The sequence below is a fragment of the Bos indicus x Bos taurus genome, chromosome 10 (assembly GCF_003369695.1).
Source record: "Bos indicus x Bos taurus breed Angus x Brahman F1 hybrid chromosome 10, Bos_hybrid_MaternalHap_v2.0, whole genome shotgun sequence".
Classification (NCBI taxonomy): domain Eukaryota; kingdom Metazoa; phylum Chordata; class Mammalia; order Artiodactyla; family Bovidae; genus Bos; species Bos indicus x Bos taurus.
Genome location: NC_040085.1, coordinates 93,147,824 through 93,290,435, shown reverse-complemented (window position 1 = coordinate 93,290,435; position 142,612 = coordinate 93,147,824). Strand labels below are relative to the sequence as shown.

The following is a 142,612-nucleotide window of genomic DNA, read 5'->3' as shown; positions in this document are numbered from 1 at the left end:
TCAGAAGCTGGCAGGTAACTGCTGAAAAGCAACCGTGCTAGGGAACCTAAGACCCTGGATAGCATCACAATGCATTGGCAGTGAAACCACCTCCTGGGAAAAGCAGGAGGCTCCAGCTCGTGCCTCGCCTTTGGGGCTTGCTGATAGGAAATGAACAAGTGCCTGCCAGGTGCCACTGCTGTGTGATGAAACGGGGGTGCAGACCAGGCCCATTTCCTTAACCCTAACCCACCCGCCTGGATGCTATCTATCTCTGGCTGACGGCTTGTGATTGGCCCCCAGCACATTTCTGCAGGGGAGCAGGGCTTCTTGTCAAAACCACCTGGGTTCCAGGGAGTAGAGAATTAAAACATCTAAGAGGAAAGAATACAGGGACTGTCTTGGGGAAAATGGGATGGTTTTGAATAAGTCTTCATGTTTGGAAAGGATGTTAAGAAGGAAAAAGGCATCTGTGCAAATTACTTTGGTCACCTCCTTTAAGAACACTGACTTGATGGTTCATCTAGTGGTTAAGAATCTGCCTATGACACAGGTTCCATCCCTGGTCCAGGAATATTCCATATGCTGCAGGGCAACGAAGCCCGTGTACCACAACCTCTGAGCCTGAGCTCTAGAGCCTGCGCTCTAGAGCCTGCAGGCCGCAGCGTCTGAAGCCCACGCATCCTAGAGCCAGTGCTGCACAGCCAGAGAAGCCCCCCGCACCGAGAAGCCCACACACTGCAACCAGAGAGTGGCCCCCACTTGCCGCAGCCAGAGAAGGCTCATGTGCAGCCGCGGAGACCTGGCACAGCCCAGAGTAAATATGTAAATAATAAGAGTAAAGAAGATAATAGTAAATCTTAAAGAGAGATTTCAGACCACTGAAAGATCCTTAGAGGTTCCAAGGAGACAAAAAATTATTATGAAGTGAATGCTTAACCACTGCTTGTTATACTCAGCGTATTTTAAAATTAATTTTTATTGGAGTAGAGTTGCTTTGCAATCTTACTTTAGTTTCTGCTGTACAGCAAAGTGGATCAGTTATATGTATACATATATCCCCTCTTTTTTAGATTTCTTTTCCGACTTAAGTCACCACAGAGCATTGGATAGAGTTCCCTGAGCTATATAATACGTTCTCATTAGTTATCTCTTTTATACATCAGTAGTGTACATGTGTCAATCCTCAACATATTTATTTTAGACAAGGTGGTTGATGGTATTGTGTACATTATTTATATCCCCGCCCCCCCTACTTTGGATCTACTTCTATTACCTGTTAAGAAACTGGTGTTTAAAATTTCCATCTGTTTCTAGCTTTGGTTCCTTCAGTTCTTGCTTTGTTTGTTTTGAGGCTCTGTTGTTAGGCATGTGGATATTTATGACATGCCTTCCTGCTGAATTATCACTATGAGAAGTCCATCTTCTAACTCTAGAAGTCTAGAGACTTCTTCAGTATTCTTCAGCATTCTAATGTTTAAAGTATGCATGCTATGGGTTCTAACCAGTTACTTTATAAAAATTGTGGCTTTACTTAAGATAATGACAGTTTTATTGAGATACAATTCACATACCATCAATTCACCCATTTAATATGTAATTAAATTCACTGGTTTTTAGTATATTCACAGGGTTGTGCAACCATGGCCACAACAACTTTCAGAACATTTTCATCATCTCAAAAGAATCCCACATTAGCAGTCATTCCCCGTTTCATTCAGACACCCCACCCCCATTAGCCCAGGTCAACCACTAATTTATTTTCTGTCTCTATAGATTTGCCTCTTCTAGACATTTCATATACATGAAATCATACTATATGTGGTTTTTATGACTGGCTTCTTTCACTTGGTATAATGTTCTCAAGGGTCCTAAGTGTTATAGCATGTTTCAGTATTTTATCCAACCATTGTTTCTGATTTCTTAAAAAAAAATAATAGACTTTATTTTTTAGAGCACTTTTAGGTTCACAGCAAAATTGAATAGACAGTGCAGAGAGTTCCCATATATTGGGTTAGCCAACAAGTGCATTCATGTTTTTATGTAATATCTTATGGAAAAACCCAAACAAACTTTTTAGCCAACCCAATACTTCTCCCACCCCATAGCTTTTAGGCTCCATCTTGTATTCCATTAATTTTTTTTTCAAACATATTCTCTTAGAATTCTGACTACCAGTCCTTGTTCCCAATGAAATGTTAGGAATATCTCTTTATCAATTCCTCTCTCTCTAATATAATACTTGACAACATTCAGGTAGTGATAGATGACCACGTGTGGCTAATTGAATGACTTTTTTTATAGTGGCAAAATTAAACTCTTTATTACAGTATTATTTATAAACAGTTTTAAAGTAATATAAATCACTATTATTAGGGATATAAAATGAACAAAAGGCTCTGTTTTTTTTTTTTCAAAAGGCTCTGTTTTAAATATATGTTTTATATATAATTTGTGTTGATATTTTCATAAAACTTGAATAGTGTAGATATATAATTTATGTATTAATAAAAACATGTAAAGCACAGGCTTTGTTCATAGTGTATCCTTAACAATACTGATATATTACTGATTTATTGTATATAAATTCTAAATATATATGTTTTTCCACATACCTCATTATACTTATGCTTTTCTTTTTTTTTTTTTAAGTTTGTACTTCACTAGGCATGTCTCACTTTTTCCTTTCTTTTACCTCCCCTACTTTTTGTCATTTTTAATATTTACTGTTAATCTAATTTTTCCTTGCAGAATACATTTCTTCAGTGTCTGTTCTTTGAGTCCATCTCTCTCTGCCTGTATTGTTAGCATGTTTGCTTATGGCTTTCTGTTTAGAGTGTTGTGGCTTTCATTCATGATCATTGCCCTACATGTTTACTCTTGTTGTTTTCCCTCTTTCTTAGAATGAGTTGAATTTAAAAAATCATTTGTCTTTAGCTCTTTGACAAACAGAATAGAAATAACTTTTCCTGTTTGCAGTTCTAACCCATCTAAATAAGGTTCTGCTAAAAACTAAACTTTCATATTTCCCTTTGCAAGTGATAATTCATACATATAGAAATCATGCAAGCAAATTTCAAAACATAGCAACTAATTTAAATAGCTTAGTTTTTCAGACATAGTACTCTAAAGTATTGGGGATAAATTTTTATTCTAGAACATTTTGGTAGAGAAAGTAATCTAGTAGGTGTCATAGCCTTTGTATAGCAGTATATTAGGGGTAAGGAGAGGAACATCTGGGGCTTCCTATGTCATCTGTCATAATCCTTACCCCATGAGAAGGTTAGTCAGTGGCAGAACTGGGATTTGAATCCACATCTGAATGACTCCAGAGCCTGTGCTCTTTGTGTTAGATCATAGAGTAATGGGGGATGTTATAATTATTTTATTAAATTTTACTCTTATTATTCTTAAAGTTCTTATTTTCTTCTCCAGAATGTCCTGAAACCAAACTTAATGAAGCTAATGAATGCTTCTCAGCAATCCAAGAGAAACAGTAAGTTATCTAAGACTGTCCTCTTGGTGACAATTATTCACTGATTTGAAATTCAATTCAATTATTCACTGATTTGAAATTACAGATGTTCTCATGTACTTTCCCTTGTTTTCACTGTAGTAGAAGCAAAATGTGGCATTGTGAGACCAGAGAGTACAACGTTCTCTGAGGACAATAATTCTGATAGGGAAATTGAAGATGTGGTTGAAACCATTCCCGAACCATCACCTGGAGTCCAGGGCTTCTCTCATCCTGCCTTCCCATCGCCTGAGCCTCTTCCACAACCTCTCAAGTCTCTCGCAGGCCTTGGTCTCACAAAGGCAAGTTGTTTTGTTTGTAACTCTTTTTCCCCTGTACTTTTTCACATGCCATTTGCATGTCATGTCCCCTTATATGACAGAAAGGATCCTACCACAGAAATGGAACCCTTCAAAGTCATGATACAAAATGTTGTGATAATAAGAGCAATATATATGCATGACTCAGATTTATAAATGTTGGCATACTAAGTATGCCATTATGAAAGAAAGAAATTACAAATCAATTAGGAAGAAGAGCTAGATGAATATGAAGATGGGGAGGGGGATGAAGGGGAAGAATTCATTTAAGAAGGACAAGATGAATATGAAATGGAATGAGGGTCAGGATGAGACAGATTATTATACAAACACAACAGAAATAGTGGGGGTATGTCAGACAAGGAACTCTATTTATGAATACGAGAAGAATTATTTCAAATTCAACTTGAGACAGTGAGGTTGTGAAAGAACAATGCTCATACTCTTTTGAATGACATATAGCTGATTTTTATGAAGAACTGAAAGAAAATTTATTCTTTACCTTTTTTGGTGGTTGTTTTTGAAGTTGGTGGTGGTTCTTGTTTTTTTTTTTTTTTTTAAATTGCAGTATAATCAATTTACAATACTGTGTTAGTTTCAGGTGTACAGCAAAGTGTCTTGGTTATACTTATATATGTATCTATGGCTTCCCTGGTGGCTCAGTTGGTAAAGGGTCTGCCTGCAATATGGGAGACCTGGGTTCAATCCCAGGGTTGGGAAGATCCTTTGGAGAAAGAAATGGCAACCCACTCCTGTATTCTTGCCTGCAGAATTCCATGGAGAGAGGAGCCTGGTGTATTACAGTCCACGGGGTCACAAAGAGTCAGACACAACTGAGGGACTAACACACACACATGTATGTATATATCTATATTGAATATAGTTCCCTCTGGAAGTTCATTTCAATTTGAAGTGATTTGTCTTTTTAAACAAATTCTCACTTTGAAAGTAATGAAGCCATGTCTTCTATTTAATATAGCAAAACTTTAGTTCATAGACAATTCAAGGTGAGTTCTTTTTTAGGCCTTAGCAGATTTATTATGATTTAAGAATTTTTGGCCTTTCTGTTTCTTGTGGTTTCTAACTTACTGTTTGATAAATACTTAATGTACTTAACTAATTTATCTTACTGTTTGGTATAATCTTTGTGGGTGTTTTAGGTCTTTTTGAAATTAAAGAGGAAATAAATAAGCATTTTATCTAGTCTTGTTACTAAAGTTATAATTTATAATTATATAAATGAGATTCTTACTCTCTCTTCGGAGAAGGCAATGGCACCCGACTCCAGTACTCTTGCCTGGAAAATCCCATGGACAGAGGAGCCTGGTAGGCTGCAGTCCATGGGGTCGCGAAGAGTCAGACACGACTGAGTGACTTCACTTTCACTTTTCACTTTTATGCATTGGAGAAGGAAATGGCAACCCACTCCAGTGTTCTTGCCTGGAGAATCCCAGGGATGGGGGAGCCTGTTGGGCTGCTGTTTATGGAGTTACACAGGGTCGGACACGACTGAAGCAACTTAGCAGCACTCTCTCTTCATTAAATGAGACAATTTTCAGCTGCAATAGTCTTAAAGAAAAAATGTAGAACTTTTTCTTGCTGAAGAGATTCTGATTTGTCTTTTCCTAATATATACATGCAATGGCAATTACAGTAAATGAATGAAATCACAATTTACGATTTTTTTCTTATACAGACTACTTGTTATTATAAAATCATAAGGAAAGAAAAATTACCAACAGGGTTTAAAAATTATCTCTGGAAGATAATTTTTTACTTTTTAAAATATCTCTAGCCATATGTATACTCCATGTTATTCTTAAGAAACTTTATATTAACTTCAGTATTTATAGGTGTTAAACTAGCCTGTCAATTCTTTGTTATACATATGAAACTAATGTATAAATTCTTTTGTATCCAAAACTCAGAAATTGTGGTTACTTGATTTTTTTTTTTTAGTTTGTTTGTTCTTTCCTGATATGAAGTTTGAGCCCTGCTTGATAATCATAGATGTATTTGAAAACCTTTATATCTCCAGCTAGGATAATAATAATTTTACTACTATTTTTAATATCTAGATCATTCCTTCAATCTTTACCTACTATTCCAGAAGGCACAGATAGGAAATTAGAGTTGTTAGTGTGCTGTTTACAGGAAAATAAGAAGAAAACCTTGTGAATTTTCAAATGGGGTTTTATATTTCTTTCTTACTTCATAGTAGTACTTTAAAATGACTCATAATTCCATATTCACATAAGCATTTCTCATCTACAATTTAAAACTTGTCTTTTAAGATCAATTTTAAAAAGGAATCTTCTTGTAGCATCTTGAATTGGTGTTTTACTATTAAACCTTTTCATTACACTCAAAAATGCTTATTATTATGATATCCCAGAAATGAATATTTGCACATATTTATAAAAGTATATTTTTATGTCCTTGAAACAGATGTTAAAATATATAACTGAAAATTTTAATGTCATAGTTTTCTTCCCCTGGTATTGTTTTATTTTTGTAAGTTCAGAATTCTGCATAGGTTTGCATTAATTATACCAGGTTAGCATATTTTACAAATAGTTATCTTAACAGCTATGCTTTTCCTGAATAAGGCTATCTATTTCTAATCCAAAGGTATTTATCCAAATCCTTTCTTCTGAGTCCCTTGTGTGCCTCAAATTAATTCATTACTCCCCAAACTGAAGGCCTTGTTCCTGATGCTTCCCTCGTCCCTGACTCTTTGTAAGCTACACTGTCGTCTGTTTTCCCCATCCTAGTAGACAGCATCACTGAAATGCCACAGCAGGAAAGATCCCGGACGCCAAACTTCCTTGAAATTACTGCATCCAGTCACTCAGCAAGTTCAGTATTTTCTACATGCTTATCATTTTTAATGTCTTATTGTCATAATCCACTTTCTCACCTATAATGTTGAAATATTCTTTTCAAGTTTTGCTTCCCTGATGTTTATCTTTAAGTTGCTGCCAGAGTAATCTTCCTAAAATATGTTTGTCAATCTTTTCATTCCTCTTGGCTTTGAAGTTTGTTTCAGAATGATTTTTACTGTTTTTATTTGGCTGTTTTTAAAGCCAAATTCAACTTTTTAATTACAGTTTCATGGAAACTCTGGGTAATGTGCAGTGTATAGTTTGCTTCCTGTCCACTCTGGAGCATTGCTTGTAGTGTTTTTTTGTTTGTTTGTTTGTTTTACAATGCTGTCCTGTAAAATGATGTCATGTTTGCTACTCCCTGGTGCAGTGTAGTCTTTCCTCTTTCATTTGAAAAAAAGCATGGCACCAGATAAAATAAAATATATTTGTGATGATGTAACCAATTGCCAACATCCGCTGGATCATGGAAAAAGCCAGAGAGTTCCAGAAAAACATCAATTTCTGCTTTATTGACTATGCCAAAGCCTTTGACTGTGTGGATCAAAATAAACTGTGGAAAATTCTGAAAGAGATGGGAATACCAGACCACCTGACTTGCTTCTTGAGAAATTTGTGTGCAGGTCAGGAAGCAACAGTTAGAACTGGACATGGAACAGACTGGTTCCAAATAGGAAAAGGAGTACGTCAAGGCTGTATATTGTCACCCTGCTTATTTAACTTCTGTGCAGAGTACATCATGAGAAACGCTGGACTGGAAGAAGCACAAGCTGGAATCAAGATTGCTGGGAGAAATATCAATAATCTCAGATATGCAGATGACATCACCCTTATGGCAGAAAGTGAAGAGGAACTAAAAAGCCTCTTGATGAAAGTGAAAGAGGAGAGTGAAAAAGTTGGCTTAAAGCTCAACATTCAGAAAACAAAGATCATGGCATCCGGTCCCATCACTTCATGGGAAATAGATGGGGAAACAGTGGAAAGAGTGTCAGACTTTCTTTTTTTGGGCTCCAAAATCACTACAGATGGTGACTGCAGCCATGAAATTAAAAGACACTTACTCCTTGGAAGGAAAGTTATGACCAACCTAGATAGCATATTCAAAAGCAGAGACATTACTTTGCCAACAAAGGTCCATCTAGTCAAGGCTATGGTTTTGCAGTGGTCATGTATGGATGTGAGAGTTGGACTGTGAAGAAAGCTGAAGGCCGAAGAATTTATGCTTTTGAACTGTGGTGTTGGAGAAGACTCTTGAGAGTCCCTTGGACTGCAAGGAGATCCAACCAGTCCATTCTAAAGGAGATCAACCCTGGGTGTTCTTTGGAAGGAATGATGCTAAAGCTGAAACTCCAGTACTTTGGCCACCTCATGCAAAGAGTTGACTCATTGGAAAAGACTCTGATGCTGGGAGGGATTGAGGTCAGGAGGAGAAGGGGACGACAGAGGATGAGATGGCTGGATGGCATCACGGACTCAATGGACGTGAGTTTGAGTGAACTCCGGGAGTTGATGATGGACAGGGAGGCCTGGCATGCTGCGATTCATGGGGTTGCAAAGAGTCAGACACGACTGAGCGACTGAACTGAACTGAATTGAATACTCCATTGTGTGTATGTGTGTGTGTACCACATCTTCTTTATCCATTCATCGCTTGATGGATATTTAGGTTGCTTCCATGTATTGGCTATTGTAAATAGTGCTGCAGTGAACATTGGGGTGCATGTATATTTTTAATTATGGTTTCCTCTGGATAATTGACCAGGACTGGGATTGCTGACTCATATGGCAACTCTATATTTAGTTTTTCAAGAAACCTCCATACTGTTCTCCACAGTGGGTATACCTAGTTACATTCCCATGAACACTGTAGGAGGGCTCCCTTTTCTCCACACCCTCTCCAGCATTTATTGTTTGTAGATTTTTTATGCTGGCTATTCTGACTGGTGTGAAATGATACCCCATTGTAATATTTCTGCACTTCTCTAATAATTAGGGATGTTGAGCATCCTTTCTGAGCATCGTTTCATGTGCTTTTTGTCATTTGTAAGTGTTCTTTAGAGAAATGTCTATTTAGATCTTACACTCATTTTTTGATTGGGTTGTTTGTTTTTTGATATTGAGCTCTTTGAGCTGTTTGAATGTTTTAGAGATGAATCTGTGCGTTGCCTCATTTGCAAATATTGTCCCCCATTCTGTGGTTTTTTTTACTGTCTTGTTTGTGATACCTTGTGCTGTGCAAAGGCTTTTAAGTTTAATTAGGTCCCATTTGCTTACTTTTGATTTTAGTTTCATTACTCTAAGGGGTGGGTCATAAAGGATACATTGCTGTGATTTGTGGCAGAGTGTTGTGCCTGTGTTCTCCTCTAAGAGTTTTATAATGTCTGTCCTTATGTTTAGGTCTTTAATCCATTGTGAGTTTATTTTTGTGGATGGTGTTAGGGAGTGTTCTGATTTCATTCTTATACATGTATCTGTGCAGTTTTCTCAGCACTGCTTATTGAGGAGGCTGTCTTTTCTCCATTGTACAGTCTTGCCTACTTTGTCCTAGATTAATTGACCACAGGTGTGTGGGTTTCTCTCTGGACTTCCTATCCTGTCCCATTGATCTATGCAATATATTTTGTGTTTTGTGCCAGTACCAGTGTTTTGACTACTGTAGCTTGTCGTGTAGTCTGAATTCAGGGAGCCTGATCCTGTCAGCTCCTACTCTTCTTCCTCAAGATTGTTTTGGCTCTTCAGGGTGTTTTGTATTTCCATACACACTGTAAAATTTTTTGTTCTAGTTCTATGAGAAACACCATTTGTTATTTGATACAAATTACATCGAATCTGTAGATTGCTTTGGTTAGTACAGTTATTTTGACAGCAGGAAATGGTTTATTCAGAGTGGTTCTAGAGATGCGGTGGCCACCTTAAATTAAATCAGATTCAATCAAATTCATTAAATCAGATCTGATTTTCCAAGCCTGTGGCTCTTTGTGTCCTGCAAAAGGTGCCAAATGACTGTCCAGGGCTCTGATGCTTTGGAAAACAAGAGATGTAATTCTAAAAGGCCAGCATCTTAAAGCATTCAGTAGTCTGCCTGCAACCCTTCCTTTTGCTTCATTTTAGTGTAATGTGGGTCAAAAGGAGAAGCAGACAGGAAAATGGTTGCCTCTCCTGGCATGTGGTAGTATTGTGGAATATGAAAATGTGAGTCAAACACAGAGACAGCCCAGTCAAACAGCATCTAAACACAGAGCTTGTATGGAAACTTGTGTGTGTGTGTGTGTCTGTGTGTGTGTGCACTTGTGCTTCTGAGACAGATTAAACAGTAAAGAATGGAAGAGATGAAACATACTCCAAAAAAAAAAGGTAAAGAGAAAATATTGTAGAAAAACCTATAAAAAGAATAAAAAAGTGGGTCATGAAAGAGAGAGAAAGAGAGAAAGGAAAGCTCAATGGGGCATGAGACCGGGGAAGGTGGATAAAAGTACTGGCAAGGGAGCTCCTGGAGGCAAGATCCTAGTCCTCTCTTTCTTGCTGTTCTAATAATAGTTGAATTTCAAATGACTGTCATACAAGTAGAGGACACGAAAAAACACACCAAGTCATCTGGAACCAATTCAGTGGAATTCTTTATTTCAAGGACTCTTTATAATTTCTCTATATTAAATTTGCATATATCTACATCCTATATTTTACATATTATATATAATATATATAGTATATTTATATATGAATGACAATGTCAGGTGGTAAGTTTTGAATTTTCAGTGATATCAAAGAATGTGTGGCAGGAATTCAGGAGGAAGTTGCATGAAAGTGAGCTAGTGTGCTCAGGAGATAAGACTAGGTCGGGAGGGCTGGGACATGGCCTGGGCCCTGATTGATGGCAATGAACAGGATATTTGAGATGAATGAACAGAATTCACTTCCTAGAATAGTTGTTAAGCAAGGATGTTATGAACATCCATAAACCTACAGTAAAGATGGCAGAGTGGCAAAGGGATTAAAAGAATACTCTTGTTAACAACCTTCAGTTATAAAGGATGAGAAGCCAGAAGTTCCTAATGTAGCAACATCATCTCCTTGGTTTTTCAGTGTTCTCGCATGAATTGTACCATATTTTTTTTAAAAAGTAATGAGTTGGTAAATGGTAGGAAAGCTTGACATGACATATTTGTTGTATGCTTTTCACAGAACCATATTTATGTCATCCAGCTGCTTTAAAGAGTTAAAATTATGATCATAAGACACATGAAGGGCATAGACAATAAGCATAATAAGAAGAGGATCAGGATGATTTGAAACCAAAGGAGGAATTTTAGTGTAATTAAAAGTTGCTGCTGCTGCTAAGTCACTTCAGTCGTGTCTGACTCTGTGCGACCCCATACTTCTTGTTTAATAAAGAAAGCTGTATTCCTTAAGACTTACGCTTAGACATATTATTATTTGAGGTTATATTTTGCCTATCTCATTACACAGAAGAAATTTTAATCTCGGTACTTTGTTTTCCTCACCCAGCTCTTCTTACCAGCCCTCCTACAAAGCTTTAAATAGAAAATATTCAAGCCAAATTTGTCCAGGAGGTTTCACTGAGCATGTAGAGTATCCTGCTCACAGACTCGCTGTGTGGTGTTTATTCCCTGGCACTTCCCTGCAGGTTTCTCTGAACCTTAACATCTAAAACCTGAAGTGCTGAGAGCTCTTCCCCTTCACCTGTAGGCAAACCATTTGATTTCTGTTCCCCTTGTCTTCCCATAAAAGGGAGTTTGGGAGGATGGTTTCCCAGGAAATTTCTAGTGGTTTTAAGATCAGAAGCTAGTTGTGATGCCTTATCTCATTTCTTCCAGCTGTTTTGAGTTCTGTTCTTGGTTTTCAGAGGCTTATAAAAATGCATTGGTTATTTTTCAGCTTCACAGGTGAGAGCACAGGTTTCCCAAGGGCCAATCCAGTTCCATTTGAGGCTGGACCAGTCATTCATGTGCTTGGACTCTGGTTCTCATCAGCTGTCTTGTTCTGTGTAGAGTGAAGATTGTGTGCAGAGTGAAGGTACAGTCAGAACCCTTCACGGTTCCTGTGTTCCAAGAACAGAGATGCTCCGCCAGCTCACTCTTCAACGTTGTTCCCAGCAGGTATGACGGATTTGTTTGAGTTCTGAGCTGCTGTCAGAGTGGAGAGTCTGATTGGATTTCCATGCTAACCAAAATGTTCAGCACTGGTGCATCGCATATTGACTGATTTCTAACTTGAAGTCCTGGGGTCTTCCTGGAGGAAAGGATAGCAGGGACTTGTTCTTGTGTATTGTCAGTGGTGTCTTAGATCAAATGCCTGTGAAGTTCCAAAATGTGACCCAAGTCAGGTGACCCAGCCCTCTTTCCCATGTAGTGAACAGCGTCAGAGACATCTCTCCCCAGCGGGTACTTGAACTGTGTATTCTCATCATAGTAATGTAGGGAACTCTTTATGCTTGGCAATGAAAAGATGGACAATTCAAATCAAATGATTATAATCCATGTGGCTCTGGATGTAATAAAGACAGTCATATGATGAGACACAGTCTCTTTCTGACACACACATTCCACTCATATATGTTTGATTTTAATTGTATTCTGCATCTAAGTATACTTCTCTCTTGACTTGGCCCACACCATCATGGACCATGGGGTGCAGAAAGACAGCTAGGGAGGCACCAAACTGATCCTCCACTGGTGGTTATTTGAGAGCTGATCGTAAGGCTTTAAGTTCATGGCTGCAGTGGTTGCTACCCCTACATCAGTAGCACAGAAACCTTCCTGTTGTACTAGAACATCCATCTAAAAACGGGTAACATCAGTAGGAAGACTAGAGCAGACAGTAACACTGCCCTAGCAGGTTAACAACCCTTGAAAACCAACCAATCTCAGGTCCCCTGGAAACTAGAGGGGCCTGTAGCTGTCACAAACAGGTCAGACCACATAGATCTCATAGGAGACTACGTCTGGCACTCTGGGGATCAGAACAGATGATTTAAAGTCTCTTTCTATATAACTGTTTGTCCTTTGGGAGAAAATATTGGGGTGGGGGAGCAAACTGATTTCCAAAAATCTATGCTAAAGAAAGTTAAACAGCTTTCTTTAGCCTTTAATATTCTGGTTTGATTGCAAATCTCTAAGAGGGGGAAATAAAAGGGAGCTTTTCCCAAATGTTTTTCAACAGGGATTCTGTCTTCACTGGAAATAACTCACATTTTCAACGTGCACAAATGCCCTCCTGTGCTTTCGCCCCAACCCAGTTTGGAAAATGCCAGCTGGAGAGGTCAGGGAATCTCCTGCTGTCCAGGGTTGCCAGCTCTGCTGAGACTCAGCTCCCAGGCCAGTGGAAGTTAGCTCCCAGACAGTCCAAAGGTGTAGCCTTCACAATTGGACCCCCACATGCTTGGTGGTATGTTAATGCTGGCTAAGGTGACATCAATACTTGGATTTAAAAAAAAAAAAGATGATCCACATCTTGCCTGTGCACCCTTTCCAAAGGTTGCTCTGCCAAGAGCTGAGCAGCAGTGAGCAGTCCCAGGTGGGCGGAGGGTCTTGCTTTCTACAAAGACCTCTCCATAAAGGTGAGACCTGCCTCTCTCCCTCTGCTTACTATGATGAGTTTCTCCAGGGCCCACAAATCTTTTGAGTGCCAGACAAAATAGTATTTTTTGAGAAAGTGAAAGTCTGTTGATTTAGTATTAAATCTTTTTGCAACTCAGATGATTTCTAATATTTTGCTTTCATGAAATTTGAGGGAAGACCGAGTTGAGCTCTGTCAAAAGTTAGATCATTAAAAATCATTTTGATGATAAATCACCCTATCAGAGGGAGCTCGGTAATGGACATTACTATGATAAAGTTCCTTTCGTTTTCATGAAAACTATTTCTTAGTGTGTACAACAACTGTGACAGCAATAATTATAAAATGAGATTAATGTTGGTGAGCATTGCCATCTATTTTAGGAAATAGATACATCTTCATTTAGTAAGTCTGATGAAAACTGTTTTTTTTCCAATAAAATTTTATTTTTTATGTCTAATATTAAAAAAAATCCTGTGTGATAAATCACATATTAATAGTATATATAGTGATAATTCAGTTTAGAATTATTTCTTTACTATCTAGAGCTATTTGGCTACAGGATTTAAACATTACCTTCAAATTAAAATGTACAAAATTGAATTCAAGTTATATACATATTTTTGCTGCAAATAATTATGGATGATCAATGAAAGGATTTTAGGCATAAAATGTATCACATTAACATAAAATTATGTGAAGAAAGTAGAGTGGAAATACAACTTTAAGGAGTAAATGAAATAAATTTTTCCTACTAAAGATGAGCTTGTAGGTGTATATTAAAATGAATTTTGGTAGATATCAAGTTGCTGTGGTATTAGATTGTCCTGGAAACAGTGAAGAAGTCATATTAGGATTTAATTTTTTAAATTTCCTATTTTTGATTCACCACAGATTTTATCCTTTGCAACGATTTAAGTTGATGAAGAAATGGTTGAGATGTTAACTTAAACACATGTGAAGAGACATATAGTGGTTTTTGTTTTTTGTCAAATGATAGTGTTACTATGCATTTTGAAAGATGCCCAAATGAATAATTTGAAAAGACATACAGTTTAAAGAATTATTTTAAGGGATAACCAAGCAGGAAATTGAAGCTTTCTATATCCAACAGCACATAAAGAGAATGAAAAAACAGGGGTCCAGAAATGGCTCCATTTGGTTTGGTTCAGGCTCTTTCCACACTTCCTCCTACTGCCTTCCTTCTAGTGCAGGATCCAGGTCTAACAGGTCCTCAGCTCCCAACTTATTATTCCACATTACCACTACTCTCCTCCTCTGACATGCGACACTCATTTCTTTCACACTTAATGACAATCATGGTGACTTGGCCCCGGGACCACCTCATGGAACTATCTGGGGAGTCATCGTCCCCTGGCCCACACTCCCTGCCTCACTCTTGCCTCAAATCCCAGAAACCCTCAGACAATAGAAAGCCCAAATTTAGGCCTAGGCCCTAAGCCCTTGTCCATCTATCATCATCTGAACAATTGCTATTAATTTGTGCATTTGCGGTTTTCAAAGTGCCTCCTTCTTTATACTTCCTCTTTTCCTCTTTACCACAACCTGGGGGATAGATGAAGGTAGAAGATGGATGGATGGATGGATGGACGGATGGATGGATAGGTAGGTAGGTAGGTAGAAAGAAGAAACTGGGGCTCAGAGGATTTAAATGGTTTGCCTGTGATGACACAGCAAGAAATGGTGGAGTTAGTATTTGGAAGCAGGTCACCTGTCTTCAGACTCTTCACCTTACGCACGACATCACTGTCAAGTCCAAGGTCAAAGAAAACCAATTGGAATCTTTTGAGTCTGGGGTGGCCTACTCAGAAACCTTACTGATCATATAACCCTGGAGAGTGTAGTGGGTGTTAGCACATGGTCCTTGTCTGATGGCTACTGTCTGGGGCCTTCACACTTCATTCAGGTTCTCTGTCAGACATTTGGAAAGGACTTACAGCAAGGCAAAATGAACATGTAAGTGTACTTCCATGTAATGTTGGACAAGATTACTTAACTCAGAACAGGATATGATGGTGTGGAGCTTAGAGAGCTGAGTATAAACAAACATTCACATAAAAATGGGCAAGTTTTGCCGCGAGTGGTGTTTTAGTCTGGATACTTGTACCTGAGATAAAACTTGGTTGGATGTCAAAACACCAGACATCTAACTTTAGTTTTAATTTTAATTAAAGACACTGATTTTAGAAACCAAGAGAAATACTAAACCCGTTTCAACTTACCTCAAAGTGCCCAAATTTATAGTTATTTATGGCTAAGCTGACTTCACCTATGCTTTTGTGTCATTTTTTGGAAAACTTTTGAGGATACCTTTTTTGTTGTTTTTTAAGTGCATTCAGACATACAGTTAAAAAAAAATTACTTCAACTTTGGAGCTTTATATTTTATTCTTCAATGTGAGGTATTTCATTTAAGGTGTTTCCTTCTGCTGCTGCTGCTGCTGCTAAGTCGCTTCAGTCGTGTCAGACTCTGTGCGACCCCATAGATGGCAGCCCACCAGGCTCCCCCATCCCTGCAATTCTCCAGGCAAGAATACTGGAGTGGGTTGCAATTTCCCTCTACAATGCATGAAAGTGAAAAATGAAAGTGAAGTCATTCAGTCATGTCTGACTCCTATCGACACCCATGGACTGCAGCCTACCAGGCTCCTCCATCCATGGGATTTTTCCAGGCAAGAGTACTGGGGTGGGGTGCCATTGCCTTCTCTGGTTTCCTTTTTAGCATAGCTCAACTTGCTGAGTAGTCAGGCTCACTGTCAATGACCAACGTGCATAGATTGTACAGCAGGGAAGGGTGAAAGGGACCAGTGTAAATGACCTCCCCTGGCATTTGGGGCAGGAAAATCTATTTCTGTGAAACTTAGCTGTACAGGAGAAACAGCATCCAGACCCCTGGTGTCTACATATCAATAATGCTTCTGCTACTATTATGATGAATAAAACTCACCTCTCCCAGAGTTTCAAATACCGAGGATCATTTTCTTTTCAGCTGCCAGTACTGCATACAGAGAGGACACAGGGCTCCAGGGAGGTGGAGGAGTTTGCCTGAGATCATAATGCAAGTTTTAACGGTAAGTCAGAATTTTTTTTGATATCTCTCGACTCTACACACCCACCAACTACTATCTATCTGTGAATTTGGAATCAATTTACAGATGAATTTACTACTCATGGCCAGTGTTTGTGAAGTGTTGTAATGTCCTGTGCAAAAGATACTTGTTGCTAAGCTTTGTCCAACTCTCTGCGACTCCATGGACTGTAGATCACCAGGTTCCTCTGCCCATGTGAATTTCTAGGCAAGAATACTGGAATAGTGGGTTGCCATTCCATCCTCTAGGGCATCATCCCAAGCTCTCCTGAATCTCCTGCATTGACAGGCAGATTCTTTACCACTCTGCCACCTGAAAAGTCTTCAAAGATGTTAATGGTATTTAATTAGTATGATTTGATATCTGTTTATAGTGTAAGGCAGTAGCAAGAGGAGTATAAGTTATAGAAGAAACATTTAAGTTGGAATCCATTCTGAAAATACTTGGGAAAAAAAAAAAAAAAGATCAGGGATGGATAGAACACTATTGTGCCCAGACTGACAGCTTTGGGAGGAATGGGATATTCTAGTCTGGAGTAGTCTGGAATATTCTCCATATGCCCCAGTGCTGAGCACCAAGCCTGGCTCAAAGCTGACAGCCAGCCAGCATGTGTTCATCCAGACTGAAGCACGTGCATGTTTGCATTTGAGCTGCTCTCTTAGCTCATCAAAAGGAGTATCTTAGAGTTTTTCATTTCTGATTCCTCCAGGGGTTCCTATCAGGCTCCCCTGGATTATTGGGTGGAAACTGGACCCTGAAAGTAGCCCAGGTGAGTGGGAACTCAGAAGGTATGAGTTCTTGCCTTGAAGTTCAGAACCTTGATGCAGCCATGCAAGATGTGGCCAGGACGAGCTGCCAGTGCTACTGCGCTGGTGTGTAGAAGAGGACCCCTGGCCAGCTCATCAATCCCCCTGCCCAGGAGCCTTAGCATCCAGAGCGAGGTGCTGGCTCCCAGGTGCTCTGAGCTAGATCTGTGGGCGCTTCATCCATATTATTGTTTCTAACCTGCTGATGCAGGCTGCGTGTAAGTACAAGGAAAGGAGCAACTTGGGTTCACATGAAATCCACCTGAGCACCCCAGCCTGCTGCTTGCTGCCTGCCTTCCAAGAAGAGATGCAGCAGCTCTGCTGCTGAACCTCAGCAAGTCCTCTACGTGTGTTTATGATAGGAGCTTCCTCTTCTAGAACACAGATACTGTTGGCTGTTTGTTTTCCTGAGACAATGAACTTGTGTTCTTTCCCAGCAGAGTGCCTACACAGCCCTAGGCTTCTGTTTCTCTGGATTGTGGAAACACTACTTTCCTTTTCAGCTCTCCTTGGAAAACTGTTAGGGACCTCCTAGAGAGGAAAGCTATTGCTTGGGGTTCTAAGTGGATTCAGGGAGGAGTAGGGTGGTGTGGGCACAGATGATACATGCACCAGTTTCATTAAGTGAGACAATGCAGATTGTCCACAATATTAAACGATACACCTCTGGAAATCCTAGCTGGCCAGGGGGTGGTTCACAGCTTAAGAAATGGCTTCGTAACTTATTCAGAGTGTGGCAAGTCCTTCAGGATTCTGAGCCCAGTTTTTTCTAGCTACTCAATGACATGGGAAAGGAAGGGGAATGTTCTCATGTGAAAGAAATCTAAAAGAGATCTAAGTCACATAATAATAACCTTACATAGTGTCTCAAAGAAGCCTACAGTAAGAAAGATTGCTTTAGGTATTTGAGGAACTTTTGGATATATGAGAGCAAAGAGGAATTTGTCTGTATCTGCTAGGTTATCTGATTTTTTGGTATACAATTGTTCATCGAAGTCTCTAACAATCCTTTGTTCTTATATCTTATCATTTGTAATATCCTCTCCTTCATTTAGAATTTTATTTCAATCCTTTCTTTTTCTTGATGAGTCTAGCTAAAGATTTGTTTATATTTTTTAAAAAACAGAGCTTATTCGTTTCATTGATTTCATGTTATTTTTTTAGTTTCTATTTCATTTATTTCCATTCTGTTATTTTCCTTATATTAATTTTGGGCTTGGTATGTTCTTATTTTTCTGGTTCTTTATTAGGTTCCTTATCTGAGAGCATTATTTTTTCTTAATGTACACATTTATTGTTATAAACTTTCCTCTGAGAACTTCTTTTGCTCCATCCATTAAGTTTTGGTGGTATTCGTTTTCTTTCTTTCTCTCTCTCTCTCTTTTTTTTTTGGTGCCTAATATCTATTGTTTAGCTGCTGTGCTATAAAACCCATCATAGTGTCATGCCAAAAGGTACAAGTTTCTTTATCTGACTTTCAGGAAGCTAGTAGAAAATTAATGTAAGACATGTTGGAACAAAACAGGAGCAAAAAGCACTGAAGCTTGCAGAGGCCACTTCCACCTAGTAAAGTCCCTACATTTAAGATTGCTACCCAGAAATAGAGAGAGCCATAGTGTGCTCTACTTGGGCATCCTGAAAGAATCCCAGAGCTGCATGTTACAGCTCTGCATGATTTCCTTCATTCTTTTCTGTTTGTAACTCAAATGTACAGAATGAAACTAGTTCCTCAGGCAGTATAAAAGCAGCTTTCCTCATGTCACAAAAATTTCCAGAAGTTTGAGACTTATAAGTGGATCCCCAGTGGGGGCAGTTGTGTCAGAACCCAGAGCAGGAGCCCGGGGGAGAGGCTTGCAAGCCTCCATTCTCATCCTTGCTCACACACCACACACCTTGTTTAGAACAGGTTACTGTAAGTCAGCAGGAAATTCCATGCATGGTTAGATCACACAATGACCCATTCACTGTCTGTTGAGTGCTGACAGTGTGACCACCACTTTTCAGGGTGCAGCGATGTAACAGGGATGGAGACACCATGCTTCCTGTCATTGTGGCATTTATAGTTGAGCAATGTCTGAAGTAACCTCATTTATAAAGAGGCAGAAACCTGGTTTTGGTAGATTTGATTGTCAGAAAAAGAGATAGTACCCTTTACACTTTACTGTCCTTGTATTTTCTGTATTTGTGTTATTGCATCAATTTGTCCTCCTAGGACTCCAACTCAGACCAGTTATATAGTAGTCTAAGAAACCAGCAGAAGTCCACAAGTTGCCTCCAATACCACCCCCCCCCCTTTTTTTTGGTGGGTGAAGTAGTATAACCCACTAAATCCCTCAAGTTTTGGTACTGCTCTGTCATCTGGGAGTGCTCTAGGAACTGTGAATTAGAGAAAAGTTGACAAATAAATTAGAAATCCCAGTAAGGTTGTTCAGATGTCTGGGTCACATGCGTTCCCAATTCTGTTCTGAGATATTTCTTTGACTATCGACGCTGAGACACCATGTCTTATGTCGACCTGGCCTTTGTAAAGCAGGGGAAAGTGAAAGTGAAGTTGCTCAGTCGTGTCCGACTCTTTGTGACCCCATGGACTGTAGCCTACCAGGGTCCTCTGTCCATGGGATTTTCCAGGCAATAGTACTGGAGTGGATTGCCATTTCCTTCTCCAGGGGATCTTCCCAACCCAGGGATTGAACCTGGGTCTCCCACATTGTAGACAGATGCTTTACCGTCTGAGCCACCAGGGAAGTCCCCTTGTGAAGCAGGGGGGTCCTGGTCAAAAATGTGGTCAGCATTCCACTGCAGAATCATGGTATCTCCCTAAGAGGAATATTAACCTTGGTTTCCATCACTCATTGAGAAGATAGAATAGAAGGTTTAAATGCTGGCTCCAGCATTTACTCGGAGTACAACCCTGAGAACTTAAGCAAGTTAATATAACCTCTACAAACTATTGCTTTAGTTCATTATTAATAAATGAGGCTATAATATTTACCTTGTAGTGCTGCAGTGGTTAAATGATAAAGTCCGTGGTAGAGGGTTCATATACACTGTGGGCTTCCCTTGTGGCTTAGCTGGTAAATAATCGGCCTGCAATGTGGGAAACCTGGGTTCAATCCCTGGGTTGGGAAGATCCCCTGGAGAAGGGAAAGGCTACCCACTTCAGTATTCTGGTTTGCTTTAAACCTGTACCCTGGGCGTCCCCTCACATGCTGATTCTGGACTTGGCCATATGATGAGCCTTGACTAGTGGAGCATTAGCAAGAGTGATGCAAGTGAAAGTCTGGTAAGTCCTTGCACAATGGGCTCTGTTTTCTTGGAATCCATCTGCCATGCTGTGAAGAAGCATAAGCAGCCATGTGGAGAAGCCCACTTGGAGGAGAATGGAGGCCTTAAGCCAACTCCCAACTGGGCTCCCAGCCTGCAGCCAGTACTGATTTCCATCCATCTGTATGAGTCCATTTTAGATCTTCTAGACATCCAACTCAAAGCCAGCAACATTCTTGAAGCCTAGTAACCTTGAAGCCTAGTAACCTTGTGGTCAAACCCCAGATCTGTAAGAAGGATTAAGAAATTGTGAGAAGCCATTAGATTTGGGGTGATGTATTATGTAGCAGTCGATAGCTAAAACAGAGCCATGTGGAGTCCTGCCACCACAGGTGGCATTGATTTTGTGTCTGGTGGAAGATTGGAGAAGTTTGGAGGAATGACAACGAGACTGTTTGGTGCAGGCTGAAACACAGTGGAGGCTATCCCACTGGAAGCTGCAGGAAAGAGAACTTGAGTTCTATAGCCACAGAAGAGTTACCAGAACTATGCTGGTGGAAATATGGGAACTAGAATAGGCGCCTCATGAACTTGGGTTCTGGCTAAGGATTTTCCTGGACAGGATGTTGAAAGTGTCATCTGCCTCCTTTTAGACACCTGTGGTAAAGTCCAGGAGGAGCTACTTGAGCTAAAGAAGGGAATGTTTAGATTTCAAGCAAATTTAGAAGAACTGAAAAGGCACTAGACCTTGTGGGTTTGATAATAAAATTGCTTTCATGTCTCCAAGGAAAATTTCTAAAAGTGAAAAATGGCCTTGGTTTGAAGATGAAATCCAGAGTGCTGTTAGTAAAACATGACCTCAGGGCCAACATCTCTGTTAAAACATGAACAAGATTTAAAGAGTATCTCAGTGATCCTCTCAGCTAAACAAGAAAACTTCTAAGAATCTTAAAGGTACCATGTAAAGCAGAACTACCAGATCATCCAGAGGAATGGGGAGAAATGTTAAATTGTTATTAAGTCTTTAAATATATGGGTGGTTTCTTATGCAGCAATAGATCAGCCAAATGGGTCACTAATGTTTTTTAGATGCACTAGTATAATGGTAGGATAAAATATTTTTGACTTCACGTTTGACTTTTGCCATATAGTCAGAAAAGGGCTACTTTTGTAAAAATATTCAAAATGTTAGTTTTTACCCACGTGCTCTGTATTTTTGTCAACATCTTTATTTTCTCTTCTTAAATTGTTAACTGACCAAGTTGTATATAAGGGCTTCCCTTGAAAGCTCAGTTGATAAAGAATCTGCCTACAATGCAGGAGATCCAGGTTCAATCCCTGGGTCGGGAAGATATCCTGGAGAAGGAAATGGCAACCCACTCCAGTATTCTTGCTTAGAGAATCTCATGGACATAGGAGCCTGGCAGACTACAGTCCATGGGCTTACAAGAGTCAGACACAACTTAGTGATTAAACCACCACCTTCACAAGCTGTGTATATTCTCATTTATTATTGGCTTGACATATTTCAAGCAGTTCCATGATATTGCTTTCATCAACTTCATGAAATCCTGCACCTTTTGCAATATTTACAATTTCTTTTCACTTTTACTATCCTTGAATTTATTATCTGCTATAATGTTGGTAGGATGGATACTAATGTCTTGAAAGAACAGGTCTTCAGTTAGACATTAATTTTATAAGTAGTCAGTTTATTAATGAATAATTTTTCTTTAAGAAGTTTTGCTTCTTTTAAACAACCCAGACATTGGATTCTCATATAATGAGAGGCACTCTGGTACCACTTGATTTATAACTGAACAGGCCCTAGGACCAGACAGGGCTTAACGTTCTGGTAGAAGCTGAGTTGAAGTATGTGATTCAGGCTCATCGTCTAACAGGAAATTATGTTTTTCACCCTGAATCTAAATCTTGGTGCAACCAACTCAGATGTAACTTTAGAGTGCGAGAGAATTAGAGAGAACTCTGGCCCACTTAGCATGCCACTGTAAAGTGTGGAAGAGGTGGAGAAAAGAAATGAATGCTCTGTGAAGAGAGCTTCTGCACAGTGTGCAGAAGGACGCTGACAAGAAAGCTCTCCCCATCCGTGTAATCCTCCAAGGCACCATGAGCCTGCTCCTGGCAAGTGTGACCTGAGGCATGTCCTGGGTGCTGGGCAATAAAATCAGTACATCTTCATCTCTTGTGGGAAGATAGAGGAAGGAGGGGGTAAAGAAGTAGTAAACTAGGAAAAAAAGGAGTAAAGAATCTCCTGTTTCTAGAGTGTCTGTCATACTGGAGAGAATCCATCCATTAGGTGATGGGAGGCTGGTTTGTCAGAAAGTAGTGAAAGGAGGTAGGTATTGTACTCAGAGGGCAGATCCCTCTATATTTCCCTCTCACGTTCCCCCTTTGGAGAGGAGATAAGAGAACTGAGCAAAAGAAGCCACACTTCTGGGCAGCATTGCTTTAGCAACTGTGATCGTAGTTGGTTACAGGAATGAGCCCTCCTCCAAGTTGAAGTTCAGAAGTTATTGCTAAAAAAAGCTGTAAGAGTTTTTAAAAGCCCATTTTCCCCAAAGTCTGTTACTAGAAATCAGAGGGAATTGACTCCAGGAAAGGATTGAAGTGGAATGAGAAACTCTGGAGTGAAGATCTAGAGATTCATGTCAGATTAAGCTGAGATTGAGAAGAGGAGAGAGATCCAAAGGAACGTATTGTACGTCAAGTGGATTTCTTTAAAAGAGTTATTCCAGAAGAGTTACCTGCTTCTATTGCTGAGTGTTAAGCTTAGGTATTTCCACAAAGCGCTCCTTTTTGTAAATAAAGAGTAGAACATGTATAGCTATATTATACTATAGTTATAATCTACTCCCAAAGCCCACATTTTTTTTTTTTTTAGTTTGAACACACACATTTAATACATGAAAAGATGACATTTAAACTGAATAAATTGTTTCAGTGTCGGATAAACTTTCAGCTGAGGTTGTACATTTATAGATACAGAACATATATACTTGTCCATTCATTTAACTATTATTCAGTGCCTACTCACTGCTTGTCATTACAGGTAGTGTTCATATTATTAATGCAAATTTAGAAAGCTTATTTTTAAAGGCTGTAATGTGTAAAGAAGTGTCACTGGCAGTAAATCATAGAATTTTTAAATGCAAAAAAGTCAGTAAAGGAAAATTTGGGGAAAAAACAGATATTCTTCTGCAATGTACTTTATCTTAGATGTAGAAGTTGCCGAAATACTGACCACATTATGCCTTTGCAATGAGAGCACAGATAGAAAGGTTAATACGTGCCAAAGGCAACTGAAAAAAAATCAGGGGGGAAAACATTCTAACTGTGATGCCTTTGGGGTTTTGCTATAAATGAACCTGTTGGACTTTTTCTTGATGCCAGAAAAGGGGCTGCAAACTAGTATTATTTATGTTTCAGTTATATTTATTAACCCTGTTATTCCAATGCTTTCACAGTAAACATAAGAATCCCTGAACTGCTTCCAACTTTTCTATTCATTTCTCAATAGTCATCACAGTTTCCCATCAAGCCAAAAATCCTGTGAGATCCTTCCTCCGGAATAAGAGCCTGTTTTCTCAGCAAGGTTTCCAACAGAAATTTAACTCTTCTATGCAGCTGGCCAAAACATTGAACCAGCAAATTGAAAACACACAGTGGTCTGTATGCTTGGGTCTTAATGAAATTTCCCATGTGTGCTATTCAGTCAGCTTCATACATTCTCAGGACAGGTACTGAAGAGCTGAGGACTCAGGCAAGTGCTCGGAGGTGAGAATTGGTCCAGGCTACACAGTGTGTGAATTCACAGTCTAGAGAGTGGACCCAGCTGTGGGTCTTCTCTTTAGCAGGAGGGCTCTTCCCTTTTAAGAACTGTGTCCCATTCAGCCTTCCATGGCTTCTACTACCTCCGCGGGAGACTTCACTTCCTGTGGCAAAGAACCACTCATTGATAATATCTCAGGGAAAGTCAGAGCAGCATTAGAATAATCACACATATACCCTCTCTCCACTTCTCAACTGTGGCTTATTTCCATTTGCTTCCAAGGACACTGATGTGAAAGGGAACAGTGTGATATTGATGTCAATGAAACCCACCTTGCTCTCAGTCTGAGTGTTGAAATATAAAAGGGAACTTGGTTCCTTAGGGACTCATCTGAGCCTCACCATGCTAAATCTTAACCGTGGTCAGTTCCATGGACTTTATTTAAGTGAAGGTGTTTGCGAGGACGTTGAACAAGGCTCTCAAGCCATTCTTCCCCAGGTAAAGGCTGTGTCTTCCAAGGCAAGCCTTTCTCTCCCCAACCTGTTGATGGCACCAATTTGACTTTTGGTGGATATTCCCCCCAAAAAGAGGATGCTCTGTTTTATTCACTTCTGTATCCCCAGAGCCTAGAATAGTGCCTGACACATGGCAGTTGAAAGGGAAATGTTGCAAGTTATTTGTTGAAATGTACATTTGATTGACAACAGTGTCAAGATGTTCAATCTATGCCTAACCACTTCCATTTGGCATCTAGAAACTTACACGAGAGGATGGTGGGGATTTAGTTTGATAGACTTAAAATTGCAACAGGTATTCTTAGACCCTCAGCTCAGCTTCTGGAAAAATCAACTAGTCCCCCTGTTTCTGTTTTGCCAACTGTGAAAAGGGGTCCAGCCACGTCTTCACTGTACAGAGTGAGGAAAAAATGTGAGTGCAGTGTTTAACACCTAACAGAGTGATGCATTCCTGCAACGTGCTTGTCAACTCCACTCTTAGCTCCTTCTTTTTCTGAAATGCAGATATGGAAAACTATACTGTGAGATGTCTATCAAGAGTCCATCCCTCTTGTTTCTATCTTCTCCTGATAGAATCGTCATGGATTCAGCACCAGAATGGTTATTTAGGCTAAATATTGGTCCCCAGATTGGATGGATTGAAGCTATTTTAGACAATGCCTACGTGTCCTAAACCTGCCTTCTGAAAATGTACTCTTTTTTTTTTTTTTTTGAAAATGTACTCTTTATGAACAGGTAAGGGAAGGACAATGTATGTGCCATGTCAGCAGTCCCGTAACTTCTCTGTTATAGAACAAGATTCCCACAGAGTTTGAACACAGAATTATCTTTAAGGAAGGCGCTGTTTGGGAGCCAAGGGACCCCAGGCAGGGATTCCTAACTCCAAGCCCCATTCCCAGCACGCCTATCTGCCTGTAGTTATGTGACTGGGGCAAGGCATTTAACCCTTGGGACTCAGCTTCTTGGTCTGTGAAATAATACTGGCTTCCTGCCTCCCAAGGGGACAGAAGGAAGACTGATTTAATATTTACATAGCACATTGAGAACCTCCAAGAAAGGCACCATACAATTGGGAAATATGATATAATGGGAAGAATGTCTTTTAAGTTGTTGGTCTCTGCTCAGCCTTTCCACATGTCTCTCGTCAACCCTGTTCCACATGTACAATATTAAAATGACAGGTGAAGGGGTTTGACTGGATAGTGTGCTAGTCAGGCATTGTCAGAAAAACAGATGAAGATATATATATATATATATATATCACCAATATGATATGTATATATGTATATATAATATATATCAGGACATACCTATATTTATATATACTTAGAATATAGGCATATATTTTTTCATTATGCTTCACTTCATTGCACTTTACAGATATGTTATTTACAAGCTGAAGTTTTGTGGTTAAACTTGGTGTTTGCCTGGTGTTTAGCAAGTTGGTTGGTACCATTTTCCCACCAGTATTTGCTCACTTTGTGTTTCTGAATTTATCTTACTAAGGTCAGCCTCACTAACCCCAAGGCTGAGGGCTTACTCTGTCAGTAGTTGGGACCTATACCAATGCCTTATGATGGTCCCAGGAGCTGCCTGTGGCTCAGATCATGAACTCTTTATTGCAAACTTCAGACTTAAATTGAAGAAAGTAGGGAAACCACTAGACCATTCAAGTATGACCTAATTCAAATCCCTTATGATTATAAAGTGGAAGTGACAAACAGATTCAAGGGATTAGATCTGATAGACAGAGTGCCTGAAGAACTATGGATGGAGGTTCATAACACCATACAGGAGGCAGCAATCAAAACCATCGCCAAGAAAAAGGAACGCAAAAAGGAAAAATGGTTGTCTGAGGAGGCCTTACAAATAGCCAAGAAAAGAATAGAAATAAAAGGAAAAAAAGAAAAGGAAAGATACATCCATCTGAATGCAGAGTTCCAAAGAATAGCAAGTAGAAATAAGAAAGCCTTCCTAAGTGGTCAATGCAAATAAATAGAGGAAAACAATAGAAAAGGAAAGCCTAGAGATGTCTTCAAGAAAATTAGAGATATCAAGAGAACATGTCATGCAAAGACAGGCATAACAAAGGGCAGAAATGGTATGAATCTAACAGAAGCAGAAGATATTAAGAAGAGGGGGCAAGACTACACAGAAGAACTATACAAAAAAGATCTTCATGATCCAGATAACCATGATGGTGTAATCACTCAACTAGAGCCAGACATCCTGGAATGTGAAGTCAAGTGGGCCTTAGGAAGCATCCACTACGAAGCTAGTGGAGGTGATGGAATTCCTGTTGAGCTACTTCAAATCCTAAAAGATGATCTATGAAAATGCTGCACTCAATATGCCAGCGAATTTGGAAACTCAACAGTGGCCACAGGACTGGAAAAAGTCTGTTTTTATTCTAATGCGAAAGAAAGGCAATACCAAAGAATGCTCAAACTACTGCACAATTGCACTCATCTCACACGCTAGTAAAGTAATGCTCAAAATTCTCCAAGCCAGGCTTCAGCAATACGTGAACCGTGAACTTCCTGATGTTCAAGCTGGTTTTAGAAAAGGCAGAGGAACCAGAGGTCAAACTGCCAACATGCACTGGATCATGGCAAAAGCAAGAGAGTTCCAGAAAAACATCAATTTCTGCTTTATTGACTATGCCAAAGCCTTTGACTGTGTGTATCACAATAAACTGTGGAAAATTCTGAAAGAGATGGAAATACCAGACCACCTGACCTGCCTCTTGAGAAACCTATATGCAGGTCAGGAAGCAACAGTTAGAACTGGACATGGAACAACAGACTGGTTCCAAATAAGAAAAAGAGTATGTCAAGGCTGTATATTGTCACCCTGCTTATTTAACTTATATGCAGAGTACATCATGAAAAACGCTGGACTGGAAGAAACACAAGCTGGAATCAAGATTGCCGGGAGAAATATCAATAACCTCAGATATGCAGATGACACCACCCTTATGGCAGAAAGTGAAGAGGAACTCAAAAGCCTCTTGATAAAAATGAAAGTGGAGAGTCAAAAAGTTGGCTTAAAGCTCAACATTCAGAAAACGAAGATCATGGCATCTGGTCCCATCACTTCATGGGAAATAGATGGGGAAACAGTGGAAACACTGTCAGACTTTCTTTTTGTGGGCTCCAAAATCACTGCAGATGGTGACTACAGCCATGAAATTAAGAGATGCTTACTCCTTGGAAAGAAAGTTATGACCAACCTAGATAGCCTATTCAAAACAGAGACATTACTTTGCCAACAATGTTTCATCTAGTCAAGGCTATGGTTTTTCCTGTGGTCATGTATGGATGTGAGAATTGGACTGTGAAGAAGGCTGAGCACCTAAGAATTGATGCTTTTGAACTATGATGTTGGAGAAGACTCTTGAGAGTCCCTTGGACTGCAAGGAGATCCAATCAATCCATTCTGAAGGAGATCAGCCCTCAGATTTCTTTGGAAGGAATGATGCTAAAGCTGAAACTCCAGTACTTTGGCCACCTCATGCAAAGTGTTGACTCATTGGAAAAGACTCTGATGCTGGGAGGGATTGGGGGCAGGAGGAGAAGGGGACGACAGAGGATGAAATGGCTGGATGGAATCACTGACTCAATGGACGTGAGTCTGGGTGAACTCCGGGAGTTGGTGATGGACAGGGAGGCCTGGCGTGCTGCAATTCATGGGGTCGCAAAGAGTCAGACATGACTGAGCAACTGAACTGAACTGAACTGAACCTGTCTCGTGATAAATCTGTATGCACACAAGATGCAATAGTTGGAACCCGACATGGATCAATGGACTGGATCCCAATTGGGAAAGGAGTACGTCAAGGCTATATACTGTCACCCTGCTTATTGAGCTTATATGCAGAGCACACCATGCTAAATGATGGGCTGGATAAAGCACAAGCTGGAATCAAGATTGCCAGGGGAAATATCAATAACCTCAGATATGGAGATGACACCACCCTTATGGCAGAAGGTGAAGAGGAACTAAATAGCCTCTTGATGAAAGTGAAAGAGGAGAGTGACAAAAGCTGAAAAGGCTTAAAACTCAACATTCAAAAAATGAAGATCATGGCATTCAGTCCCATCACTTCATGGCAAATAGATGGGGAAATAATAGAAACAGTGAGAGACTTTATTTTTGGGGGGCTCCAAAATCAGTGCAGATGGTGACTGCAGCCATGAAATTAAAAGATGCTTGCTCCTTGAAAGAAAAGCTATGACCAACCTAGACAGCATATTAAAAAGCAGATACATTACTTAGCTGACAAAGGGCCGTCTAGTCAAAGCTTTGGTTTTTCCAGTAGTCATGTATGGATGTGAGAGTTGAGCCATAAAGAAGGCTAAGAACCAAAGAATTGATGCTTTTGAACTGTGGTATTGCAGAAGACCCTTGAGAGTCCCTTGGATTGCAAAAAGATCAAACCAGTCAATCCTAAAGGAAATCAGTCCTGAATATTCATTGGAAGAAATGATCCTGAAGCTCCAATACTTTGGCCACCTGATGTGAAGAACTGACTCATTTGAAAAGACCCTGATGCTGGGAAGGATTGAAGGCAGGAGGAAAAGGGGATGACAGCGGATGAGATGTTTGGATGGCATCACTGACTCAGTAGACATGAGTTTGAGCAAGCTCTAGGAGTTGGTGATGAACAGGGAAGCCTGGTGTGCTGCAGTCCATGAGGTTGCAAAGAGTCAGTCACAACCGAGTGACTGAAATGACTGAACTGACTACACTGAACCTCTTCCATCTTGGATGGAGCAGAGACTTGTCCTCACTGGAGTAGATGCATTCTAGGTGTAGATCTGCCTTTCCTGCCCCAGAGTGCTTCTTCCAGGAACTCTGTCCACAGAACCCATTTTCCAGCATCGTGGTACTTCCTGTAGCATTGCTTCCGATCATTGATTTTTCATAGCATCTCTTCTTTGATGGAAAAGGGAATATAGCAATGTGTCCTTGGCCATAGAATTAACTGGTTTTACCGAGGGCGCCATCACCTAGAAACAACTGGGCAAATTTTGAGAGCTTACTGAGACAGTGCGACAGCTAACGAAGACTCAAGTGTGTCAGATGGGAGTCAACATCCTGAAAGGGTGGGGTGCAGTCTTAAAGGGTATTGTACATGCTGTGATGGATATAGTGTATATTTGAAGCATAATGGTGCTATCTTCCCCCTACAGCCAGAACATATGGGTCTTGTAATCAAGGAGTGGAAGCGGCTTGTTTCACTACTGACCCCACAACCCAGTTGTAGAATTTTTGCTTCCCATCCTGGCTTCCTTGAGCTCTGCTTCCTTGGAGATCTTGGTCCCCAAAGGGGAGCTGGTCACCAGGGGATGTTCGCATATGTCCAGGGCTCCAGGTGAACAACCCCAATCAGGGAGGCAGTTTGCCAGACCTTCTAGAGAAGCAAAAACATAACTGATGTGTCTGTGAAGAATCCAGGAGAAGGATAACCCTCACAGGCCCCTGCATCCAGAAAATGTATTCTGGGTGATACTGGAAGAGTTTTGATTCTGTCCAGTTTATACAACAAGAGAGACATCAGCTGTGCATACTGATTTTTACTTATTTGTTCATCTAAATGGAAAGAATAATCAGCGTCTTCAGGTCTGTAGAAAAACTTTTTCCAGCCCTCTGAAGCACTGCTGCTGCTGCTAAGTTGCTTCAGTCGTGTCCGACTCTGTGTGACCCCGTAGACAGCAGCCCACCAGGCTTCATCGTCCCTGGGATTCTCCAGGCAAGAACACTGGAGTGGGTTGCCATTTCCTTCTCCAATGCATGAAAGTGAAAAGCGAAAGTGAAGTCGCTCAGTCATGCCCAATTCTTAGCGACCCCATGGACTGCAGCCTACCAGGCTCCTCCATCCATGGGATTTTTCAGGCAAGAGAACTGGAGTGGTCTGAAGCACTAGATACAATTAAAAAAAAAACAAACTTCCTTATTCCCTTGTCTGCATAAGTTACAGCACTAACTTAAAATAAACTTAACAACTTAAAATACAGCAGGGCTGCTGATGAAAACAAAATTAATGTTAGTCCAGTTAAATCCTCATTTAGCCATCACTGGTGATTATTCTGTGAAGGTTATTACTATTTATAAACTCAGCTTCTTTTTAAATACTCATTTATTTATTTGGCTGCACTGGGTTTTAGTTGTAACATGCGGGATCTAGTTCCTGGATCAGGGATTGAACCCGGATTCCCTGAATTTGGAGCATGGCGTCTTAGTCACAGACTATCAGGGAAGTACCCTTTACTTGTTTCTTGATAAACGGCCAACGTGTGCCTTTAAAACATTGCTTGTTTTGTCCATATTTTAATGCTGCAGTTAAGAACATGAACTCTGAAATCCGATGCTGGTGTTTGAATCCTGGCTGTTCCTTTCTGGCTGTGTGATCCTGGGTAAGTCAATTAACCTCTCCATACCTAAGTCCCCTGTCTCTAAAGTGAGGATGATAGCAGTGCCCATTTTGAGTTTTGGGAGCATTCATTATGATAACATAGACAATATGTTACAATAGTGCTTGGCACATAGTAAGTGGTGAATAAATGTTAGCAGTTGTTATTGTTAATATTATAATCTGGCAATGCTTGCTCTAAGTTAGCGTGCCAGAAATATAAACCATTTTATATCCCCTCTTTCTCTACAAACCTGCAGAACACCTGCCAAATGACTGTTATGGGTTGAATTCTGTCCCTTGTTCACATCCCCTCCTCTCTGCCCTGAATTCTTCTGTTCAAGTTTTAACCCCCAGTGAGACTGTATTTGGAGATAGCACCTTTACAGAAGTGATTAAGGTTAAATGAGGTCACAAGAGTGTGGTCTAATCTGATAGGCCTGGTGTCCTTAGAAGAGCCAGACATTTATGTCTCTCTATATGTACAAAGAAGACAGGCCATGTGGGGACACAGAGGAAAGGTGGCCGTTTACTAGCCTGGAACCAATCCCATTGACACCCTGATCTTGGACTTCCAGCCTCCAGCACTGTGGGAAATAAATGTCCATTGTTTAAGCCCCTCAAGCTGTGGTATTTTGCCATGGCACCCTGAACAGACTAAGATGTTATGAAACGTTTTAACTCGTATAGTGAAGCAGAGACAAACGGGCAGTCCTAACATAGGATGTCTGATGCTATCCTCAAATGCCACTTCTCCTTGTGGGAAAAGCTTAACTCTGCTATCTCCCATGGTGGTGGTGGGGTTGTTGGGAGGAGTCATATAACATCAGGACTACTGTCCACTTGCTTCCCTCAATATAACTGTTTTCTACAGAATTATTCGAGGCTCCAGGCTGACTTCCAGCTATGTAGAGGTTAGTTATTGTCCGTGAGGAGCTCTTACTCTTACTTCTTTCCTCTTCCACCACAGATGATCTTGTAGGAATAAGAATCTGGTCCACTGAGTCACCACTTCCCTGGTGGATCAGATGGTAAAGAATCTGCTTGCAATGTGGGAGATCTGGGTTCAATCTCTGGGTTGGGAAGATCCCCTGGAGGAGGGCATGGCAACCCACTCCAGTACTCTTGCCTGGAGAATCCCATGAACAGAGGTGCTTGGGAGGCTACAGTCCCTGGGGTCGCAAAGAGTAGGACATGACTGAGCGATTAAGCACACATCTGTCCATTGAGTCACTGGTTGGATTCTGGATTGGTGTGACCTTATGGATCTTTAGCCTTCATTCCCTCAGAAGCTGGGCCACACTGGCTGGAGTCCTGGCCATTTCACTTCAAGGCACGCCCAAAGCCTTCCCAGGGTCTTCTGGTTCCCTGAGAACATGCTGCTCATGGCCTCTTCCTCCTGAGTCCCTGCCTCCTGCTAGCTGGATTTCTGCCCTGTCACAAGAAGCATGCATGAATTTAATTGTCCTAACTGAAGACTTGGGGATCACAGGAAGATTTGGTTGTCACGGGATGTGAGGCCTTGGAATTTTCTCTCTTCCCACCCCCTCCCCAATTTCCTCCTTACCTTTCCTTTCCAAATTCCCTAAGAACTCTTCCTTTCAGTCAGAGAAGACTTTGGCTAAGTTCTAAGACTTAAACTTTCAGAAAACCTGGTTAATAAGATGCTTGCAGAACAAAGAGCCTTCCATTTTACAGCAGTTTTGCTTATCAACTTATTGTAAATGTAATATGTATGACATATGCATGATGATATGTATATTAAATCCATGCTATTTCATATATATGATGTTTTGACTATACAAAATATTTGTACTTATAAATAATCTTTTTTTTTTCTTACCACATAAAGAATAATTAAGGCAATTGAGAGATAAAAGGAACTGCCTAATTTAGAAATAAAGATTTAACTGTGGAGTTTAGGTCTCTTCAGAGTCACTCATTGACTTATGAAAAGCTCTTTGGAACTTCTGAATCTATTTCTCAGGTGTAGGGTGTTCAGAATCTGAACGTAGGAATGAGGTTAATCATGAGACCATGTAGCTGTAGGAAAATCCAAGCAATGTGGCTTTGGCTTTTCAGATGTCGTAGGCTTTCCTAAGAGCATCATTAAAACATGAGAGATGGAAAGGGAGAGAGAGAGATTCAGAAAAGTTTATTAGATCACACAGAATTTCCAAGGTAAACTCTGCTATGGTAAAGTTAGATTTTTGTGCCATTTGAGTGTAAATAAACTACTCAGAAAATGCAAAAACGTACTCTGAGTACTCCTGGCAATTAACAGCAATCATTCTAAGAAGGCCATGTCTGGAGCTCGCTTTGTGCCTGCAAAGCTTCCACCTGGTCGGTGCGCAGGGCGCCAGAAGAGCGCTGGGCCGCCTCTCCCCATACTGACTTTTCTGCCGCGGACTTCCGCGCTGGCGCAAATACCGAGTTCGGCCCTGGGGTTCCCGGTCCAGCGCCGACTGCGCAGTCTCCCCAGCACCCCGCGCCCCTGGACAGCTTCCCGCCTCCGCCCCTCCCGCTGCCGCCCACGCCCCAGCCACGGGCGGGCAGGAGGCGGCGGTGGCCGGCCCTCCACGTGCCTTTTTAAAAGCCTCCCAAGCGAGGCCCCACAGGGGTATCCCGGCGGAGGAGGGAGCAGCACACTGAGCTTTCGCAGCGGTGCGCGGAGCCAAGCGCCCCGGGCTGCGCCTCCCGCTGGTGGGGCCCGGCACTTTGGGTTCCCTGACGCTCTCGCTGCCGCCGCGGGGCTCCCCGCCCCGGCCATGCGCTGCGGGTAGTGCGCCTGGGGCGCGGCGCCCACCCGGCGGCTCCAGCCGCCCGCCCTCGCCGCCGGCATGCTGCGCCAGCTCCTGCTCGCCACGTTCTGCCTGGCCCGCGGGCTGGAGGCCGCCCGCGGCTGCCAGCTGCCCTCCGAGTGGAGACCCCTGAGCGAGCAGAGCTGGCCAAGATCATCGTGCATGCCAAGGTGCTGGCGCTGCACGAGGAGGTGCACGGCCTGTACAACAACCTGCCCTGGCAGTATGAGGCCAGCCACGCGGGGCTCTTCTACTCCGCTGAGATCGAGATGGTGTGCAACCAGGCGTGGCAGCATGCTCGAGATACCCGGGGGCTCCAGGCTCAACCTCACTGGCCTGGGCTATTTCTCCTGTCACTCCCACACCATGGTCCAGGATTACTCCTATTTCTTCTTCCTCAGGTGAGCCTGCCACCTCTTGCCCATACCATCCCTTCGGGCACTTGGCATGGCCAGCAGAGATACCTTTATCCTCAGCAGGCTCAGGAACTCCTCCAGAATCCTGTCTGGGCGATGTTAAGTGATGCCTTGGTCTCCTTCCCTTTTTCTGCTCTTTGGTGTTCCTCATGTTGAGTCTACAGAGATCTTGGGTGCCTCTGGCTAACACTGTTGGAAAAACAGGGATGGCTCCCGTGCTTGACCAGGGAAGAGTGTTTCAGGCCAAAGCTCAAGGTGGTTTCCAGCAACAAACAGCCTATCCCCAATAGCAGAGGTTTATGTGGGGGTTAATGGGGGAAGAAGGCCCTGGTCACAGCGCTCTGAGGAGTATGAAGGGCAATCGGACAAGAGCCCTCTCTGGTTGAGTTCCGTGCAAGTTGGTCTGTGGTGCAGATGAGATGCCTGTGGATAAGAGTTCAGGCGATGGCATCTCCTGGAGTTTGAAATAAGAAAGTGGAACCCTAATTGAGGTGGAATCCTTATAGAGGAGGAAAACTATATTTTAAAGTGGATGCCGTGGGAGTTGTTTGGGGTGGACGGCGGTCAAAACCAATCCAAACACCTTTGGAATCAGATGGTTGTTGGAATTCTGGCTCCATTCTTCCTGTCATTTTGAGCAACTTACTGACCTTGTCAAGAACCTCAAGAGCCTCACCTTCATAATGTGCCAAACAAGGTTGGTTGAGATTAAACCTAGTAAGTGATGCAGAACATCTGGTGCAGGTTAGATGAAGAATGTGTAGTTACTCAGTCCTGCACACCTGCTTGAATGCCAAGATGGGACTGGTGTGGAATGCAGCCCAGCTGTCCTCTTGTTTCACTCAGATTCGCTCATATCAGCTGCCAGCAGACCTCAATGCCAGGCTCTTCCAAATAGCAAAAGTTTATAGAGGAAGGGCCTGGGGGCGGGAGCATGAAGGGATTGGGAAGGTGCTCACAGGGCTTTGAAGAACAGAGAGGTGAATTAGACCAGGCCTTGTCTGTTGGGAGACTCCTGGAATCTTGTGAAGTTCCATGAAAGTTTGTCATGTGGTCACGATGAAATGAATGTAGATAAGGGTTCAGGTTATGGGCTCAACTGAAGTTTGCAATACAAAACAGCAGGTGGAACCCTAATGCATTGGTTCTCTCCAGTTGGAGGAGGAGGCTGATACAGAGGAACTGGGAGGAACCTCAAAATGGAATCTAACGGATAACGATTGGACAATAAGTTCCATCTTCCCAGAATGTGGCATAGCATTAAGGATATTTGGAATGGCCATGACCTTGGTCTGCAGACTAACTTTTAGCTCTTGAGATTTCACATCACTGAGAAAGAAGACAGAAGGTTCCACAGAGGGGCATCCGTAAGCTCGCGGTAACACCTGTTTTCCATATTAAAGCCAGAATATCTAAGTTTAGAATACATGGCATGCTCTGTGTTGGCTTGGGTGGTTTAGCCAGATTAAGTGGAATTAAAACAAAATACTGGAGAAGTACAGTTTCTAAATAAAACTGGCGAGGAATGAGGTAGTACCTTATTGATATGCAGAAACTTAGATTTTTACATGTCTTTATTTAGGGAAACCAGCTCTAAAACTATTCAACAATAATTTTTTATTTTCCAAAGTAAAAAGAGCCACAGTACTTAAGAAGACATTATTTTCTTTTCTGATTTTATAATGAAATACAGTTTTGTCCACTGGCTCTCTGGTGGTCAGCCAGCTCTTTCCTCTTTTTCTCTGACATATTTATAAAACGTTAAGGCAGAGATACAGAGTCAAATGGTAGTCTGACAAGATTTCTATTTCACAGGGCTGTGTTGCCCTGATGTGTGTTAACAACCACATACAAATCGTTCCTCTGTTATTCTGGGCCCCTCGGAGAGGAGAACAGATTCTGGTCAGTGTCACAGGAGAAAGTGGCAGTGGAGACTCCCTGGTGAGCCCCCAAATGCCTGCTTTGGGCTGGAGTGCCACTTCCATCTCTCCTTTTCCTTCTCTCAACTTCTCTATCTTGCCAACAGGTACTTTATGCAGGGTTCTGTAAAAATGTTAAGTTTTATACTGTGCTTACTTTGTGCCAAATACTTTACTTACTTAAAAAAAAATGCACTCCTTACACCACCATTAAACAAAGAAGGATGCTGATGTCATCCTCGTTTTATAGATTGTACATTTGAGCTTAGAGAATTTAAGAAATCCTTTGTGTGTCAAACAGGAGATAAGTAGCAGTGCTAGGACTTGAATCTTGGGTCATTGCAATTGGCTTTCCTTTGCCCAGGAAACAAGGAGCACTCCACTAGGAGAAGGAAGGTGGCTTGGGAGATACACAAATGTCCACCTGCACCCATCCCCCAGTTCATGTGTTTTGAAAAACTTAAGGATAGACACATGCAGTGTGAGGTAGAGAAACAATCAGAGAGAGTGACTCCTCTAATGTGAGCCATGTATATGTGTAATTGGAAGCTGCGTGTAAATCAGTGAAGTTAGAATATGCCCTCACACTGCACAAAAATATCTCACAATGGTTTAAAGACTTAAACATAAGACATGATGCCATGAAACTCCTAGAAGAGAGCATGGGCAAAATGTTCTCTGGCATAAGTTGGACCTTTGTTTTCTTAGGTCAGTCTCCCAAGGTAATAGAAATAAAACCAAATATGAACAAAGAGGACCTGATCAAACTTACAAGCTTCTGCACAGCAAAGAAAACCGTAAAAAACAAACAAACAAACAAACAAACAAAAAAACTAAAGAATGGGAGAAAATATTTGCAAATGATGCAATAGACTGGGGCTTAGTTTCAAATATACAGACCATATAATTCAACAACAACAACAACAACAACAACAAAAAATGGGCAGAAAATGGGCAGAAAACCTTAATAGACATTTCTTCAAAGAAGACATGCAGATGGCCAGTAGATACATAAAAATATACTCAGTGTCACTAATTCTTCAGTTCAGTTCAGTTGCTCAGTCGTGTTGCAACCCCATGAATCGCAGCACGCCAGGCCTCCCTGTCCATCACCAACTCCCGGAGTTCACTCAGACTCACATCCATCGAGTCAGTGATGCCATACAGCAATCTCATCCTCTATCGTCCCCTTCTTCTCCTGCCCCCAATCCCTCCCAGCATCAGAGTCTTTTCCAATGAGTCAACTCTTCGCATGAGGTGGCCAAAGTACTGGAGTTTCAGCTTTAGCATCATTCCTTCCAAAGTAATCCCAGGGATGATCTCCTTCAAAATGGAGAGAAATGGAAATCAAAGCTGCAGCCAGGTACCATCTCCTATCAGGCAGAATGGCTATCATCAAAAACAACAAATAGGAAATGTTGGAGAGAGTGTGGCAAAAAGGGAACCCTCCTACACTGTTGGTGGGAATGTAAGTTGGGGTAGCCACTATGTATGGGGGGATCCTCAGAAAATTCATAGGACCACCATATGACCCAGCCGTCCCCCTCATAGGCATGTCCCTGGACAAAACTGTAATTCAGGAATAACATGCGCCCCCATGTTCATAGCAGCACGATTCCCAACAGCCAAGATATGAAACAGCCTAAATGTCCCTTGATAGTTGAATGATTAAAGAAAATGTGGTATGTATATATGAATATTACTCAGCCATAATGAGAAAGAAATAATGCCATTTGCAGCAACATGGATGGAACTAGAGATAATTATACTAAGTGGAGTAAGTCACAAAGAGAAGAATAAATACCATATTATATCACTTATATGTGGAATGTAAAATATAGCACAAATGAACCTAAATACAAAACAGAAACAGACTCATGGATACAGAGAATAACCTTGTGGTTGCCAAGGGGAATGGAGGGAGGGAGACGGATGGACTGGGTGTTTGGGGTTAGCAGATGCAAACTGTTACATTTGCAATAAACAACAAGGTCCTACCTTAGCACAGGGAACCATATCCAATCTCCTGGGATAAACCATAATGCAAAAGATAGTAAAAAAATGTATGTATATGTATAACTGAGTCACTTTACGGCAGAAATTAGCACAACATTGTAATTAAAGTATGAAATAATAAAAAAAATGTTGTATAACTGGCAACACTGTTACAGTCTTCTGTTGACTCTTGATTCAAGATGGTACACCCCATGGGTGTCCAGTCTACAGCTCTTGCCTCTTTTTTTTTCCAATTAGGATGGATGAGAACTATAAGCTCTTGCCTCATGGCAAGATGCCATCTTTCCAGACACTCAAGAGAACAGAAGGATGTTTTCTAGCCTTTTCCAGTTTTCAAACTGTTCACAAGGGCAGCAGCTGGCAACTTTCTCCAGTGACTGGGAGGTCCAAGAAGATACTAAGGTAAGAATTGGCTATACCCTATGCTACAGCAAAATAATAAGAGAGCTATGACTCATATGAATGTTGTGAGCAAGGGAGTCAAGAGTCCTCTTCCAAAGTCCAGATCAAGAAGTATTTTTCACCCTCTCCACAGCCTTCCTAGAAGTTGACAAGCACTGCTCATAAAGTCTGGAGTCCTCAGGCTGTACTGTGTGGCATGAGGTTCCTCACAGAGTGAGGGGACAAGATGGGCTGAAGGTTGGCATGCTGTGCCTCAGTTTCCTCTTCTGTAAATTGGAAGCCATCGTAACATCTGTATCTTAGGGCAGATGTGACATGATTTAACTATGTAGGGAATGTCAATAGGTAAAGCCTTTAGTGAGGTGTTTGACTCAATACACTGAGCTGTTATGACTACTTCTGTTGTTGATTTCAAATACTTATGTATGTTTTTACTTGGCCCTGCTGGGTCTTAGTTGTGGCATGTTGGATCTTCAATCTTCCTTGCAGCATGCAAGATCTTCAGTTGCAGCATGCAAACCCTTAGTGGTAGGATCTAGTTCCCATGGAACAGAAGGATCCAGATCACTCTGCGCATGAAGATAGAAAAGGCATCTTTCAGCCTGAGACAGGTGCCTGAGTTGTGGGGATATTTCGAGGACTATCGCTTTCTCTGAGCAGAGACATTGTCACAACTGAGCCAGGGGAGCAGGGAGGCTGTGGCCCATCGCTCCCAGTCTCCCACCAAAATGTTTATAGGACCACGTGACAGACCACAGGAGACAGTTCTGATGTGGGTTAATGAACCAGTGTGCATGTATTAGGTGGTTTCCTTCTTTCCCCCATCTGTGGTGCCCTTGGTGGGGGCGCTGTCTTTCTCTTGTCTGGGGGGTTGGCCTAGGGGAGTGGCCTTGTTCTTCCAAACCTCCTGCCCAGGGCTCCATGGCACCTGGAGGCTTTCTTCATGTTCTTTGCACAGAAACTGTTCTCATCGTGGGCAAGTACATCCAACTGTGGAAAAGTGCTGATTCTTCCTTTCCATATATTATCCAGGGTTCCTTCCTTAGGCCTGCCCTACTGATAGTTATCAACTCCCTGACCCCTCTTCAAGATTTGCCAAAATTTTCTGAGTGCTTGTCATATATTTCACTCCCCACATGAATCTAAGCACCTTTCTTTCCCCCTGCCCCACTCTTTTTTTTTTTCCTACCTGACTCTTAATCTGTGCCAGCACCCACTCCACATTGAACTGGACCCACCAAATATAAGCCTGAGTATCCCCAGCCTGGGCCAGACCATAGCATGTTCAAATTAAATTTTTTAGTCTTGGTCCTGTGGTTCTCCATTTTGTTGGATTTTTGCTTCATGTACTAAATCCTTGGTAATAGTACATTAATGTCAAGAGATCAGATATTGATCCAAAAATACCTCAGGGCTGAGCCCCAAACTCTTTAGATATATAACTGATTAGCCCTGTTTTCACACAATGAAGCTATTAACATTTTACTGCAATTAGATTATCCATCATTCAAAACAAATAGAACAATGGGACTGTGGAAAATTGTTTTAATGTGAAGGTAGTCCTATTTTGGGTGGTCAGATGTTGATCTTGGGGAGAATTCCTTTTCCCTTTCATCATCCTGGTCTCTTAGATAACAGAGGTGGATATGTGTGTTTGCACTGAGTCAGAAGCTTTTGGGGAAGAGAATTAATTGTTCCAGGTTGCTGAGCTGCTGCAGAGCCAAATTGAGGTGTCGATGGACTTTGTATGTATCACATCTTGGCTCCTTCTTCTGCCCACTTTGAAAGGTACTACATCAGAGCTGAGTTAAATTAGCTAGTTCATTTGAGAATTTAGGTTTAAAATAAAACTAAGGCGCTAGCATTTATATTTTATGATATTCCTTGAGAAATTTTTACTTTCTCTGCGGTGATTAACATAGTTGTGAATTGAAGGTGTCAGAATTAGATGAAGAGTTATGGACAGTTACTTGTTCCTTTCTTGAAAAAAAAAAAAAAACTAAACTAAAAATTATCTGCCTTAAAAAACAAACAAACAAACAAACAGAAAAACAACTTATGTTCAGTTGTGCTGGATCTTTGTTGCCATGAGGGGTTTTCTCTAGTCATGGCAAGCAAAGGCTACTCTTTGTTGCAGTGCACAGGCTTCTTATTGCAGTAGCTTCCCTTGTCACAGAGCACAGGCTCTGAGCACATGGGCTTCAGTAGTTGTGGGTTGTGGGCTCACTAGTTTTGGCACATGGGCCTAGTTGATCTGCAGCTGTGGAATCTTCCTGGACCAGAGATTGAACCAATGTCCCTGCTCTGGCAGATGGATTCCTATCCACTGTGCCACCAGGGAAGTCCTCTCTGCTTTTTCTGTGTGAAGGTGAGTATCCTGCTTTCTCTCCTATTCAGGGTAAATAAATCATGTTACGACACAAACAGTCTGTTCTTCCTAAGGTGATGGGTCTTCCATCTTAGACAGGGTCAGAGGAGCCTGTTTGGGTCACCTTTTTATTCCAGTTAGACTCTTGCTAATGGGAACATGTGAATCCTTCATTTGTTCTGAGACCATTATGAATGGCCCTGGACAGTGCGCATTACACAATTTCCCTATATCACATGCTGTGTCTTAGATGACAATGAATTCAGGGGGCACACTGATGAATTCTCATCATTTCCACTTTTGCTGCTGCTCTTCTCTAAGTCCCCAGTCAGCTTGAACAGGGTGTTTAGATCGTGGTCATGAAGGGTGCATCTCCTCCTTCTCATTCTCTTGCAGCATCACATGAATCTGGGACTCTAGGGTCAGTCCAGAGATTAAGAAATGGAACCAGAGGAAAATCTGATGTAGGGAAACTTTTTGTGATACGTACCCAGGACAACCTGCAACTCTGTTCTCAGCAGCCAAATCCTCCCATTCTCTAACTCCATCCTTAGACATCCCACCACTCTCCCCTCCCCCAACGCCCCCGCCCCTTGCTTCAGTCAGTGGAAACATAAGCTTGCTTTCAAAAGTTGCCAGGGAATCAGCAGCACTCCTAAGTGTTCAGCATCTCTCTGGTTCAGTATCATGGTGTTAATGGGGCCTCCAGGGATGTCTTTGGCAAGTTAGAGCATCCATCCCATTTTCTGGCAGAGTTCTCTCCATGCCAGCCAAGAACATTTTCCTTTCATTTTTCCTTCCCTGCTGGGTGAGTGTAACAATCAAAACAAAAGTTTGCTGTTTTCCTCTCTCAGAAAGTCCTGTCCCCCGGAACCGTGACTCAGACTGACCCACACATACATCAATCCAACCTACAGTGTCATGGGGCTGACATAAAATCTGTGGAAGACCTCCTGTCATCTTTCTTTTTTCCCTTTTTAGAGTTGGAAAGGATGGTGAGGGAGGTGCCATCCTCATTAGGCAATCAGGATTGGCTGTGCCATTTTCAGAGGCGTGACCTCAAGCAGAACCCTTAATTTCCCAAAACTTCAGTTTTCTCCTTCCATGATAGCTCAGTTGGTAAAAAAATCTGCCTACAATGCAGGAGACACCAGTTTGATTCCTGGGTCAGGAAGATCTGCTGGAGAAGGGATAGGCTACTCACATCAGTATTCTTGGGCTTCCCTTGTGGCTCAACTAGTACAGAATCCCCCTGCAGTGCAAGAGACCTGGGCTGAATCCTTGGGTCGTCAAATCCCCTGGAGAAGGGAAAGGCTATCCTCTCCAGTATCCTGGCCTGGAGAATTCCATGAACTCTATAGTCCATGGTGTCACAAAGAGTCGGACACCACTGAGCGACTTTCATTTTCAAAACATATAAACTGTCTCAGGTTGTCCTAAGGACCCAATTAGATCATAGGTTTGAAAGCACTTTGTCAGTTGTAAAGAGTGATGGAGGAGTTTATGACTATAAATGGATAGTTAGAAAGTACGGCTTTAAAACTTAAATATGGTGCAACTTTTAAAAAGCTTCCTGTGTCTTCCCAGGGCAGTGACAGTGGGAGCAATGGTGACAGGGTAGGTGGTGGAGAGGGGAACAGATGATGGGGAAGCTCTCATGTGTGTTATAATTCATTCAACAGAATTTACTGGGTTCTGGTCACAGAGAACTTAAAAATTCATGTACTGAGTTATAAACCATGTTCATGTGGATTCCCAGATCTGAAAGTATAAAATGGTAGTCAGTAGAGTTTTTTCTCCCACCTCTGAGACCCATCCACCCAGTTCCCACCTACCCTCCAAACGAATAACCACTGTTAATAGTTTCTTGTAAGCTTCCAATGAGTATTCTCCTCCAAAAAACAGTCCAGTCAAGATTCACTGTCTTCTTTAAGGGCATGGCAGCCCATTCCTATATTCCTGCCTGGAGAATCCCATGGACAGAGGAGCCTGATGGGCTTCAGTCCATGGGGTCACAAAGAGTCAGACATGACTGTGTGACTAACACACACTTTTGGTACCAGTGGTACTGCAATGTGCACACGTGGTTGTGCCCTTCTTTGTTCACAAGTGGGTATGTGTAAGTAGACTTGTAAGTTGCTATATCTAGACATGTACGTTGGTTTAAACAGCTGCGTCTTATTCCATTGTATTAATGCCCTGCTGCTGCTGCTGCTAAGTCGCTTCAGTCATGTCCGACTCTGTGCGACCCCAGAGTCGGTGGCCCACCAGGCTCCCCGTCCCTGGGATTCTCCAGGCAAGAACACTGGAGTGGGTTGCCATTTCCTTCTCCAATGCATGAAAGGGAAAAGTGAAAGTGAAGTCGCTCAGTCGTGTCCAACTCTTCGAGACCCCATGGTCTGCAGCCTACCAGGCTCCTCCATCCATGGGATTTTCCAGGCAAGAGTACTGGAGTGAGGTGCCATTGCCTTCTCCAGTTAATGCCCTATTGTGTATTTAATCAAGTTCCCTGTTGATAGGTAGTTACACTGTTTCCAGCCCATGGATATTACATGGAGTGTGGACATGTATGACATTATATCAGTAAAACACCTCATTTTGTGGAATTGTTGAGTCCAGTCTTTAGCAAGTGACTGTTGAGTGACTGCCATGAGGCAGCTGCTGTGTTAGATACCAGAGTTTCAATGTTGAGAAAAACTTCTAAAATACAATATTAATATATTTATAAAAATATAAATTTTAGAGTATAATTATTGTTAATATTTATCTAAAAGCTCATATCATATTTACATTTTTTAGTTTTTTTTGTTGTTTAGAGGTATTTTCTTGTTGACAAGCTTGTGACAGATATAACAATATAGCAATTTTTAACTTATAATAAACCTAGGCATTATGAAAATTTTGTGCTTAATTACTCTTAGACATGTCTATAGTAGAGTAGCGAAAAAAAATACTAAATATTTAATATTGACTATTTCCCAGTTCACGTGAATCTGAAATTCATTTAGGTCAATGTTTTCTTGTATTTCCAACTGTTTGATTTGTAAGGGCTTCCTTTTCTTGAGACCATTTAAATAAGAACTCAGAACTTGAGCAATATTATAAAAAAAACAGTAGACTCACACTGAGACACACATAAATCCAGACAGACAGACAAAGGATCTTCTAGTTTTCCACCTGATATTTAAAATATTTCTTTAAGCCACTTTTTTTGGGGGGGGGCCGAGGGTTGGGGGAGGCAGGTGGTGGCAAGAATACTGGAGTGGGTTGCCATTCCCTTCTCCAGGATATCTTCCTGACCCAAGGATTGGACCCGGGTCTCCCACATTATAGGCAGACACTTTACCGTCTGAGCCACCAGGGAAGTTGTTGAATTCTGTGGCAAGGATTAACTTCAAGCGTTGCCCTAGGCAGGCCTTTGTAACAAGCTAATTATTTTTAATTGCATATGCAAAAGAACCAGCTTTAGGGTTTCCAAGAAAAAAAGAAGTTTCCTTGTTACCAATTTTGTCTGGTTCTATAGAATATCATGACCCTCCTAGGTCAGGTGATCTTTCCTTTCTGTAGTCAGTTTTATCCCTGAATCATAGACAGATCAGCTGATAAAAAGCTTGGATTGTCTCTGTGGGGTGGATTTGCTTGTCCTTGTGTTTCACCTGGGGCAGTAGCAAGGCCCGCGGGCCTCTCCTGGAAGTTGGTGTGGGGGCGGGGTGCACCAGGAGTGCGTGCTGGGGTGGGCAGGGTGGTGCACTGGGAGCACGTCCCGGGCAGGGAGTCCCAGTTGTGCTCTCAGGGGTCGCCATTGTGGCTGCAAACGCCCATTTTATGCACTCCTGGGTCCCCAGGGATCGGCATCCAGTGAGCGGAGCGGAAGGGTGCGGACAACAGGTAAGGGAACTGGGACTCGGTGGAGCAGGGAACCACATATCCCGCCCTCTCTGTTGGCACAGTCTCGGAGCCCCCTAACCTGGCAGTTGCGGAAAGGCCTCACCTTTGGGGTCAAGGCCTTTATGGCTTTACTCCTTCGCATAAAGCTCAGACCCATGTGGGTTTTCCCAAGCAGCCTAGTGCCTGCTGGAAGTCCAAGGGATTTGTCCTGCCAGGTGATTTCACCTGCTGGGACTTCATAACTCTTACTCTGGCTGGCTGGCCCAGCCCTGCTTCTGCCACTTTGCTGCCCAGCAGGCCCTTGACCACCTGCTGGGATGGGAAAGGGAAGGGTCCACCAGTTGCACCCTAGAAATTTAGTAGGGTGCAATGATTTAAAGATCTGGTGGCCACCCAGGCAGAAAAGAAAGGAGGAGGGCACCTTGCTGCCCTTTCATGGTGGAATCTGTGGCTGTCCTGCTGAGAGGGGGCCTTTGCATGGGGACCCTGTGCAATAAGTTTGGTGTTTTGTAACAGAATAATTAGAACGTGTAAAAATTTTAAATTATGTGGTGCTTTAATTAAAAAAAAACAAAAAGCTCCAAGTTTTTTGCAAATTGAGGTCTAAAAATTGAAGGCCTGTTTTCCTTCCACTGGCATTCTATGAAGAAATGTGCATTTTTTTTAAACAAAAGAGTCAGAAAAGTGAGGGAAACAGAAAACCCAGAGATACCCCTGTAGTTTGGTGAAGGCCTTAGGAGGTCACTTGTAAATGCTGCTGGCTGTCGGGAAGTAGTCTCTTCCTGTGGCTGATGGGCACAGAGCTCTGCAGGCTTGTCCTTTGCATGGATGTTCTTGTTGGTGGAGATCCAGCTTGGAGCCATCTCCTGATGTGTAAGAATTTCCCAGACTAGACCCCTAGGCAAATCCCGCAGGGCCAGGGGCTCCTTCCTTCATTGTATCTGTCTGTTTGACTGAAAACCAGCAATGCCATATTTTTCTTTCAATCTGGTCTCTCATCCAGGCCTTGGAGTAACATTTCCCCTCCCCCTCAATAGGCTTGGGTTCCAGGGATGAATTATAGTCAGTTGTCCATGATTTTGCAAATGAGGAAACTGAGAGCCAGAGAGGGTGGAGGACTATCCAAGGGAGAATGGGATATCCTTCTAGGAACCCTGGCTCCTGGGTTTTTAATGAGCTTCCCACCCAGCATGGTCATTAATTGGCAAGTGTTGACATTGAGAATAAACTCTTGGTGGAAATGTAAAAGGCTTTTTTAAAGAATGTGCCTACCAGCTGTGCATCTAATGGAGTATTTTTATTGTACTCCCCAACCCTTGGAAAGTGCTGGGCACAGGGCAGATGCTTCGTCATTTTTATTTAAAAGTTCAATTTCACATAATTATATCCATAGTGTCAGCAACACTATGAGGTATATTAGAACAGTGATTGTCACAGTTGGTACTTCACAGATCAGTAAAGAAAGAAAACATTTTATTAGGAAGACTAAGAGAATTGCTAAGTTTTAAGTTTATCCCACAAGGATATTAAAAAAAAATGAAACAAATTTCTCCCTTCATCACCAAGGCTATCAGAGATCTGTTGAGGACCCAACGCAAGGGAGGTTCTACGTCTTGGGACACCCCTGCTTCAGCATCTCCCTAAGCCAGCAACCTGGAACAGTCGAGTACACTTGAAGTTCTTTCCTTGACCTTGGGAGTTTTTTTGGAAGACGATTTTTTGACAGACAGGGGTGGGGGAAGGTTTTGGGATGTTTCAAGTGCAGTCCATTTATTGTGCACTCTATTTCTATTTTTGTTCCCTGGGGGCTCCGTTGGTAAAGAGTCTGCCTGCAGTGTGGGAGATCCAGGTTCAGTCCCTGGGTCAGGAAGATCTCCTGGAGAAGGAAATGACAGCTCACTCCAGTATTCTTGCCTGAAGAATTCAGTGGACAGAGGAACCTTGTGAGCTACAAAGGGTTGGACACGGCTGAGTGACCAAACATTTATTTCTAGTATGATTTCATCAGCTCCACCTCAGATCAGCAGGCATTAGATCCTAGAGGTTGGGGGCCCCTGCTTTAGTTCTCTCTTTCATCTTCTATACAGCTCCAGCCTGCTCCCTCCCCTCTTCCACCTGTGGAACTACCTATCCAGCTTCTCTGAGTGTGTCTAAGAGTCTCCTTCCCTCACTTCCTTTCCTCTGAGTCCCTTCTCCTAACTGGGTTTCCCTGATCTCCGTTTAGGCATTTTTGCCTGAGGTAGTCAGAGAAGGCAATGGCACCCCACTCCAGTGCTCTTGCCTGGAAAATCCCATGGACGGAGGAGCCTGGTGGGCTGCAGTCCATGGGGTCACTGGGAGTCGGATGCCACTGAGTGACTTTGCTTTCACTCTTCACTTTCATGCATTGGAGAAGGAAATGGCAACCCACTCCAGTGTTCTTGCCTTGAGAATCCCAGGGATGGGGGAGCCTGGTGGGCTTCCGTCTATGGGGTTGCACAGAGTTGGACACGACTGAAGCGACTTAGCAGCAGTAGCTCCAGTTAGAGCTAGTGGTAAAGAACCTCCCTGCCAATGCAGGAATCCAAACCCTGGGTTGGGAAGATCCCCTGGAGGAGGGCACGGCATCCCACTCCTGTATTCTTGCCTGGAAAATTCCCATGTACAGAGGAGCGTGGCGGGCTCTGACAGTCAGACATGACTGAAGCAACTTAGCACAGCATACTAGAGGACCTTAGAACTGCAGACTCACATGATGGTTCTGGCTCTTTGGAGTCCCTTTTCATTCCACGTGTATGTTAGGGTCAGCTTGTGTATTGCTTCCTAAAGGCCCTGAGAGGGTAACAGCCAGGAAGGCCTGGGGTCTCCAGAAAGAGGGAATAGGCTGCAAGTGTTGGACGTTTTTTTTTTTTTTCTCTCTCTTTCTTAAGCAGCCGGAGCAAACAAACTAGTGTTACATTTTTTCCCCTTCTCCATATAAATTTAAAAGGAGTTTTCTCTGAAAAATCTGTGTTGCCATGACGACACCTGGCTCCACCTGAGCTTAACTTTTCTCAAACTTTGAGCTAAGCAATGCATTTTTTTGTAAGGAAATGTTTGTCTTAAGCTATGTTAATATACTATGTATTTCCACTAGACTCTGGCTTCAGGTCGGTTCCCCCTAAAGGCTCAGAACCGACTTGACAAACCAGTATGTCTTACTCATACCTTGTTCTCCTAATCTATGTTAATGAAATGATATATTTGCTGGGAAATCTGCCTTTCTTCAAAATTCACTTCAATCATTTTATGGCCCAGGATGACTCACCTGCTGCCAATGTTATCTCAATGCGTGTTGTGGGTGAGGGGCCTGGTGCTATTCTCTGAGACATTGCCTTTCTTTCCTTAGCAGACTGCTAGTGGCTGTATAATATCAGGCTAAAGACCAGCAGTGGGTACTCTTACTGCCCCCGTCTGAAGTCTATGTCAGCAGCTTTCTCTATCTCTTTTATACTTTAATAAAACTTTATGACACAAAAGCCCTGAGTGATCAAGTCATATTGGATCTTCATTTCAGATTGAAGATGCATTCCATGGCATTGCCATCTTAAGTTTTTCCATCACTATGGGATATCTGTATATGTATCCAGGATATTTTTTCAGCAAGCGTGTATAATTTCCAGTGTGCCAGTCTTGTCATCCTCATTATATCCATGGCAAATATTTTATTAATGTTGATATTATTGAAAGGGATTGTTTTTTTTAATTCCTTTTCAGATTATTATTTGCTAGTGTGTACAGATAAAACGGTGTAATCATTCATTTTTATCAGTTGGGACAGCTTGATGGTTGTCTTTACTTTCTTTACTTTCTCATACTTTAAGATTATCCTGGTTCATATATGTACTGCCTCACCCCTAATCTCAGTCATTTATTGAAGGAACTTCTGTCCTTTTATTTTTTTTTAACATTGAATTATTTTTGACTATTCTGTGTCTTTGTTGCTAGATGTCTAGTTGTAGTGAGCAGAAGCTGCCCTCTAGTTGCCGTGCCATGGCTTTTCATTGCAGCAGTTTCTCTGGTTGCAGAACTTGGGCTCTGGAGCATGCAAGTACTTCAATAGTTGTATGGGGGCTTCGTTGCCCCTGGGCATGTGGAATATTTTAGCACCAGGGAGTGAACCCGTGTTCCTTGCATTGGTAGGCAGATCCTTTACCACCGGACCACCAGGGACATTTCCTGTTCCCTTTCATTAGATAATGATATGCAAAACATACATGTAGGAGCTAAATATGCTCAGCTGACAATACTCGAAAATATATACATGTATTCCGGCTTACCTTTGAACATATTCAGTTAAAGGTAATTTGTGATGATGTCTCCATGGATCTTGTAAACTTTCCTTTTGTTTCTCTGTAACTTCCCATTCCAATGGTAAGATACCTGGCTTCCACCACTTGTCATGTATAGAATTCAGTGCTTGTCCCATGTGGTTACTGTAAAAACTGTCAGACTGTCTTCCAAAGGGGGCTGTGCATGCATCCCACCAGTATCTTTAGTATGTTTCTGTAGGATAGTTTACTATCAGTATACCCTCCATGGCCAGGTGTCCATTTCATTCTTTACCAATTATGAATGGGCTTGTTTTCTCTAGTATTCTTGGACAATTTGAGTACAGATTATTTGTCAGATATGCATTTTTAAGGAAAACAATGGTATTTATTTTTGGCTGTGTTGGGTCTTCGTGTGTGGGATTTTCTCTAGTTCGGGTGAGCATGGGCCATAACTAGTGGTGTGCGGGCTTCTCACTGCAGTGGCTCTTCTTGTGGGGCACAGGCTCATGGGCTTCAGTGGTTGCAGTATGTGAGCTCGGCATTGTGTCTTCCAGGATCTAGAGCACAGGCTCGGCAGTTGTGGCACACGGGCTCCATAGCATGTGGGATCTTCCCATAGCAGGGATCACATCTGCCTCTCCAGCACTGGCAAGCAGATTCTTTACCACGGACCCACCAGGGAAGCCCTCAGGCATATTTTTGATTCTAGTTTTCCACACATATACCTGGTGAGAGAGGCCAGGATCAAGAGGCCTGGCCACTGGGAGCTCTCAGCCACAGGTCTGGCTGTGCCATCCAAAGCTCTGGGGCCTTTGGCAAGTGCCTCAGCTTCTCTGGGACTGTTTCCTTCCCTCAGAAATGCCCTGCTGTTGGACTGTAGCCCACCAAGCTCCTCTGTCTCTGGGATTACTGAGGCCAGAATACTGGAGGGGGTGCCATTGCCTTCTCTACAAGGTCGCATTTAGAAGATATTTTCTCCTGGATTGTGGTTTTGATGAAGGAAGGGGGATCCCTTCCAGGGCTTGAGAGTGGATTCTTATCTGACACTTTGAAATGAATTGACTGAGGAGAGGAGTACCATCCAAGCGAGAGACTTCACTCGTAAGGGCTTCCAGGGTGGAGGGTGAGGGAAATGGAGAGAACTGCTCTGCCACGTGGCTCACCGTCTCAGGATTTATGGTCATTGGGTTAGTTTCTGGTTTGTCTCTTGCCAGTCATTCTGAATTGGGATCCTTCCTGGGGGCACACGCATCCCTCAGCTGAGATGGATTCCAGCGAGGAGGATCCTGGGAAGTTGGTAGGACCTCTGGACTGCAGTCTCCCATCTCTTTTTGATCTCTCCAGAATCCTGGTTGGTGGTAGATTGTTAGTTCTTTGTTCCTTACCAGGACCTCCTGTTGTAAGATGACTCCTGCAATGTTTTCTCTTCTCTGTTGCCTGGCAAGGGTGGGTGGTAAGTGGTTCATTTAACAGTTTGTCTTTTGGTTCTCTCGAATAAGGTCCTTCACAGAGTAAATGTATAAAATTGTAAAAGTCAATGTTTTAAATAATTTATATTCCTAATTTGGTAAGTTGGCTTTTTTGTTGTGTGTTAGAACTCATCACTAGACCAAAAGTCATGTAGATCTTTTGTTGTTTTCTCAAATTTTATAGTTTTTTAAATTGAATTATGGTGTTAGTTGCAAAGTTTGTGATTTTGTTTATTTCACCTTTTTTAAACAGTTATTTATTTTTATTTGATTGATCATTGCTTTACAATATTGGTTTGATTTGTCATACATCCACATGAATTAACCATAGGTGTACGTGTGTCCCCTCACTCTTGAATCTCCCTCCCACATCCCATCCATCCCCACCTCTCTAGGTTATTACAGAGCCCCAGTTTGAGTTTCCTGAATCATACAGCAAATCCCCACTGGTTGTCTATTTACAAATGTTGGTGTACATGCATCCATGCTGCTCTCTCCATTCATCTCACCCTCTCCCTCTTGTTCCCCACCCTTGTCCTTAAGTCTCTTCTCTATGTCTGCATCTCCGGTGCTGCTATGTGAACAGACTCGTCAGACTCATCCTTCTCTATTCCATGTTTTTCTCTTACTGACTGACTTCCCTGTTTAATACGCTCTAGGTTCATCCCCTTCATTCAAACGGACTCAAATGTGTTCCTTTTTATGGCTGCATTCCATACCTGCTCTGATTGTTCCTTGGCCATGTTTTGAGGAGGGTCATGGAGCTATTTTGCTCCATTTCAGTTTGGGCTTCCAGTCTGAGTGCTCACAGCAGAGCTGCTTCTGGGTGAGCCCTCTGAGTTTTGTGAGCGCGGGGCTGCCCGCTCTTCTCTGGCGGCCCGCAGGGGGCGCCAAAACCCCTCTGACCCGCCGGCGCAGGACGCTTTGCCTTCAGACTGGGCTTGGTGACCAGCTGGCGGGTGCTTTGTCTCTTCAGGGCTGTCAGGGCTTGGGCTCCTGGGTAATGGGGCTGCCTCCGAGCTGAGAGGAGCGGGGTTGCCTCAGTGCCCACCAGCAGGAAGGCGCTGCAAGAGGGAAGAATGAGCACGAAGTAGACATTTCCTGTGTCCAGCTGATCGCTGACAGGAGGTCCGTCTCAGGACTCGGGGGGTGGGGGGTGGAAGAGCTCCATGTGCAAAATGGCGGGTTTTCAGTTCGATTTCTGTTAGATGATCTAGAGGATGACCTTCACTGATGTTCTTCCGAGTAAGTGGCCAGTTTTCCTGTCACTGTTTCTTAAGAAGACTGTCCTTTCCTCTTTGCTTGTTCCTGGTTTGATTTTCATGAACTGACCACGTACATGTGGGCTCATTCCTGGGCTCTCTATTCTTTCCTGGAGTCCATGTGTCTGTGTTCCTGCCAGTTCCTCACTGTGGTGGTTACTACAGGTTCCTGATGTAGTTTGAAGTCGGAGAGCAAGATGTCTCCAGCTGTGTTCTTCTTTCTCAGAGTCTTCTTGGCCATTTAAGGTCCTGTTCAATAGTAGCAGCCTAGTATGAGGAATATTTCTATTTCTTTGAAAAAGGCCATTGAATATTATTTTGTGATTGCAGTCAGTGTATTTGTTGATGGCTTTGGTTGGAATGGACATTTTAATTCCTCATTGTTCCAGTGCGTGAGCATGGAATAGTTTTCTGTTTATTTGACTTTGATTTCTTTATCAGTGCTTTCTAGCTTTCTGACTACTGGTCTTTTATGTCCTTGATTAAGTTTGTTGCTAGATGTTTTATTCTTTTGGATGCAACTGTAAGTGGGATTTTCTTAATTTTTGTTTCTGATTGTTATTAGTGTATAGAAAGGCAAGTAATTTTTGTATGTTGATTGGGATTGTAAGTTGTACTATTTTATATGATTGTAAATTGATCAGAAATTATTCAACTTTACTGAATGTAGTCTAACAACTTTTTGTGAAGTTATGGGGAAAATTTTATTTGTAAAATCTGTTTCTCCTGCAATAGGTCATCCAGAGGACCCAAGGCATGGTGATTACTAACAGACTTCCCACAGTACTTCTTCATTCCATGTGGACTCCTTCAAGGGCAGTGAGCATCACAGCTTCCCTTGAACCTCGTCTGGGTAAGTCTTGACCTCTATAGGAAAGTTTCATGCCTGTCTAATCTGATTTTCTTTTATGGTATTGACTTGTTTGTTTTGAGACATAATTTACTTTCTAGGAATTTAAAATGTACAGAAAACACCTAGCAATGGGAAAAAGTGCTCTCATTTGCCATATCATCTAAAATACTCTATGTGTTTTATCCAAAATGGTGCATTCTCCTGCAAAACCTGCACATAATCTCCAAAATCAGGAAATCATATGGTTTCTACAGTATAATGTAACCCACAGCCCCACTTCCATTTCAGCAATTGTTAAATTGTATGAATATATCTTTTCTTCCCATGCTTTTTTTTTTGAAGAGTGTTACTGAGATTTTCAGTGATTTGGACAAACTTGATGGATTTAAAGCAGACATGGTGAATATGGGATCTGTGTGGCCTTGTCTATATGGATATTTTTCACTGAAGATGGTTTTAATGCTTATTCATGTTTATTCATGATACTCGGGGTTCCATTCAAATTGGTGCAGGGCCATCAGGCCTTATCTTGAGTGGATGGGGAAACCAGTGTCTTTGGCATTGTGGAATGTCCCACGAGGGTTCCTGTCTAGTTTCAATGTGAGACCGGCCTCCTCTTGAGGTGTGACAGGAATGTCGGGATTCCTTTCCAGACAAAGCAGGGGAATCGACCCTCATCTCAAGACAAGGAGGGGCAAAGGGGCAGAGATTGAGGTGTACCGGGAAACTGGGTATTCCTCTTGAGTGAGGATGGGTATGTCGGGGAACTTCTGGAGTTGCATAAAGGATGTTGAGTACCGTTTCGAGTTTCAAGAGGGAACGTGGGATTTCTCTCAAGATGATGCAGTGGGAAAGGGCCTCATCTCGGGTTGAGGGGAGAATCCCGTGGTTTTCCTCTAGGCTTGGCGGGAAGTTTGGGGTTTCTATCAAGTTGCGACATGGACCTCAGGCTCCCGCTTGTATTGCCTCAGGGAAGTCAGGTCTCATTTCGAGTTGTGACGGGCACCACAGGATTCCTTGCAAGTCACTGCAGGGGAAGTAGGCCTCATCTAGACTTGTGTCCAGAAACTCCGTGTTCCTCTCCAGTGGAGACAGGGATCTCAGGGTTGCATTCAATGTTCACCTGGGGAGTCAGGCCTCATCTTGAGTTGAAGCAAAGCACTCTGCTCTGCTCTCCAGTTGCAACAGGTATCTCCTGGAGCACTTTGAGTGGCCTAAAGGGAGTAAAGCCTCCTATGGAGTTTTGAGAGGGAACTCGGAATTTCTGTTTAGGCCTTGCAGGAAAAGAAGATCCTCATCTGCCAGTGATGTGGGAATTCTCGTGGATTTTCTTGATTTGCGGTGGGAAGTTTGGGGTTTCTCTCGAGTTATGACGGGGAAATAAGGAAGCCTCTCGTGTTGCCCCAGGGAATTCCAGTCCCCATTCCAATTGCGGGGGAAGCATGGGATTGCTCTCCAGTCCAAGCAGGGGAATTCCAAAGCAGGGGAATCGGGCCTCAATTTGCGTTGAAGGGGGAATCTCAAGATCTTTCCCGATTTGCAGCAGGAAACTTTGGTTTCCCTCGAGTTGTGACGGTGACCTCAGGGAATTTCTCATGGTGCCTATGGGAAGTCAGGAATCCTTTGGAGTTGTGAGGGCCCTCTCGGGATTCCTCTGGGGTCGGTGCAATGGAAGAGGGCCTCATCTCCAGTTGAGGCGGGAACCTCAGGGTTCCTCTCCTGTTCTGACGTGGATTTCGGGGTGTGTCTGCAGTTTCAAACAGCGAGTCAGGTCTCGATTTGAGTTGAGGCATGAAACTCTGCTTTCCTCTCTAGCTGTAAAAGATGTTTCAGGAATCCGGTTGAGTTGAATTAGGGACCTGGGTCTTTTCTCGAATTTGCAACCAGGGTATCAGTCCTCCCTTCATGTTGTGAGTTGATTCTCGGGGTTCCATTTGAATCGGTGCAATGGAATCAGGCCTTATCTCGAGTGGATGGGGAAATCCATGTCTCTTGAATTGTGGCAAGACCCCCGGGTTCCTCTTCAGTTTCAAGTTGAGACCGACCTCCTCTTGAGGGGCGATGGGGACGTTGGCATTCCTTTCCAGATGAAGCAGGGGAATCGACCCTCATCTCGAGTTGAGGAGGGGAAAACGGGGCTCTTCTTGAGTTGTGGTGGGAAGCTCAGCATTCCTTTCGAGGGGGGACGTGTATCTCGGGAAGCTTCTGAGGTTTTATAAAGGGTGTCAAGTTCCCTTTCGAGTTCCAAGAGGGAAGGTGGGATTTCATGGGAAAGTCTGCAGTGTAAAAGGGCCTCATCTCGCATGGAGGGGAAAATTTCGTGGTTTTTGTGGAGGTGTGGAGGGAAGCTAAGGGTTCCTCTCGAGTTGCATGGGGACCTGGGGAAACCGCTTGTGTTTCCTCAGTGAAATCAGATCTGCTTTCGAGTTGCTAGGGAGACCTCAGGATTCCTCTTGAGTCGCTGCAGGGATGAGTAGGGCTTCATCTCGAGTTGAGGTGGAAACCTCAGTGTTCCTCACCATTTCTGACATTGATCTTGGGGTTTCTGTAGAGTTTGAACAGGAGAGGCAGGCCTTGTCTTGTGTTGAGGCATGGAACTTGGCTTGCCTCTTGAGTTGTAAATGGGGTGTCAGGCCTCTTGTCGAGTTGGATTTAGAACCTGCAGCTTTTTTTTTGGAGGATGCAATCGGGGTGTCAGTGCCCTTTTGTGTTGTGACTCAATACTCGTGGTTCCATTTGAATCGGTGCAGGGGCATCAGGCCTTATCTCGAGTGGATGGGGAAATCAGTGTCTTGGCATTGTGGCACAACCCACGAGGGTTTCTGTAGAGTTTCAATGTGAGACCGGCCTCCTCTTGAGGTGCAACGGGAACGTCGGGATTCTTTTCCAGACAAAGCAGGGGAATTGACCCTCATCTCGAGAAGAGGAGGGGCAAAGGGGCTCAGATTGAGGTGTGCCGGGAAACTGGGTGTTCCTCTCGAGTGAGGACGGGTATGTTGGGGAACTCCTGGAGTTGCATAAAGGGTGTCGAGTACCGTTTTGAGTTTCAAGAGGGAACATGGGGTTTCTCTCAAGACGCTGCTGTGGGAAAGGGCTTCATCTCGCATTGAGGGGAGAATCCCGTGGTTTTCCTTGAGGCTGGGTGGGAAGTTTGGGGTTCCTCTCAAGTTGCGACGTGGACCTCAGGGTCCCGCTCGTATTGCCTCAGGGAAGTCAGGTCTCATTTTGAGTTGTGACGGGCACCTCGAGATTCATTGCAAGTCACTGCAGGGGAAATAGGCCTCATCTAGACTTGTGTCCAGAAACTCCGTGTTACTCTCCAATGGCGACAGGGATCTCGGAGTTGCATTCAAGGTTCACCAGGGGAGTCAGGCCTCATCTCGAGTTGAAGCAAAGCACTCTGCTCTCCTCCCCAGTTGCGATGGGTATCTCCTGGAGCCCTTTGAGTGGCGCAAAGGGAGTAAAGCCTCCTATGGAGTTTTGAGAGGGAAGTCGGGATTGCTCTCTAGGCCCTGCAGGAAAAGAAGGACTTCATCTGGTGATGACGGGGGAATCTTGTGGTTTTTCTCGAGTTGTGGCGGGAAATTTGGGATTTCTCTCAAGTTACTATGGGGAACTCAGGGAGCCTCTTGTGTTGCCCCAGGGAAGTCCAGTCTCCACTTGAGTTGTGAGGGGGAGTGTGGGATGCTCTGGAGTCACTTCAGGGGAATTGGGCCTCAATTCACACTGAAGGGGGAATCTCAAGGTCTTTCTCAAGTTGCGGCAGGAAACTTTGGGTTCCCTCAAGTTGCGATGGTGACCTCAGGGAACTTCTCATGGTGTCTATGGGAAGTCAGGAAACCTTTTGAGTTGTGAGGGGCCTCTCAGGATTCCTCTGGGGTTGGTGCAATGGAAGAGGGCCTCATCACCAGTTGAGGCGGGAACTTCAGTGTTCCTCTCCTGTTCTGACGTGGATCTCATGGTGTGTCTGCAGTTTCAAACAGGGAGTCGGGTCTTGATTTGTGTTGAGGCATGAAACTCTGCTTTCCTCTCTAGCTGTAAAAGATGTTTCAGGCCTCCAGTCGAGTTGAATTGGGGACCTGGGGCTTTTCTCGAATTTGCAACCAGGGTATCAGTCCTCTCTTCGTGCTGTGAGTTGATTCTGGGGGCTCTATTCGAATCGGTGCAAGGGAATCAGGCCTTATCTCGAGTGGATGGGGAAATCTGAGCCTCTCAAATTGTGGCAAGAACCCCAGGATCCTCTCCAGCTTCAAGTTGAGATCGGCCTCCTCTTGAGGGGCGACGGGGACATTGGCATACCTTTCCAGATGAAGCAGGGGAATCGACCCTCATCTCCAGTTGAGGAGGGGAAAACTGGCCTCTTCTTGAGTTGTGGCGAGAAACTCAGCATTCCTCTCAAGTGGGGACTTGTATCTTGGGAAGCTTCTGGGGTTTCATAAAGGGTATCAAGTTCCCTTTCGACTTCCAAGAGGGAATGTGGGATTTCTTTCGAAATGCTGCAGTGTAAAAGGGCCTCATCTGGCATGGAGGGGGGAATTTCGTGGTTTTTGTGCAGTTGTGGTGGGAAGCTTAGGGTTCCTCCTGAGTTGCAGGGGGACCTGGAGGACAAGCTCGTGTTTCCTCAGGGAAGTCATATCTGCTTTCAAGTTGTGAGGGGCACCTCGGGATTCCTCTCACATCACTGCAGGGATTTATAGGGCCTCATCTAGAGTTCAGGTGGGAACCTCAGGCTTCCTCTCCATTTCTGACATCGATCTCTGGGTTTCTGTTTAGTTTGATCAGGGGAGGCAAGCCTCGTCTTGTGTTGAGGCATGGAACTCGGCTTGCCTCTCGAGTTGTGAATGAGGTGTCAGGCCTCATGTCGAGTTGGATTTGGAACTTGTGGCTTTTTCTGGAGTATGCAACCGGGGTGTCAGTGCCCCTTCGTGTTGTGACTCAGTATTCGTGGTTCCATTGGAATTGGTGCAGGGCCATCAGGCCTTATCTCGAGTGGATGGGGAAATCGGTGTCTTTGGCATTGTGACACAGCCCATGAGGGTTCCAGTTGAGTTTCATTGTGAGACCGGCCTCCTCTTGAAGTGTGACAGGAATGTGGGGATTCCTTTTCAGACAAAGCAGGGGAATCAACCCTCATCTCGAGATGAGGAGGGGCAAAGGGGCTCAGATTGAGGTGCACCAGGGAACTCTGTGTTCCTTTCTAGTGCAGACGATTATGTTGGGGAACTTCTTGAGTTGCATACAGGGTGTGGAGTACCTTTTGGACTTTCAAGAGGGAATCTGGGATTTCTCTTAAGATGCTGCAGTGGGAAAGGGCCTCATCTCACGTTGCGGGGAGAATCCCATGATTTTCATCAAGGTTTGGCAGAAAATTTGGTGTTCCTCTCGAGTTGCAATGTGTACCTCAGGGTCCTGCTTGTATTGCCTCAGGGAAGTCAGGTCTGATTTCAAGTTCTGACTGGCACTTCGGGATTCCTCGCAAGTCACTGCTGGGGAAATAGGCCTCATCCAGACTTGTGTACAGAAAGTCTGTTTTCCTTTCCAGTGGTGACATGGATCTCGGGGTTGTGTTCAAGATTCACCTGGGGATTCAGGCCTCGTCTCGAATTGAAGCAAAGAAATCTGCTCTCCTCTCGAGTTGCAACGGGTAACTCCTGGAGCTCTTTCAGTGGCCTAAAGGGAATCAAGCCTCCTATGGAGTTTTGAGAGGGAACTCGGGATTGCTTTCTAGGCCCTGCAGGTAAACAAGGGCCTCATCTGGTGATGATGGGGGAATCTCCTGGTTTTTCTCGGGTTGTGGCAGGAAGTTTGGGGTTTCTCTCGAGTTAAGACAAGGAACTAAAGGAGCCCCTCATGTTTCCCCAGGGAAGTCCAGTCTCCATTCAAGTTGCGAGGGGGAGCACGGGATTGCTCTCGAGTCATGGCAGGGGAATTGGGCCTCAATTCGCACTGAAGGGGGAATCTTGAGTTGCGGTCTTTCTTGAGTTGTGGCAGAAAAATTTGGTTCCCTCGAGTTGTGACGGTGCCCTCAGGGAGCTTCTCATGGTGCCTGTGGGAAGTCAGGAATCCTTTCGAATTGTAAGGGGCCTCTTGGGATTCCTCTGTGGTGGTGCAATTGAAGAGGGCCTCATCTCCAGTTGAGGCAGTAAGCTCAGGGTTCCTCTCCTGTTCTGACATGGATCTCGGGGTGTGTCTGCAGTTTCAAACAGGGAGTCTGGTCTCGATTTGTGTTGAGGCATGGAACTCTGCTTTCCTCTCGAGCTGTAAAAGAGGTTTCAGGCTTCCAGTCAAGATGAATTGGGGACCTGAGGATTTTCTCAAATTTGCAACCAGGATATAAGTCCTCCCTTCGTGTTGTGAGTTGATTCTTGGGGTTCCATTAGAATCGGTGCAATGGAATCAGGCCTTATCTCGAGTGGATGTGGATATCCATGTCTCTCGAATTGTGGCAAGACCCGCGGGTTCCTCTCCAGGTTCAAGTTGAGACCAGCCTCCACTTGAGGTGTGACAGGGACTTCGGCATTCCTTTACAGACGAAGCAGAGGAACCGACCCTCATCTCAAGTTGAGGAGGGGAAACTGGGGCTCTTCTTGAGTTGTATGGGAAACTCGGTGTTCCTCTTGAGTAGGTATGGGTATGTTGGGGAACTTCTTGAGTTGCCTAAGGGGTGTCAAGTACCCTTTCGAGGCTCAAGAGGAAACGTGGGATTTCTCTCGAGACGCTGCAATGGAAAGGGTCCTCATTTCTCGTTGAGGGGAGAATCTCCTGGGGTTTCTCGAGTCACAGCAGGAAACTTGGGGTTCCACTCGAATTGCGACGGGGACCTCAAACCTGCTCGTGTTGCCTCAGGAAAGTCAAGTCTTCATTCGAGTTGCAAGGGGCCTTTCGGGATACCTCTTCTGTCGGTGCAGGGGCATACCTCCTCATCTCAAGTTGAGGTCGGAACCTCAGGGTTCCTCTCCAGTTCTGACATGGATCTCGGGGTTCCTATGGAGTTTCAACAGGGAAGTCAGGCCTCGTCTCATGTGGAGACATGGAACTCCGCTTCCCTCTCGAGGTTTCAAAGAGGTGCCAGGCTTCCCATCGAGTGGACATAGGGGTCTGGGGCTTTTTCTCGTGGTGCCACGGGGATGTCACACCTCACTTCGTGTTTTGAGTCGATCCTCGGGGTTCCATTCGAGTCAGTGCAGGGGGAATCAGGCTTATCTGGAGTGGCTGGGGATATCAGGTTCTTTTCGAACTGAGGCACGACTCCCGGGGATGCACTTGAGTTTCAAGGTGAGACCAGCCTCCTCTTGAGGGGCAACGGCAATGTCGGGATTCTCTTCCCAACGAAGCAGGGGAATCGACCCTCATCTCAAGTTGAGTAGGGAGAAAAGGGGGCTCTTCTTGAGTTGTGGCATGAAATTCGGTGATCCTCTCAAGTGGGGACGGGTATCTTGGGGACCTTCTTGAGTTGCATCAAAGGTGTCAAGTATCCTTTCATGTTTCAAGAGGGAACAGGGGTTTCTCTTGAGACATTGCTCTGGAAAAGGGCCTCATCTAGCGTTGAGGGGAAAATCTCATGGTTTTTCTCGAGTTGTGGCGGGATGCTTCGGTTTCCTCTCGATTTGCGACAAGGACTTCAGGGACCCGCTCGTGTAGCCTTGCTATGCTATGCTATGCTAAGTCGCTTCAGTCGTGTCCGACTCTGTGCGATCCCATAGACGGCAGCCCACCAGGCTCCGCCGTCCCTGGGATTCTCCAGGCAAGAACAGTGGAGTGGGTTGCCATTTCCTTCTCCAATGCGTGAAAGAGAAGAGTGAAAGTGAAGTCGCTCAGTCGTGTCTGACTCCCAGCGACCCCATGGACTGTAGCCCACCAGGCTCCTCCGTCCATGGATTTTCCAGACAAGAGTACTGGAGTGGGGTGCCATTGACTTCGGAAGTCATTTATCTTTTCGAGTTGTGAGGGGCACATTGCGATTCCTCTCGAGTTGCTGCCCGCAAATAGGGCTGTGTCTAGAATTCAATTTGGAAACTCAGTGTTCCTCTCCAGTGGCGACAGGAATCTCGGCCTTCCTATCAAGGTTCATTAATGGAGTCAGGCCTCGTCTGGTGTTGAGGAATTGAAGTCTGCATTCCTCTCAAGATGTCAAAGGTGTGTCAGGCCTCCAGTCGAGTTTGGGGGGTGGGGAATTTGGGCTTTTGCAAGAGGATAGGCAGGGCGGACAGGCCTCCCATCCTGTTGTGAGGGGATACTCGGTGTTCCATTGGAGCCGGTGCAGGGGAATCAGGACTTATCTGGAGCTGAGGGGCAACTTGGTGTCCTTTTTCCTTGCAGCAGGATCCCCGGGGTTCCACTCGAGATTCAATTGTTGACACAGGCCTCCTTTTGTGGTGTGAGGGGAAGTTGGGATTCCTCTTGAGTTGAAGCAGGGAATGGGCCCTCATCTCCAGAGGAGGTGGGACACACGGTGCTCTTCTCCAGTTGTGGTGGGTAACTCGGCTTAAATCTCGAGTTGTGACAGGGATCTTTGGCCCCCTTGAGTTGAATGAAGGGTGTCAAGCTTCCTCTCCAGTTTTGAGAGGGAAATAGGGATTGCACTCGAGCCGTTTCAGGAGAAAAGGGCCTCATCTCACGTTGACGGGGGAATCTCGTGGTTTGTCTTGAGTTGCGGCAGGAGACTTGGGGTTCCTCTGCAGGTACCACCGGGAGATCAGGGAGCTTCTCGTGTTGCCTCAGGGAAGTCAAGTCTCCATTCGAGTTGCGAGGGCGAGCACGGGAGTGCTCTGGAGTCAAGGCAGGTTAATCAAGCCTCAATTCGCATGGAAGGGGGAATCTCAAGTTGTTTCTCGAGTTGCGGCAGGAAGTGCGGGTTCCCTCCAGTTGCCATGGGGACCTGAGGGAGCCTCTCATGTTGTCTCTGGGAAGTCAGGAATCCTTTCAAGTTGCGAGGGGCCTCTTGGGATTCCTCTCGAGTTGGTTCAGGCGACTAGGGCCTCATGTTGAGTTGAGGCGGGAAACTCAGGGTTCCTCTCCAGCTCTGACAGGGAACTCAGGGTCCCTATGGAGATTCCCCTGGGGAGTCAGACGTTGTCTAGTGTTGGGGCATTGAATCCCGCTTCCCTCTCGAGGTGGAAAAGGGGTGTTCAGGCCTCCTGTCAAGTTGAGGTAGGGATCAGGGGTTATTTCTAGAGGCACCACAGGGCTCTCAGTCCTCCCTTCATGTCGTGAGTTGATCCTCGGTGACATTTGAGTCATTGCAGGAAAATGAGGCCTTATCTCGAGTGCACGGGGACATCAGGGTTTTTTCAAACGGTGGCACAAACCCTGGAGTTCGTCTCGAGTTTAAAGGTGAGACGGGACTCCTCCTGAGGTGCGACGGGAACATCGGTATTCCTTTGCAGACGAAGCAGGGCAATGGAACCTCATCTCTAGATGAGGAGGGGAAACCCGGGCTCTTCTTGAGTTGTTGTGGGAAACTCTGTGTTCCTCTCTGGTGGAGACGGGTACGTCGGGGAACTTCTTGAGTTACCTAAAGCGTGTCAAGTACCCTTTTGAGGCTCAAGAGGGAAGGTGGGATATCTCTTGAGATGCTGCAGTGGAAAGGGTCCTCATCTTGCGTTGAGGGGAGAATCTCCTGGGCTTTCTCCAGTTCAGTTAGGAAACTTGGGGTTCCTCTCCAGTTGCGATGGGGACCTCAAACCCGTGCGTGTTGCCCCAGGAAAGGCAAGTTGCCATTCGAGTTGTGAGGGGCCTCTCCAGATTCCTCTCCAGTTGGTGCAGTGGCCTACGACCTTATCTCAAGTTGAGGTTGGAACCTCAGGGTTCCTCTCCAGTTCTGACATGGATATTGGGGTTCCTATGGAGTTTCAACAGGGGACTCAGGCCTTGTCTCCTGTGGAGACATGGAACTCCGCTTTCCTCTCGAGGTTTCAAAGAGGTGTCAGGCTTCCTGTTGAGAGGACATAGGAGTCTTGGGCTTTTTCTCGAGGTGTCACTGGGCTGTCACACCTCCTTTCGTGTTTTGAGTCAATCCTTGGGGTTCCAATCGAGTCAGTGCAGGGGAATCATGCTTATCTGGAGTGGCGGGGGAAATCAGGGTCTTTTTGAATTAAGGTATGACTCCTGGGGATGCGCTCGAGTTTCAAGGGGAGACCGGCCTCCTCTTGAGGGCAACAGAAATGTCGGGATTCCTTTCCCGACAAAGCAGGGGAATCAACCCTCATCTTGAGTTGAGGAGGGGGCTAACGGGGCTCTTCTTAAGCTGTGACATGAAACTCAGTGTTCCTCTTGAGTGGGGACGGTTATCTCGGGGATCATCCTGAGTTGCATCAAGGGTGTCAGGACCCTTTCACGTTTCAAGAGGAAACAGGTGTTTCTCTCGTGACACTTGTCTGGAAAAGGGCCTCATCTCGCGTAGAGGAGGGAATTTTGTAGTTTTTCTTGAGTTGTGGCGGGATGCTTGGGGTTCCTCTCGAATTGTGACAGGGACTTCAGGGACCCACTTGTGTTGCCTCAGAGAAGTCAGGTGTCTATTCGAGTTGTGAGGGGTACATGGGGATTCCTTTCGAGTCGCTGCCCGCGAATAGGGCTGTGTCTAGCATTTAGTCAGGAAACTCAGTGTTCATCTCCTGGCGTCAGGGATCTCGAGCTTCCTATCAAGGTTCAACTAGGGAGTCAGGACTCGTCTGGTGTTGAGGTATGGAACTCTGAATTCCTCTTGAGTTGTCAAGGGGTGTTAGGCCTCTGGTCGAGTTCAGGCGGGGAATTTGTAATTTTTCAAGAGAATAGGTAGGGCCAACAGGCCTCCCATCCTGCTGTGAGGGTATACTCGGTGTTCCATTGGAGCCGGTGCAGGGGAATCAGGACTTCTCTGGAGCTGAGGGGGAACTTGGCATCCTTTTTCCTTGTAGCAGGATCCGTGGGGTTCCACTCGAGATTCAATTGGTGACACAGGCCTCCTCTTGTGGTTCGAGGGGAAGTTGGGATTCCTCTTGAGTTGAAGCAGGGAATGGGACCTCGTCTCCAGAGGAGGTGGTACACACGGTGCCCTTCTTGTGTTGTGGTGGGAACGTTGGCTTTCATCTCGAGTTGTGACGGGGATCTTTGGGCCAACGGGAATTGCATGAAGGGTGTCATGCCTTGTCTCGAGTTTTGAGAGGGAACTCGGGATTGCTCTGGAGGCGCTGCAGGAGAAAAGAGCCTCATCTTGCATTGATGGAGGAATCTCATGGTTCATCTAAGTTATGGCAGGAGACTTGGGGTTCCTCTGCAGGTACCACTGGGAGATCAGGGAGCCTGTCGTGTTGCCTCAGGGAAGTCAAGTCTCCATTCCAGTTGCGAAGTCAAGTAAGGGAGTGCTCTGGATTCATGGCAGGGGAATCAGGCCTCAATTCGCATGGAAGGGGGAATCTTAAGGTGTTTCTCGAGCTGGGGCAGGAAGTGTGGGTTATCTCAAGTTGCCACGGGGACCTGAGGGAGCCTCTTATGTTGTCTCTGGGAAGTCAGGAATCCTTTCAAGTTGTGAGGGGCCTCTTGGGATTCCTCTCCAGTTGGTGCAGGCGACTAAGCCTTCATCTTGATTTGAGGCTGGAAACTCAGCTCTGACAGGGATCTCGGGGTTCCTATTGTTGATTCAATTGGGGAGTCAGACGTCGTCTCATGTTGGGGCATGGAACTCCGCTTCCCTCTCGAGGTGAAAAAGGGGTGTCAAGCCTCCTGTCGAGTTGAGGTAAGGATCAGGGGCTATTTCTAGAGGTGCCACAGGGCTTTCAGTCCTCCCTTCTTGTGAGTTGATACTCAGAGTGACATTCGAGTTGTTGCAGGGGAAGGAGGCCTTATCTCCAGTGGAAGAGGACATTGGGGTCTTTTCAAACAGTGGCACGATCCCTGGACTTCCTCTGGAGTTTCAAGGTGAGACGGGCCTCCTCCTGAGGTGCAAAGGGAACATTGGGATTCCTTTGCAGATGAAGCAGGGAATTGGACCCTCATCTCGAGATGAGGGGGGGAAACCGGGGCTCTTCTTGAGTTGTGGTGGGAAACTCGGTGTTCCTCTCGAGTGCAGACGGGCATGTCGGGGAACTTCTTGAGTTGCCTAATGGGTGTCAAGTACCCTTTCGAGGCTCAAGAGGGAAGGTGGGATATCTCTTGAGATACTGCAGCGGAAAGGGGCCTCATCTCGCATTGAGGGGAGAATCTCCTGGACTCTCTTGAGTCACGATAGGAAACTTGGGGTTCGTCTCGAGTTGTGACGGGAACCTCAAACCCGCTCGTGTTGCCTCAGGAAAGTCAAGACTCCTTTCGAGTTGTGAGGGGCCTCTAGGGATTCCTCTCCAGTCGGTGCAGGTGCGTATGGCCTCATCTCGATTTGAGGCCAGAACCTCAGTCTTCCTCTCCAGTTCTTACATGGATCTCGGGGGTCCTATGGAGTTTGAATAGGGGAGTCAAGCCTCGTCTCGTGTGGAGACATGGAACTCCGCTTCCGTCTCGATGTTTCAAAGAGATGTCGGGCTTCCTGTCGAGTGGACTTAGGGGTCTGGGGCTTTATGTCGAGGTGTAACCCGGCTGTTACACCTCCCTTCCCGTTTTGAGTTCCAGTTCCAGTAGAGTAAGTGCAGGGAAATCATGCTTATCTGGAGTGGATGGGGAAATTGGGGTCTTTTCGAACTGAGGCATGATTCCCAGGGATGCGCTCGAGTTTCAGGGTGAGACCAGCCTCCTCTTGAGGGGCAACGGCAACTTCGGGATTCCTTTCCCATCGAAGCCAGGGAATCGACCCTCATCTTGAGTTGAGGAGGGGGAAAACGGGGCTTTTCTTGAGTTGGGGTGTGAAACTCGGTGTTTCTCTTGAGTGGGGACGGGTATCTTGGGGACCTTCCTGAGTTGCATCAAGGGTGTCAAGTACCCTTTCACGTTTCAAGAGGGAACATGGGGTTTTTCTTGAGATACTGCTCTGGAAAAGGGCCTCATCTCGTGTTGAGGGGAGAATCTTGTGGTTTTTCTCAAGTTTTGGTGGGAAGTTTGGGGTTCATCATGATTAATGACGGGGACCTCAGGGACCCACTCATGTTGCCTCAGATAATTCAGGTCTCTTTTCGAGTTGCAAGGGTAACGTCGGGATTCCTAGCAAGTTGCAGCCGAGAATAGGGCCCTGTCGAGAGTTCAGTTGGGAAACTCAGTGTTCCTTTCCTGCAGTGACAGGGATCTCGGGCTTGCTATCAAGGTTCAACTAGGGAGTCAGGCCTCATCTGGTGTTGAGGCATTGAACTCTGCATTCCTCTCGAGTTGTCAAAGGGGTGTCAGACTTCTGGTCAAGTTCAAGTGGGGAATTTGGGCTTTTGCAAGAGGATGGGCAGGGCGGACAGGCCTCCCATCCTGTTGTGAGGGGACACTCGGTGTTCCATTGGAGCCAGTGTAGGGGAATCAGGACTTATCTGGAGCTGAGGGGGAACTCGGCGTCCTTTTTCCCTGTAGCAGGATCCATGGGGTTCCACTCGAGATTCAATTGGTGACACAGGCCTCCTCTTGTGGTTCGAGGGGAAGTTGGGATTCCTCTTGAGTTGAAGCACGGAATGGGACTTCATCTCCAGAAGAGGTGGAACACAGGGTGCTCTTCTCGAGTTGTGGTGGATTCAATCGAGTTTTGATGAGGATCTCTGTGCCCCTTTGAGTTGCATGAAGGGAGTCAAGCCTCCTCTCGAGTTTTGAGAGGGAACTCAGGATTGCACTTGAGGCATTGAAGTAGAAAATGGCCTCATCTTGCATTGACGGGAGAATCACGTGGTTTGTCTCGAGTGGAGATGGGAAGCTTGGGGTTCCTATGCAGGTACCACCGAGAGATCAGGGAGCCTCTCGTGTTGCCTCAGAAAGTCAAGTCTCCATTCAAGTTGCTAGGGCGAGTGCGGGAGTGCTCTGGATTCACAGCAGGGGAATCAGGCCTCAATTCGCATGGAAAGGGGAATCTCAAGGTGTTTCTTGAGTTGCGGCAGGAAGTGTGGGTTCCTTCGAGTTGCCACTGGGACCTGAGGGAGCGATTGTCTCTTGGAAGTCAGGAATCCTTTCAAGTTGTTAGGGGCCTCTCGGTATTTGTCTCTAGTTGGTGCAGGCGACTAGGGCCTCATGTCGAGTTGAGGCGGGAAACTCAGGGTTCCTCTCCAGCTCTGACAGAGATCTCAGGGTTCCTATGGAGATTCCCTTGGGAAGTCAGACGTCGTCTTGTGTTGGGGCATGGAACTCGGCTTCCCTCTCGAGATGGAAAAGGGGTGTTAGGCCTCCTGTCGAGTTGAGGTAGGTATCAGGGGCTATTTCTAGAGGTGCCACAGGGCTCTCAGTCCTCCATTCATATTGTGAGTTGATACCCAGGGTGACATTCCAGTCTTGGCAGGGGAATGTGGCCTTATCTGGAGTGGACGGGGACATGGGGTCTTTTCGAACGGTGGCACGACTCCTGGAGTTCCTTTCGAGTTTCAGGGTGAGACCGGCCTCAGCCTGAGGTTTGACAGGAAAATTGGGATTCTTTTGCACATGAAGCAGGGGATTGGACCCTCATCTCGAGATGAGTAGGGGAAACCGGGGCTCTTCTTGAGTTGTGGTGGGAAACTCGGTGTTCCTCTCGAGAGGAGACAGGTATGTCCGGGAACTTCTTGAGTTGCCTAAAGGGTGTCAAGTACACTTTCGAAGCTCAAGAGGGAAGGTGGAATTTCTCTCGAGACACTGCAATGGAGAGGGGCCTCATCTCGCATTGAGGGGAGAATCTCCTGGGCTTTCTCGAGTCGTGGCAGGAAACTTTGGGTTCCTCTCGAGTTGCGACGCGGACCTCAAACCCACTCCTGTTGCCTCAGGAATGTCAAGTCTCCTTTCGATTTGGGAGGGGCCTCTCGGGATTCCTCTCCAGTCTGTGCAGGGGCATAGGGCCTCATCTCTAGTTGAATTTGGAACCTCAGTATTCCTATTCAGTTCTGACATGGATCTAGGGGTTCCTATGGAGTTTCAACAGGGGAGTCAGGCCTCGTCTCGTGGGGTGACATGGAACTCAGCCTCTTTGTCGAGGTGTAAAAGAAGTGTCAGGCTTCCTGTGGCGTGGACACAGGGTTCTGGGGCTTTTTCTCCAGGTCCCATGGGGCTGTCACACCTCCCTTCGTGTTTTGAGTAGATCCTTTGGGTTCCAGTCAAGTCCGTGCAGGGGAATCAGGCTTATCTGGAGTTAATGTTTAAATTGGGGATTTTTGAACTGAGGCACGACTCCTGGGGATGTGCTCAAGTTTCAGGGGAGACCAGCCTCCTCCTGAGGGCCGACGGCAACGTTGGGATTCCTTTCCCGACAAAGCAGGGGAATCGAATCTCATCTCGATGAGAGGTGGGGAAAAACGGGGCTCTTTTGAGTTGTGGTGTGAAATTCGGTTTTCCTCTCTAGTGGGGATGGGTATCTTGGGGACCTTCCTGAGTTGCATAAAGGGTATCAAGTATCCTTTCCCATTTCAATAGGGAACGTGGGACTTCTCTCGAGACACTGCTCTGGAAAAGGGCCTCATCTCGCGTTGAGGGAAGAATCTCGTGGTTGTTCACAGGTTGCAGCAGGAAGCGTGGGATTCCTCTTGACTTTCAATGGGAATCTCAGGTGCCGGCTCCTGTTGCCTCATAGAAGTCAAGTCTCTTTTCGAGCTGTGAGGGGCCCGTCGGGAATCCTCTCGAGTCGCCTCTGGTGAATAGGGCCGTGTCTAGAGTTCCATTGGGAAACTCAGTTTTCCTCTCTGGCGGTGACCGGGATCTCGGGCTTCCTATCAAGGTTCAACTAGGGAATCAGGCCTCCTCTGGTGTTGAGGCATGCAACTCTGCATTTCTCTCGAGTTGTCAAAGGGCTGTCAGGCCTTCGGTTGAGTTCAGGTGGGGAATTTGGGTTTTTCAAGAGGATAGGCAGGGCCGACAGGGCTCCCATCCTGTTGTGAGGGGATACTCGATGTTCCATTGGAAGCGGTGCAAGGGAATCAGGACTTATCTGAAGCAGAAGGGGAACTCGGTGTCCTTTTTCCTTGCAGCAGGATCCGTGGGGTTCCACTCGAGATTCAAGTGGTGACACAGGCCTCCTCTTGTGGTGAGAGGGGAAGTTGAGATTTCTCTTGAGTTGAAGCAGGGAATGGGCCCTCATCTCCAGATGACGTGGGACAGACAGGGTTCTAGTCGAGTTGTGGTGGGAAACTCGGCTTTCATCTCGAGTTGTGACGGGGATCTCTGGGCCCCCTTGAGTTGCCTAAAGGAAGTCAAGTTTCTCTCTAGTTTTGAGAGGGCACCTGGGATTGCTCTCGACGTGCTGCAGGAGAAAAGGGACTCACATTGTGTTGACCGGGGCATCTCGTGGTTTGTCTTGAGTTGCAGCTGGAGCCTTGAGATTCCTCTCCAGGTACCATGGGAAACTCAGGGAAAGACTCGTGTTGCCTCAAGGAAGTCAAGTCTCCATTCGAGTGGCATTGCGAGGGCAAGCGCGGAAATGCTCTGGAGTCACAGCAGGGGAATCAGGCCTCAATTTTCATGGAAGGGGGAGTCTCATGGTGCACTTCTCGAGTTGTGGCAGGAAACTCGGCTTTCATCTCGAGTTTTGACGGGGATCTCTGGGCCCCCTTGAGTTGGATGAAGGGAGTCAAGCCTCCTCTCGAGTTCTGAGAGGGAACTCAGGATTGGACTCGAGACTTTGTAGGAGAAAAGGGCCTCATCTCGCGTTGACAGGGGAATCTCGTGGTTTGTCTCAAGTTGTGATGGTAGGCTTGGGGTTCCTCTGCAGGTACCACCGGGAGACCTGGGAGCCTCTCATGTTGCCTCAGAGAAGTCAAGTCTCCATTCGAGTTGCGAGGATGAGCGCGGGAGTTCTCTGGAGTCACGGCAGGGGAATCACTCCTCCATTTTGTATGGAAAGGGGAATCTCAAGGTGTTTCTCAAGTTGCAGCAGGAAGTGTGGGTTCCTTCATGTTGCCACGGGAACCTGAGGGAGCCTCTCATGTTGCCTCTGGGAAGTCAGGAATCCTTTCGAGTTGTGAGGGGCCTCTCGGGATTCCTCTTAAGTTGGTGCAGGCGACTAGGGCCTCATGTTGAGATGAGGCGGGAAACTCAGCGTTCCTCTCCAGCTCTGACAGGGATTTCGGGGTCCCTATGGAGATTCCCCTGCGGAGTCAGACATCGTCTTGGGTTGGGGCATGGAACTCGGCTTCCCTCTCGAGTTGGAAAATGGGTGTCAGGCCTCCTGTCAAGTTGAGGTAGTATCAGGGGTTATTTCTAGAGGTGCCATGGGGCTCTCAGTCCTCCATTCATGTCGTGAGTTGATACCCAGGGCGACATTCCAGTCTTGGCAGGGGAATGCGGCCTTATCTTGAGTGGACTGGGACATTGGGGTCTTTTCGAACCCTGGCACAACCCCTGGAATTCCTCTCGAGTTTCAAGGTGAGACCGGCCTCCGACTGAGGTGAAACAGGATTATCAGGATTCTTTTACAGACGAGCAGGGGATTGGACCCTCATCTGAGATGAAGAGAGTAAACTGGGGCTCTTCTTGAGTTGTGGTGGGAAACTCGGTGTTCCTCTTGAGCAAAGACGGGTATGTTGGGGAACTTCTTGAGTTGCCTAAAGAGTGTCAAGTACCCTTTGGAAGCTCAAGAGGGAAGGTCGGATTTCTCTCGAGACGCTGCAAGGGAGAGGGGCCTCATCTCACACTGAGGGGAGAATCTCCTGGGGTTTCTCGAGTCACGGCAGGAAACTTGGGGTTCTCTCGAGTTGAGATGAGGACCTCAAAACCGCTCATGTTGCCTCAGGAAAGTCATGTCTCTATTCAAATTATGAGGGGCCTCTCGGGATTCCTCTGCAATCGGTACAGGGGCTTACGGCCTCATCTCCAGTTGAGGCCGGAACCTCAAGGTTCTTCTCCAGTTCTGGAATGAATCTCGGGGTTCCCATGGAATTTCAACAGGGGTCAGGCCTCATCTTCTGTGGAATCATGGAACTTCGCTTCCCTCTCGAGGTTTCCAAGAGGTGTCAGGCTTCCTGTCAAGTGCACATAGGGGTCTGGGACTTTTTCTCAACTTGCCACTGGGCTTCACACCTCCTTTCATATTTTGAGTTGATCCTCAGGGTTCCAGTCAAATCCGTGCAGGCGAAACAGGCTTATCTCGAGTGGCTGGCGAAATCGGGGTCTTTTCAAATTGAGGCATGACTCCCAGGGATGCGCTTGAGTTTCAAGTTGAGACCGGCCTCCTCTTGAGGGGCAACGGCAACGTCGGGATTTCTTGCCCGATGAAGCAGAAGAATTGACCCTCATCTAGAGTTGAGGAGGGGGAAAACAGGGCTCTTCTTGAGTGGTAGTGTGAAACTCGGGGTTCCTCTCTAGTGGGGACGGGTATCTCGGGGACCTTCCTGAGTCGCATCAAAGGTGTCAAGTACCTTTTCACGTTTCAAGAGGGAACGTTGGGTTTCTCTCGAGACACTGCTCTGGAAAACAGCCTCATCTCATGTTGAGGGGAGAATCTCGTGGGTTTTACGAGTTGCGGCAGGACACTTGGAATTCCTCTGGAGTTGCAATGGGGACCTCAGGGACCCACTCGTGTTGTCTCAGGAAAGTTAATTCTCCATTCGAGTTGGGAAGGCCCTCTCTGGATTCCTCTCCAATCTGTAGAGGGGCATAGGGCCTCATCTCGAGTTGAATTCGGAACCTCAGGGTTCCTTTTCAGTTCTGACATGGATCTCGGGCTTCCTATGGAGTTTCAACAGGGGAGTCAGGCCTCGTCTCTTGTGGAGACATGGAACGCAGCTTCTTTCTTGAGGTGTAAAAGAAGTATCAGGCTTCCTGTTGAGTGGACACAGGGTTCTGGAGCTTTTTCTCGAGATGCCACGGGGCTGTCACCCCTCCCTTCATGTTTTGAGTCGATCCTCGAGGTTCCAGTTAAGTCTGTGCAGGGAAATTAGGCTTATCTGGAGTGGATGTTTAAATCGGGGTTTTTTGAATTGAGGCATGACTCCTGGGGATGCACTCAAGTTTCAAGGGGAGACTGGCCTCCTCCTGAGGACCGACGGCAATCTCGGGATTCCTTTCCCGAGGAAGCAGGGGAATCGACCCTCATCTCGAGTTGAGGAGGGGGAAAACGGGGCTCTTCTTGAGTTGTGACGTGAAACTCAGTGCTCCTCTTGAGTGGGGTTGGGTATCTCGGGGACCTTCCTGAGTTGCATCAAGGGTGTCAAGTACCCTTTTGTGTTTCAAGAGGGAACGTGGGGTTTTTCTCGAGACACTGATCTGGAAAAGGGCCTCATCTCGCGTTGAGAGAATAGTGTAGGTTTTCGTGATTTGCGGCGGGAAGCTTGGGGTTCATCATGAGTTGCGATGGGGACCTCAGGGACCCTCTAATGTTGCCTCAGAAAAGCCAGGTCTCTTTTCGAGTTTCTAGGGGCCCGTCGGAATTCCTCTCGGGTAGCTGCCGTGAATAGGGCCATGTCTAGAGTTCAGCTGGGAAACTCAGTGTTCCTCTCTGGCGGCAACCAGGATCTTGGGCTTCCTATCAAGGTTCAACTATGGAGTCAGGCCTCGTCTGATGTTAAGGCATAGAACTCTGCGTTCCTCTCGAGTTGTCAAAGAGGTGTCAGGCTTCCGGTCGAGTTCAGGTGGGGAATTTTGGCTTTCTCAAGATGATAGGCAGGGCGGACAGGCCTCCCATCCTGTTGTGAGGAGATATTTGGTGTTCCATTGGAGCCAGTGTAGGGGAATCAGGACTTATCTGGAGCTGAGGGCGAACTGGGCATCCTTTTTCCTTGTAGCAGGATCCCCGCGGTTCCACTCGAGATTCAATTGCTGACACAGGCCTCCTTTTTGGTTTGAGGGAAGTTGGGATTCCTCTTGAGTTGAAGCAGGGAATGGGAGCACATCTCCAGATGAGGTGGGACACATGGTGTTCTTCTCGAGTTGTGGTGGGAAACTTGGCTTTCATTTTGAGTTTTGATGGGGATCTCTGGGCCCCCTTGAGTTAAATGAAGGGAGTCAAGCCTCCTCTCAAGTTTTGAGAGGGAATTCGGGATTGCACTCGAGGCGTTGCAGGAGAAAAGGGCCTCATCTCAAGTTGATGGGGGAATCTCGTGGTTTGTCTAGAGTTGTGGCGGGAGGCTTGGGGTTCCTATGCAGTACCACCGGGAGATCAGGGAGCCTCTTGTGTTGCCTCAGGGAAGTCAAGTCTCAATTCGAGTTGAGAGTGCGAGCACAGGAGTGCTCTGGATTCACGGCAGGGGAATCAGGCCTCAATTCGCATGGAAAGGGGAATCTCAAGGTGTTTCTCAAGTTGCGGCAGGAAGTGTGGGTTCCTTCGAGTTGCCACGGGGACCTGAGGGAGCCTCTCATGTTGTCTCTGAGAAGTCAGGAATCCTTTCGAGTTGTGAGGGGCCTCTCGGGATTCCTCTCAAGTTGGTGCAGGTCATGTCGAGTTGAGGCGGGAAACTCAGCGTTCTTCTTCAGGCTCTGATAGGGATCTCGGTGTCCCTATGGAGATTCTCGTGTTGGGCCATGGAATTCCTCTTCCCTCTCGAGGTGGAAAAGGGGTGTCAGGCATCCTGTCGAGTTGAGGTAGGTATCAGGGGCTATTTCTAGAGGTGCCACAGGGCTCTCAGTCCTCAATTCATGTCGTGAGTTGATATCCAGGGTGACATTCCAGTCTTGGCAGGGGAATGCGGCCTTATCTTGAGTGGACAGGGACATTGGGGTCTTTTCGAATGGTGGCATGATGCCTGGAGTTCCTCTCGAGTTTCAAGGTGAGACCGGACTCTGCCTGAGTTGTGACAGGAACATTGGGATTCTTTTGCAGACGAAGCAGGGGATTGGACCCTCATCTCGAGATGAGTAGGGGAAACCGGGGCTCTTCTTGAGTTGTGGTGGGAAACTCGGTGTTCCTCTAGAGCGGATATGGGTATGTCGGGGAACCTATTGAGTTGCCTAAAGGGTGTCAAATACCCTTTCCAGGCTCAAGGGGGAACGTGGGGTTTCTATCAAGACACTGCTTTGGAAAAGGGCCTCATCTTGCTTTACAGGAAGAATCCCATGATTGTTCACGGGTTGCGGTGGGAAGCGTGGGGTTCCTCTCGAGTTTCATTGGTGATCTCTGGGACCGGCTCATGTTGCCTCAAAGAAGTTAGGTCTCTTTTCGAGTTGCGAGAGGTGAGTCAGCATTCCAGTCGAGTCGCTGCTGGTGAATAGGGCCGTGTCTAGTGTTCAGTTGGGAAACTCAGTGTTCGTCTCCATCCGCGGCTGGGATCTCGGGCTTCCTATCAAGGTTCAACTAGGGAATCAGGCCTCCTCTGGTGTTGAGGCTAGGAACTCTGCATTTCTCTCGAGTTGTCAAAGAGGTGTCAGGCCTCCGATCGAGTTCAGGTAGGAATTTGGGTTTTTCAAGAGGATAGACAGGGCTTACAGGCCTCCCATCCTGTTGTGAGGGGATACTCTATGTTCCATTGGAGCTGGTGCAGGAGAATCAGGACTTTTCTGGAGCGGAGGGGGAACTCGGCGTCCTTTTTCCTTGCAGGAGGATCCGCGGGGTTCCATTAGAGATTCAATTGGTGACACAGGCCTCCTCTTGTGGTGCGAGGGAAGTTGGGATTTCTCTAGAGTTGAATCAGGGAATGGTCCCTCATCTCCAAATGAGGTGGGACACAAGGCGTTCTAGTCGAGTTGTGGTGGGAAACATGGCTTTCATCTCGAGTTGTGATGAGGATCTCTAGGCCCCCTTGTGTTGCCTAAAGGGAGTCAAGTTTCTCTCGAGTTTTGAGAGGGAACCTGGGATTGCTCTTGAAGTGCTGCAGGAGAAAATGTCCTCAACTTGTGTTGACGGGGCATCTCGTGGTTTGTCTCGAGTTGTGGCTGGAGGCTTGAGATTCCTCTCCAGGTACCACGGGGAACTCAGGGAGCCTCTCGTGTTGCCTCAGGGAAGTCAAGTCTCCATTCGAGTTGAGAGTGCAAGCATGGGAGTGCTCTGGATTCATGGCAGGGGAATCAGGCCTCAATTCACATGGAAGGTGGATTCTCAAGGTGTTTCTCTAGTTGCAGCAGGAAGTGTGGGTTCCCTACTTTGCCATGGGGACCTGAGGGATCCTCTCATGTTGTTTCTGGGAAATCAGGAATCCTTTCGAGTTGTGAGGGGCCTCTCGGGATTCCTCTCGAGTTTGTGCAGGCAACTAGGGCCTCATGTTGAGTTGAAGCAGGAAACTTAGGGTTCCTCTCCAGCTCTAACAGGGATCTCGGTGTCACTATGGAGATTATCGTGTTGGGCCATGGAACTCCACTTCCCTCTCGAGGTGGAAAAGGGGTGTCAGGCCTCCTGTCGAGTTGAGTTAAATATCAGGGGCTATTTCTAGAGGCGCCACAGGGTCTCACTCCTCCATTCGTGTCGTGAGTTGATACCCGGGGTGACATTCCAGTCTTGTCAGTGGAATGCGGCCTTATCTCGAGTGGACGGGGACATCGGAGTCTTATCAAATGGGGGCACGACCCCTGGAGTTCCTCTCGAGTTTCAAGGTGAGACCGGCCTCCACCTGAGTTCTACGGAACATCGGGATTCTTTTGCAGATGAAGCAGAGGATTGGACCCTCATCTTGAGATGAGGAGGGGAAACCGGGGCTCTTCTTGAGTTGTGGTGGGAAATTCGGTGTTCCTCTCGAGTGGAGACAGGTATGTTGGAGAAATTCCTGAGTTCCCTAAAGGGTGTCAAGTGCCCTTTCGAGGCTCAAGAGGGAAGGTGGGATTTCTATTGAGACCCTGCAGCAGAGAGGGGCCTCATCTCACGTTGAGGGGAGAATCTCCTGGGCTTTCTCGAGTCGCGGCAAGAAACTTGGGGTTCCTTTTGAGTTGAGACGGGGACCTCAAACCTGTTCATGTTGCCTAAAGAAAGTCAAATCTCTGTTCGATTTGCAAGGGGCCTCCTGGGATTCCTCTTCAGTCAGTGCAGGGGCTTACGGCCTCATCTCGAGTTGTGGCCAGAACCTCAGTGTTCCTCTCCAGTTCTGACATGGATCTTGGGGTTTCTATGGAGTTTCAACAGGGTACTCAGGCCTCGTCTCGTGTGGAGACATGGAACTCCGCTTCCCTCTCGAGGTTTCCAAGAGGTGTCAGGCTACCTGTTGAGTGGACATAGGGGTCTGTGACTTTTTCTCTAGTTGCCACTGGGCTGTCACACTTCCTTTCGTGTTTTGAGTCAATACTCGGTATTCCAGTCGAGTCAGTGTAGGCGAAACAGGCTTATCAGGAGTGGTTGGGGAAATTAGGGTCTTTTCGAATTGAGGCATGACCCCGGTGATGCACTCGAGTTTCATGGTAAGACCGGCCTCCTCTTGAGAGGCAACGGCAACGTTGGGATTCCTTTCCCAATGAAGCAGGGGAATCGACCCTCATCTCAAGTTGAGGAGGGGGAAAATGGGGCTCTTCTTGAGTGGTGGCGTGAAACTTGGGGTTCCTCTAGAGTGGGGACGGGTATCTCGGGGAGGTTCCTGATTTGCATCTAGGGTATCAAGTACCCTTTGGTGTTTCAGGAGGGAACGTGGGATTTCTCTCGAGACACAGCTCTGGAAAAGGGCCTCATCTCATGTTGAGTGAGAATCTCATGGTTTTTCTGGAGTTGCAGTGGGAAGCTTAGGGTTCATCATGAGTTGCGACAGGGATCTCAGCGACCGGCTCGTGTTGCCTCAGAGAAGTAAATGTCTCTTTTTGAGTTGTGGGGGGCTCGTCGGGATTCCTCTCGAGTTACTGCCCGTCAATAGTGCCATGTCTAGAGTTCAGTCGGGAAACTCACTGTTCCTCTCTGGCGGCCACAGGCATCTTGGGCTCCCTATCAAGGCTCAACAAGGCAGTCAGGCCTTGCCTGGTGTTGAGGCATGGAACTCTGTGTTCCTCTTGAGTTGTTAAAGGTGGGTCAGGCCTCCTGTCGAGTTCAGACGGGGAATTTGTTATTTTTCAAGAGGATTGACAGGGTGGACAGGCCTCCCATCCTGTTGTGAGGGGATACTCGGTGTTCCATTGGAGCCGGTGCAGGGGAATCAGGACTTATCTGGAGCTGAGGGGGAACTCGGCATCCTTTTTCCTTGCAGCAGGATCCTTGGGGTTCCACTCGAGATTCAAGTGGCCTCCTCTTGTGGTGTGAGGGGAAGTTTGGATTTCTCTTGAGGTGAAGCAGGGAATGGGCCCTCATCTCCAGATGAGGTTGGACACACGGGGCTCTTCTCAAGTTGTGATGGGAAACTCGGCTTTCATCACGAATTTGACGGGGATCTCTGGGCCCCCTTGAGTTGCATGAAGAGAATCAAGCCTCCTCTCGAGTTCTGAGAGGAAACTCGGGATTGCTCTTGAGGCTTTGCAGGAGAAAAGGGCCTCATCGCATTGACGGGGGAATCTCGTGGTTTGCCTCGAGTTGTGGTGGGAGGCTTGGGGTTCCTCTCCAGGTACCACGGGGAATCAGGAAGCTCTCGTGTTGCCTCAGGAACGTCAAGTCTCCATTTGAGTTGCGAGTGTGAGCGCCGAGTGCTCTGGAGTCACAGCAGGGGAATCAGGCCTCAATTCGCATGGAAAGGGGAATCTCAAGGTGTTTCTCGAGTTGCAGCAGGAAGTGTGGGTTCCTTCGAGTTGCCACGGGGACCTGAGAGAGCCTCTAATGTTGTCTCTGGGAAGTCAGGAATCCTTTTGAGTTGTGAGGGGCCTCTCGGGATTTCTCTCGAGTTGGTGCAGGCGACTAGGGCCTCATCTTGAGTTGACATGGGAAACTCAGGGTTCCTCTCCAGGCTCTGACAGGGATCTTGAGTTCCCTATGGTGATTACAGCGGGGAGTCAGAAATCATCTCGTGTTGGGCCATGGATCTCCGCTTCCCTCTTGAGGTGGAAAACGGATGTCAGGCCTCCTGTCGAGTTGAGGTAGGGATCAGGGGCTGTTTCTAGAGGTGCCACGGGGCTCTCAGGCCTCGCTTCGTGTCGTGAGTTGATACTCGGGGTGACATTTGAGTCGTTGCAGGGGAATTAGGCTTTATCTTGAGTGGAGGGGACATCAGGGTCTTTTTGATAGGTGGCACGACCCCTGGAGTTCATCTCAAGTTTCAAGGTGAGACCGGCCTCCTCCTGATGTGCAATGGGAACATCGGGATTCCTTTGCAGATGAAGCAGGGGATTGGACCCTCATCTCGAGATGAGGAGGGGGAACCGGGACTCTTCCTGAGTTGTGGTGGGAAACTCGGGGTTCCTCTTGAGTGGAGATGGGTATGTCAGGGAACTTCTTGAGTTGCCTAAAGGGTGTCAAGTACCCTTTAGAGGCTCAAGAGGGAAGATGGGATTTCTCTCGAGACTCTACAGAGGAAAGGGGCCTCATCTCGCATTGAGGGGAGAATCTCCTGGGTTTCTTGAGTTGCAGCAGGATACCTGGAATTCCTCTAGAGTTGTGACGGGGACCTCTGGAACCCGCTTGTGTTGCCTCAGGAAAGTCAAGTCTCCATTCAAGTTGCGAGGGGCCTCTTGGGTTTCCTCTCCAGTCGGTGCAGGGGCATAGGGCCTAATCTTGAGTTGAGGCCGGAACCTCAGGTTTCCTCTTCAGTTCTGACACGAATCTCGGCGTTCCTATGGAGTTTCAACAGCAGAGTCAGGCCTCGTCTTGTGTGGAGACATGGAACTCCGCTTCCCTCTCGAGGTTTCAAAGAGTTTTCAGGCTTCCTGTCGAGTGGACACAGGGTTCTCGGGCTTTTTGTCGAGGTACCACAGAGCTGTCACCCTTCCATTTGTGTTTTCAGTCGATCCTCACAGGTCCAGTCAAGTCCGTGCAGGGGAATCAGGCTTATCTGGAGTGGATGGGTCTTTTCGAATTGAGGCATGACTCCTGGGGATGCGCTCCAGTTTCAAGGGAGACCGGCCTCCTCCTGAGGGCCGACGGCAACTCATGATTTCTTTCCCAATGAAAGAGGGGTATCGACCTACATCTCGATGAAAAGAGGGGGAAATCGGGGCTCTTCTTGAGTTGTGGAGTGAAACTCAGGGTTCCTCTCTAGTGGGGACGGTTATCTCAGGGACCTTCCTGAGTTGCATCAGGGTGCCAAGTACCCTTTCGCATTTCAAGAGGGAATGTGGGGTTTCTCTTGAGACACTGGTCTGGAATAGGGTCTCATCTCGCGTTGAGGGCAGAATCTCGTGGTTGTTCATGGGTTGCAGCGGGACTCAACCCAGGAGACTCAAACCCAGGAGAAGCAAACCCAGGAGATTATCCCCATTTTGCAGCTTCTGTGGTGTCTTTTCCTGGACATTTTTCTGGCCACCTAGCACACATTTGTGTACACACGCTCATGCACACATGCACACACACACACACACAGAGGCTTTGTTCTTTTTCTGAGCCAGGAAATTCTCACTTCAAGTCAACACGTGAAGCCCTGCAGTGGTAAAACCTGGAAAATCTGATTCCCGACAATTTGCCCCATTTTCTAAATCAGATCCAGATCGTAGCTAGTCTAGGCCATGGGGGATGAAGAACAGAAGTCACACCTCCTGAGCTCCGGCCTGGATGGGCAACTCATACAGGCATTGGCCTGTCTGCATTTGGCAGATCAAGCCTGGGGGAAAGGCTCTCACTAAATTTTTCAGAAGATGCTGTGGTTAGGGAAATGGGAGGACATGCCCACAGTCACAGGTCTGGAGCTGAGCCTCTTTCTGTGTTTTGGGTCAGAGAGACTGCAGACTCTAGGATCAAGAGTGTGGGTGGCTGCCAATCGTTCTTCTCTTGTCTCATGACAGAGTGTCAAGGAGGAGGAAAAGGCACCCCCTAAGAAGTAGGCCATCAAACCGCCCAGGGACCTGACCAGCAGGTTTGAGCAGGGACAGGAGATGAAGAGGCAGGAGGCGATCAAGGCTGAGGAGGAGAATCGGTGGAAGCAGGAGGAGGCACACCTCTTGGTGGGTCCACCATCCTCAGCCCTCAAGCCATGAACTCGGCTCCAGAGAAGGGGCTGCTAGGAATGGCAAAACAGACACAGGCCACGAAGGGATGTGTTTATGGGCCCCAAGGTTCAAATCCCCTCCTCCCTCTTCCAAAAACCCCACCTCCACCCGGCCAGGCGGGAATCCCAGTGGTGGTCAGAGCTGTGCTGCCTGGGCCAATTCATTGTGTACTGAACAGTTCTGGGGTCCTCCTTGTTTCAGACCAGGAGCTCACTGAAGATACACCTGCATATACTCTACATCCATCCTCCATCCACCTTCCCACCAACCTCCCACCACCCTCCCACCACCCTTCCACAATCCTCCCACCACCCCCCATTCCACCCTCCCATTCGTCTTCACACTATGTTCCCATCCTCCTCTCACAATCCTCCCACTACCCTCCCATCCATCCTCCCATCCACCTTCCCATCACCCTCCAACAATCCTCCCACCACCCTCCCACCACCCTCCGAACACCCTCCCACAATCCTCCAACCACTCTCCCATCACTCGCCCACCACCCGCCCACCACCCACCCTCCACACTCCCACCAATTTCCCACCACCCACCCACCACCCTCCCAGCACCCGCCCACCACCTCCCACCACATGCCTACCACCCTCCCACCTCCTCCCACCACCCGCCCACCACTCTCCCACAACCCACCCACCACCCTCCCAGTACCCGCCCACCACCCGCCCACCACCCTCCCACCACACGCCCACCACCCTCCCACCTCCTCCCACCACTCGCCCACCACCCGCCCACCTCCCTCCTAGCACCCTCCCACCACCCGCCCACCACCCTACCACTGCCTTCCAATCCACCCTCCCATTCATCTTCCCACCCCTGTGGAGTAGGATGGACTAGGATGAACCTGTTTTCTTATACATAAGAAAGGGAGGATCTTATATATGTATGTATATATAGATATATAAGCTCAATCTGTGGTTTATAAACTTGACCTGTTTCAGCTCTAGGGTATCTATGATTTGTTGGCTTTTTGTGTTGTGATTCTGGGTGAGATTTCATCCAAAGAAAGATAGAGGGACACCATATGGCTTCCCTATCTGCACCCCTCTGGACAAAGGGCCACTGTGCCGTATTCATTATTGCATCACCAGGGTCTACTGCATCCTACAGTAGACCCTCAATAAATACTATATGGAAGGAAAGACAAGAAGGGAGGAGGCAAAGTATATGAGAGGAATGATGAGAGTGTGGGTGGATAGGAGAAGAGATGGGAGGATGGGTGAGAGGATGGTTGGAGGGTGGTTGGGGGGTGGATGGGAGGGTGGTGGGAGGGTGATGGGAGTGTGGTGGGAGGGTGCTGGGAGCATCGTGGGAGGGGTGGTGGTTGCAGTGGGGAAAGTGGTTGGGAGGGTGTTGGGAGGAAGGGGGGAGGGTAGTGGGAAGATGAATGGGAAGGTGAAATAGAGGGTGGTGGGAGAGTGGATTGGAGGGTGGTGGGAAGGTGGTGGGAGGGTGGATTGGAAGGTGGTTGGAGTGTTGTGGGAGAACCGTGGGAGGGATGGTGGTTGCGGTGGTGTTCATCTGGAATTGCAACGGGGATCTCAGGGACCAGCTCGTGTTGCCTCAGAGAAGTCAGGTCTCATTTCGAGTTGTGAGGGGCCCGTTGGGATTCCTCGTGAGTCACAGCTGGTGAACAGGGCCGTGTCTAGAGTTCAGTTGGGAAACTGTTCCTCTCCGGCGGTGACCATGATCTTGGGCTTCCTATCAAGGTTCAACTAGGGAGTAAAGGCTCATCTGGTGTTGAGGCCTGGAACTCTGCATTTCTCTTGAGTTGTCAAAGGGCTGTCAGGCCTCCGGTCGAGTTCAGGTGGGGAATTAGTACTTTTTTCAAGAGGGTAGGCAGGGGCGACAGGCCTCCCGTCCTTTTGTGAGGGGATACTCGGTATTCCATTAGAGCTGGTGCAGGGGAATCAGGACTTATCTGGAGTGGAGGGGGAACTCAGCGTCCTTTTGGCTTGCAGGAGGATACGCGGGGTTCCACTTGAGATTCAGTTGGTGACACAGGCCTCCTCTTGTGATGCGAGGGGAAGTTGGGATACCTCTTGAGTTGAAGCAGGGAATGGGCCCTCATCTCCAGATGAGGTGGGATACATGGGGTTCTAGTCAAGTTGTGGCAGGAAACTCGGCTTTCATCTCAAGTTGTGACGGGGATCTCTGGGCCCCCTTGAGTTCCCTAAAGGGAGTCAAGTTTTCTGTCGAGTTTGAGAGGGAGCCTGTGATTGCTTTTGAGGTGCGGCAGGAGAAAAGTGCCTCATCTTGCATTGATGGGGGCATCTTGTGGTTTGTCTCAAGTTTCGGCTGAAGGCTTGAGATTCCTCTTCAGGTACCACGGGGCCCTCAGGGAGCCTCTCGTGTTGCCTCAAGGAAGTCAAGTATCCATTCGAGTTGCGAGGGTGAGCGCGGGAGTGCTCTGGAGTCACAGCAGGGGAATCAGGCCTCAAGTCACATGGAAGGGGGAAGCTCAAGGTGTTCCTTGAGTTGCGGCAGGAAGTGTGGGTTCCCCCGAGTTGCCACGGGCACCTGAGGGAGCCTCTCATATTGTATCTGGGAAGTCAGGAATCCTTTCAATTTGTGAGGGGCCTCTCGAGATTCCTCTCGAGTTGGTGTGCTCGAGTTGGTGTGGTCAACTAGGGCCTCATCTTGAGGTGAGGCAGGAAACTCAGTGTTCCTCTTCAGCTCTGACAGGGATCTCGGGGTCCCTATGGAGATTACCCTGGGAGTCAGATATCGTCTTGTGTTGGGGCATGGAACTCCGCTTCTCTCTGGAGGTGGCAATGGGGTGTCAGGTCTCCTGTCAAGTTGAGGTAGGTATCAGGGGCTATTTCTAGAGGCGCCACAGGGCTCCTAGTCCTCCTTTCGTGTCTTGAGTTGATACCCGGGGTGAAATTCCAGTCTTTGCAGGGGAATGAGGCCTTATCTCGAGTGGATGGGGACAACGGGGTCTTTAACACGGTGGCACGACCCCTGGAGTTTGTTTCGAGTTTCAAGTTGAGTCCAGCCTCATCCTGAGGTGCGACAGGAACATAGGGATTCCTTTGTAAATGAAGCAGGGGATTGGACCCTCATCTCGAGATGAGGAGGGGAAACTGGGGCTCTTCTTGAGTTGTGGTGGGAAACTCGGTGTTCCTCTCGAGTGCAGATGGGTATGATGGGGAACTTCTTGAATTGCCTAAAGGGTGTCAAATACCCTTTCGAGGATAAAGGGGGAAGGTGGGATTTCTCTCGAGACACTGCAATGGAGAGGGGGCTCATCTCGCATTGAGGGGAGAATCTCCTGGGCTTTCTCGAGTCGCAGCAGGCAACTTGGGGTTCCTCTCGAGATACAACGGGGACCTCAAACCCACTCGTGTTGCCTCAGGAAAGTCAAGTTTCCATTCGAGTTGCGAGGGGCCCCTCGGGATTCCTCTCCTGTTGGTGCAGAGGCATAGGGCCTCATTTCGAGTTGAAGCTGGAACCTCAGGGTTCCTCTTTAAGTTCTGACATGGATCTCGGGGTTCCTATGGAGTTTAAACAGGGGAGTCAGGCCTCATCTTGTGTTGAACTCCGCTTCCCTCTCGAGAATTCAAAGAGGTGTCAGGCTTTCTGTCGAGTGGACATAGGGGTCTAGGGCTTTTTCTCAAGGTGTCACCAGTGTCACACCTCCCTTCATGTTTTGAGTCGATCCTCGGGGTTCTAGTCGAGTCAGTGCAGGGGTATCAGGCTTATCTGGAGTGGCTGGGGAAATCGGGGTCTTTTCAAATTGAGGCACGACTGCTGGATATGTGCTCGAATTTCAAGGTGAGACCAGCCTCCTCTTGAGGGGCAACGGCAACATCAGGATTCCTTTCCTGACAAAGCAGGGGAATCGACCCTCATCTCAAGTTGAGGAGGGAGAAAATGGGGCTCTTCTTGAGTTGTGGCATGAAACTCGGTGTTCCTCTGGAGTGGACAGATATCTCGGGGACCTTTCTGAGTTGCATCAAGGGTTTCAAGTACCCTTTCGCGTTTCAAGAGGGAATGTGGGGTTTCTCTTGAGACACTGTTCTGGAAAAGGGCCTCGTCTCACGTTGAGGGAGAATCTCGTGGTTTTTCTCAAGTTGTGGTGGGAAGCTTGGGGTTCATCTCGAGTTGGGACGCGGATCTCAGGGACCTGCTCGTGTTGCCTCAGAGAATTGCAGGAGTGCCTCAGGGCGAGTGCAGGAGTGCTCTGGAGTCACGGTCTCTTTTCGAGTTGCGTGGGGCTCATTGGGATTCCTCTCAAGTCACTGCCCGTGAATAGGGCAGTGTCTGGAGTTCAGTTGGGAAACTGTGTTCCTCTCCGGTAGCGACGAGGATCTCGGGGTCCCTATGGAGATTCCAAGGCTCAACAAGGGAGTCAGGCCTCGACTGGTGTTGAGGCATGGAACTCTGAATTCCTCTCAAGTTGTCAAAGGGTTGTCAGGCATCCAGTCGAGTTTAGGCGGGGAATTTGGGCTTTTTCAAGAGCATTGGCAGGGCCGACAGGCCTCCCATTCTGTTGTGAGTGGATACTCGGTGTTCTGTTGGAGCCGGTGCAGGGGAATCAGGACTTATCTCGAGCAGAGGGGAAACTCAGCGTCCTTTTTCCTTGAAGCAAAATCCACCGGATTCCACTCGAGATTCAATTGGTCACACAGGCCTCCTATTGTGGTGCGAGGAGAAGTTGGGATTCCTCTTGAGTTGAAGCAGGAAATGGGTCCTTATCTCCAGATGAGGTTGGACGCACAGGGCTCTTCTTGAGTTGTGGTGGGAAACTCGGCTTTCCTCACGAGTTGTGACGGGGATGTCTGGGCCCCCTTGAGTTGCATGAAGGGAGTCAAGCCTCCTCTCGAGTTCTGAGAGGGAACTCGGGATTGCTCTCGAGGAGATGCAGAAGAAAAGGACCTCATCTCGCATTGAAGAGGGAATCACGTGGTTTGTCTCGAGTTGTGGAGAGAGGCTTGGGGTTCCTTGAAAGGTAATACCGGGAGCTCAGGGAGCCTGTCGTGTTGCCTCAGGGAAGTCAAGTTTCCAATCGAGTTGCGAGGGCGAGCACATGGGTACTCTGGAGTCACGTCAGGGGAATCAGGCCTCAATTTGCATGAAAGGGGGAATCTCAAGGTGTTTCTCGAGTTGTGGCAGGAAGTGTGGGTTCCCTCCAGTTGCCACAGAGACCTGAGGGAGCCTCTCATGTTGTTTCTGCGAGGTCAGGAATCCTTTCGAGTTGTGAGGGGACTTCGGGAATCCTATCGAGTTGGTGTGGGCGACTAGGGATTCATCTCTTGTTGAGGTGGGAAAATCAGGGTTCCTTTCCTGCTCTGACAGGGATCTTTGGGTCCCTATGGAGATTCCACTGGGGAGTCAGACGTCATCTCGTGTTGGTGCATAGAACTCCGCTTCCCTCTCGAGGTGGCAAAGGGGTGTAAGGCCTCCTGTCGAGTTGAGGTAGGGATCAGGGGCTATTTCTAGAGGTGCCACGGGGCTCTCAGGCCTCCCTTTGTGTCGTGAGTTGATCCTCGGTGTGACATTCGAGTCGTTGCAGGGGAATGAGGTCTTATCTCGAGTGGACGGGGACATCAGGGTCTTTTTGAATGGTGGCACGACCCCTGGAGTTTGTCTCGAGTTTCAAGGTGAGACCGGCCTCCTCCTGATGTGTCTGGAACGTCGGGATTCCTTTCCAGATGAAGTAGGGGAATGGACCGTCATCTCAAGATGATGAGTGGAAACTGGGTCTCTTCTTGAGTTGTGGCAGGAAACTTGGGGTTCCACTTGAGTGGAGATGGGTATGTCGGGGAACTTCTTGAGTTCCTAAAGGGTGTCAAGAATCCTTTCAAGGCTCAAGAGGGAAGGTGGGATTTCTCTCGAGACTCTGCCAGTGAGAGGGACCTTATCTCACGTTGAAGGGAGAATCTCCTGAGTTTCTCGAGTATAAGCAGGACACTTGGATTTCTTCTCGAGTTGCGATGGGGACCTCAGGGACCCGCTCGTGTTGCCTCTGGAATGTCAAGTCTCCATTCGAGTTACAAAGGGCCTCTCGGGATTCCTCTCCAGTCAGTGCAGGGGCATAGGGCCTCATCTCGAGTTGAATTCAGAACCTGAAAGTTCCTCTTCAATTCTGACATGGATCTCAGGGTTCCTATGGAGTTTCAATAGGGGAGTCAGGCCTCATCTCATGTGGAGACATGGAACTCCGCTTCCCTCTTGAGGTTTCAGAGAGGTGTCAGGCTTCCTGTCAAGTGGACACAGGGTTCTGGGGCTTTTTCTCAATGTGCCAGGGGGCTGTCACCCCTCCCTTTGTGTTTTGAGTCGATCCTCGGGATTCCAGTCAAGTCCATGCAGAGGAATCAGGCATATCTGGAGTAGATGGGGAATTCAGGGTCTTTTCGAATTGAGGCACAACTCCTGGGGATGCGCTCGAGTTTCAAGGAGAGACAGGCCTCCTCTCGAGGGCCGACGGCAACGTCGGGATTCCTTTCCTGATGAAGAGGGGGAATCGACCCTCATCTTGATGAGAGGAGGGGAAAAACGGGGCTCTTCTTTAGTTGTGGCATGAAACTCAGGTTTCCTCTCTAGTGGGGACGGGTATCTCGGAGACTTTCCTGAGTTGCATCAAGGGTTCAAGTACCCTTTTGCATTTCAAGAGGGAATGTGGGGTTTCTCTCGAGACACTGCTCTGGAAAAGGGCCTCATCTTGCGTTGAGGGCAAAATCTTGTGGTTGTTCACGGGTTGCAGCGGAAAGCGTGGGGTTCCTCTCGAGTTGCAACGGGGATCTCAGGGGCTGGTTCGTGTTGCCTCAGAGAAGTCGGGTCTCTTTTCGAGTTGTGAGGGGCCCATCGGGATTCCTCTCGAGTTGCTGCTGGTGAATAGGGCAGTGTCTAGAGTTCAGTGGGGAAACTCAGTGTTCCTCTCCAGTGGCGACTGGGATCTCGGGCTTCCTATCAAGTTTCAACTAGGGAGTCAGGCCTCGACTGGTGTTGAGGCATGGAACTCTGCATTTCTCTCGAGTTGTCAAAGGGCTGTCAGGCCTCCGGTCGAGTTCAGAAGGGGAATTTGGGCCTTTTCAAGAGCATTGGCAGGGGCGACAGGCCTCCCATCCTGTTGTTAGGGGATACTGGGTGTTCCATTGGAGACTGTGCAGGGGTTTTAGGAATCATCTGGAGCGGAGGGGGAACTCATCGTCCTTTTCCCTTGCAGCAAGATCCGCAGGGTTCCACTCGAGATTCAAGCGGTGACACAGGCCTCCTCTTGTGGTGCGAGGGGAAGTTGGAATTCCTCTTGAGTTGAAGCAGGAAATGGGCCCTCATTTCCAGATGAGGTAGGACACAGGGGGTTCTATTTGAGTTGTTGCGGGAAACTCGGCTTTCATCTCGAGGTGTGATGGGGATCTCTGGGCCCCCTTGAGTTGCATAAAGGGAGTCAAGCTTTCTCTCAAGTTTTGAGAGGGAAGCTGGAATTGCTCTCGAGGTGCTGCAGGAGAAAAAAGGCCTCATCTTGCATTGACGGGGCATCTCGTGTTTTGTCTCATGTTGCGGCAGGAGGCTTGAGATTCCTCTCCAGGTACCATGGTGCCCTCAGGGAGCCTCTGATTTTGCCTCAGGGAAGTCAATCCTCCATTCGAGTTGCGAGGGCAAGCGCAGGAGTGCTCTGGAGTCACGGCAGGGGAATCAGGCCTCAATTCACATGGAAGGGGGAATCTCAAGGTGTTTCTCGAGTTACGGCAGGAAGTGTGGGTTCCCTCCAGTTGCCACGGGGACGTGAGAGAGACTCTCATGTTGTCTCTGGGAAGTCAGAAATCCTTTCAAGTTGTGAGGGGCCTCTCGGGATTCCTCTATAGTTGGTGTGGGCCACTAAGGCCTCATCTTGAGTTGAGGCGGAAAACTCAGCATTCTTTTCCAGCTCTGACAGGGATCTCAGGGTCCCTATGGAGATTCCCCTGGGGAGTCAGAAGTCATCTCGTGTTGGGGCATGGAACTCCGCTTCCCTCTCGAGGTGGCAAAGGGGTGTCAGGCCTCCTGTCGAGTTGAGGTAGGAATCAGGGGTCATTTCTAGAGGTGCCACGGGGCTCTCAGGCCTACCTTCGAGGCATGAGTTGATCCTCGGGGTGACATTTGAGTCGTTGCAGGGGAATGAGGCCTTATTATGAGAGGACAGGGACATTGGCATCTTTTCAAACGGTGGCACGACCCCTGGAGTGCCTTTTGAGTTTCAAGGTGAGACTGGCCTCCCCCTGACGTGTGACGGGAGCATCGGGATTCCTTTGCAGACGAAGCAGGGGAATGGACCCTCATTTCGAGATGAGGAGGGGAAACCATGACTCTTCTTTAGTTGTGGTGGGAAACTCGGGCATCCTCTTGAGTGGAGACGGGTATGTCGGGGAACTTCTTGTGTTGCCTAAAGGGGGTCAAGTACCCTTTCGAGGCTCAAGAGGGAAGGTGGGATTCCTCTCGAGACTCTGCTGTGGAAAGGGGCCTCATCTCGCGTTGAGGGGAGAATCTCCTGGGTTTCTGGAGTTGCGGCGGTACACTTGGAATTCATCTTGACTTGCGACGAGGACCTCAGGGACCCGCTCGTGTTGCCTCAGGAAAGTCAAGTCTCCATTTGAGTTGCGAGGGGTCTCCTGGGATTCCTCTGCACTCGGTGCAGGGGCATAGGCCCTCATCTCGAGTTGAGGCCAGAACCTTAGGGTTCCTCTTCAGTTCTGACATGGATATTGGGAGGGATATTGTCTCATGTGGAGACTTTGAAATCAGCTTCCCTCTCCAGGTGTAAAAGAGGTGTCAGGCTTCCTGTCGAGTGATCACAGGGTTCTGGGGCTTTTTCTCGAGGTGTTATCCGGCTGTCACACCTCCCTCTGTGTTTTTAGTCGATCCTCGGGGTTCCAGCCCAATCAGTGCAGGCGAATCAGGCTTATCTGGAGTGGCTGGGGAAATCGTGGTCTTTTCAAATTGAGGCACGAATCCTGGGTATGCGCTCGAATTTCAAGGTGAGACCAGCCTCCTCTTGAGGGGCAACAGCAACATCGGGATTCCTTTCCTCATGACGAGGAGGAATCGACCCTCATCTCAAGTTGAGGAGGGGGAAAACAGGGTCCTTCTTGAGTTGTGGTGTGAAACTCGGTGTTCCTCTGGAGTGGACGGGTGTCTCTGGGACTTCCTGGAGTTGCATCAAGGGTGTCAATTACCCTTTCACGTTTCAAGAGGGAGCGTGGGGTTTCTCTCGAGACACTGCTCTGGAAAAGGGTCTCATCTTGCGTGGATTTTCTCGGGTTGTGGCGGGAAGCTTGGGGGTTCATCTCGAGTTGGGACGGGTCCTCAGGGACTGGCTCATGTTGCCTCTGGAATGTCAAATCTCCATTTGATTTGCGAGGGGACTCTCAAGATACCTCTCCCGTCGGTGCAGGGGCATAGGGCCTCATCTCGAGTTGAGACCAGAACCTCAGTGTTCCTCTTCAATTCTGACGTGGATCTCAGGGTTCCTATGGAATTTTAACAGGGGAGTCAGGCCTCGTCTTGTCTGGAGACCTGAAACTCTGCTTCTCTCTCGAGGTTTCAAAGAGGTGTCAGGCTTCCTGTCAAGTGGACACAGAGTTCTGGGGCTTTTTCTCGAGGTGCCACGGGGCTGTCACACCTCCCTTTGTGTTTTGAGATGATCCTCGGGATTCCAGTCAAGTCTGTGCAAGGGAATCAGGCATATCTGGAGTGCATGGGGAATTGGGGTCTTTTCGAATTGAGGCACAACTCCTGGGGATGTGCTCGAGTTTCAGGGGGAGACCAGCCTCCTCCCGAGGGCCAGTGGCAACATCGGGATTCCTTTCCTCATGACGAGGAGGAATCGACCCTCATCTTGATGAGAGGAGGGGGAAAACAGGGCTCTTCTTTTGTTGTGGCATGAAACTCGGGTTTCCTCTCTAGTGGGGACGGGTATCTCAGAGACTTTCCTGAGTTGCATCAAGGGTGTCAAGTACCCTTTCGCATTTCAAGAGGGAACGTGGGGTTTCTCTTGAGATACTGCTCTGGAAAAGGGCCTCATCTCGCATTGAGGGGAAAATCTGGTTGTTCACGGGTTGCGGCGGAAAGCGTGGGGTTCCTCTCGAGTTGCAACGGGGATCTCAGGGACTGGTTCGTGTTGCCTCAGATAATTCAGGTCTCTTTTCGAGTTATGAGGGTCCCGTCGGGATTCCTCTCGAGTCACTGCTGGTGAATAGGTCCGTGTCTAGAGTTCATTCGGAACTCAGTGTTTCTCTCGGGCAGCGACTAGGATCTTGGGCTTCCTATCAAGGTTCAACTAGGTAGTCAGGCCTCGTCTGGTGTTGAGGCATGGAACTCTGCATTTCTCTCAAGTTGTCAAAGGGCTGTCAGGCCTCCGGTCGAGTTCAGGTGGGGAATTTGGTTTTTTTTTTCAAGAGGATAGGCAGGGCTGACGGGCCTCCCATCCTGTTGTGATGGGATACTCGGTGTTCCACTGGAGCAGGTGCAGGGGAATCAGGACTTATCTGCAGCAGAGGGGGAACTCGATTTCCTTTTCCTTGAAGCCACATCCGTGGGGTTCCACTCAAGATTCAAGTGGTGACACAGGCCTCCTCTTGTGCTGCGAGGGCCATTGGGATTCCTCTTGAGCTAAGCAGGGAATGGCCCTCATGTAATGATGAGGTGGGACACACGGGGTTCTAGTCGAGTTGTGGCAGGAAACTCGGTTTTCATTTCGAGGTGTGACGGGGATCTCTGTGCCCCCTTGAGTTGCATAAAGGGTGTCAAGCTTTCTCTCCAGTTTTGAGAGGGAACCTGGAATTACTCTCGAGGTGCTGCAGGAGAAAAAGGCCTCATCTAGCGTTGACAGGGGCATCCCGTGTTTTGTCTTGTGTTGTGGCAGGAGGCTTGAGATTCCTCTCCAGTTACCACGGGGAACTCAGGGAGCCTCTTGTTTTGCCTCAGGGAAGTCAATCCCCATTCGAGTTGCGAGGGCAAGCGCGGGAATGCTCTGGAGTCACGGCAGGGGAATTACGCCTCAATTCACATGGTAGAGGAAATCTCAAGGTGTTTCTCGAGTTGTGGCAGGAAGTGTGGGTTCCCTCCAGTTGCCACGGGGACGTGAGGGAGACTCTCATGTTGTCTCTGGGAAGTCAGGAATCCTTTCAAGTTGTGAGGGGCCTCTCAGGATTCCTCTCGAGTTGGTGTGGGCGACTAGGGCCTCATCTCAAGTTGAGGCGGGAAACTCAGCATTCCTTTCTAGCTGTGATAGGGATCTCAGGGTCCCTATGGAGATTCCACTGGGGAGTCAGACGTCGTCTCGTGTTGGGGCATGGAATTCCGCTTTCCTCTCGAGGTGGCAAAGGGGTGTCAGGCCTCCTGTTGTGTTGAGGTAGGGATCAGGGGCTATTTCTAGAGGTGCCACGGGGCTCTCAGGCCTCCCTTCGTGTCGTGAGTTGATCCTCGGGGTGACATTCGAGTCGTTGCAGGGGAATGAGGCCTTATCTTCAGTGGAAGGGGACATCAGTGTTTTTTCGAACTGGCACAACCCCTGGAGTGCCTCTCAAGTTTCAAGGTGAGACCGGCCTCCCTCTGATGTGAGACGGGAGTGTCGGGATTCCTTTGCAGATGAAGCAGGGGAATGGACCCTCATCTCGAGATGAAGAGGTTAAACCGTGGCTCTTCTTTAGTTGTGGCAGGAAACTCGGGCTTCCTCTTGACTGGAGACGGGTATGTCAGGGAACTTCTTGAGTTGCCTAAAGGGTGTCAAGTACCCTTTCGAGGCTCAAGACGGAGGTGGGATTTCTCTCGAGACTCTGCCGTGGAAAGGGTCCTCATATTGCGTTGAGGGGAGAATCTCCTGGGTTTCGCGAGTTGCGGCCGGACACTTGGAGTTTCTCTCGAATTGCGACGAGGACCTCAGGGACCCGCTCGTGTTGCCTCAGGAAAGTCAAGTCTCCATTCGAGTTTTGAGGGGCCTCCTGGGATTCCTCTGCACTCGGTGCAGGGGCATAGGGCCCCATCTCGTGTTGAGGTCGGAACCTCAGGGTTCCTCTTCAGTTCTGACATGGTTATCGGGGTTCCTATGGAGTTTCACCAGGGGAGTCAGGCCTCGTCTCCTGTGGAGACGTTGAAATCAGCTTCCCTCTTGAGGTTTCAAAGAGGTGTCAGGCTTCCTGTCTACTGGACACTGAGTTCTGGGGCTTTTTCTTGAGGTTTCACCTGGCTGTCACATCTCCCTTCGTGTTTTGAGTTGATCCTCGGGGTTCCAGCCCAGTCAGTGCAGGCGAATCAGGCTTATCTGGAGTGGCTGGGGAAATCGTGGTCTTTTCCAATTGAGGCACGAATCCTGGGTATGCGCTCGAATTTCAAGGTGAGACCAGCCTCCTCTTGAGGGGCAACGGCAACATCAGGATTCCTTTCCCGACGAAGCAGGGGAATCGACCCTCCTCTGAAGTTGAGGAGGGGGAAAACAGGGTCCTTCTTGAGTTGTGGCATGAAAATCGGTATTCCTCTAGAATGGACGGGTATCTCGGGTTACTTCCGGAGTTGCATCAAGGGTGTCAATTACCCTTTTGCTTTTCAAGAGGGAACGTGGGGTTTTTCTCGAGACACTGCTCTAGAAAAGGGCCTCATCTTGCGTTGAGGGAGAATCTTGTGGTTTTTCTCGATTTGTGGCGGGAAGCTTGGGGTTCATCTGAGTTGTGATGGGTATCTCAGGGACTGGCTCATGTTGCCTCAGAGTAGTCATGTCTCTTTTCGAGTTGTGTGGGGGTCTCTTCGGGATTCCTCTCAAGTCGTTGCCCGCGAATAGTGCAGTGTCTAGAGTTCAGTCGGGAAACTGTTCCTCTCTGGTGGCAACAGGGATCTCAGGGTCCCTATGGAGATTCCAAGGCTCAACAAGGGAGTCAGGCCTCGCCTGGTGTTGAAGCATGGAACTCTACATTCTTCTCGAATAGTCAAAGGGATGTCCGGCCTCCAGTCGAGTTCAGGCAGGGAATTTGGGGTTTTTCAAGAGAATAGGCAGGGCCGACAGGCCTCCCATTCGGTTGTGAGTGGATACTTGGTGTTCCGTTGGAGCCGGTGCAGGGGAATCAGGACTTATCTCGAGCTGAGGGGGAACTCAGCATCCTTTTTACTTGGAGCAGGATCCACGGGGTTCCACTCGAGATTCAATTGGTGACACAGGCCTCCTCTTGTGGTGTGAGGGGAAGTTGGGATTCCTCTTGAGTTGAAGCAGGGAATGGGCCTTCATCTCCAGATGAGGTTGGACACACGGGGCTCTTCTCGAGTTGTGGTGGGAAACTCGGCTTTCCTCACGAGTTGTGGCGGGGATCTCTGGGCCCCCTTGAGTTGCATGAAGTGAGTCACCTCCTCTCGAGTTTTGAGAGGAAACTCGGGATTGCTCTCCAGGCGCTGCAGGAGAAAAGGACCTCATCTCGCGTTGAGGAGGGAATCATGTGGTTTGTCTCAAGTTGTGGAGAGAGGCTTGGGGTTCCTCTGAAGGTAACACCGGGAGCTCAGGGAGCCTGTCGTGTTGCCTCAGGGAAGTCAAGTCTCCATTCATGTTGCGAGGGTGAGCGCGGGAGTGCTCTGGAGTCACGTCAGGGGAATCAGGCCTCAATTTGCCTGGAAGGGGGAATCTTAAGGTTTTTCTCGAGTTGCGGCAGGAAGTGTGGGTTCCCTCTGGTTGCCACGGGGACCTGAGGGAGCCTCTCATGTTTTCTCTGGAATCCTTTTGAGTTGTTAGGGGCCTTCAGGATTCCCACTGAGTTGGTGCGGGCAACTAGGGCCTCATCTTGAGCTGAGGCGGGAACTCAGGGTTCCTTTCCAGCTCTGACAGGGATCTCGGGGTCCCTATGGAGATTCCCCTGGGGAGTCGGACGTCATCTCGTGTTGGGGAATGGTACTCCACTTCCCTCTTGAGGTGGCAAAGGGGTGTCAGGCCTCCTGTTGAGTTGAGGTAAAGATCAGAGGCTATATCTAGAGGTGTTTCCAGGCTCTCAGTCCTCCCTTTATGTCAGGAGTTGATCCTTGGTGTGACATTCGAGTCATTGCAGGGGAATGAGGCCTTATCTAGAGTGGACGGGGACATTGGGGCCTTTTAGAATGGTGGCACAGTCCCTGGAGTTCGTCTCGAATTTCAGGTGAGACCAGCCTCCTCCTGATGTGCGACGGGAACGTCGGGATCCCTTGCAGATGAAGCACGGGAATGGACTATCATTTTGAGATGATTAGTGGTACTGGGTCTGTTCTTGAGTTGTGGCAGGAAACTAGGGCTTCCTCTTGAGTGGAGATGGGGATGTCGGGGAACTTCTTGAGTTGCCTAAAGTGTGTCAAGTACCCTTTCGAGGCTCAAGAGGGAAGGTGGGATTTCTCTCAAGACTCTGCCGTGGAAAGGGGCCTCATCTCGCGTTGAGGGGACAATCTCCTGAGTTTCTCGAATTGCGGCCGGACACTTGGAGTTCCTCTCGAATTGCGACGAGAACTTCAGGGACCTGCTCGTGTTGCCTCAGGAAAGTCAAGTCTCCATTCGAGTTGCGAGGGACCTCCTAGGATTCCTCTCCCGTCCGTGCAGGGCATAGGGCCTCATCTCGAGTTGAGGCCGGAACCTCAGGGTTCGTCTTCAGTTCTGACATGGATACCGGGGTTCCTATGGAGTTTCAACAGGGGAGTCAGGCCTCGTCTCGTGTGGAGACATTGAAATCAGCTTCCCTCTCCAGGTGTAAAGGAGGTGTCAGGCTTCCTGTCGAGTGAACACAGGGTTCTGGGGCTTTTTCTCGAAATGCCAGGGGGCTGTCACCCCTCCCTTTGTGTTTTGAGTCGATATCCGGGGTTCCTGTTGAGTCCGTGCAGGGGAATCAGGCTGGGGAAATCGGGGTCTTTTTGAATTGAGGCACAACTCGGGATGCGCTCGAATTTCAAGGGGAGACCGGCCTCCTCCTGAGGGCCAATGGCAAAGTCGGGGTTCCTTTCCTCATGAAGAGGGGGAATCGACCCTCATCTCGATGAGAGGAGGGGGAAAACGGGGCTCTTTTTGAGTTGTGGCGTGGAACTCGGTGTTTCCCTCTAGTGGGCCGGGTATCTCGGGGATCTTCCTGAGTTGCATCAAGGGTGTCAAGTACCCTTTCCCATTTCAAGAGGGAATGTGGGGTTTCTCTTGAGACACTGTTCTGGAAAATTGCCTCATGTCACGTTGAGGGGAGAATCTCGTGGTTGTTCACGGGTTGCAGCGGGACTCATGGGGTTCCTCTCGAGTTGCAACGGGGATCTCAGGGACCGGCTCGTGTTGCCTCAGAGCAGTCAGATCTCTTTTCAAGTTGCGAGGGGCCCGTTGGGATTCCCCTCGATGCTCCCGGCAAATAGGTCCGTGTCTAGAGTTCAGTTTGAAAACTCAGTGTTCCTCTCCAGTGGTGACAGGGTCTTGAGGACCCTATGGAGATTCCAAGGTTCAACAAGGGAGTCAGGCCTCGCCTGGTGTTGAGGCATGGAACTCTGGATTCCTCTCGAGTTGTCAAAGGGGTTTCAGGCCTCCAGTCGAGTCAGGCTGGGAATTTGGGTTTTTTCAAGAGGATAGGCAGGGCTGACGGGCCTCCCATCTGGTTGTGAGTGGATACTCGGTGTTCGGTTGGAGCCGGTGCAGGGGAATCAGGACTTATCTCGAGCTGAGGGGGAACTCAGCGTCCTTTTCCCTTGCAGCAAAATCCACTGGATTCCACTCGAGATTCAATTGGTCACACAGGCCTCCTATTGTGGTGCGAGGGGAAGTTGGGATTCCTCTTGAGTTGAAGCAGGGAATGGGTCCTCAACTCCAGATGAGGTTGGACACACGGGGCTCTTCTCGAGTTGTGGCTGGAAACTCGGCTTTCATCATGAGGTGTGACGGGGATCTCTGGGCCCCCTTGAGTTGCATGAAGGGAGTCCAGCCTCCTCTCGAGTTTTGAGAGGGAACTCGGAATTGCTCTCCAGGCGCTGCAGGAGAAAAGGGCCTCAACTAGTGCTGACGGGGGAATATCGTGGTTTGTCTCGAGTTGCAGCGGGAGGCTTGGGGTTCCTCTGCAGGTACCATGGAAGGTCAGGGCACTTCTCATGTTGCCTCAGGGAAGTCAAGTCTCCATTCGAGTTGCGAGGGCAAGCACGGTAGTGCTCTAGAATCACGGCAGGAGAATCAGGCCTCAATTCTCATGGAAGGGGGAATCTCAAGGTGTTTCTTGAGTTGTGACAGGAAGTGTGGGTTCCCTCCAGTTGCCACGGGGACCTGAGGGAGCCTCTAATGTTGTCTCTGCGAAGTCAGGAATCCTGTCAAGTTGTGAGGGGCCTCTTGGGATTCCTCTCGAGTTGGTGCAGGCGACTATGACCTCATGTCGAGTTGAGGCGGGAAACTCAGGGTTCCTCTCCAGCTCTGACAGGGATCTCGGGGTCCCTATGGAGATTCCACTGGGTAGTCAGACGTCATCTCGTGTTGGGGCATGGAACTCTGCTTCTCTCTCGAGGTGGAAAAGGGTTTTCAGTGCTCCTCTTGAGTTGAGGTAGGGATCAGGGGCTATTTTTAGAGGTGCCTCGGGGCTCTCAGGCCTCCCTTCATGTCATGAGTTGATCCTTGGGCTGACATATGAGTTGTTGCAGGGGAATGAGGCCTTATCTGGGGTGGACAGGGACATCGGGGTCTTTTTGAACTGTGGCACGACCCCTGGAGTGCCTCTCGAGTTTCAAGATGAGACTAGCCTCCTCCTGATGTGCGACAGGAACTTCGAGATTCCTTTGCAGATGAAGTAGGGGAATGGACCCTAATCTCGAGATGAGGAGGGGAAACCGGGGCTCTTCTTGAGTTGTGGCAAGAAAAATGGGGTTCCTCTTGAGTGTAGATGGGTTTGTCGGGGAACTTCTTGAGTTACCTAAAGGGTGTCAAGTACCCTTTCGAGGCTCAAGAGGGAAGGTGGGATTTCTCTCGAGACTCTGCAGCGGAAAGGGGCCTCATCTTGCGTTGAGGGGAGAATCTCCTGGATTTCTCGAGTTGTGGCAGGACACTTGGAGTTCCTCTCGAGTTGTGATGGGGACCTCACGAACCCACTCATGTTGCCTCAGGAAAGTCAAGTCTCCATTCTAGTTGTGAGGGGCGTCTTGGGATTCCTCTCCCGTCGGTGCAAGGGCATAGGGCCTCATCTCGAGTTGAGGCTGGACCTCAGCCTTTCTCTTCAATTCTGACATGGATCTCAGGGTTCTTATGGAGTTTCAACAGGGGAGTCAGGCCTCGTCTCATGTGGAGACATGGAACTCCACTTCCCTCTTGAGGTGTCAAAGAGGTGTCAGGCTTCCTGTCGAGTGGACACAGGGTTCTGGGGCTTTTTCTTGAGGTTCCACGGGGCCGTCACCCCTCCCTTTGTGTTTTGAGTCGATCCTCGGGATTCCAGTCAAGTCTGTGCAGGGGAATCAGGCATATCTGGAGTGGATGGGGAATTCGGGGTCTTTTCGAATTGAGGCACAACTCCTGGGGATGCGCTCGAGTTTCAAGGGGAGACTGGCCTCCTCCTGAGGGCCGACAGCAAAGTCGGGATTCCTTTCCTATCGAAGCAGTGGAATCGACCCTCATCTCGATTAGAGAAGTGGGAAAACGGAGTCTTTTTGAGTTGTGGCGTGAAACTCGGGGTTCCTCTGTATTGGAGATGGGTATATTGGGGACCTACCTGAGTTGCATCAAGGGTTTCAAGTACCCTTTCCCATTACAAGAGGGAACATGGGGTTTCTCTCGAGACACTGCTGTGGAAAATTGCCTCATCTCTCATTGAGGGGAGAATTTCGTGGTTGTTCATGGGTTTTGGCGGGAAGCGTGGGGTTCCTCTCGAGTTGCAATGGGGATCTCAGGGACCCACTCGTGTTGCCTATGAGAAGTCAGGTCTCTTTTCAAGTTGTGAGGGTCCCATTGGGATTCCTCTCGAGTCGCTGCTGGTGAATAGGGCAGTGTCTAGAGTTCAGTTTGGAAACTCAGTGTTCCTCTCCGGTGGCGACTGGGATCTAGGGCTTCCTATTAGGGTTCAACTAAGGAGTCAGGCCCCGTCTGCTGTTGAGGCATGGAACTCTGCATTTGTCTCAAGTTGTCAAAGGGCTGTCAGGCCTCCGGTCGAGTTCAGGTGGGGAATTTGGGCTTTTTCAAGAGGATAGGCAGGGGCGACAGGCCTCCCATCCTGTTGTGAGGGGATACTCGGTGTTCCACTGGAGCCCATGCAGGGGAATCAGGACTTATATGCAGCGGAGGGAGAACTCAGCGACCTTTTTCCTTGCAGCCAGATCCGTGGGGTTCCACTCGAGTTTCAAGTGGTGACACAGGCTTCCTCTTGTGGTGCGAGGAGAAGTTAGGATTTCTCTTGAGTTGAAGCAGGGAATGGGCCCTCATTTCCGGATGAGGTAGGACACACTGGGTTCCAGTTGAGTTGTGGCGGGAAACTCGGCTTTCATCTCGAGGTGTGATGGGGATGTCTGGGCGCCCTTGAGTTGCATAAAGGGAGTCAAGCTTTCTCTCGAGTTTTGAAAGGGAACCTGGGATTGCTTCTGCTGTGCTGCAGGAGAAAAGGGCCTCATCTTGCATTGACAGGGGCATGTCCTGGTTTGTCTCGTAACTCAGGGAGCCTCTCGTTTTGCCTCAGGGAAGTCAATTCTCCATTCGAGTTGTGAGGGCGAGCACGGGAATGCTCTGGAGTCATGGCACGGGAATCAGGCCTCAATTGGCATGGAAGGGGGAATCTCAAGGTGTTTCTCGAGTTGCAGCAGGAAGTGTGGGTTCCCTCCAGTTGCCACGGGGACCTGAGGGAGCCTCTCGTGTTGTCTCTGGGAAGTCAGGAATCCTTTCGAGTTGTGAGGGGCCTCTCTGGATTCCCCTCGAGTTGGTGGGGGCTACTAAGGCCTCATCTCCAGTTGAGGCGGGAAACTCAGGGTTCCTTTCCAGCTCTGACAGGGATCTCGGGACCCCTATGGAGATTCCCCTGGGAGTCAGACGTCGTCTCGTGTTGGGGCATAGAACTACGCTTCCCTCCCGAGGTGGCAAAGGGGTGTCAGGCCTCTTGTCGCATTCAGGTATGGATCAGGGACTATTTCTAGAGGTGCCACTGGGCTCTCAGACCTCCATTGTGTAGTGAGTTGATCCTCAGGGTGACATTCAAGTCGTTGCAGGGGAATGAGGCCTTATCTCGAGTGGATGGGGACATCAGGGTCTTTTCGAATGGTGGCATGACCCCTGAAGTTCCTCTCGAGTTTCAATGTGAGACTGGCCTCCTCAAAGTGTGTCATGGGAACATCGGGATTCCTTTGCAGACTAAACAGGGAATGGACCCTCATCTCAAGAAGAGGAGGGGAAACCGGGACTCTTCTTTAGTTGTGGTGGGAAACTTGGGCTACCTCTTGAATGGAGACAGATGTGTCAGGGAACTTCTTCAGTTGCCTGAAGAGTGTCAAGTACCCTTTCGAGGCTAAAGAGGGAAGGTGGGATTTCTCTCGAGACTCTGCAATGGAAAGGGGCCTCATCTCGTGTTGAGGGGAGAATCTCTGGGTTTCACGAGTTGCAGCATGACACTTGGATTTCCTCTCGAGTTGCGACAGGGACTTCAGGGACCTGCTCATGTTGCCTCAGGAAAGTCAAGTCACCATTCGAGTTTTGAGGGGTAACCACAGTTCTGGCTGTGTCATCCAAAGTTCTGGAGCCTTTGGCGAGTGCCTCAGCTTCCCTGGGACTGTCTCCTCCCCTCAGAAATGCCCTGCTGTTGGACTATAGCCCACCAAGCTCCTCTGTCTCTGGGATTTCTGAGGCCAGAATACTGGAGGGAGTGCCATTGCCTTCTCTACAAGGTAGCATTTGGTAGATATTTTCTCCTGGATTGTGGTTTTTGATGAAGGAAGTGGGGTCCCTTCCAAGGCTTGAGTGTGGATTCTTATCTGACAGTTTGAAATGAATTGGCTGAGGAGAGGAGTACCGTCCAAGTGAGAGACTTCACTGGGAAGGGCTGCCAGGGCAGAGGGTGAGGGAAATGGAGAGAACTACTCTGCCACGTGGCTCACCGTCTCAGGATTTATGGTCATTGGGTTAGTTTCTGGTTTGTCTCTTGCCAGTCATTCTGAATTGGGATCCTTCCTGGGGGCACATGCATCACTCAGCCAAGATGGATTCCAGCAAGGAGGATCTTGGGAAGTTGGTAGGACCTCTGGACTGCAGTCTCCCATCTCTTTTTGACCTCACCAGAATCCTGGTTGGTGGTAGATTGTTAGTTCCTTGTTCCTTACCAGGACCTCCTGTTGTAAGATGACTCCTGCAATGTTTTCTCTACTCTGTTGCCTGGCAAGGGTGGGTGGTAAGTGGTTCATTTAACAGTTTGTCTTTTGGTTCTCTCGAATGAGGTCCTTCAGAGAGTAAATGTATAAAATTGTAAAAGTCAATGTTTTAAATAATTTATATTCCTAATTTGGTAAGTTGGCTTTTTTTTTGTTGTGTGTTAGAACTCATCACCAGACAAAAGGTCATGTAGATCTTTTGTTGTTTTCTCAAATTTTATAGTTTTTTAAATTGAATTACAGTGTTAGTTGCAAAGTTTGTGTTTCTGTTTATTACACCTTTTTTTAAAACAGTTATTTATTTTTAGTTAATAGACCATTGCTTTACAATATTGATTTGATTTGTCATACATCCACATGAATTAACCATAGGTGTACGTGTGTCCCCTCACTCTTGAATCTCCCTCCCACATCCCATCCATCCCCACCTCTCTAGGTTATTACAGAGTCCAAGTTTGAGTTTCCTGAATCATACAGCAAATCCCCACTGGTTGTCTATTTACAAATGTTGGTGTACATGCATCCATGCTGCTCTCTCCATTCGTCTCACCCTCTCCCTCTTGTTCCCCACCCTTGTCTTTAAGTCTCTTCTCTATGTCTGCATCTCCGGTGCTGCTATGTGAACAGATTCGTCAGACCCATCCTTCTTGATTCCATGTTTTTCTATTTCTGACTGACTTCCCTGTTTATTACGCTCTAGGTTCATCCCCTTCATTCAAACTGACTCAAATGTGTTCTTTTTTATGGCTGCATTCCACACAGGCTGTGATTGTTCCTTAGCCATGTTTTGAGGAGGGTCATGGAGCTATTTTGCTCCATTTCAGTTTGGGCTTCCAGTCTGAGTGCTCACAGCAGAGCTGCTTCTGGGTGAGCCCTCTGAGTTTTGTGAGCGCGGGGCTGCCCACTCTTCTCTGGCGGCCCGCAGGGGGCGCCAAAACCCCTCTGACCCGCCGGCGCAGGACCCTTTGCCTTCAGACTGGGCTTGGTGACCAGCTGGCGGGTGATTTGTCTCTTCAGGGCCGTCAGGATTCGGGCTCCTGGCTAATGGGGCTACATCCTGGCTGAGAGGAGCGGGGTTGCCTCAGTGCCTGCCAGCACGAAGGCACTGCAAGAGGGAAAAATGAGGGCAAAGTAGACGTTTCCTGTGTCCAGCTAAGCGCTGACAGGAGGTCCGTCTCAGGATTCAGGCAGGGGGAAAGAGCTGCATGTGCAAAATGGCAGGTTTTCAGTTAGATTTCTGTTAGATGATCTAGAGGATGACCTTCACTGATGTTCTTCTGAGTAGGTGGCCAGTTTTCCTGTCACTGTTTCTTAAGTAGACTGTCCTTTCCTCTTTGCTTGTTCCTGGTTTGATTTTCATGAACTGACCACGTATATGTGGGCTCATTCCTGGGCTCTCTATTCTTTCCTGGAGTCCATGTGTCTGTTTTCCTGCCAGTTCCTCACTGTGGTGGTTACTACAGGTTCCTGATGTAGTTTGAAGTCGGAGAGCAAGATGTCTCCAGCTGTGTTCTTCTTTCTCAGAGTCTTCTTGGCCATTTAAGGTCCTGTTCAATAGTAGCAGCCTAGTATGAGGAATATTTCTATTTCTTTGAAAAAGGCCATTGAATATTATTTTGTGATTGCAGTCAGTGTATTTGTTGATGGCTTTGGTTGGAATGGACATTTTAATTCCTCATTGTTCCAGTGCATGAGCATGGAATAGTTTTCTGTTTATTTGACTTTGATTTCTTTATCAGTGCTTTCTAGCTTTCTGACTACTGGTCTTTTATGTCCTTGATTAAGTTTGTTGCTAGATGTTTTATTCTTTTGGATGCAACTGTAAGTGGGATTTTCTTAATTTTTGTTTCTGATTGTTATTAGTGTATAGAAAGGCAAGTAATTTTTGTATGTTGATTGGGATTGTAAGTTGTACTATTTTATATGATTGTAAATTGATCAGAAATTATTCAACTTTACTGAATGTAGTCTAACAACTTTTTGTGAAGTTATGGGGAAAATTTTATTTGTAAACTCTCTTTCTCCTGCAATAGGTCATCCAGAGGACCCAAGGCATGGTGGTTACTAATAGACTTCCCACAGTACTTCTTCATTCCATGTGGACTCCTTCAAGGGCAGTGAGCATCACAGCTTCCCTTGAACTTCGTCTGGGTAAGTCTTGACCTCTCTAGAAAAGTTTCATGCCTGTCTAATCTGATTTTCTTTTATGGTATTGACTTGTTTGTTTTGAGACATAATTTACTTTCTAGGAATTTAAAATGTACAGAAAACACCTAGCAATGGGAAAAAGTGCTCTCATTTGCCACATCATCTAAAATACTCTATGTGTTTTATCCAAAATGGGCGCATTCTCCTGCTGAACCTGCACATAGTCTCCAAAATCAGGAAATCATATGGTTTCTACAGTATAATGTAACCCACAGCCCCACTTCCATTTCAGCAATTGTTAAATTGTATGAATATATCTTTTCTTCCCATCCTTTTTTTTTTTTTAAAGAGTGTTACTGAGATTTTCAGTGATTTGGACAAACTTGATGGATTTAAAGCAGACATGGTGAATATGGGATCTGCGTGGCCTTGTCTACATGGATATTTTTCACTGAAGATGGTTTTAATGCTTATTCATGTTTATTCATGATTCTTGGGGTTACATTCAAATCAGTGCAGGAGCAGCAGGCCTTATCTCAAGTGGATAGGGAAACTGGTGTCTTTGGCATTGTGGAATGATCCACGAGGGTTCTTGTCGAGTTTCATTGTGAGACCGGCCTCCTCTTGATGTGTGACAGGAATGTCGGGATTCCTTTCTAGACAAAGCAGGGTAATCGAACCTCATCTCAAGACGAGGAGGGGCAAAGGGGCAGAGATTGAGGTGTGCCGGGAAACTGGGTATTCCTCTTGAGTGAGGATGGGTATGTCGGGGAACTTCTGGAGTTGCATAAAGGGTGTTGAGTACCGTTTCGAGTTTCAAGAGGGAATGTGGGATTTCTCTCAAGATGATGCAGTGGGAAAGGGCCTCATCTCGGGTTGAGGGGAGAATCCCATGGTTTTCCTCAAGGCTTGGCGGGAAGTTTGGGGTTTCTATCAAGTTGTGACATGAACCTCAGGGTCCTGCTCATATTACCTCAGGGAAGCCAGGTCTCATTTCGAGTTGTGACAGGCACCACGGGATTCCTTGCAAGTCACTGCAAGGGAAATAGGCCTCATCTAGACTTGTGTCCAGAAACTCCGTGTTCCTCTCCAGTGGAGACAAGGATCTCAGGGTTGCATTCAATGTTCACCTGGGGAGTCAGGCCTCATCTTGAGTGGAAGCAAAGCACTCTGCTCTGCTCTCCAGTTGTGACAGATATCTCCTGGAGCACTTTGAGTGGCCTAAAGGGAGTCACGCCTATTATGTAGTTTTGAGAGGGAACTCGGGATTGCTCTTTAGGCCCTGCAGGAAAAGAAGAGCCTCATCTGGCAGTGACGGTGGAAATCTAGTGGATTTTCTCGACTTGTGGTGGGAAGTTTGGGGTTTCTCTCGAGTTATGACGGGGAAATAAGGAAGCCTCTCATGTTGCCCAGGAAATTCTAGTACCCATTCCAATTGTGGGGGAAGCGTGAGCTTGCCCTCCAGTCATGGCAGGGGAATCGGGCCTCAATTCACGTTGAAGGAGGAATCTCAAGGTCTTTCCCGAGTTGCATCAGGAAACTTTGGGTTCCCTCGAGTTGTGACGGTGACCTCAGCCTCTCATGGTGCCTTTGGGAAGTCAGGAATCCTTTGAAGTTGTGATGGGCCTCTCAGGATTCCTCTGGGGTCGGTGCAATGGAAGAGGGCCTCATCTACAGTTGAGGTGGGAACCTCAGGGTTCCTCACCTGTTTTGACGTGGATCCTGGGGTGTGTCTACAGTTTCAAACAGGGAGTCAGGTCTCGACTTGTATTGAGGCATGAAACTCTGCTTTCCTCTCTAGTTGTAAAAGATGTTTCAGACTCCAGTCGAGTTGAATTAGGGACCTGGGTGTTTTCTCGAATTTGCAACCAGGGTATCAGTCCTCCCTTTATGTTGTGAGTTGATTCTCGGTGTTCCATTCGAATCGGTGCAATGGAACCAGGCCTTATCTCGAATGGATGGGGAAATCCATGTATCTCGAATTGTGGCAAGACCCCCGGGTTCCTCTCCAGTTTCAAGTTGAGACCGACCTCCTCTTGAGGGGCGATGGGGACGTTGGTATTCCTTTCCAGATGAAGCAGGGGAATCGACCCTCATCTCGAGTTGAGGAGGGGAAAACGGGGCTCTTCTTGAGTTGTGGCGGGAAGCTCAGCATTCCTTTCGAGGGGGGACGTGTATCTCGGGAAGCTTCTGAGGTTTTATAAAGGGTGTCAAGTTCCCTTTCGAGTTCCAAGAGGGAAGGTGGGATTTCATGGGAAACGCTGCAGCGTAAAAGGGCCTCATCTCGCATGGAGGGGAAAATTTCGTGGTTTTTGTGGAGGTGTGGTGGGAAGCTAAGGGTTCCTCTTGAGTTGCTTGGGGACCTGGGGAACCCGCTCGTGTTTCCTCAGGGAAATCAGATCTGCTTTCGAGTTGCTAGGGGGACCTCGGGATTCCTCTTGAGTCGCTGCAGGGATGAGTAGGGCTTCATCTCGAGTTGAGGCGGAAACCTCAGTGTTCCTCACCATTTCTGACATCGATCTCGGGGTTTCTGTGGAGTATGAACAGGAGAGGCAGGCCTTGTCTTGTGTTGAGGCATGGAACTTGGCTTGCCCCTTGAGCTGTAAATAGGGTGTCAGGCCTCTTGTCGAGTTGGATTTAGAACCTGTGGCTTTTTTTGGAGGATGCAATCGGGGTGTCAGTGCCCTTTCGTGCTGTGACTCGATCCTCGTGGTTCCATTCAAATCAGTTTAGGGGCATCAGGCCTTATCTTGAGTGGATGGGGAAATCGATGTCTTTGGCATTGTGGCATGAACCACGAGGCTTCCTGTTGAGTTTCAATGCGAGACCGGCCTCCTCTTGAGGTGTGACGGGAATGTGGGGATTCCTTTTCAGACAAAGCAGGGGAATCGACCCTCATCTTGAGATGAGGAGGGGCAAAGGGGCTCAGATTGAGGTCTGCTGGGGAAATCGGTGTTCCTCTCGAGTGGGGACGGGTATGTTGGAAAACTGCTGGAGTTGCATAAAGGGTGTTGAGTACTGTTTCGAGTTTCAAGAGGGAACGTGGGCTTTCTCTCGAGATGCTACAGAAGGAAAGGACCTCATCTCAAGTTGAGGGGAGAATCCTGTGGTTTTCCTTGAGGCCTGGCGTGAAGTTTCGTGTTCCTCTTGAGTTGCAACGTGGACCTCAGTGTCCCGCTCGTATTGCCTCAGGTAAGTCAGGTCTCATTTCGAGTTGTGACGGGCATGCCGGGATTGATCGCAAGTCACTGCAGGGAAAATAGGCCTCATTTAGACTTGAGTCCAGAAACTCCGTTTTCCTTTCTAGTGACGATAGGGATCTCGGGGTTGCATTCAAGGTTCACCTGGGGAGTCAGCCCTCTTCTCCAATTGAAGCAAAACACTCTGCTCTCCTCTCCAGTTGCGACGGGTGCTGGGGTCCAGCCCCGGTGGATCCAGGGAATTCGAAGCGGGGATGGCGTCGGCGAGGATCAGGAAACAACTGCTTAATTAAACGTTAATTAAGGATATAAAGAGTAATAGAATAAGGATAGCTCAGTAGGAAAATTCAGTGAAGAAAAGAGGCTGAAATAAGGATAGCTCAGTGAGGAAATTCAGTGGAGAAAAGAGGCTGAATAATTCAGCCAGAAGGTGAGAGAAAGAACGACATGGGGAGACCAAGTTTCGGTGAACAAGGCCCGCACTTTATTTTCCAAAGTAGTTTTTATACCTTAAGTTATGCATAGAGGATAATGGGGGAAGGGGTAGAGTCATGCAGCAAGCCAGGCTTTCTTCCTGCAAACTTATCATATGCAAAAGCTTAGGTGATTTGCATCATCTTCTGGCCTGGAGGTCTGTTACCATTTTAAGGCCCTTTCTTCAGAAAACTTATTTTTCTCTAAAGGTGATTGGTCAGGAGCCACCCTCCAAAAGCATTAGATAAAGTTGCATTCCTATAGGGCAAATGTGTGGTGGGCTATAACAAGAAAAAGAATTAACTCAAGGGTCCCAGGTTACAAATATTAAAGCTACTACTTACACCAATTATATTAATCAATACACTGCCAGGGACACAGCAGGTAAGGGATAGGGAAACTTAGCAGCAAACATTGGCCCAAGAAGTGAAAATCCCTTCACCAATACAATTTCTAATCAATCTTTTAACTGCTCAAAGGAATCTGTATTTAGACAGTTTAGAACATCTCCTGTCTCTCACAGTGGGCAGCTCTGAACAATCACATGTGGCCGAAAAAACCTATTTAGGCAGGCTAGAGGACTTCCAAAGGAGTTTGTAGGTTGAAACACTTACACCCAGGAATTATTAACTGGAGCTGTAAGCTCTTTTTTCAGAGAGAGGTAGTGGGGGACAGCCCCCCCGTAAAGTCAGAGGTGTAGGTGAAAGCACAAAGCAGAAAGTAGGCAGACTCTGGTTTTTGGGGTAGATGCTCGAGAATTTCCAGGGGAACTCCTGAGGCTCAATCCCGCCTTTGAGTATGCCAAGCCTCCTTCCTCATGACCTTTGCCATGGGCGGAGCTTGCTCCCAGCAGACGGGTATCTCCTGGAGCCCTTTGAGTGGGCTAAATGGAGTCAAGCCTCCTAATGAGTTTTGAGAGGGAACTCAGGATTGCTCTCTACGCCCTGCAGAAAAGAAGGGCCTCATCTGGCGATGATGGGGGAAATTCGTGGTTTTTCTCGAGTTGCGGCGGAAAGTTGGATTTTTCTCGAGTTATGACGGAGAACTCAGGGAGCCTCTCGTGTTGCCCCAGGGAAGTCCAGTCTCAATTCCAGTTGTGAGGGGGAGCGCGCCATTGCTCTCGAGTCACGGCAGGGGAATCAGGCCTCAATTCGTGTTCAAGGGGGAATGTCGAGGTCTTTCTCGAGTTGCGGCAGGAAACTTTGGGTTCCCTCGAGTTGCGACGGTGACCTCAGGGAGCTTCTTATAGTGCCTAATGGAAGTCAGGAATCCTTTGGAGTTGTGAGGGGCCTCTCGGGATTCCTCTGGGGTCGGCGCAATGGAAGAGGGCCTCATCTCCATTTGAGGTGGGAACCTCAGTGTTCTTCTCCTGTTCTGACGTGGATTTTGGGGTGTGTCTGCAGTTTCAAACAGGGAGTCGGGTCTCAATTTGAGTTGAGGCATGGAACTCTGCTATCCTCTTGAGCTGTAAAAGAGGTTTCAGGCCTCCAGTCGAGTTGAATTGGGGACCTAGGGCTTTTCTCAAATTTGCAAGCAGGGTATCAGTCCTCCCTTCATGCTGTGAGTTGATTCTCGGGGTTCCATTCGAATCGGTGCAAGGAAATCAGGCCTTATCTCGAGTGGTTGGGGGAATCTGAGTCTCTCAAATTGTGACAAGAACCCCAGGTTCCTCTCCAGTTTCAAGTGAGACCAGCTTCCTAGAGGCCTGGTGGGAAGTTTGGGGTTCCTCTCGAGTTGCAACGTGGACCTCAGGGTCCTGCTTGTATTGCCTCAGGGAAATCAGGTCTCCTTTCGAATTGTGATGGGCACTCCGGGATTCATCGCAAGTCACTGCAGGGAAAATAGGCCTCATCTAGACTTGTGTCCAGAAACTCCGTGTTCCTCTCCAGTGGCGACAGGGACCTCGGAGTTTCATTCAAGGTTCACCTGGGGAGTCAGCCCTCATCTCCAGTTGAAGCAAAGCACTCTGCTCTCCTCTAGAGTTGTGATGGGTATCTCCTGGAACCATTTGAGTGGGCTAAATGGAGTCAAGCCTCCTAATGAGTTTTGAGAGGGAACTCAGGATTGCTCTCTAGGCCCTGCAGGAAAAGAAGGGCCCCATCTAGCGATGATGGGGGAAACTCGTGGTTTTTCTCGAGTTGTGGCGGGAAGTCGGATTTTTCTCGAGTTATGACGGAGAACTCAGGGAGCCTCTCGTGTTGCCCCAGGGAAGTCCAGTCTCAATTCCAGTTGTGAGGTGGAGCACAGCATTGCTTTCGAGTCACTGCAGGGGAATCAGGCCTCAATTCGTGTTCAAGGGGGAATGTCGAGGTCTTTCTCGAGTTGCGGCAGGAAACTTTGGGTTCCCTCAAGTTGTGACGGTGACCTCAGGGAGCTTCTCATGGTGCCTATGGGAAGTCAGGAAACCTTTTGAGTTGTGAGGGGCCTCTCGGGATTCCTCTAGGGTCGGTGCAATGGAAGAGGGCCTCATCTCCATTTGAGGTGGGAACCTCAGTGTTCTCCTGTTCTGAAGTGGATTTTGGGGTGTGTCTGCAGTTTCAAACAGGGAGTCAGGTCTCGATTTGAGTTGAGGCATGGAACTCTGCTATCCTCTTGAGCTGTAAAAGAGGTTTCAGGCCTCCAGTCGAGTTGAATTGGGGACCTGGGGCTTTTCTCAAATTTGCAACCAGGGTATCAGTCCTCCCTTCATACTGTGAGTTGATTCTTGGGTTCCATTCGAATCGGTGCAAGGGAATCAGGCCTTATCTCGAGTGGATGGGGGAATCTGAGTCTCTCAAATTGTGACAAGAACCCCAGGTTCCTCTCCAGTTTCAAGTTGAGACCAGCCTCCTCTTGAGGGGCGATGGGGACATCGGCATACCTTTCCAGACGAAGCAGGGGAATTGACCCTCACCTCGAGTTGATGAGGGGAAAACGTGGCTCTTCTTGAGTTCTGGCAAGAAACTCAGCATTCCTCTCAAGTGGGGACGGGTATCTCGGGAAGCTTCTGTGGTTTTATAAAGGGTGTCAAGTTCCCTTTCAACTTCCAAGAGGGAATGTGGGATTTCTTGGGAAATGCTGCAGCGTAAAAGGGCCTCATCTGGCATGGAGGGGAGAATTTTGTGGTTTTCGTGCAGTTGTGGCAGGAAGCTTAGGGTTCCTCTTGAGTTGCGTGGGGACCTGGGGCACCCACTCATGTTTCCTCAGGGAAGTCATATCTGCTTTCATGTTGTGAGGGGCACTTCGGGATTCCTCTTGCATCACTGCAGGGATTTATAGGGCCTCATCTCGAGTTGAGGCGGGAACCTCAGGCTTCCTCTCCATTTCTGACATCGATCTCAGGGTTTCTGTTTAGTTTGATCAGGGGAGGCAGGCCTCGTCTTGTGTTGAGGCATGGAACTCGGCTTGCCTCTCGAGTTGTGAATGCGGTGTCAGGCCTCATGTCGAGTTGGATTTGGAACTTGTGGCTTTTTCTGGAGTATGCAACCAGGGTGTCAGTGCCCCTTTGTGTTGTGACTCGATATTCGTGGTTGCATTCGAATCGGTGCAGGGGGCCTTATCTTGAGTGGATGGGGAAATCAGTGTTTTTGGCATTGTGACACGGCCCACGAGGGTTCCTGTCGAGTTTCATCCTGAGACCGGCCTCCTCTTGAGTGCGAAGGGAATGTGGGGATTCCTTTTCAGACAAAGCAGGGGAATCAACCCTCATCTCGAGATGAGGAGGGGCAAATGGGGCTCAGATTGAGGTGTGCCAGGGAACTCGGTGTTCCTTTCGAGTGTGGACGGTTATGTCGAGGAACTTCTTGAGTTGCATAAAGGGTGTGGAGTACCTTTTGGATTTTCAAGAGGGAACGTGGGATCTCTCTTGAGACGCTGCAGTGGGAAAGGGCCCCATCTCACGATGCAGGAAGAATCCCATGGTTTTCATCGAGGTTTGGCGGAAAATTTGATGTTCCTCTCTAGTTGCGACATGGATCTCGGGGTCCCGCTTGTATTGCTTCAGGGAATTCAGGTCTGATTTCAAGTTCTGACTGGCACCTCGGGGTTCCTCGCAAGTCACTGCAAGGGAAATAGGCCTCATCCAGACTTGTGTACAGAAAGTCCGTTTTCCTTTCCAATGGTGACGTGGATCTCAGGGTTGTGTTCAAGATTCACCTGGGGATTCAGGCCTCATCTCGAATTGAAGCAAAGAACTCTGCTCTCCTCTAGAGTTGCAACAGGTAACTCCTGGAGCTCTTTCAGTGGCCTAAAGGGAGTCAAGCCTCCTATGGAGTTTTGAGAGGGAACTCGGGATTGCTCTCTAGTCTCTGCAGGTAAACAAGGGCCTCATCTGGCAATGAAGGGGGAATCTCCTGTGTTTTCTCGAGTTGCGGCGGGAAGTTTGGGGTTTCTCTTGAATTAAGACAAGGAACTCAAAGAGCCTCTCGTATTTCCCCAGGGAAGTCCAGTCTCCATTCAAGTTGCGAGGGGGAGCTCGGGATTGCTCTCAAGTCACGGCAGGGGAATTGGGCCTCAATTCGTGTTCAAGGGGGAATCTCGATGTCTTTCTCGAGTTGTGGTAGAAATATTTGGGTTCCCTCGAGTTGTGATGATGACCTCAGGGAGCTTCTCATGGTGCCTGTGGGAAGTCAGGAATCCTTTCGACTTGTGAGGGGCCTCTTGGGATTCCTCTGGGGTCGGTGCAATTGAAGAGGGCCTCATCTCCAGTTGAGGCAGTAAGCTCAGGGTTCCTCTCTTGTTCTGATGTGGAACTCGGGGTGTGTCTGTAGTTTCAAACAGGGAGTCAGGTCTCCATTTTTGTTGAGGCATGGAACTCTGCTTTCCTCTCGAGCTGTAAAAGAGGTTTCAGGCTTCCAGTCAAGATGAATTGGGGACCTGAGGATTTTCTCAAATTTGCAACCAGAGTATCAGTCTTCCCTTCATGTTGTGAGTTGATTCTCCGGGTTCCATTCGAATTGGTGCAATGGAATCAGGCCTTATCTCGAGTGGATGTGGATATCCATATCTCTTGAATTGTGGCAAGACTCGCGGGTTCCTCTCCAGTTTCAAGTTGAGACCACCCTCCACTTGAGGTGGGACAGGGACTTCGGCATTCCTTTACAGATGACGCAGGGGAATCGACCCCCATCTCGAGTTGAGGAGGGGAAACTGGGGCTCTTCTTGAGTTGTGTTGGGAAACTCGGTGTTCCTCTCGAGTGGGGATGGGTATGTTGGGGAACTTCTTGAGTTGCCTAAAGGGTGTCAAGTACCCTTTCGAGGCTCAAGAGGAAACGTGGGATTTCTCTCGAGATGCTGCAGCAGAAAGGGGCCTCATTTCTCGTTGAGGGGAGAATCTCCTGGGGTTTCTCGAGTCGCAGCAGGAAACTTGGGGTTCCACTCAAATTGCGACGGGGACCTCAAACCTGCTCGTGTTGCCTCAGGAAAGTCAAGTCTTCATTCGAGTTGCGAGGGGCCTTTCGGGATACCTCTTCTGTCGGTGCAGGGGCATACCTCCTCATCTCAAGTTGAGGTCGGAACCTCAGGGTTCCTCTCCAGTTCTGACATGGATCTCGGGGTTCCTATGGAGTTTCAGCAGGGGACTCAGGCCTCATCTCGTGTGAAGACATGGAACTCCGCTTCCCTCTCGAGGTTTCAATGAGGTACCAGGCTTCCTGTTGAGTGGACACAGGGGTCTGGGGCTTTTTCTCGAGGTGTCATGGGGATTACACACCTCACTTTGTAATTTGAGTTGATCCTCGAGGTTCCATTTGAGTCAGTGCAGGGGAATCAGGCTTATCTGGAGTGGCTGGGGAAATAAGGTTCTTTTCGAACTGAGGCATGACTCCCGGGGATGTGCTTGAGTTTCAAGGTGAGACCAGCCTCCTCTTGAGGGGCAACAGGAACGTTGGGATTCCTTTCCCGAAAAAGCAGGGGAATCGACCCACATCTCAAGTTGAGTATAGGAAAAACGGGGCTCTTCTTGAGTTGTGGTGTGAAACTCCGTGTTCCTCTCGAGTGGGGACGGGTATCTCGGGAAGCTTCCTGAGTTGCATCAAGGGTGTCAAGTACCCTTTCATGTTTCAAGAGGGAACAGGGGTTTCTCTCGTGACACTGCTCTGTAAAAGGGCCTCATCTCACGTTAAGGGGAAAATCTCATGGTTTTTCTCGAGTTGTGGCAGGATGCTTGGGTTTCCTCTCGATTTTCGACAGGGACCTCAGGGATCCGCTCGTGTAGCCTTAGAGAAATCCTTTATCTTTTCGAGTTGTGCGGAACATGTCTCGATTCCTCTCAAGTCGCTGCCTGCGAATAGGGTCGTGTCTAGAATGCAATTTGTAAACTCTGTTTCTCTTCGGTGGCGACAGGGATCTCGGGTTTCCTATCAAGGTTCAATAATGGAGTCAGGCCTCGTCTGGTGTTGAGGAATTGAACTCTGCATTCCTCTCAAGTTGTCAAAGGAGTGTCAGGCCTCCAGTCGAGTTCAGGGGCGGGGGGGGGGGGGGGGGGACTTGGGCTTTTGCAAGAGGATAGGCAGGGCAGACAGGCCTCTCATCCTGTTGTGAGGGGATACTCATTGTTCCATTGGAGCCCGTCCAGGGGAATCAGGACTTCTCTGGAGCTGAGGCGGAACTTGGCATCCTTTTTCCTTGCAGCAGGATCCGCAGGGTTCCACTCGAGATTCAGTTGGTTACACAGGCCTCCTTTTGTGGTGCGAGGGTGCTGGGAGCGAGCTCTGCCCATGTCAAAGGTCATGAGGAAGGATGCTTGGCATATGCAAAGGCGGGATTGAGCCTCAGGAGTCCCCCTGGAAATTCTCGAGCATCTACCCCCAAAACCAGAGTCTGCCTACTTTCTGCTTTGTGCTTTCACCTACACCTCTGACTTTACGGGGGGCTGTCCCCCACTACCTCTCTCTGAAAAAAGAGTTAGCTTACAGCTTCAGTTAATAATTCCTGGGTGTGATAGTGTTTCAACCTACAATCTCCTTTGGAAGTCCTCTAGCCTGCCTGAATAGGTTTTTTCGGCCACATGTGATTGTTCAGAGCCGCCCACTGTGAGAGACAGGAGATGTTCTAAACTGTCTAAACACAGATTCCTTTGAGTAGTTAAAAGACTGATTAGAAATTGTATTGGTGAAGGGTTTTTCACTTATTGGGCCAATGTTTGCTGCTAAGTCTCCATATCCCTTCCCTACTGTGTCCTTGGCAGTGTATTGATGGATATAATGGGTGTTTAGAAATGTAAGTAGTAGCCTCAATGTTTGTAATCTTGGACCCTTGAGTTAATTCTTTTCTTGATTGAGCCCACCTCACCTTCACCCTATAGGAATGCAACTTTATCCAATGCTTTTTGGAGGCTGGCGCCTGACTTTAGAATAATCACCTTTAGAGAAAAATAAGTTTCTTAAAATGTTAACAGGCCTCCTGGCCAGAAGATGATGTAAATCACCTAAACTTTTGCATATGATAAGTTTGAAAGCCTGGCTTCGGCTAGGATCAGGAACTGCTGTCCTTGCATGACTCCACCCCTTCCCCCATTATCCTCTATGCACAACTTAAGGTATAAAAACTACTTTGGGAAATAAAGTGCAGGCCTTGTTCACCGAAATTTGGTCTCCCCATGTCGTTCTTTCTTTCACCTTCTGGCTGAATTTTTCCTCTGAGGCGGGGAAGCTCGTCAAGCCTACTAATTTTGCCTGGGCTTCTAGGATCTGACTGGTGAGGCCTTAGTGTCTCCTCTCCTTCGGGAGAACGGGAGGATGCCTGAGGCCTTTGTAGGTGATGTAAATTCCCTGCTTTGGAATTTTATTCAGCCTCTTTTCTTCACTGAATTTTCCTACTGAGCTATCCTCATTATATTACTCTTTATATCCTTAATTAACGTTTAATTAATCAGTTGTTTCCTGACCCTCGCTGACGCCGTCCCTCCTTCGAATACCCTGGATCAGCCGGGGCTGGACCCCGGCAGGTGGCGCCCGAGACACGCTATTCGAAGGTAAGCTCCCCAAAGCAATTAGGGTCATCAGCCCTATTGCCCTCCCCCCCCTTCTTGGAACATTCTGTGTCATCAGCCCTCTTGTTCCCCCTCGGAACAGTTTGGGTCATCGGCCCTCCTGCTCCTCCCTCGGAACAGTTTGGGTCATCAGCCCTACTGCTCCTCCCTCAGAACAATTTGGGTCATCAGCCCTATTGTTCTTCCAGTGTTCGGGATGGCTAGGACCCCACTCAGGGTGCTGTGGACCCCCTTGTAGAATAGACAGGGCGAGAGAAGTGGGAAGTGTTGAAAGTGTTAAAGAGTTAGACTTAGAGAGAGAAAACAGTTTCTGAAGTTAAAAGGCCAAAGAAAAGCCTGATCTTTTAAAAGCTAAAAGCTTTATCTTCTATTATACTTAATTTTCTGACATGGGTAACACTGAATCAAATGAAAGACAGCTCTTTATAGGAGTAATTTTACAGTTATTAAATAAAAGAGGAATCAAAGTTAAAAAATCTACCATTCAATCATTTTTTTCCTTTGTACAAGAGCACTGTCCCTGGTTTCCAAACGAAGGCTCTGTTAACTTAGATGTCTGGGAGAAAGTAGGAAAACAGCTAAAAACTTACCATGCCGAACATGGCTCAGAAAAGGTGCCTAATGACACCTTTTCCTTATGGAATAGCATTAGAGATGTCTTAGACCCTGCCCCGGATTCAGAAAAAGTACATCTTAAAAGGGATAGTGAAGAAAATGCTGTAGCTAAACCTGCTTCTGAATCTAAAAGAGTAACGTTTAAAGAGGAAAATGAGGTCAAAACTGTAGTTAAGCCTGAGGAAAATGAGAAAAACAAAGACCCGCCTGACCATCGGCAACTAAGAAAAATGTTAGCAGCCATGATTACTCAGGAACAACTTAAAGATAGGGATGAGAAACAAGATCGGCCTTCCCCAAAAGAAAAAGAGAATTTAGACGAGATAACAGCTAAATATCACTCCGATGAAGATTGGCATCTCTTAAACAAAGATGCCCCAAAAGGCCTAAGAGAAACTTCCCCTGTCAAGCCATCAGCTCCAAAGAGCTTAAGGGAAACGTCTCCAATCAGGCCATATGCCCCTAGGGATTCCCAAGGGACCTTCCCAGTTAATCCATATGTAACCTCTGGATACCAAACAGTTCAAAGAGCTCCAGAGTACAGAGCAGAGAATGTGGAACCTATGCCATTGCCACCTCCTCCCATACCACCTTTCATACCACCTCCCATACAAAGCCGTACAGGTCCTATTAAACCCACATTATTGCTGCCACCTCCCTATCGAAGTGGGAAAATTCCAATATCGATCCCACAGAGACAGGCCTTTTCTGCCCCTGGCGAGAAATTCGATCCCCAACTTCAGGCTTGTTTCCCTTTAATTTTTGACAATGATGAAAGGGAACAAAAGGCTATCAACTGGGAGCCTGTTTCTTTTCAATTGGTAAAAGAACTTAAAAATGCATGTATTTCACATGGGCCTAAAGCCCCATATACAATGCAGCTAGTAGAAAATTTAGCAGGCCAATGATTAACATCTTGAGAATGGAAATCAATTGCTAGGGCCTGCCTGTCCGGAAGACATTTTATACTTTGGAAATCTGAATATGATGATCTCGCTCGTATATAGGCTTTTTCTAACCAAAATGGAGACTTTAAACATATCACTGAACCTATATTACTTGGACAGGCCGACTACCCCTCGTATGACGAACAGATGAAATTAGATAGGACTGCTATACACCAGGTGGCTGATTGTGCCTTTACTGCCTGGTGCTCATTGCCCGATGGTAAGGCATCAGGTGCCACTCTATCTGATATTAAACAAAAGTCAGAAGAGCCATTTGAAGATTTTGTCTCATGACTCTCAGAAGCTGTCCAGAGAATAATTTCTGACTCTGAGGCAGCTAAACTGTTAACAAAACACTTGGCCTTTGAAAATGCTAATTCTACCTGCCAGGCTATATTGCGCCCTGTTAGAAGAACTGGATCTTTAATTGATTATATGAAACAGTGTGCAGATGTAGGACCATCAATGCTACAGGGTGTTGCTATAGCTGGAGCGATAAAAGGAAACTCTTATCAGCAGGCAATCCAATCTTTTTTTCCTAACAAAAATAAGCCATTACCAGGTGATCCCAATAACCAAGGCAGGAATGCATTCCCTGGAACTAGTTTTTCCTGTGGCCAGAAGGGACACACTTTTCATGACTGCCCTCAAAGAACACCCGGTTCTTATCTACCTAATCTGGCCCAACCGGCTGTGTCTGCTCCACAAAACCCTGCCCCCCTGCCCATTAATCCTAGGTCTCTTCGCCCTCGCTGCCAGAGAGGATATCATTGGGCAAGGGACTGTAGGTCAAGATTATATAAGGTCATAGAAATTGAGCCTTTTTAGGCCCCAACAAGCAGTCGGGAAACGGGTTGAGGGGCCAGCCCCAGGCCCCGACAACAATTGGGGCAGCCTCACTGAACCCATTCATTCCCTTCGTCCCATCTCAGAGCTCATCAGAGCAACCCCAGGCAGCGCAGGACTGGACCTCAGTTCCACCACCTCAACAATATTAACACCAGATAGCCCCACTATAAAAATCCCTACAGGAGTTAAAGGTCTGTTACCAACAGGCCTGGTAGAAATTATACTAGGCAGAAGTTCCTTAGCTATACAAGGTCTTACGATTATTCCTGGAGTAATTGACTCAGATTATACAGGAGAAATTCGGATAATGATTTCACCCCCGACTAAAACTTTACAAATACATCAGGGACAGAGAATAGCCCAACTTTTACTTTTGCCTTATCATAATACAATTGGGCAAACAGCCACCCAAAATGAAAGGCAGGACAAAGGATTTGGATCTAGTGACATGGCTTTTTGGGTAACAGAAATTACTAAGAAGCGTCCTATGAAATCTATTCTTGTTAGTGGCAAGTCTGTTGAAGGACTATTAGGTACAGGAGCAGATGTTTCTTGTATTTCTGGGAAAGACTGGCCCAATTCCTGGCCCACACATACTACTGAAAATGATTTGGTGGGCATAGGAAGAGCTCCTGCAGTAGCTAAAAGTGCTAAAATTCTAGACTGGCAATTTGAGAATACCCGTGGAACATTCCAACCATATGTAATTCCTTCACTCCCCTTTTCCCTGTGAGGGAGAGATGTGCTGTCTCAAATGGGCATGTTACTTTTTAGCCCTGATGATAAAGTAACTTTTCAAATGCTACAAATGGGCTATGACCCCTCAAAAGGGTTAGGTAAACAGCAGACAGAAATAATTCAGCCAATTTGCCCGGCTCCTCGAAAGCCGGGATTAGGGTATCCAAATTTTTGATGGAGGCCATTGTTTTTGCTGCCGACCCCATTACGTGGAAATCTCAGGACCCTGTGTGGGTAGAACAGTGGCCTCTGACTAAAGAAAAACTACTGGCAGCCAAAGCGTTAATTTCTGAACAACTAGAATTGGGACATATTGAGCCCTCCAAAGCCCCTGGAATACTCCTATTTTTGTTATTAAGAAAAAATCTGGCAAGTGGTGACTTTTACAAGATTTAAGAGCTACTAATGCCACTATGGAAGATATGGGGGCCTTACAACCTGGGCTTCCTTCCCCAGTAGCCATCACAGAAGGATATAATATTATTGTAATTGATTTGCAAGACTGTTTTTTCACCATCCTCTTAAATGCTGAGGATAAAAAGCGATTTGCCTTTAGTTTACCAGCAGAAAATTTTAAACAGCCTCATTTAAGGTTTCAATGGAAAGTGTTGCCCTAGGGAATGAAAAATAGCCCTACTTTATGTCAAAATTTTGTTAATGCAGCTATAGAAGATATTAGGGCTAAATATGAACAACTGTATATGATTCACTATATGGATGATATTTTAATAGCTCACCCTGATAGAGCTCATTTACAAACTGTCCTTCAGGATTTGACCCAGGCATTAACAGACAGAGGCTTAAAAGTTGCCCCGGAGAAAATTCAAGTCAATCCGCCCATAACTTACTTAGGACGGGTTATCAGTTCAGAAACTGTGACTCATGCCCCATTAAAATTGAGAAAAGATCACCTTGTTACTTTAAATGATGACATTTAATTGGATCAGACTTTATTTAAAATTAACCACTGCTGGATTAAAACCTCTTTTTAACATTTTACGCGGGGATCCTGATCCAACTTCTAAGAGACAATTAACTGCTGAGGCTCAGGAGACCTTAGAAAAAGTGGAAGCAGCTTTATCCGATAGCTATGTAAAAAGAGTTAATTTACAAACAAATTGGCAATTCCTCTGCCTAGCTACTCCAACAGCATCTATGGGAGTTTTATGGCAAAATGGCCCCCTAGAATGGGTCCATCTCCCCTCCCAGGCTAAAAAAGTAGTGGCCTCTTATCCAGGACTGATAGCTACGTTGATATTGAAAGGGAGAAAACATAGCATTGAATTGTTCGGTAAAGAACCAGCAGAAATTGTAATTCCATATAATAAAGAACAACTTGATGCTCTTCTAATGTTTGATAAGGATTGGCAGATTGCTATAGGAAATTATTTTGGCCAAATTCTGCATCATTAACCTTCACATGTTTTGCTAAATTTTATGTCTAAACACCCGGTTATTTTCCCTGTTAGATGTAAATACTCTCCCATCTCAGATGCTCAAATGGGTTTTACTGACGAGTCTGCTAATGGCAGAGCTTCTATAGTTACAAAAGATCAGCGTAAAGTTTTACATACGCAGGAGACTTTGGCCCAGAGAGCTGAACTCACAGCTGTTATAGAGGCTTTTGTTATGTTTGCAGAGGAGGAATTTAACCTTTACTGTGATTCTTAGTATGTGGTCAGGCTGTTTCCACACATTGAGACTGCGGTCCTGCCCAAGAACAAAACTGCAATATTTCACTTGTTAACTAAACTGCAGCAGCAAATTCAGAAACGAAGCCGAGCATATTTTATTGGCCACATTCGGGCTCATTCTGGATTGCCTGGACCTTTAAATGCCTTAAATGACCTGGCAGATTCACTAACTAAGGTCACAATGGCTTCTGCTTTTGAAGAAGCCCGAGCTTCTCATTCACTCCACCATCAAAATGCTACTGCACTAAGATATCAATTTCAGATTCCTCAAGGATCTGCTCGGGAGATTGTTCCTTTCTGTTCTCATTGTCCCACTACTGTAAATAGTTTACCTATGGGAGTTAACCCTGGAGGTCTTAAACCTAATGCACTCTGGCAGATGGATGTAACTCACATCTCTTCATTTGCAAAATTGTCTTTTGTTCATGTAACAGTAGATACCTTTTCTCATGTTATTATTGCAACTGCTCGTACAGGGGAAGCAGTTAAAGATGTAATACAACATCTCTTTACTTGTTTCTCATATATGGGTCTGCCAAAAGCCTTAAAAACTGATAATGCTCCTGCTTACACATCTAAGTCTTTTCAGGAATTTTGTCTAAAGTTTCAAATTAAGCATAATACAGGCATCCCTTATAATCCACAAGGACAAGCCATTGTGGAAAGAGCACATCAAACGTTAAAAACCCAAATTCAAAAACTAGAAGAAGGGGAATTTAAATATAGTTCTCCCCATCAGATCTTGCAACATGCTCTTTTTGTAATAAATATTTTAAATACTGACTTGGCCAGAATTACTGCAATGCTTTGCCATTGGTGCCCGGAGCAATTGAATACAAAACCATTAGTTAAATGTAAGGACCTCCTTTCCGGACAATGGAAAGGCTCCGACCCATTGTTAACCAGCGGTCGAGGATATGCTTGTATTTTCCCACAGGATGCAGATTCTCCAATTTGGGTTCCAGAAAGATTGATTCGCCATGTCTCAGCCCCTCGGATACCGGGTTCCATGGCCGCCATGACCCCGAAAGAGGAAGGGGCCTCCACTGCCTTTGCTCCCCCCGCCAGCTCGGGAAACACCACTGACATCAGAGCAACTGACATCAGGAATCCCGGATGAGCAGGGAATGGATCTGCCCACCAAACAGATGTCTCAACTTCACATACAGGATATTGCTCCCCCCGAGCCTTTGCCTCACAAAAGGGTGTCAGGCCGCCTGACTCAGGCGACCCAGAATGCCTCCATACCCACTTGGGGACAAATAAAAACACTCTGCCACCAGGCACAGGGAATAGCTTCCTTACAGGGATCTCCAGCTTCTCCTGAGAAAATATTTATTGCCATGCTTGCTTTGCTTTCCTGTCAGGTAAGCGCCTCTCCTATTCCAACCAAATATTGGGCGTGTGTCCCAGACCCTCCAACTTTCCAAGTTGTTACTTGGAATAATGAGCCTACACGGGTCAACACAGACCAACCTCAGCTCTTGGGAGGATCCTATACTTCTTACATTAGAGATAAATATCCTATTAACTTCACTTATACCTTCAGGGGATTAACAGGTGATTTCCCTGTTTGCTTTAACTTCCCCAATGACCCTAGAAGCTTTATTACCCCAACCAAAGAAGGATGTGTTGGGGCCTCTAAAAAAATAATTATAACAGATTCCTGGTCTTTACGTCATCGGTCAGCTTGGGTATTATTGGTTCGTATGCCCGGGATTCTTGACCCCTATGTAACCCTGCATTTCAAATCTCCACCAAAATATCCAAATTGTTATAAGGTTGCTCCTTCAGACAAAGTATGGAACACCACAGTCATACAGGGTATCCGACTTGGACATCTTGTACTTATGATTCAAGGATTGATTATAGGATACCAGGAGGTGGAGATTATAGTATTCAGGACTGGAGCAACCCTAATCCAGGTGAGGATCCATTGGCCAATGATACATTTGAGGGCAGATTCGAGAATTGGGATAGGATTCCTCTTCCTTGGCCAATACATGCCACTAGAAGGCATTGTAATCAATTTGTTCCTCCTATGCTGTCTTATACAACTAAGAAACAGACATATTGGCAACCTGAAATTTGGAGAGCCCTTGCTGCTACTGCTCCTGTTTCCTTATACTACCCAGATAGCAATTCTACTTATTCTGTTTTAGCTTGTCTACCCTCCCCTTATGTTTTGCTTTTTACTAATGACTCCAAGGGACTTAATGTACGCACGAATTATTCAGGTGGATCTAATATAGTAAATTGTGAACAATGCATGCTTTCATCTTGTTTGACCCCTCAATATAATATTTGCTCTTTTGTGGTGTTAAAATGCCCACCCTATCTCATGATACCTGTGACAGTGACTAGCCACTGGTATGACAATTATGGCCTTGCCATGTTACAACAACTACAAGATTTAATGTGACAATGGCGATTTGTGGGCTTACTTATTTTAGGAATATCAGCTTTGATAGCAGCAATTACTTCTGTTACTGCGGCAGCAATATCATTGACTCGACAAGTGCATACTGCCCAATTTGTTGATACCATGTCTAAAAATGTTTCTCTAACTCTAGCAACACAGGAAGCTATAGATAGAAAGTTGGAGATGAGGGTAGATGCCTTGGAGGAGGCAATAATGCATATTGGGACTGAGTTACAGGCTTTAAAAGTGAAAATGGCTCTGTTTTGCCACGCTGCTTACCGGTGGATATGCGTGACATCTTTAAAGGTAAACGAGACAGATTATAAATGGGAAAAAATAAAAAATCATATCTCAGGTGTTTGGAACAGCTCTGACATTGGCCTGGACTTAGGGAAACTTCATAATCAAATACAGACCCTGGAACACTCTCGACTGGATTTTACCGCTGCTAGAGCAGCTAATGACTTTTTTCACACTTTCTCTAACTTCATTTCAGGAAAAAACATTCTGTCCAATATCCTTGGATACGTCGCTGATGGTGCTTTAATTTTTCTTCTCATAATCATTCTTCCTTGTATTGTCAGGATTCTTCGGCAGAACATTCAGAAGCTCGCGACTGAGCTGCATCTGGCTGTTTTAAGAAATAAAAAAGGGGGAGATGCTGGGAGCGAGCTCCACCCATGTCAAAGGTCATGAGGAAGGAGGCTTGGCATACGCAAAGGTGGAATCGAGCCTCAGGAGTCCCCCTGGAAATTCTCGAGCATCTACCCCCAAAACCAGAGTCTGCCTACTTTCTGCTTTGTGCTTTCACCTACACCTCTGACTTTACGGGGGGCTGTCCCCCACTACCTCTCTCTGAAAAAAGAGTTAGCTTACAGCTTCAGTTAATAATTCCTGGGTGTGATAGTGTTTCAACCTACAATCTCCTTTGGAAGTCCTCTAGCCTGCCTGAATAGGTTTTTTCGGCCACATGTGATTGTTCAGAGCCGCCCACTGTGAGAGACAGGAGATGTTCTAAACTGTCTAAACACAGATTCCTTTGAGTAGTTAAAAGACTGATTAGAAATTGTATTGGTGAAGGGTTTTTCACTTATTGGGCCAATGTTTGCTGCTAAGTCTCCATATCCCTTCCCTACTGTGTCCTTGGCAGTGTATTGATGGATATAATGGGTGTTTAGAAATGTAAGTAGTAGCCTCAATGTTTGTAATCTTGGACCCTTGAGTTAATTCTTTTCTTGATTGAGCCCACCTCACCTTCACCCTATAGGAATGCAACTTTATCCAATGCTTTTTGGAGGCTGGCGCCTGACTTTAGAATAATCACCTTTAGAGAAAAATAAGTTTCTTAAAATGTTAACAGGCCTCCTGGCCAGAAGATGATGTAAATCACCTAAACTTTTGCATATGATAAGTTTGAAAGCCTGGCTTCGGCTAGGATCAGGAACTGCTGTCCTTGCATGACTCCACCCCTTCCCCCATTATCCTCTATGCACAACTTAAGGTATAAAAACTACTTTGGGAAATAAAGTGCAGGCCTTGTTCACCGAAATTTGGTCTCCCCATGTCGTTCTTTCTTTCACCTTCTGGCTGAATTTTTCCTCTGAGGCGGGGAAGCTCGTCAAGCCTACTAATTTTGCCTGGGCTTCTAGGATCTGACCGGGGAGGCCTTAGTGTCTCCTCTCCTTTGGGAGAACGGGAAGACGCCTGCGGCCTTCGTAGGTGACGTAAATTCCCTGCTTTGAAATTTTATTCAGCCTCTTTTCTTCACTGAATTTTCCTACTGAGCTATCCTCATTCTATTACTCTTTATATCCTTAATTAACGTTTAATTAATCAGTTGTTTACTGATCCTCGCTGATGCTGTCCCTCCTTCGAATACCCTGGATCAGCCGGGGCTGGACCCCGGCACGAGGGGAAGTTGGGATTCTTCTTGAGTTGAAGCAGGGAATGGGCCCTTATCTCCAGATGAGGTGGGAAACATGGTGCTCTTCTCCAGTTGTGGCGGGTAACTCGGCTCAAATCTCGAGTTGTGATGGGGATCTTTGGATCCCCTTGAGTTGAATGAAGGGAGTCAAACCTCCTCTCAAGTTTTGAGAGGGATCTCGGGATTGCACTCGAGGCGTTCAGGAGAAAAGGGCCTCTTCTCGCATTGACGGGGGAATCTCGTGGTTTGTCTCGAGTTGCAGCAGGAGGCTTGGGGTTCCTCTGCAGGTACCACCGGGAGATCAGGTAGCCTCTCGTGTTGCCTCAGGGAAGTCAAATCTCCATTCGAGTTTTAAGGGCGAGTGTGGGAGTGCTCTGGAGTCAAGGCGGGTTAATCAGGCCTCAATTCACATGGAAGGGGAAATCTCAAGGTGTTTCTCGAGTTGAGGTAGGAAGTGTGGTTTCCCTCAAGTTGCCACGAGGACCTGAGGGAGCCTCTCATGTTGTCTCTGGGAAGTCAGGAATCCTTTCGAGTTGTGAGGGGCCTCTTGGGATTCCTCTCGAGTTGGTGCAGGAGACTAGGGCCTCATCTCGAGTTGAAGCTGGAAACTTAGGGTTCCTCTCCAGCTCTGACAGGGAATTCGGGGTCCCTATGGAGATTCCCCTGGGGAGTCACACGTTTTCTCGTGTTGGGCCATGGAACTCTGCTTCCCTCTAGAGGTGGCAAAGGGGGGTCAGGCCTCCTGTCAAGTTGAGGTAGGGATCAGGGGTTATTTCTAGAGGCGCCATGGGGCTCTCAGTCCTCCCTTCATGTCGTGAGTTGATCCTTGGTGTGACATTTGAGTCAGTGCAGGGAAATGAGGCCTTATCTCGAGTGAATGGGGACATTAGAATCTTTTCGAACAGTGGAACGCCCCCTGGAGTTCGTCTCGAATTTCAAGGTGAGATGGCCCTCCTCCTGAGGTGTGACGGGAACGTCGGTATTCCTTTGCAGATGAAGCAGGGCAATGGAACCTCATCTCGAGATGAGGAGGGGAAACTGGGGCTCTTCTTGAGTTGTTGCGGGAAGCTCAGTGTTCCTGTCTGGTGGAGACGGGTATGTCGGGGAAATTCTTGAGTTACCTAAAGGTTGTCAAGTACCCTTTGGAGGCTCAAGAGGGAAAGTGGGATATCTCTTGAGACGCTGCAGTGGAAAGGCTCCTCATCTCGCTTTGAGGGGAGAATCTCCTGGGCTTTCTCCAATTTGGTTAGGAAACTTGGGGTTCCTCTTGAGTTGCGATGGGGACCTCAAACCCATGCGTGCTGCCTCAGGAAAGGCAAGTTTCCATTCGAGTTGCAAGGGGCCTCTTGGGATTCCTCTCCAGTCAGTGCAGGGGCATACGACCTCATCTCTAGTTGAGGTAGGAACCTCAGGGTTCCTCTCCAGTTCTGACATGGATCTTGGGGTTCCTATGGGGTTTCAACAGGGGACTCAGGCCTCGTCTCGTGTGGAGACATGGAACTCCACTTTTCTCTCAAGGTTTCAGAGGTGTCAGGGTTCCTGTCGAGTGGACATAGGTGTCTGGGGCTTTTTCTAGGTGTCACCCGGCTGTCACACCTCCCTTCGTGTTTTGAGTCAATCCTCGGGGTTCCAGTCGAGTCAGTGCAGGGGAATCACGCTCATCTAGAGTGGATGGGGAAATTGGGGCCTTTTTGAATTGAGGCACGACTCCTGGGGATGCGCTCTAGTTTCACGGGGAGACCAGCCTCCTCTTGACGGCAACGGCAATGTCAGGATTCCTTTCCTAATGAAGCAGGGGAATCTACCCTCATCTCGTGTTGAGGAGGGGGCTAATGGGGCTCTTCTTGAGCTGTGGCGTGAAACTCGGTGCTCCTCTCGAGTGGGCACGGGAATCTCAGAGATCGTCCTGAGTTGCATCAAGGGTTTCAGGATCCTTTCACGTTTCAAGAGGGAACAGGGGTTTCTCTCGTGACACTTCTCTGGAAAAGGACCTCATCTCGTGTTGAGGAAAGAATCCCGTGGTTTTTCTCGAGTTGTGGCGGGATGCTTGGGGTTCCCCTCGAATTGCGAAGGAGACCTCAGGGACCCGCTTGTGTTGCCTCAGAGAAGTCAGGTCTCTATTCGAGTTGCGAGGGGCACGTGGGGATTCCTCTCGAGTCGCTGCCCACGAATAGAGCCGTGTCTAAAATTCAGTCAGGAAACTCAGTGTTCCTCTCCCGTGGTGTCAGGAATCTCGGGTTTCCTATCAAGCTTCAACCAGGGAGTCAGGACTCGTCTGGTGTTGAGGCATGAAACTCTGAATTCCTCTCGAGTTGTCAAAAGGGTGTCAGGCCTCTGGTCAAGTTCAGGCGGGGAATTTGTGCTTTTTCAAGAGAATTGGTAGGGCCAACAGGCCTCCTATCCTGCTGTGAGGGTATACTCGGTGTTCCATTGGACCGGTGCAGGGGAATCAGGACTTCTCTGGAGCTGAGGGGGAACTCGGCATCCTTTTTCCTTGCAGCTGGATCCGTGGGGTTCCACTAGAGATTCAATTGATGACACAGGCTTCCTCTTGTGGTGCGAGGGGAAGTTGGGATTCCTCTTGAGTTGAAGCAGGGAATGGGACCTCATCTCCAGAGGAGGTGGGACACACGGGGCCCTTCTCCTGATGTGGTGGGAATGTTGGCTTTCATCTCGAGTTATGACAGGGATCTTTGGGCCCACTTGAGTTGCATGAAGGGAGTCAAGCCTCCTCTCGAGTTTTGAGAGGGAACTCGTGATTGCTCTAGAGGCACTGCAGGAGAAAAGGGCCTCATCTCGCATTGATGGAGGAATCTCGTGGTTTGTCTAAGTTGTGGCAGGAGACTTGGGGTTCCTCTGCAGGTACCACTGGGAGCTCAGGGAGCCTGTCGTGTTGCCTCAGGGATGTCAAGTCTCCATGCCAGTTGCAAGGCCCAGCACGGTAGTGCTCTAGATTCAAGGCAGGTTAATCAGGCCTCAATTCACATGGAAGGCGGAATCTCAAGGTGTTTCTCGAGTTGCGGCAGGAAGTGTGGGTTCCTTCGAGTTGCCACGGGGACCTGAGGGAGCCTCTCATGTTGTCTCTGGGAAGTCAGGAAATCTTTCGAGTTGTGAGGGGCCTCTCGGGATTCCTCTTGAGTTGGTGCAGTCGACTAAGGCCTCATCTCAATTTGGGGCTGGAAACTCAGCTCTGACAGGGATCTCGGGGTCCCTTTAGCGATTCCACTGGGGAATCAGACGTCGTCTCGTGTTGGGCTATGGAACTCCGCTTCCCTCTTGAAGTGAAAAACGGGTGTCAAGACTCCTGTCGAATTGAGGTAGGGATCAGGGGCTATTTCTAGAGGCGTCACAGGGCTTTCAGTCCTCCCTTCGTGTCGTGAGTTGATACTCAGGGTGACATTTGAGACGTTGCAGGTGAAGGAGGCCTTATCTCAAGTGGACGAGGACATCGGGGTCTTTTCAAAGAGTGGCACGACCCCTGGATTTTGTTTGAGTTTCAAGGTGAGAATGGCCTCCTCCTGAGGTGCGACGGGAACATCGGGATTGCTTTGCAGATGAAGCAGGGGATTGGACCCTCTAGATGAGGAGGGGAAACCGGGGCTCTTCTTGAGTTGTGGTGGAAAACTTGGTGTTCCTGTCGAGTGGAGACAGGTATGTTGGGGAACTTCTTGAGTTGCCTAAAGGATGTCAAGTGCCCTTTCTAGGCTCAAGACAGAAGGTGGGCTATCTCTCGAGATGCTGCAGCAGAAAGGGGCCTCATCTCCCATTGAGGGGAGAATCTCCTTGGGTTTCTCAAGTCGTGGAAGGAAATTTGGGGTTCCTCTCGAGTTGTGATGGGGACCTCAAACCCGCTCGTGTTGCCTCAGGAAAGTCAAGTCTCCTTTCGAGTTGCGAGGGTACTCTCGGGATTCCTCCCCAGTCGGTGCAGGTGCTTATGGCCACATCAGGATTTGAGGCTGGAACCTCTGGCTTCCTCTCCAGTTCTGAAATGGATCTCGGGGGTCCTATGGAGTTTGGCCAGGGGACTCAGGCTTCATCTCCTGTGGAGACATGGAGCTCTGCTTCCCTCTCAAGGTTTCAAAGAGTTGTCAAGCTTCCTGTTGAGTGGACATAGGGGTCTGGGGCTTTTGCTCGAGGTGTCACCAGGCTGTCACACCTCCCTTCATGTTTTGAATCAATTCTTTGGGTTCCAGTCAAGTCAGTGCAGGGGGATCAGGCTTACCTGGTGTAGCTGGAAAAATCGTGGTCTTTTCGAATTGAGGCATGACTCCCGTGGACGCTCTCGAGTTTCAAGGCCAGATTGGCCTCCTCTTGAGGGGCAACGGCAATGTTGGGATGCCTTTCCTGTCGAAGCAGGGGAATAGACCCTCATCTCGAATTGAGGAGGGGGAAAACGGGGTTCTTCTTGAGTTGTGGTGTGAAACTCGGTGTTCTTCTTGAGTGGGGACGGGTATCTTGGTGATCTTCCTGAGTTGCATCAAGGGTGTCAAGTACCCTTTTGCGTTTCAAGAGGGAACATGGGGTTTTTCTTGAGAGACTGCTCTGGAAAAGGGCCTCATCTCGTGTTGAGGAGAAAATTTTGTGGTTTTTCTCGAGTTGTGGTGGGATGCTTGGGGTTCCTCTCGAATTTGCGATGGGAACTTCAGTGACCCACTTGTGTTGCCTCAGAGAAGTCAGGTCTCTATTCGAGTTGTGAGTGGCACGTGGGGATTCCTCTCAAGTTGCTGCCCGTGAATAGGGCCGTGTCTAGCATTCAGTCAGGAAACTCAGTGTTCCTCTCCTGCAGCATCAAGGATCTCGGGCTTCCTGTCAAGGTTCAACTAGGGAGTCAGGACTCGTCTGGTGTTGAGGCATGAAACTCTGAATTCCTCTTGAGTTGTCAAAGGGGTGTCAGGCCTCTGGTCGAGTTCAGGTGGAGTATTTGTGCTTTTTCAAGAGAATACGTAGGGCCGACAGGCCTCCCATCCTGCTGTGAGGGTATACTCGGTGTACCACTGGAGTCAGTGCAGGGGAATCAGGACTTCTCTGGAGCTGAAGGGAACTTGGCATCCTTTTTCCTTGCAGCAGGAACCGTGGGATTCCACTCGAGATTCAATTGGTGACACAGGCCTCTTCTTGTGGTGCGAGGGGAAGTTGGGATTCCTCTTGAGTTGAAGCAGGGAATGGGACCTCATCTCCAGAGGAGGTGGGACACACGGGGCCCTTCTCCTGATGTGGTGGGAGTGTTGGCTTTCATCTCGAGTTGTGACAGGGATCTTTGGGCCCACTTGAGTTGCATGAAGGGAGTCAAGCCTCCTCTCGAGTTTTGAGAGGGAACTCGGGATTGCTCTAGAGGCGCTGCAGAACAAAAGCACCTCATCTCGCATTGACGGAGGAATCTTGTGGTTTGCCTAACTTGCGTCAGGAGGCTTGGGGTTCCTCTGCAGGTACCACCGGGAGCTCAGGGAGCCTGTCGTGTTGCCTCAGGGAAGTCAAGTCTCCATTCCAGTTGCGAGGCCCAGCGCAGGAGTGCTCTGGATTCACGGCAGGGGAATCAGGCCTCAATTCGCATGGAAAGGGGAATCTCAAGGTGTTTCTCGAGTTACTGCAGGAAGTGTGGGTTCCCTCGAGTTGCCACGGCACCTGAGGGAGCCTCTCATGTTGTCTCTGGGAAGTCAGGAATCCTTTCAAGTTGTGAGGGGCCTCTCGGGATTCCTCTTGAGTTGGTGCAGGTGACTAAGGCTTCATCTCGAGTTGAGGCTGGAAACTCAGCTCTGACAGGGATCTCAGGGTCCCTGTGGAGATTCCCCTGGGGAGTCAGACGTCGTCTTGTGCTGGAGCATGGAACTCTGCTTCCCTCTCGAGGTGAAAAAGGGGTGTCAAGCCTCCTGTCGAGTTGAGGTAGGGATCAGGGGCTATTTCGAGAGGTGCCACGGGGCTCTCAGTCCTCGATTCGTGTCGTGAGTTGATTCCCAGGGTGACATTCCAGTCTTGGCAGGGAATGCAGCCTTATCTCGAGTGAACAGGGACATAGGGGTCTTTTCCAATGGTGGCACGACCCCTGGAGTTCCTTTCGAGTTTCAAGGTGAGACCTGCTTTCACCTGAGGTGCGACAGGAATATCGGGATTCTTTTGCACACGAAGCAGGGGATTGGACCTTCATCTCGAGATGAGGAGGGGAAACCGGGGCTCTTCTTGAGTTGTGGTTGGAGACTGGGTGTTCCTCTCGAGCAGAGATGGGTATGTCGGGGAACTTCTTGAGTTGCCTAAAGGGTGTCAAATATACTTTCGAGGCTCAAGAGGTAAGATGGAATTTCTCACGAGATGCTGCAATGAGAGGGGCCTCATCTCGCATTGAGGAGAGAATCTCCTGGGTTTTCTTGAGTCGCGGCAGGAAACTTTGGGTTCCTCTCGAGTTGCCACGCGGACCTCAAACCTGCTCCTGTTACCTCAGGAATGTCAAGTCCCCATTCAAGTTGGGAGGGACCTCTCGGGATTCCTCTTCAGTCAGTGGAGGGGCATAAGGCCTCATCTCGAGTTGAATTTGGAACCTCAGGGTTCCTTTTCAGTTCTGACATGGATCTTGTGGTTCCTATGAGTTTCAACAGGGGAGTCAGGCCTCGTCCCATGGGGAGACATGGAACTCAGCTTCTTTCTCAAAGAGTAAAAGACGTGTCAGGCTTCCTGTCGAGTGGACACAGGGTTCTGGGGTTTTATCTCCAGGTGCCTCGGGGCTATCACCCCTCCCTTCGTGTTATGAGTCGATCCTCGGGGTTCCAGTCAAGTCCGTGCAGGGCAATCAGGCTTATCTGGTGTGGATCGGAGTTAAATCGGGGTTTTTTAAATTGAGGCCCGACTCCTGGGGATGTGCTTGAGTTTCAAGGGCAGACCGGCCTCTTCCTGAGGGCCAATGGCAACATCGGGATTCCTTTCCCAATGAAGCAGGGGAATCGACTCTTATCTCGATTAGAGGAGGGGAAAAACGGGGCTCTTTTGAGTTGTGCTGTGAAACTCAGGGTTTCTCTCTAGTGGGGACGGGTATCCTGGGCACCTTCCTGAGTTGCATCAAGGGTGTCAAGTACCCTTTCCCATTTCAAGAGGGAATGTGGGGTTTCTCTTGAGACACTGCTCTGGAAAAGGGCCTCATCTTGCGTTGAGGGAAGAATCTCGTGGTTGTTCATGGGTTGCGGTGGGAATCATGGGGTTCCTCTGGAGTTTCAGTGGGGATCTCAGGTGCCGGCTCATGTTGCCTCAGAGAAATAAGGTCCCTTTTCGAGTTGCAAGGGGCCCGTCGCGACTCCTGTTGAGTCGTTGCTGGTGAATAGGACTGTGTCTAGTGTTTCATTGGGAAACTCAGTTTTCCTCTCTGGCAGCGACCGGGATTTCGGGCTTCCTATCAAGGTTCAACTAGGGAATCAGGCCTCCTCTGTTGTTGAGGCACACAACTGCATTTCTCTCGAGTTGTCAAAGTGCTGTCAGGCCTTCAGTCGAGTTCAGGTGGGGAATTTGGGTTTTTCAAGAGGTTAGGCATGGCCGACAGACCTCCCATCTTGTGAGGGGATTCTCGATGTTCCATTGGAAGAGGTGCAGGGGTATCAGTACTTATCTGGAGCGGAAAGGGAACTCAGCATTCTTTTTCCTTGCAGCAGGATCCGCGGGTTTCCACTCGAGTTTCAGTTGGTGACTCAGGCCTCCTCTTGTGGTGCAAGAGGAAGTTGAGATTTCTCTTGAGTTGAAGCAGGTATATATGGGGTTCTAGTTGAGTTGTGGCGGGAAACTCGGCTTTCATCTCGAATTGTGATGGGGATCTCTGGGCCCCCTTGAGTTGCCTAAAGGGAGTCAAGTTTCTCTTTAGTTTTGAGAGGGAACCTGGGATTGCTCTTGACGTGCTGCAGGAGAAAAGGGCCTCACCTTGCGTTGACGGGAGCATCTCATGGTTTGTCTCGACTTGCGGCTGGAGGCTTGAGATTCCTCTCCAGGTACCACAGGGAACTCGGGGAAAGACTCGTGTTGCCTCAGGGAAGTCAAGTCTCCATTCGAGTGGCATTGCGAGGGCCAGCGTGGGAATGCTCTGGAGTCACAGCAGGGAAATCAGGCCTCAATTCTCTTGGAAGGGGTGTCTCACTGTGCACTTCTCGAGTTGTGGCAGGAAACTCGGCTTTCAACTCGAGTTTTGACGGGGATCTCTGGGCCCCCTTGAGTTGCAGGAAGGGAGACAAGCCTCCTCTCAAGTTCTGAAAGGGAACTAGGGATTGCATTCGAGGCGTTGCAGGAGAAAAGGGCCTCATCTCACGTTGATGGGGGAATATCGTGGTTTGTCTCGAGTTGCGGCGGGAGGCTTGGGGTTCCTCTGCAGGTACAATAGGGAGATCAGGGAGCCTGTCGTGTTGCCTCAGGGAAGTCAAATCTCCATTAGAGTTGCGAGGGTGAGTGCAGGAGTGCTCTGGAGTCAAGGCAGGGGAATCAGGCCTCAATTTGCATGGAAAGGAGAATCTCAAAGTGTTATTCCAGTTGCGGCAGGAAGTGTGGGTCCTTCGAGTTGCCATGGGGACCTGAGGGAGCTTCTCATGTTGTCTGTGGGAAGTCAGGAATCCTTTCGAGTTGTGAGTGGCCTCTCAGGATTCCTCTCGAGTGGTGCAGGCCACTAGGGCCTCATGTCCAGTTGAGGCAGAAAACTCAGGGTTCCTCCCCAGCCCTGACAGGGATCTCGTGGTCCCTATGGAGATTCCCCTGGGGAGTCAGATGTCATCTTGTGTTGGGGCATGGAACTCCGCTTCCCTCTTGAGGTGAAAAGGGGTGTCAGGGCTCCTGTCGAGCTGAGGTAGCTATCAGGGGTTATTTCTACAGGTGCCATGTGGCTCTCAGTCCTCCATTCGTGTCGTGAGTTGATACCCGGGGTGACATTCCAGTCTTGGCAGGGAATGCGGCCTTATTTCGAGTGGACAGGGACATCGGGGTCTTTTCGAATGGTGACACGACCCCTGGAGTTCCTCTCGAGTCTCAAAGTGAGACCAGCCTCCCCCTGAGGTGCACAGGAGCATTGGGATACTTTTGCAGATGAAGCCGGGGATTGGACCTACATCTCGAGATGAGGAGGGGAAACAGGGGCTCTTCTTGAGTGGTGGCATGAAAATCGGGGCTCCTCTCTAGTGGGGACAGGTATCTCGGGGACCTTCCTGAGTTGCATCAAGGGTGTCAAGGACCCTTTCTCGTTTCAAGAGGGAAGGTGGGATTTCTCTTGAGACACTGCTCTGGAAAACCGCCTCATCTAGCATTGAGTAGAGAATGTCATGGGTTTTACGAGTTGTAGCAGGATACTTGGAATTCTTCTGGAGTTGTGACGGGGACCTCAGGGACCCGCTTGTGTTGTTTCAGGAAAGTCAAGTCTCCATTCGAGTTGGGAGGGGCCTCTCAGGATTCCTCTCTAGTCGGTGCAGGGGCATAGGGCCTCATCTCGTGTTGAATTCGGAACCTTAGGGTTCTTTTTCAGTTCTGACATGGAACTCGGGGTTTGTATGGAGTCTCAACAGGGGAGTCAGGCCTCATCTCGTGTGGAGACATGGAACTCAGTTTCTCTCTCGAGGTGTAAAAGAAGTGTCAGGCTTCCTGTCGAGGGGATATAGGGTTCTGGGGCTTTTACTCCAGGTTCCATGGGGCTGTAACCCCTCCCTTCATGTTTTGAGTCGATCCTAGGGTTTCAGTCAAGTCTGTGCATGGCAATCAGGCTCATCTGGTGTGGATGGTTAAATCGGGTTTTTTTAAATTGAGTCACGACTCCTGGGGATGCGCTCGAGTTTCAAGGGCAGACTGGCCTCCTCCTTAGGGCTGATGGCAACGTCAGGATTCCTTTCCCAACAAAGCAGGGAATCAACCCTCATCTCGATTAGAGGAGGGCGAAAACGGGGCTCTTTTGAGTTGTGGTGTGAAGCTCGGTGTTTCTTTTGAGTGGGGACGGGTATCTTGGGGACCTTCCTGAGTTGCATCAAGGGTGTCAAGTACCCTTTCCCATTTCAAGAGGGAACATGGGGTTTCTCTCGAGACACTGCTCTGGAAAAGGGCCTCATCTCACGTTGAGGGAAGAATCTCGGGGTTGTTCATGGGTTGCGGCGGGAAGCGTGGTGTTCCTCTCGAGTTTCAGTGGGGATCTCAGGTGCCGGCTCCTGTTGCCTCAAAGAAGTCAGGTCTCTTTTCGAGTTGCGAGGGGCCTGTCGGGACTCCTCTCGGGTCACTGCTGGTGAATAGGGCCGTGTCTAGAGTTCCGTTGGGAAACTCAGTTTTCCTCTCTGGCGGCGACCGGGATCTCGGGCTTCCAATCAAAGTTCAACTAGGGAATCAGGCCTCCTCTGGTGTTGAGGCATGCAACTCTGCATTTCTCTCGAGTTGTCAAAGGGGTGTCAGGCCTTCAGTAGAGTTTAGGTGGGGAATTTGGGTTTTTCAAGCAGATAGGCAGGGCAGACACGCCTCCCATCCTGTTGTGAGGGGATACTCGATGTTCCATTGGAGGCGGTGCAGGTGTATCAGGACTTATCTGGAGTGGAGGGGGAACTCGGTGTCCTTTTTCCTTGCAGCAGGATCCGTGGGGTTCCACTCGAGATTCAATTGGTAACACAGGCCTCCTCTTGTGGTCAGAGGGGAAGTTGAGATTTCTCTTGAGTTGAAGCAGGAATGGGCCCTCATCTCCAGATGAGATGGGACACATGGGGTTCTAATAGAGTTTTGGCAGGAAACTCGGCTTTCATCTAGAGTTTTGACGGGGATCTGTTGGCCCCCTTGAGTTGCATGAAGGGAGTGAAGCCTCCTCTCCAGTTCTGAGAGGGAACTCTGGATTGCACTCGAGACATTGCTGGAGAAAAGGGCCTCATCTCGTATTGAGGGGGGAATCTGGTGGTTTGTCTCGAGTTATGGCGGGAGGCTTGGTACCTACTCTGCAGGTACCACCAGGAGATCAGGGAGCCTCTCATGTTGCCTCAGGGAAGTCAAGTCTCCATTCAAGTTGGGAGTGCGAGCACGGGAGTGCTCTGGAGTCACAGTAGGGGAATCAGGCCTCAATTCGCATGGAAAGGGGAATCTCAAGGTGTTTCTCGAGTTGTAGCTGGAAGTGTGGGTTCCTTCAGCTTGCCACGCGGACCTGAGGCAGCCTCTCATGAAGTCTCTGGGAAGTCAGGAATCCTTTCGAGTTGGAGGGGCTACTTGGGATTCCTCTCGAGTTGGTGCAGGTGACTAGGGCCTCATGTCGAGATGAGGCAGGAAACTCAGGGTTCCTCTCCAGCTCAGACAAGGATCTTGGGGTCCCTACAGAGATTCCCCTTGGCAGTCAGACGTCTTCTTATATTGGGGCATGGAACTCGACTTCCCTCTCGAGGTGGAAAAGGGGTGTCAGGCCTCCTGTTGAGTTCAGGTATGTATCAGGGCCTATTTCTAGAGGCGCCACAGAGCTCTCAGTCCTCCATTCGTGTCATGAGTTGATTCCTGGGGTGACATTCCAGTCTTGGCAGGTAATGCGGCATTATCTCGACTGGACGGGGACATTGGAGTCTTTTCAAACAGTGGCACAACCCCTGGAGTTCCTCCTGAGTTTCAAGGTGAGACCAGCCTCCTCCTGAGGTGCGACAGGAACATCAGGATACATTTGCAGACGTAGCACGTGATTGGACCCTCATCTCGAGATGAGGAGGGAAACCGGCGCTCTTCTTGAGTGATGGCATCAAAATCGGGGTTCCTCTCTATTGGGGATGTGTATCTCGGAGACCTTCCTGATTTGCATCAAGGGTGTCAAGGACCCTTTCTCTTTTTAACAGGGAAGGTGTGATTTCTCTCGAGACGCTGCTCTGGAAAACGGTCACATCTCTTGTTGAGGGGAGAATCTCGTGGGTTTTACAAGTTGCGGCCGGACATTTGGAATCCCTCTGGAGTTGCGACAGGGACTTCAGGGACCCACTCATGTTGTCTCAGGAAAGTCAAGTCTCCATTCGAGTTGGGAGGTGCCTCTCGGGATTCCTCTCCAGTCGGTGCAGGGCACAGGGCCTCATCTCCAGTTGAATTCGGGACCTCAGGCTTCCTTTTCAGTTCTGACATGGATCTCGGGCTTCCTATGGAGTTTCAACAGGGGAGTTAGGCCTCGTCTCATGTGGAGACATGGAATTCAGCTTCTCTCTCGAGGCATAAAAGAAGTGTCAGGCTTTCTGTGGTGTGGACACAGGGTTCTGGGACTATTTCTCTAGGTGCCCGGGCTGTCACCCCTCCCTTAGTGTTTTGGGTCGATCCTCGGGTTCCAGTCAAGTCCATGCAGGGGAATCAGGCTTATCTGGAGTGGTTGTTTAAATTGGGATTTTTTTGAACTGAGGCGCGACTCCTGGGGATGCGCTCCAGTTTGAAGGGGAGACCGGCCTCCTCCTGAGGCCCGACGGCAACGTCAGGATTCCTTTCCCGACAAAGCAGGGGAATCAACCCTCATCTCGATTAGAGGAGGGGAAAAACGGGGCTCTTTTAAGTTTTGGTGTGAAACTCGGGGTTCCTCTCGAGTGGGGACGGGTATCTGGGGCACCTTCCTGAGTTGCATCAAGGGTTTCAAGTACCCTTTCCCATTTCAAGAAGGAACGTGGGGTTTCTCTCGAGACACTGCTCTGGAAAAGGGCCTCATCTCTCATTGAGGGAAGAATCTCGTGGTTGTTCATGGGTTTCGGTGGGAAGCGTGGGGTTCCTCTGGAGTTTCAGTGGGGATCTCAGGTGCCGGGTCCTGTTACTTCAGAGAAGTCAGGTCTCTTTTCGAGTTGCCAGGGGCCCGTCGGGACTCCTCTCGAGTCGCTGCCGGTGAATAGGACCGTGTCTAGAGTTCAGTCAGGAAACTCAGTTTTCCTCTCTGGTGGCGACCTGGATCTCGGGCTTCCTATCAAGGTTCGACTAGGGAATCAGGCCTCCTCTGGTGTTGAGGCATGCAACTCTGCATTTCTCTCGAGTTGTCAAAGGGGTGTCAGGCCTTCAGTAGAGTTTAGGTGGGGAATTTGGGTTTTTCAAGCAGATAGGCAGAGCCGACACGCCTCCCATCCTGTTGTGAGGGGATACTCGATGTTCCATTGGAGGCGGTGCAGGTGTATCAGGACTTACCTGGAGCAGAGGGGAACTCGGTGTCCTTTTTCCTTGCAGCAGGATCCACAGGGTTCCACTCGAGATTCAATTGGTGACACAGGCCTCCTCTTGTGGTCAGAGGGGAAGTTGAGATTTCTCTTGAGTTGAAGCAGGAATGGGCCCTCATCTCCAGATGAGATGGGACACATGTGGTTCTAGTTGAGTAGTGGTGGGAAACTCGGCTTTCATCTCGAATTGTGATGGGGATCTCTGGGCCCCCTTGAGTTGCCTAAAGGGAGTCAAGTTTCTCTCTAGCTTAGAGAGGGAACCTGGGATTGCTCACGAGGTGCCGCAGGAGAAAAGGGCCTAACCTTGCTTTGATGGGGGCATCTCGTGGTTTGTCTCGAGTTGTGGCTGGAGGCTTGAGATTCCTCTCCAGGTACCACGGGGAACTCAGGGAGAGACTCATGTTGCCTCAGGGAAGTCAAGTCTCCATTCGAGTTTCGAGGGCGAGCGTGGGAGTGCTCTGGAGTCACCTCAGGGAATCATGCCTCAATTTTCATGGAAGGGGGAATCTCACGGTGCTCTTCTCGAGTTGTGGCGGGAAATGGCTTTCATCTCGAGTTTTGACGGGGATCTCTGGGCCCCCTTGAGGTAAATGAAGGGAGTCAAGCCTCCTCTCGAGTTCTGAGAGGGAACTCGGGATTGCACTCGAGGCGTTGCAAAAGAAATAGGCCTCATCTGGCATTGACGGGGGAATCTCATGGTTTGTCTCGAGTTGCTGCGAGAGGCTTGGGGTTCCTCTGTAGATACCACCGGGAGATCAGGGAGCCTCTCGTGTTGCCTCAGGGAAGTCAAGTCTCCATTCGAGTTGCGAGTGAGAGTGCCGGAGTGCTCTGGATTCACAGCAGGGGAATCATGCCTCAATTTCCATGGAAAGGGGAATCTCAAGGTGTTTCTCTAGTTGCGGCAGGAAGTGTGGGTTCTTTCGAGTTGCCACGGGGACCTGAGGGAGCCTCTAATGTTGTCTCTGGGAAGTCAGGAATCTTTTCCAGTTGTGATGGGCCTCTCGGGATTCCTCTCAAGTTGGTGCAGGTGACTAGGGCCTCAAGTCTAGTTGAGGCCGGAAACTCTAGGTTCCTCTCCAGCTCTGACAGGGATTTTGGGGTCCCTATGGAGATTCCCCTGAGGAGTCAGACGTTGTCTTGTGTTGGGACATGAAACTCCGCTTCCCTCTCGAGGTTTCAAAGAGGTATCAGGCTTCCTGTCGAGCAGACATAGGGGTGTGCGGCTTTTTCTCAAGCTGTCACCTGGCTGTCACACCTCCCTTCGTGTTTGAGTCGATCCTCGGGGTTCCAGTCGAGTCAGTGCAGGGAAATCAAGCTTATCTGGAGTGGATGGGGAAATCGGGGTCTTTTCAAATTGAGGCACGACTCCCGGGTATGTGCTCGAGTTTCAAGGTGAGACCGGCCTCATCTTGAGGGGCAATGGCAACCTCGGGATTCCTTTCCCCACGAAGCAGGGGAATCGACCCTAATCTCGAGTTGAGGAGGGGGAAATCGGGGCTCTTCTTGAGTTGTGGCATTAAACTCAGTGTTCCTCTTGAGTGGGGTCGGGTATCTCGGTGACCTTCCTGAGTTGCATCAAGGGTGTCAAGTAACCTTTCGCGTTTCAAGAGGGAACGTGGGGTTTTTCTCAAGACACTGCTCTGGGAAATGGCCTCATCTCGCGTTGAGGGGAGAATCTTGTGGTTTTTCTCGTGTGGTGGTATGCTTGGGGTTGATCATGAGTTGAGACGGGGACTTAGGGACCCGCTCGCTTTGCCTCAGAAATGTCAGGTCTCTTTTCGAGTTGCAAGGGGTCCGTCTGGATTCCTCTCGAGTCACTGCTGCGAATAGGGCCGTGTCTAGAGTTCAGTCGGGAAACTCAGTGTTCCTCTCCGTCAGCGACCGGGATCTTGGGCTTCCTATCAAGGTTCAACTAGGGAGTCAGGCCTCGTCTGGTTTGAGGCATTGAACTCTGCGTTCCTCTCGAGTTGTCAAAGGGGTGTCAGGCTTCCAGTCGAGTTCAGGTGGGGAATTTGGGCTTTCTCAAGACAATATGCAGGGAGGACAGGCCTCCCATCCTGTTGTGAGGGGATACTCGGTGTTCCATTGGAGCCAGTGCAGGGGACTCAGGACTTATCTGGAACTGACGGGCAACTCGGCGTCCTTTTTCCTTGCAGCAGGATCTGCGGGGTTCCACTTGAGTTTCAACTGGTGACACAGGCCACCTTTTGTGGTTTGAGGGGAAATTGGGATTCCTCTTGAGTTGAAGCAGGGAATGGGCCCTCATCTCCAGATGAGGTGGGAAACACGGTGCTCTTCTCGAGTTGCGTTGGGAAACTCAGCTTTCATCTCAAGTTTTGATGGGGATCTCTGGGCCCCCTTGAGTTAAATGAAGGGAGTCACGCCTCCTCTCGAGTTCTGAGAGGGAACTCGGGGTTGCACTCGAGGCGTTGCAGAAGAAAAGGACCTCATCTGGCATTGACAGGGGAATCTCATGGTTTGTCTCGAGTTGCGGCGGGAGGCTTGGGGTTCCTCTGCAGGTACCATCAGGAGATCAGGGAGCCTCTTGTGTTGCCTCAGGGAAGTCAAGTCTCCATTCGAGTTGCGAGTGAGAGCGCGGGAGTGCTCTGAATTCACGGCAGGGGAATTAGGCCTCAATTCCCGTGGGAAGGTGAATCTCAAGGTGTTTCTCTAGTTGCGACAGGAAGTGTGGGTTCCTTGAGTTGCCACGGGGACCTGAGGGAGCCTCTCATGTTGTCTCTGAGAAGTCAGGAATCCTTTCGAGTTGTGAGGGGCCTCTCGGGATTCCTCTCGAGTTGGTGCAGGAGACTAGGGCCTCATGTTGAGTTGAGGCGGGAAACTCAGGGCTCCTCTCCAGCTCTGACAGGGATCTCGGGGTCCCTATGGAGAGTCCCCTGGGGAGTCAGACATCGTCTTGTGTTGAGGCATGGAACTCCGCTTCTCTCTCGAGGTGGAAAAGGGGTCAGGCCTCCTGTCGAGTTGAGGTAGGTATTAGGGGCTATTTCTAGAGGCGCCACAGGGCTCTCAGTCCTCCATTCGTGTCGTGAGTTGATACCCGGGGTGACATTCCAGACTTGGCAGGAGAATGCAGCCTTATCTCGGGTGGACAGGGACATTGGGGTCTTTTCAAACGATGGCACAACCCCTGGAATTCCTCTCGAGTTTCAAGGTGAGACTGGCCTCCACCTGAGGTGCAACAGGAATATCGGGATACTTTAGCAGACGAAGCAGGGGTTTGGACCCTCATCTCGAGATGAAGAGGGGAAACTGGGGCTCTTCTTGAGCTGTGGTGGGAAACTCAGTGTTCCTCTCAAACAGAGATGGGTAGGTCAGGGAACTTCTTGATTTCCCTAAAGTGTGTCAAGTACCCTTTTGAGTCTCAAGAGGGAAGGTGGGATTTCTCTCGAGACGCTGCAACGGAGAGGGGCCTCATCTCGCATTGAGGGGAGAATCTCTTGGGCTTTCTCGAGTTGCGTCAGGAAACTTGGGTTTCCTCTCTAGTTGAGACGGGGACCTCAAACCCGCTCATGTTGCCTCAGGAAAGTCAAGTCTCCATTCAAATTGCGAGGGGTCTCTCGGGATTCCTCTGCAGTCAGTGCAGGGGCTTACGACCTCATCTCGAGTTGAGGCCGGATACTCAAGGTTCCTCTACAGTTCTGAAATGGATCTCGTGTTTCCTATGGAGTTTCAACAGGGGAGTCAGGCCTCGTGCTCTGTGGAAACACGGAACTTCACTTCCCTCTGGAGGTTTCCAAGAGGTGTCAGGCTTCCTGTCGAGTGCACATAGGGGTCTGGGACTTTTTCTCGACTTGCCACTGGGCAAGTCCTTTCATTTTTTGAGTCAATCCTCGGTGTTCCAGTCGAATCAGTGCAGGCAAAACAGGCTTATCTCGAGTGGCTGGGGAAATCAGGGTCTTTTCTAATTGAGGCACGACTAACGGGGATGCACTCTAGTTGCAAGGTGAGACCGGCTTCCTCTTGAGGAGCAACTGCAACGTCGGGATTCCTTTCCCAACGAAGCAGGGGAATCGACCCTCATCTCGAGTTGAGGAGGGGGGAAACGGGGCTCTTCTTGAGTGGTGGCATGAAACTCGGGGTTCCTCTCTAGTGGGGACGTGTATCTCGGGGACATTCCTGAGTTGCATCAAGGGTGTAAAGTACCCTTTCACGTTTCAAGAGGGAACGTTGGGTTTTTCTAAAGACACTGCACTGGAAAAGGGCGTCATCTCTTGTTGAGGGGAGAATCTCGTGGATTTACGAGTTGCAGCAGGACACTTGGAATTCCTCTGGAGTTGCGACGGGGACCTCAGGGACCCGCTCGTGTTGCCTCAGGAAAGTCAAGTCTCCATTCGAGTTGGGAGAGCCTTCTCGGGATTCCTCTCCAATCTGTGCAGGGGCATAGGGCCACATCTCGAGTTGAACTCGGAACCTACGGGTTCCTTTACAGTTCTGACATGGATCTCGGGGTTCCTATGGAGTTTCAACAGGGGAGTCAGGCCTTGTCTCTTGTGGAGACATGGAACTCAGCTTCTTTCTCGAGGTGTAAAAGAAGTGTCAGGCTTCCTGTCGAGTGGACACAGGGTTCTGGGGCTTTTTCTTGAGGTGCCACAGGGCTGTCACCCCTCCCTTCATATTTTGAGTCAGTCCTCGAGGTTCCAGTCAAGTCCTTGCAGGAAAATCAGGCTTATCTCCATTGGATGGGGAAATCAGATTTTTTTGAATTGAGGCACGACTCCTGGGGTTGTGCTTGTGTTTCAAGGGGAGACCGGCCTCCTCCTGAGGGCCGATGGCAATGTCGGGAATCCTTTTCCGAGGAAGCAGGGGAATCGACCCTCATCTCGAGTTGAGGGGCTGGAAAACGGAGTCTTCTTGAGTTGTGGCGTGAAACTCGGTGTTCCTCTTGAGTGGGGACGGGTATCTAGGCGACCTTCCTGAGTTGCATCCAGGGTGTCAAGTACCCTTTCGTTTCAAGAGGGAACATGGGGTTTTTCTCGAGACACTGCTCTGGAACACAGCTTCATCTCACATTGAGGGGAGACTAGTGTAGTTTTTCACGAGTTGCAGCGGGAAGCTTGGGATTCATCACGAGTTGTGATGGGGACCTCAGGGACCTGCTCATGTTGCCTCAGAAAAGTCAGGTCTCTTTTTGAGTTGCGAAGGGCCCGTCGGAATTCCTCTCGAGGCCCTGCCATGAATAGGGCCGTGTCTAGAGTTCAGTCGGGAAACTCAGTGTTCCTCTCCAGTGGTGACCGTGATCTTGGACTTCCTATCAAGGTTCAACTAGGGAGTCAGGCCTCGTCTGGTGTTGAGGCATAGAACTCTGCATTCTCTCTAGTTGTCAGGGGGGTATAAGGCTTCCAGTCTAGTTCATTTGGGGAATTTTGGCTATCTCAAGATGATAGGCAGGGCGGACAGGCCTCGCATCCTGTTGTGAGGGGATACTCGGTGTTCCATTGGAGCCAGTGTAGGGGAATCAGGACTTATCTGGAGCTGAGGGCGAACTCGGCGTCCTTTTTCCTGCGGGGTTCCACTCGAGATTAAATTGGTGACAAAGGCCTCCTTTTGTGGTTCAAGGGAAGTTGGGATTCCTCTTGAGTTGAAGCAGGGAATGGGAGCACATCTCCAGATGAGGTGGGACACATGGTGTTCTTCTCGAGTTGTGGTGGGAAACTTGCCTTTCATTTCAAGTTTTGATGGAGATCTCTGGGCCCCCTTGAGTTAAATGAAGGGAGTCAAGCCTCCTCTCAAGTTTTGAGAGGGAACTCGGGATTGCACTTGAGGCATTGCAGGAGAAAAGGGTCTCATGTCGCTTTGATGGAGGATACTCGTGGTTTGTCTCGAGTTGTGGCGGGAGGCTTGGGGTTCCTCTGCAGGTGCCACTGGGAGATCAGGGAGCCTGTCTTGTTGCCTCAGGGAAGTCAAGTCTCCATTCGAGTTGCGAGTGTGAGCGCGGGAGTACCCTGGATTCATGGCAGGGGAATCAGGCCTCAATTTGCATGGAAGTGGAAATCTCAAATTGTTTCGCGAGTTTTGGCAGGAAGTATGGGTTCCCTAGAGTTGCCACAGAGACCTGAGGGATCCTCTAATGTTGTCTCTGGGAAGTCAGGAATCCTTTCGAGTTGTGAGGGGCATCTCGAGATTCCTTTCGAGTTGGTTCAGGTGACTAGGGCCTCATGTTGAGTTGAGGCAGGAAACTCAGGGTTCCTCTCCAGCTCTGACAGCAATCTCGGCGTCCTTATGGAGATTCCCCTGGGGAGTCAGACATCGTCTCGTGTTGGGCCATGGAAGTCTGCTTCCCTCTTGAGGTGGAAAAGGGGTGTCAGGCCTCCTGTCGAGTTGAGGTAGAAATCAGGAGCTATTTGTATAGGTGCCACGGGGCTCTCAGGCCTCCCTTCGTGTCGTGAGTTGATCCTCGGGGTGACATTTGAGTCGTCGCAGGTG

At 47.8% G+C, this 142,612-nt stretch overlaps 1 long non-coding RNA gene and 1 pseudogene across 1 annotated transcript in view; both read left to right on the top strand.

The window, feature by feature from the left end:
- Positions 1 to 3,789, top strand: part of LOC113899545 — a 7,968-nt gene extending 4,179 nt beyond the window's left edge. The window contains exons 2-3 of the long non-coding RNA XR_003512936.1: positions 3,415 to 3,475; positions 3,596 to 3,789. This is a non-coding gene — a long non-coding RNA (uncharacterized LOC113899545). The remainder of the gene's footprint in view (positions 1 to 3,414; positions 3,476 to 3,595) is intronic.
- A 30,224-nt stretch (positions 3,790 to 34,013) lies between these two features.
- LOC113899667 lies at positions 34,014 to 89,644 on the top strand (annotated as a pseudogene).
- The last annotated feature ends 52,968 nt before the right edge of the window (positions 89,645 to 142,612 follow it).